Source organism: Poecilia reticulata, chromosome 9 (assembly GCF_904066995.2).
Source record: "Poecilia reticulata chromosome 9, P_reticulata-male-v2, whole genome shotgun sequence".
In the NCBI taxonomy this organism is placed as follows: Eukaryota; Metazoa; Chordata; class Actinopteri; order Cyprinodontiformes; family Poeciliidae; genus Poecilia; species Poecilia reticulata.
Genome location: NC_088838.1, coordinates 27,597,050 through 27,739,390, shown reverse-complemented (window position 1 = coordinate 27,739,390; position 142,341 = coordinate 27,597,050). Strand labels below are relative to the sequence as shown.

At 36.7% G+C, this 142,341-nt stretch overlaps 10 protein-coding genes and 1 long non-coding RNA gene across 24 annotated transcripts in view; 7 read left to right on the top strand and 4 right to left on the bottom strand.

Annotated features, from left to right (window-relative positions):
• LOC103469938 (selenocysteine insertion sequence-binding protein 2) overlaps positions 1 to 625 on the top strand; it is a 12,562-nt gene extending 11,937 nt beyond the window's left edge. For all 3 annotated transcript variants that reach the window (XM_008418021.3, XM_008418020.3, XM_008418019.3), the window contains exon 18: positions 294 to 625. In XM_008418021.3, coding sequence (XP_008416243.2) covers positions 294 to 406 — 113 coding nt within the window. In that variant the 3' untranslated portion in view covers positions 407 to 625. The remainder of the gene's footprint in view (positions 1 to 293) is intronic.
• A 6,090-nt stretch (positions 626 to 6,715) lies between these two features.
• Positions 6,716 to 31,005, bottom strand: prlrb (prolactin receptor b). Its single transcript, XM_008418018.3, has 9 exons — positions 30,733 to 31,005; positions 25,026 to 25,182; positions 20,836 to 20,968; positions 17,269 to 17,438; positions 12,482 to 12,648; positions 11,357 to 11,498; positions 11,161 to 11,257; positions 9,371 to 9,440; positions 6,716 to 9,268 (listed from the first exon to the last, which is right to left on the bottom strand). Exons 2-9 carry the CDS (start codon positions 25,084 to 25,086, stop codon positions 8,546 to 8,548), a joined length of 1,563 nt encoding a protein of 520 aa, XP_008416240.1. The 5' UTR covers positions 25,087 to 25,182; positions 30,733 to 31,005; the 3' UTR covers positions 6,716 to 8,545.
• Positions 31,006 to 37,782: 6,777 nt separating this feature from the next.
• On the top strand, positions 37,783 to 43,687 carry LOC103469936 (uncharacterized). The gene is made up of 2 exons (XR_014088963.1): positions 37,783 to 41,647; positions 42,170 to 43,687. It is a non-coding gene; the product is annotated as an uncharacterized LOC103469936 (long non-coding RNA).
• A 3,165-nt stretch (positions 43,688 to 46,852) lies between these two features.
• Positions 46,853 to 66,173, top strand: malt1 (MALT paracaspase 1). Of its 2 annotated transcripts, XM_008418015.2 has the most exons (19): positions 46,853 to 46,869; positions 48,548 to 48,642; positions 48,766 to 48,957; positions 50,347 to 50,513; positions 50,816 to 50,937; positions 54,991 to 55,138; positions 55,635 to 55,819; positions 56,914 to 57,010; positions 57,100 to 57,147; positions 58,337 to 58,360; positions 58,448 to 58,492; positions 59,497 to 59,700; positions 60,546 to 60,723; positions 61,523 to 61,594; positions 61,687 to 61,814; positions 62,677 to 62,826; positions 63,348 to 63,505; positions 63,599 to 63,724; positions 65,033 to 66,173. In XM_008418015.2, exons 3-19 carry the CDS (start codon positions 48,809 to 48,811, stop codon positions 65,516 to 65,518), a joined length of 2,487 nt encoding a protein of 828 aa, XP_008416237.1. In that variant the 5' UTR covers positions 46,853 to 46,869; positions 48,548 to 48,642; positions 48,766 to 48,808; the 3' UTR covers positions 65,519 to 66,173. The 2 variants fall into 2 exon arrangements, with proteins under 2 accessions (XP_008416237.1, XP_081466956.1); XM_081610830.1 differs by lacking the exon at positions 57,100 to 57,147 and having other exon boundaries at positions 48,548 to 48,957.
• Positions 66,174 to 67,363: 1,190 nt separating this feature from the next.
• On the top strand, positions 67,364 to 74,848 carry emb (embigin). The gene is made up of 9 exons (XM_008418014.3): positions 67,364 to 67,519; positions 69,307 to 69,384; positions 69,475 to 69,658; positions 70,682 to 70,764; positions 70,869 to 71,005; positions 71,575 to 71,727; positions 72,002 to 72,119; positions 72,987 to 73,020; positions 73,103 to 74,848. The coding sequence occupies exons 1-9, from the start codon at positions 67,459 to 67,461 to the stop codon at positions 73,161 to 73,163; spliced, it is 909 nt and encodes a 302-aa protein (XP_008416236.1). The 5' UTR covers positions 67,364 to 67,458; the 3' UTR covers positions 73,164 to 74,848.
• A 306-nt stretch (positions 74,849 to 75,154) lies between these two features.
• On the bottom strand, positions 75,155 to 79,388 carry mrps30 (mitochondrial ribosomal protein S30). The gene is made up of 5 exons (XM_008418013.3): positions 78,761 to 79,388; positions 77,738 to 77,883; positions 77,523 to 77,628; positions 76,847 to 77,023; positions 75,155 to 76,210 (listed from the first exon to the last, which is right to left on the bottom strand). The coding sequence occupies exons 1-5, from the start codon at positions 79,350 to 79,352 to the stop codon at positions 75,945 to 75,947; spliced, it is 1,287 nt and encodes a 428-aa protein (XP_008416235.1). The 5' UTR covers positions 79,353 to 79,388; the 3' UTR covers positions 75,155 to 75,944.
• Positions 79,389 to 80,160: 772 nt separating this feature from the next.
• LOC103469931 (putative HIT-like protein Synpcc7942_1390) lies at positions 80,161 to 83,215 on the top strand. Its single transcript, XM_008418012.3, has 5 exons — positions 80,161 to 80,651; positions 80,882 to 81,019; positions 81,500 to 81,604; positions 82,480 to 82,552; positions 82,631 to 83,215. Exons 1-5 carry the CDS (start codon positions 80,565 to 80,567, stop codon positions 82,720 to 82,722), a joined length of 495 nt encoding a protein of 164 aa, XP_008416234.1. The 5' UTR covers positions 80,161 to 80,564; the 3' UTR covers positions 82,723 to 83,215.
• Positions 83,216 to 85,396: 2,181 nt separating this feature from the next.
• LOC103469930 (long-chain-fatty-acid--CoA ligase ACSBG2-like) lies at positions 85,397 to 104,065 on the top strand. Of its 6 annotated transcripts, none has more exons than XM_008418007.2 (15): positions 87,223 to 87,329; positions 89,867 to 89,970; positions 92,859 to 93,013; positions 94,761 to 95,044; positions 96,947 to 97,035; positions 97,956 to 98,076; positions 98,188 to 98,268; positions 98,466 to 98,615; positions 99,354 to 99,521; positions 99,608 to 99,789; positions 100,844 to 101,074; positions 101,492 to 101,709; positions 102,959 to 103,098; positions 103,181 to 103,424; positions 103,944 to 104,065. In XM_008418007.2, exons 3-15 carry the CDS (start codon positions 92,899 to 92,901, stop codon positions 104,018 to 104,020), a joined length of 2,100 nt encoding a protein of 699 aa, XP_008416229.1. In that variant the 5' UTR covers positions 87,223 to 87,329; positions 89,867 to 89,970; positions 92,859 to 92,898; the 3' UTR covers positions 104,021 to 104,065. The 6 variants fall into 6 exon arrangements, with proteins under 6 accessions (XP_008416231.1, XP_008416232.1, XP_008416227.1 ...); XM_081610827.1 differs by having other exon boundaries at positions 87,250 to 87,352; XM_008418009.2 differs by lacking the exons at positions 87,223 to 87,329; positions 89,867 to 89,970 and adding an exon at positions 85,397 to 85,485.
• Positions 104,066 to 105,199: 1,134 nt separating this feature from the next.
• LOC103469929 (uncharacterized protein YheG-like) lies at positions 105,200 to 111,253 on the bottom strand. Of its 3 annotated transcripts, none has more exons than XM_081610828.1 (5): positions 111,161 to 111,253; positions 108,329 to 108,541; positions 106,810 to 107,011; positions 106,417 to 106,581; positions 105,200 to 106,343 (listed from the first exon to the last, which is right to left on the bottom strand). In XM_081610828.1, exons 2-5 carry the CDS (start codon positions 108,461 to 108,463, stop codon positions 106,309 to 106,311), a joined length of 537 nt encoding a protein of 178 aa, XP_081466954.1. In that variant the 5' UTR covers positions 108,464 to 108,541; positions 111,161 to 111,253; the 3' UTR covers positions 105,200 to 106,308. The 3 variants fall into 3 exon arrangements, with proteins under 3 accessions (XP_081466954.1, XP_008416224.2, XP_008416225.1); XM_008418002.2 differs by having other exon boundaries at positions 105,200 to 106,330; XM_008418003.3 differs by having other exon boundaries at positions 105,200 to 106,325.
• Positions 111,254 to 112,203: 950 nt separating this feature from the next.
• ppef2a (protein phosphatase with EF-hand domain 2a) lies at positions 112,204 to 127,446 on the top strand. Of its 4 annotated transcripts, none has more exons than XM_081610823.1 (18): positions 112,204 to 112,603; positions 114,036 to 114,095; positions 114,224 to 114,232; positions 115,165 to 115,292; positions 115,385 to 115,439; positions 115,522 to 115,697; positions 116,748 to 116,862; positions 116,997 to 117,043; positions 117,656 to 117,822; positions 117,922 to 117,958; positions 118,460 to 118,609; positions 118,689 to 119,027; positions 122,194 to 122,379; positions 122,483 to 122,625; positions 123,323 to 123,429; positions 124,786 to 124,952; positions 125,127 to 125,214; positions 126,768 to 127,446. In XM_081610823.1, exons 2-18 carry the CDS (start codon positions 114,044 to 114,046, stop codon positions 127,019 to 127,021), a joined length of 2,220 nt encoding a protein of 739 aa, XP_081466949.1. In that variant the 5' UTR covers positions 112,204 to 112,603; positions 114,036 to 114,043; the 3' UTR covers positions 127,022 to 127,446. The 4 variants fall into 4 exon arrangements, with proteins under 4 accessions (XP_081466949.1, XP_081466951.1, XP_081466950.1 ...); XM_081610824.1 differs by lacking the exon at positions 112,204 to 112,603 and adding an exon at positions 113,434 to 113,561; XM_081610825.1 differs by lacking the exon at positions 114,224 to 114,232 and having other exon boundaries at positions 112,205 to 112,603.
• Positions 127,447 to 141,676: 14,230 nt separating this feature from the next.
• LOC145552839 (lysosome membrane protein 2-like) overlaps positions 141,677 to 142,341 on the bottom strand; it is a gene marked incomplete at its 5' end in the record, with an annotated part of 8,337 nt that continues 7,672 nt past the window's right edge. The window contains 1 exon segment of the mRNA XM_081610822.1: positions 141,677 to 142,341. This exon segment is cut by the window's right edge and continues 2,669 nt beyond it.

Here is a 142,341-nt window from a genome sequence, read left to right as displayed (position 1 = left end):
GTATTTAATTTAGTCTTTAAAATGCCAGAATTTGCACATATCTTCACATTTTGTCTATTGACATAATTTTAAAATATTAAATTAAATGCTAGTACTTGAGTAGCCTTTTCACCAAATACTTTTTTTACTCGAGTAATTTATTGGAAAGTGACCTTTTACTTGTAGTGCTACTCTTACTCTGGTTTTGTTTTTTTAGTAAATTAACCTGGAAATGATTACTCGATACTGTAATACTATTTAAGACCGATAGAGAAATTCACCTGTGGTGATTGATTTCCTCTCTTCCTTCTCAGTGAAATTCTGGGAGCAGATTCTGGAGGAAGAAAGCAGCCACGCTTTGCTGAGCCACGTGGAGCAGCTTCTGGACAGCGAATGCACAGAAAACGCAGAAGAAGAGGAGAGTTGACTGCAGCAAATCTTTCTCCAGCTACGAAACAAGACAAAAAAATTTATTTGGGTTGCTACACCCACAAAAACACTTTTGGTTTGATTTCTTTTCTTTTAGGTTTCATTTAATTCTATTTCCTGTAAATTACGAATTCCTTGAATTCCTTCAGGAAAAGACCCAGATAAGAAGCCTCAAAATATAAACTCAACCATGTTGACTGTGACCCTTCCTGCTGAATATGTGGGATGTTTCTTTTCTTGTATTGAGCATATAACTCTATATTTTGGAGCCATTGTTTTTGACTTAATAGCTATATTCGATCTTTGGAAATATTTTAAGGATTGAAATGAGTACCACTTAAATCAGAAATGACAAAACATAGTTATTAAACTAGTTATTAATTAAGCAGAAACACTTTATAAAACATTAATAAGCAGTTTTAGGGCATTCTGCAGATTTTTCATTCATGTATGAAATATAAATGTAGCTGCTTTTTAAAGGTCAGTAAAGGGTTAATTAGTAAAAAACATGTTTATTAATTACAAGTGACTAAAACTGTTTTATTGGAAGGAAGGACATAGGATAAAACCAGATGTGATGAAGACCAGCAGATTTAAAAATGTAATAAGAAAAGAAGAATGTAAATATGGCATATTTTCATACTGGAATGAAAGAAGAAACTGATTTTGAGTTTTATTCTCATTTTCCTCATAAAGGTTGTTTTTCTGTGTGCTGATTTGTCACAGCTTTAGACTGTAAACGCTTCACGTTTTGATAGAACTGCTCTGTAACATAAGCACATGTTCTCACACAGTTTTGACATTTAAATCAGAAGTTAGAAGCAGCAGCAAGAAACTTTAGGGTTAAATTCACACACTGGGGAAAAAAGAAAAAAAACGGAGCTCCAACTTAAAAAAAAAAGTTAATTTGTTATACATAATCGAATAAAGTTTGCCAAACTTATTTTATTTCCGTTTAACATAACAACCTAAGATATTTACTTAGATAAATTTACTTGTAACAAATGAATAATTTTTTTTAAGTTGGATCAACAGTTTTTTTCAGTGCAGTTACTTTAAAAACTAGCACTTTCGCTTTGTGACGATCATCTTTTTGCGGTCTAATGTTTGAGGCCGCCTTATTTTTGATTAAAATCCCCTGCTTTGTCAGAGTTGCCAGGGCATTAAGAAGAGAAAGAGGCCCACAGCATCACCATTTCTCTACCGTCCCTAACAATGGGCATGAGTTGCTTTTCCATTTATCGTTCTTTCCAACTGGATTGTTTGTCTCACTTCTTGTTCCAAACAACTCTTTGGCCTAAAGAATAGCTTTGTTGATAGTTGTTTTGATTAGAAAATGGCGTCCATTACTCCAGATGTACCTACATCTTTGAGATGCATTCAGGACTATTGTTCATCACAGTTTCAGTTGTTTTCAAATTGGCTACTGTAGGGCGGGTAGCACATTTCTGGATCACATATGTTCGCTTGTGTTTCCTATTTTGACAGGTTAGTAAAAGATATGTACCTCTGCTTCATGTCATTTGTACCTCAGGTAAACAGGAAGTCTTTGATTATTAAATGAAAGTTACAAAACTCAAATCAATTTAAAATGAGGAAAATGTTTCAGTTGCACTTGTTTTTGTTAAAGTTGTTAAGATGATTTAACTAAAAATTAAAAATTTTTTAATGTTGGATATTTTCCCCAATAACTAAAGTGTAGGTTGGATTTTTAATTATTCTTTTCAGCGAAAGATTATACTACTTAAACTAAAGATATAATTATTTACAAGATGTTTTTTAGGGGTCCCAATAAATTATGATTGTATAATTTTCCAAAATGTTAGATATTTTTTATATGTTCACAAATCTATTTTAAGATTTACTTAGGGTGATGTACCGACTACATTCTGTAAAATTTCATATTTTTGTGTTTTCAAATGAATACAGGTAATTTTTGTTTAAATTAAAGTTTAAATAACATTGCCAGCTGATCGTCGTCTTATGTCGCACATAGAAAGTATTGCAAAGTTGCATTATGCAATATTTTGACAATTATGATACCCTTAAGAGAGACTTGACTCCATAAATTGTCATTTGATTGGTCCTCCTAGTGCCCCCCGCCCCCCCCATGATGATTGACATGTAACAGCACCAAGTTATTCCTGTACATTATTTGGAATCATTCTAAGTCAATCTAATATCTAAAGAAGAAAACCAATAACAAATATATGAAAAGAAAATGTATAAAACTTTATATAAGTCCATGTGATGACATAAATAAATAGATTTAGATCCGGCGCGATACCAGCCTCCTTTATACTCATAAAAACAAGCTGATATTCTTCTCATGGGTGTTTCAGTTGCTGCGCTGTGGTGCAACTCAAAGGCAAAAGCACTTCATACCTGGTGGTTGTAAAACACCAATAAGTTATTTATTGATCCTCCGCAAAAAAGAGAAAAAAACGAAGAGGGGCCGACAATGTTCGTAGTTTTGGAGCAGAGGTTGCGCTAGTTTTTTCGTTGTCCGTCAAAGAAAAAAATAATTTTATTTCCAATTTGTAGTCATCAAACGAAACATTTATTATTTCTCTGCGAGAACGTTTTTGAAATCAGGTAACATTTCACGAAATGACGTGATTAGAAGACGACAGAACGCTGATCGTTTCCTGATCCCGCACTGACTTCCCTCAGCGGGAGAAAAACCCCGCAGAAGCGGATCAGCTGCTGGACGCTCCAAAGCCTCTGGTCTGTTAAAACGACCAGATCAGAGGTGATTCTCTGACAGATATTGTTCTTAGTATGATTAATAATGAGCTCCACGATGTTCTCTGTGCGTAAAGTTGAAACTGTCTGCGCACCAGGCGTCAGCTGCGCTTGATCACAGTCTGGACAGAAACCAGCGGACTGCTCTCTGTTCTTATCAAGACGAGGCTGAGGAGGGAATCTGACATATTAACTAGGTTAAGTTTTTACTGGTTTTGTTTTTAAAACACCATTAACGTAAGCAGTGTAATTATATATTGTATATTTGGCCTTTATCATCTCATGTGTGATTAATTGGAGCGTAACGGTGGAGCATTTATGCGCATTTATTGCCCAGCGCACTGCGCTTGTTTCTGCCTAACGGTTCTGCACTTTAATTTCTTTCCTCTCTCAACAGTCAGCTGTTATTCCTCTACTTAAACTACAATAAGTAGATCACCATTCCGCCACCCAGTGGTCGTTTTTCAGACCGCTTAGTCTCCTGTACCGCTCAAAAATGCACAATATGTCAATAAATAATTTTAGGATATTATAAGCAAGTGCTGGGAGCTACCGTTTTCCACCGAACTAACGTATTTGCCACTTCGGCACAAGCACAGTGAGAAACGTCAGAGGATAAAAACACTAGACTCAGAGCAAAACTCAGATGTCCCAGCTTTTACTAGCATGTAAACGCATCATCTACACACAAATCTGGGAGCTTCCCCGAAGCGTGAAATTAGTCTCAAAAATACTTGTGCACTCGTAACCGGATCTGTGTGTAAATGCAGTTTTGTGTGTGTGTACCAGGTGATTTGTGTGTACTTTTTTAACATGTATAGGCGCCGTAGGAGAAGATTTATTTTATTTTTAAGGTTTACAAATCCAGTATTACACACGCACAGATATTTTTACACAATCACAAATCCTTTTACGCACACACAAATCTTTTTACACACGCACAGATATTTTGAGACTATTTTCACTCCATAGAATAAAGTTGTAATATCAGGGTAATTTTATGGGAACTCGAGAAAACTGGTGGTCTGAACTGGTCATAAAAGCTTCTTTGTCAAAACAAATTTTCTCGTAATTTTATTAAGTTTTCGTAAAATCGCATCTTTATTCTGCTAATAATATGACTATATTCTCGTAATTAGACAAAAATCCTCGTAGACTGGCACTAATACGATTCATACCACACACAGACGGGATTAATAAAATAAAAGCTATTTTTTGAGAATAGTTTGTCATATGTAATTTCCTTTAAATTAAAGAAAGCGGCAAGAGAAATCGGATGTGATATAAAAAAAATATTTTATTAAGCCATGTCTCCCAGCCAGCCCTGTACTTTAATAGAATATGATGGGGAGCATGCGCTACGTAACAGAACACCGGACTGAGACGCCATTTTGTACTGAGAGGGGAAAATAATCGCTTTGTAGATTTTACATAAATGTACCTGTTTATGAGGTTGATAGAAGTTGGCTTTTATCGATTAATTATTTAATTTCTTTAACCAATAAAAAACTGTGTCGATTGATAAAGCATCAGACTTCAGAAAAAGTAAAGCGACAGCTTTTCATTTAGTTAAAATCCGTTTTGGGGATTTACTTTACAAACCCGCGGCTCAGTGATGAGTCAATTCAGGGGGAATTGGGAGACTTGTTTAAAGGGACAGTAACTTTTATTTTTCTGTAGGTCTAAACAAAATACGTTTAACATTACAAAAAGTTGCGATTCATATCTGTTTTGCTTACCGAGTGTCCAGGTTGGACTGTGATGTGACGATCTTTGGCCAGTTTGTAGCTAAAATTTTATTTTTAAATTGAGTTGTGCCCAAATTGCCACCATGATTATTTTTTTTCTCAGTGTTTTATTATTTTTAGTAATTTCACACATTAAAATGTTATTTTAGGTGTGAAACATTCTGCTGGATAAGCTTATTATTATTATTTCTTCCACTGGCAATGAATGTTTTTTTTTTCTTGAGAAGATTGCCTTTTTGCAGTCTAATGGAGCTGAATAAGAAAATGTCTGTGGTACTCAGACTCTTTATATGATTCATGCTGCTAAGATATAATTTTGATGCAAGATTTTCTGACGAGATGAAACTTTTGATTTTTCTTTTTTTCTGAGATTTCATCATTTGAGCTGAAATCATAATTTCAGCTCAAATGATGATTCTTATCATTTGAGCTGACAGCTAAAGTCAGATTAATTTTTTTCTCCACTGAATATACAGCTTAAAATTCTCTAATTATTTGCAGACATATCAGAGTCCTGAATAAAAATGTGTGCATAAAACTATTGTTTAATATTCTTGGTTTGTTTTTTCTGAAGAAGATAATTTTCCAAGAGGAAAGAAAACTGTAGATGTGTGAAATAAGAAAGTAAAACATTGAGAAGTATTTCCAGACTTCATTTTTGATCCAGTTGTCGAAAAGTTGCCATTTACTGTTTTCGGTTTTTGTTCCTGGAATTTCTCATTTCTAGTATTGAATATTACATACAATAAGAACACCAGAAAAAGTATTGAGCAGTACACTCAATACCTGGTCTGAGCTGCTTTTGCATGAATTACTGCATAAATGGAGCACGACATAAAGGCAATCAGTCAAGGTGAAGCTGCCTTAACCCTTTCATGCATGAATTATGATACTTTATGTCAGGATTTTTTTCCAACTTCTTTAAAAAATTTATTTTCTTAAGGCATAAAAAATGGTAGAAAAAAGATTTTGTACATGTTTTTTTTTTATGTGATCAATTGTAATTTTCTCCAAATACAAAGTTGTTATTTGAAAAAGCATCAGTAGCATTGTTCTTTAGGGGTTATCTAACGTCACAATATTTTTTTTACCTGCAAGAGTCGTAGAGGGAGGGACCGGGTCGGTTGGCATGCTTTTTTGTCTGTCGGCCATATTGGATTTAACAAAAATAATTTCTTGCATCAGCACCTGATGGCCAGGAGTTGATAGTGTATTTTATGATGCATTATAAAATACATCATAAAATACATGATGTATTTCATACATCATGTATTAATAACATGCATTTATAACACACAAGTGGTCTGTGTGCATTTATAACATAGAAAATCCACAGGAAGGACAAGAAAAGGACTTTTAGATAGCTGTCCACTGTAGTGACCACTTTGCATGAAAGGGTTAACAGCAGCATTTAGCTCTCCTGCTCTGTGGAGTCTGGTTTTTTCTTGTCAATATTTCACAGAATCTCTACAGACTTTGCTGGTCAGTCGAGATCAAAATCATGGCGTTTGAATCAAGTGAAATGAAGATAAACTTCCACAGAGGGAACTAGGAAAGCAATGACTGAAGCTTGAGTAAGCGTTGTTCCTCTACTTTTACTTTTTTTTACAGTTTTTCCTTCCACTTAACATTCCATCAACATATTTGTACAGCACTCTGACGTCTTCACTTCTCTGTGTTTAAGTCAGGACATAATGAGACCATACCTTAATAATTGTGCATTAAAATAAAGATGTACTGATCAGGTCTTTTTTGCCCAATCGACTCGGGCCGATACCGAGTCCCGATCCATGTAAAAAATCAGAAGAAACAGATTAACAGTGTTCCTCATCTTTTTATTTTCTCCATCTTATGTATAATTTAACAGATCATTAAGGTTGTGTAAATAAAATGCTTTTTATTTTTTTGGTGCAACAGTTTCAGTTAAAACAAAAGTACAAACATTGGGCAACAAGAAAAACTATATTTGCTGTAATCCACAGCGGTTCGCTGGCAGCTTTGCGCATGTGTGATTCCATTTCAATGTGGAAACCGGTCAGTGCCGCCGTATGAGGCTCTCTTAACTTATCGCGAGAACAAACTTATTCAGGCGCGTTTTTAATTGCGCTTGTTATTTAACAGAAACACTGCAATTGAGAATTTTTTATTTTTTACATTAGCAGAATATCGAGAAAGTTTTGTGCACGTTTGTAATGGAATCACAGCTCACAGTCCAAGACCGAGACTCGTTTGATGTTCAGTATCAATCATTATAACTGACCTAAAATAGGAACAATATAGTCTGATCAGAACCAGAACCAGAACCGAACATGGAGAAGCAGCATTCAGCTTCTATCCACCACACATCTGGAATAAAGCTCCAGAAAACTGCAAAACTCCTGAAACACTGAGTTCCTTTAAATCAAAATCCTGATTAGAGCTGCTTTTAGTAATAATAACTGGAACATTGGTCAATATGTTTGATGTATGGTTTTTTGATGACGGTATTTAACAAAATGTAATGTTTATTGCTTGTTTATGGTGTTTTTATGGCACTTTGAAGTGCCTTGTTGCTGAATTGTGCTGTATAAATAAACTTGACTCGGCTCAGGATACGCCTAAGCTGCAGAGTATCGCTGATAAGAATATATCTGCCATTCATGGACTTGATGACCTCCACCCACCTGATCATGGACCAATTGATTCCTATTCATCTTTTTAATCTCAAGTATTTTACAGGAGTCAGACAATAAATGACAAACCAGAACTTAGTTAGGTCAAATTCACTTTAAATTAATAGCAAAAATAAACTCTTTTCTGAATCAGACAGCAGAAGTGTGAGAATAACCTGTTTTATTTAATTAAACTGAAATTAAAGTCTCATCCAGTGGAAAGAAGAAGAGCTGAACGTGTTGGTTTCTCACATTTTGTCACCACAATAAACAAGTTAGTGCTGTTGATACTCTGTTGTAGAGTGTAACGAGTCCAAAAACAAAAACCAGGCTGACAGGTTTATCAGGTGCACACTTCTCAGATAAACCAGACCTGCTCGGACTTACCACACGTAGACTAAAACAATGGACAACATTTAATAAGTTCACCAATTGCAACTCTTTTATGCTGAGGTGCTAAAGATTTGTCGTCTTATTTAAAGCAAATATGAATCAAACTTTTAGATTGACAGAAGTTATTTCAGTCTGACATTTCTGCAAGTGTTTAAAGAGAGGTAAGGAGTCCATTTAAACCTCTTTTTCAACAAATGGTCTTTGAACCTTTTAGTTGCTGCTGTATTAAACATGAAGTTCCAAAAAGCTACTTTCAGGAGCAGCGGAGGGTTTTTAGTTGTCAGGTGGGTCATTCTGACCCAACGCTCCTCTTTTGGTTACTCAGTGATAATATCCCAGTGGTAAATGTCACTCTACCAGATCCACAAAACTTCTCGGTCTTTAAATCCTTTCAACAGCGCTGATCTGCTGAAACTTAAAATGGCGGACGCCGGACGGTGGTCAAAGAAATTATTTTTTCCTCTCAGATTACAATAGATAAATAAATTCCTCTCTGCATAGCAGCCGCTGCATCCCATCCAATTCAATAACGTCTCGTTTGTTGCTGATAGCAGAAATAATCGCATTATCGGTGTCCTGCACCTCATTAACATCAAAAGTTTACTTAACGGAAAAGGCGGTAACAGAATCTACATATCCGCTTCCGATCATTTTCAAGCAAAACCCTTTGCTGATCTCGCTCTCGAGAGGCATCATCGGTTTCTGATTGGTCCAGTCGGTGTAGTGATCTTCTTTTTCCTTACAGCATCCGTCGGCAGAGTCGCCTTTCTCCAGGAAAACCACGTCGCTGTTCACCTCTTTGACCCTGCTGTAATCATCTGGCACGCTCACCTCACTTTTCACCTCTACAGCGTCCGAACCGTGAGGGATTTCTTCTTCGTTGAGGATGGTGTCGCCGTTCACCTCTTTCACCCTGCTGTAGTCAGTCAGTGTCGGACGCTGCTGGATGTCCACATAGCTGGTGTCTGCGAGGGGCTGGATGAACACTTCCTCTCCGTTCAGACATTCCTGTTTCTCAATTGGCAGATTTATTGACTCCGTGTTTAAAAAGTTGCTCTTTGTTTCCTCTTTGCTGACATCGGTTTTTTCCCAGGTGTTCAGATCCACGGTCGAGTCCCTGCGTTGGATTTCTAATCTTAAGTGTAAACCGGGAGGAACGATGAAGATATCTTTCTTTTTTTCGGATGCAAAGGAATCAGTCAGCAGCCATTCGTCACTGTCTGACACCAGCAGGAAGTCCTCCACCTGATCCGTCCAGGCCGCCATGGGAGGAAAGTTCTGGTTCCCCATCAGAGCTTTCACCACGTCTTCTGATTGACCACTCTGGAAAAGTTAAAGTAGGACATTATTAAAAAGGCAGAAGGAGTTTTTAAATTTGTTTATGTTTATGTTTTTTAAGCAAACAACAAAAAAAGCTAGTGTTACCTTGAGAAGCTGAGCATCGACTCCTTTTATCTTCGGACCAGGAACAGGAGGGAGGAGACACTGCTTCACACTGAGTTACAACAAAAACAATATTTAACACAATTGCATTAAAAAGCACAACAAGAGTTTAATACTGTTATTATTTATTTAACAAAGATGAACCCAAATGGAAAAACTGTGTTTTAAAAACAAATGGTCTCAAATTTAGTTACTAACTGTGTTACTAACTAGTTACTAAAAGAAGTAACTGTGATTTCCTCAATAAAGAGAAAGGGAGTAAAAAAAGAGAGGAAAAGAGAGGAGAGTAAGAAATGAAAAAAAGCAAAAAAGAATAGAGAAAGCAACAAAGACTGAGAAAAAAAAGAAAAAGGAGTGAGGAAAGAAGGGTGAAAGAGAAAGAACAGAGAAAGAAAGAAAAGAACAAAGAATAAAAGAACAGAGTAAAGAAAGAAACAAAGGAATGACAGAGAAATAGAGGGAGGGAGGGATGGACAGAAGGGATGTATGGAAAAAAGAGGAAAGAAGAAAGAACAAAAAAGAACTAAAAGAAAAATGAAATTGAGTAAAAAAAAAGACAGAAAAAAGAATGAAAAAGACAAAAAAGAATGAAAAAGACGAAAGAGAAAAAAAGAGTAAAGGAAGAAACAAAGAAACGAATGAATAAAACTAATAAACAAAACTCTGACCTAAAACTACGACTTTGGCATCTTGCAGTCTTTATTTCTTCTGTATATCAAAGCTTTGTCAGATTTAAGGCTCTCATCAACAAGACCAAAAAATGGCTATGTTTTGTAAATGGTCCAGTGAAATCCCAGAACTCAATCTTGATTGATAAACTGTGGGAATATTCAGAAAGCTGAACCAAAACAATGTGAAGAAAACTACATTTTTATTTTATCAGGTTAATAATATTATTGACCCTTTGCACGTGACGTCACGCTCTCCAGAGCTCCTCATGACTGAGGTAAAAACAACTAATATGCTCCTTTAAAGCTAGTCTAAAAACAGACACCTGTAACCTAATATGGCTTCTATTTAGTTGATATCACTTTAAAAATCGGCCGTCAATAGTAATGACTACCAGCCCTCGGATTTGCAGCAACCACTTTTTAAAAGGTAAGACGACTAACGTTCATGTACTTCATAAGTATGATTAGAAAGATATCAAACATTTTATTATGGAAAAGGTACGCGTCTAACCGTTAGTAACCATGGAGACAATGCCTCACCGTCATGTAGCCTAGCATGTATGAAAAAAACTGGCATCTCGTGTTTTGTACGTTTTTAAGGTTTCTTCGGTGTAAAAGGAAACGTCGTTTATGACGGTGATATGAATCGTGTGGTGTGAATTCAGGCAAAGTCCGTAATTTGATCGACACGTCAGAAGGGAGGTGGTACGGTCGGACTCAAAGCTAGCTAGTTCAAACTTCTGTAAATATCGCCATCTTTGAGCCCCAACCAGGTGTGCTGACTAAGCTTGACTCGAACAAGGAGATGCCATGAATAAACTGGCAAAAACGACTTTATAAAACAATTTCAGCTGCTCTGTTCAATATTCCCGTCCCTAACTTCCGGCGTCCATCATGGCGCCTTGATTGATTAAGTGACGTAGTTGCAAAGGGTCAATAAAATCTTTTTATTCGATCCTTTCCTATTCGATCTTCATCTTTGATAAGTAATAATGTTTGTTTTGTTTTATTTTTGCACATGAGGTAGCAAAGATTTTTTAGATAATGCTTTGCTACAGCATGTCCTGATATATAAAATCCAAAATCTTATTTGATACTTACACATTCCTCTTCAGCACTATGATGTATATAGCTGTCAACAAAGGAATCAAGGAGAAAACAAAAACAAAAATCCAAAAGTATTTCTCAAGCTGACGATCTAAATAGAGAAAAGATATGAAAAAAAAGCAATTTTTACTTCCAGTTACCCCAGTGGGTTTACAGTCTGAGAAGGAGGAAATGTGTTTTAAATACTTACTTTTAGGAATTTTAGCAAATATTGCATTGCTCCACTCACTCCATTTTCCGTGGTCTAGCTTGCAGCGAACCTGAGCCATGTAGAGGAGCCCAGGGTCAACGTTGTGAAAGTTGAAAAAGGTTTCTGCACCTATATCTACTGTCTGGACAAAACACAGAAAGAAAAATATACCACAGGTTGTTTAAAGGTCACATATTGAACGCAATGTTAAATGGGAGTAAATTTTGACTGACTTTCTAAGACATTATGAAGGAAATTATTCCTTACTCCCTTTTCTTTTGTTTTCTTTCCTTTATCCCTCACTCTCCTTTAATTTCTTTCATTCTTTACTCTTTCATTCCTTAATGTTCCTTTCATTCCTTTCTCTCTTTTTCTTTCTTTCCTTAGTTTTTCAATCATTTCTTACTTGTCCTTTCTCTTTCTTTCATTCCTTACTCTCTCTGTTTCATTCTTTGCTCTTCCTTTCTTCCATTCCTTACTCTTTCTCACGCTTTTCCAGAGCGCATACAGAGGTAAAACCACCTGACCAAACATGCTGGAGCTCTGCTTGGGTTGCTAGGTAACAGCGGAATGCCAGTCAAATGTGACTTAACAGTCTCAAGGTCTTTAAAGCGGCTCAATTTTCAGACAACATAAAACATTAACTTATTGCCAAAAACAATAAGTTAGTGTTATGGGTGAGAAGCAAATGGAAGCAGAAAAACAAACATTTTACATAATAGGTCCCCTTTAAACATACACACACATAGATAATTTTAAAACCTGACAAATATGGACTAAATCACAGCATACTGATCTATTTCAGAATAAGCCGACTTTAAATGGAATCCAATCAAATATGTGCCTATTTCAGTCAATTTGCAAAATAAAGTAATAATAAAATATAAAGTTCTGAAGCTGAAGGCAACAAGGCTGACATGAGAAAGATAAAAGTTCAACAATATTTGGTTATAACCTGCTGGGGTGATTTTAGTTCAACCCAGAGACCAATTTGTCTGTAAATGATTGTGAGACAAATGGTAAAACCTTCACCTTGAGGGCCAATTCTTTGGGAAACTAAGAAACATACAGAAGCCTCTCAGCTTTAAGCGGCCCGGTTTGCAGTTTCTCATATAAAACACTCACCTTCCACTCCTTGCTGTCGTTTTGTTTAACCCTCAGCTCATATTTTAGGGTGACCCAGCCGGTTCTGACGTCCACGTTTGGAGGACTTTTCCATCTTATTTCAAGAAATGGACTGGGAGCGCTGCTGTTCACCACCACTGTGACATTTACAGGAGGGTCGGGCTTCACTGTCGGGCAAAGAAAAAAAGGAACAAAGTCAATAACTGCATTAAGTTTACTGCCTCTCTGCCCATTAGAAAAGAAAATCTAATATTAAACTTAATGGGATAAGTTTAGTCAGTGTCTTAGATCTGAGTTATGACAAAGACTAACTCGTCAAATATTGACCAAATCTGAGCTTTAATTACTCAGAATCAGAGAAATACAGGAAAGGGGAACTAATAGGAGGAAGGACAAATATTAGCGCAACAATCTCTGCATCAGCATACGCTGCAAAAACACAAAATCCTACCAACTATTTTTGGTTTAGTTTCTTCTGCAAGACAAAAATAGCTGGCAAATAACTTTTCAGCATAATACAAGAGTCAATAAATCCTTAGTAATGATGAAAAAGTACTAGTTCTGCCAGCAGATTATTTCAACAAGACATTTTCCCCATATTATAAGTGAAATAATCTGACAATAATCTGGAACAAATAGTTTTTCATCAATATTAAGAAATTATTGACTTAAAGCTATGTAACTTTCATTAAAAATATATTTGTTTACATATTTGTTGATGTGGTGACAGTTTGGTATGAGACAAAAAAAATAAAATTAAGCTCTCTGTTTTCTTCCAGTGCTAACTAGAAACAACCGATCAGAGCAAAGAGGCGAGTCTTAATGCCGTCAATCACAATCTTGTGTGGCGCTTATCTCCCCCCGTGAGAAAAAAACTCCTTGCTATTTATGCTATGCTGCAGCTAGCATAGCATGAATGCTCAGGCTAGTTAGCATAACCACAGATGATGGCAGATTAAGTATTTTTCTGTAATGGCAAGTTGTTTCTCCACCATTATATTTATCAGTAAGAACATGAGATAGATTGACAGCGCTTAGATCCTCCTCCTGGTTCTGATTGGTTGTTTTTGGTCGGAAGTTGTAGCTCCAGGAGGAAGTGGAGCAGCTTTATCTTTTCACCGATTACCTGTCTCATACCAAACAGTCACAACATGACAGTTTTAACAAATATGTTTTTAATGAAAGATACACACTGCATCTTTGAAACAAGCTCCTATAACTTACTGAAAAATTATTTTGAAGTTAGTTTTGTCTTATTTGTTGTTAGGTATTTGCAGTAAAAACTGGACCAAAACTACTTGGTAAGATTTTTTGTTTTTGCAGTATAAAACTGCAATTAAAGTTATGTAAAACAAATTTGCCCACTTAAGATGTGGACCTCTTGGTCTTCTGGTCTTCATGATGCTTTTATTTGTCTAAAAAATGTCTTCGGCCTTCACAGAACAGCTGGATTTATGCTCACATTAAATTGGTTCTTTTCACTAACTGGGTGATTTCTTTGCACATGGACTCAGTGCAGAAAATAAAAAATAAAATCTACCTAAATAGCATAACTATTAGCTGTATTGGGACAGAATTGACATGAGCCGCCTTTATAACCGAACAACGGCCATGAAATCTGATCTGTGATTGTACACAACATGTAGAGGGCTTGAACCTGTTCTACCTCATTCTGTTCTAGTTTTCTTTGTTGCCATTCGCTCGTCTCTCAGTACTTTTCCATTCCTCCCTGCGCTCAAGACGGCAGGGCAGCCAATAAAACCGAGCCAATCATTAGCTCACTATATAAAGATAATTCTCAACTGTGTTGATTTCTTTCTGCACAAACTCAGAGTGAAGGTCAACTGTGTTTGTATCCTGATCTGACATTTTACTTTTTAGATTCATAATATTCCAGGGATATTCTTAAAAAGGACTCTATGAATTTACCTTTCATAGACGAAGACATCACAACGTGAGAACAATAATAGGGATTTAATGTTACTAGGGTCATAAACTTTCAATAGTAAGCCAAGAAATAATAACAGTTATAGGAATCAAACTTTTACTTCACTGCAGTTCGTCTTGTATTACCATTTTAAACCTTTTTTTTCCAGAAATATATAGATTAGTTTTATATTCTGTCTTAACAACAGAATGCAGATTATTTTTGGTAAGATGTAGGGCTACAACTAACAATTAATTAAGTAATTGATTATCCGAATAATTAATCAGATAATAAAATGTCACATTCTTCAGATTTTCCATTCAACCACTTCAGCCTTTTTAGTACAATATGCACAACACATTAAAATATGCTAATAACTGAGTAGTTCATTTCCTTTTGTAAATGTGAAAATAAACATTTTATTGCCTAAAATTCACAACACAGCATTCCTTGAGTGTACACTTGATCATTTGTAGATTAATTAATGATTGGACAGCAAACTATAATACAGTAAAGGTCACACGACCAGTTTGGCAGTATTTCAGATATTTAAAACAAAAAACTGATCAATAAATAATTATCGACATCCGTCTTTCAGCCATATTGTCCAACCCTAAAGAAAAACTATCAAGGTTATTGAGAACACGGATAAAAAATAACCTTAGTAAGCCATCTGATTTCCATTTTACTCTTAAGTAAATTGGATAGTGTTTAACTTTATACAATCTAATTTTAGATAATGTTGACTTCATTCACAGAACAGCATGAACGTCCTCTCTTTATTGTAACAAATGCTCCAATGAGAACTCCATGTTCCTCCCTTAACTTATTTCACACTTATCACAAAATTAATTTGTTGAAACAAAAATCTCTTTCGTCTTTCACCACTATGTCTGTAAACTGTTGCACAGTTATCTTCCACGTGCAACACTCGCTTTGTGAACTTGATTATCATAATGGTTTCAAAAACTTACTCTGCAATACGTTTGTTTATTGTTTCAGTCTGCTGGACCTGAATAAACAATAAAAGCCCTAAAGCCGGATTTTCTTTACTTCCAAGGTGGAATTTAAAGCACATATGGGAATATTTGTGGATAGACGTTGTTATTCAGACTGGTAGCCCAGTTGACTGTATGTTTATCCAGTCGTGTCTTTGTATTTGTCCTTGGTGATATGACTTAATTAATGGTTTTTTCCGTCTCGTCTGGATTACTGCAATGCACTTCACAAACCAAAACCTCCCTACATCATTTACAGTCTACACTGAAAAAAGTGTTTCCTTGACCCAACTTAAAAGGAGTTACTCCAATCTGTTATAGCTAGTTTTGCTCTGACTTTACAATTATTCAAATTAGAATTTTACCTTGAGCAAAATTAGCTTTAACAAATTAGAGTAATTTTTAACGTTGGTCCAAACAAAACTTTTTTCAATGTATACAAGTTTTTAATTTATAAAATTTTTTTTTCAGTATGCTAATTTCATTTTTTTTTTTTTAAACTGTTAAAATCACACTTTAAGAACTCAAAATCTATATCAAATTCATGCTGGATGAATTTATGTCAATGACAGTCACTGAATATTTACAGTTTTTTGCCTGTTTCCTTTTTTCTGTCTAAGTCAGGGGTCAGGGGTCAGTAGTCTGCCTTTGTATAGCTGAACAAAGTTGTTTAGAGCCCCCAAAACTACACGACCCTTTAAAACAAGATAGCAATTTTTAAAATATCTATTAAAGGATTTTTCATTTTTAAATGAAAGAAAAACTACTTTTATTTTTTTTTAATATCAAACTTTTTTCATGAAAGGAAATGAACACTAACTTTTACGTAATTTGTTTTAAAAACTTGTTTGCATCCTAGAGACAAAAAAATTACTTAAAAAATATTCCTGACTACTATTTTTTTTTTTAAATCTGCAGTAACACTTTATTTGAAGGGGGGTGAATAGACTGTCATGACACTTTCATAAACATGACATAACACCTGAATAAATATGAAGCCTTCATGAATAAATATGACTGTTGTCATAAAGCGTCGTTTGGTGAATCATGACACTTTTAATACAAAGTTTACATTCAAATTGTCTTTGTTATGACAACTTAAGGGGCTGCACAGTGGCGCAGTTGGTAGAGCTGTTGCCTTGCAGCAAGAAGGTTCTGGGTTCGATTCCCGGCCCCAGTCTTTCTGCATGGAGTTTGCATGTTCTCCCTGTGCATGCATGGGTTTTCTCCGGGTACTCCGGCTTCCTCCCACAGTCCAAAAACATGACTGTTAGGTTAATTGGCCTTTCCAAATTGCCCCTAGGGGTGTGTGTGTGCATGGTTGTTTGTCCTGTGTGTCTCTGTGTTGCCCTGCGACAGACTGGCGACCTGTCCAGGGTGTAGCCCGCCTCTCGCCCGGTACGCTAGCTGGAGATGGGCACCAGCAACCCCCCCGACCCCATGAACTGTTTAAACTTTACCTTTAATAACATAAAGTTACCTAATTTTTAAAGTGCAATCAGTAATACTTTTAGAACAAATTTATATAAATTTATATCAGTAATGATTTCTTGGTTAATGTCAAGTTGTCATAACAAAGACATTTTGAATAATGTCAACTTTGTATTAAAAGTGTCATAATTTACCGAATGACGCTTTATGACAACAGTCATAAATATTCATGAAAGCTTATTCATGTTCATGACAGGTGTTATGTTATGTTTATGACTATTATATTCACCCCTCTTCAAATAAAGTGTTACCAAATCTGCTAATCTGCATTTGTTTGTTATTATTGTTAAATTTTTAGAAATTGCTAAATATTTATGTTTTTGCCAAAGTTAATAAGAGCCACAGGTTGCAGCCTTGTGGTCTCGACTTACCATATTCCATCACATCCAATATCTGGAACTGCGCCGAGGCGTTCCCCAGGGCATTTGTAGCCACCACCGTCATGAGGTACTCAGCCCAGATGGAAGTGTGCTTCTTATCAAAGAAACACGAGTTTGCTCCAGCAGAGAGGTAGTCCGGACACTCACGGACTTCTCTCGATCTGTAAAACAGTCAAACCAGACCTTTACTGGGAAGAAAGTGGAAGGAAACGCTGCTGTAAAAACTTAAAGAAGAGAACATCTAATTCAGTGGTTCTTAACGTTTTTTGAGGTACCGAACCCACCAGTTTCAAATGCGCATTCACTGAACCCTTCTGTAGTGATAAATAAATTCCCCCCCCCCCCAAATTCAAGACATAGGGGTGACCCTACTAGGGTCTAGTTGGGTCACCCCAAGATCACGAAGCCTTCTTAAAAGGTAGAGTCTCCAAGAACAGTTCTTCAAAATATAATCAATGTTTTCAGCACAGTTGAGCTGACTGTCCAGGAACGACCAAATTTGCCACAGTTTCAACAGGTTGGCCAACAAGAGAAACTGGAACCACTTTAACCACTTGTTTAGATCATTTAATTAGCTCTACATTCTTAAGAGAATGAAAAATAAATAATTAAGACTTTGCGTTATTTTGATTTAGTAATGTAATTATATTAGTTGTGTTACCACCCCCACGCCACTAGAGGCAGTAGCAACCCCAAAAAGATGCGACTAAGGAGCAGATTTAGAAGCACACTGAAAGCTATAGAATTTGGTAAAAACTGTGAGCTTTGCTGAAGTAATTAAAGACACAAGTTCAAATTCATGCTGAGTGAAACTCCTTCAATCAGTGCTCCTCCGCAGCACTGGTTGGCTAAGCAATGTAACGTGATCCTCTGCAGCAAGTGACGGCAATGCGGGGCGCATCATCACGACTTTACACAAGTGTGTCTTTACCTCCGTGGCAGAGGCTCCGCCAAACCCCTGAGACCGACTCACCGAACCCCTGGGGTTAAGAACCACTGATCTAATCTATAAAAGTTTGGATGCTTCATTTATAAGCATCTAATCAATGAAATCAGTACAGCTAAACACAAATCTTTTACATGCACCATTCTAAAATATTAAATTTTGTCTCTCCAACCAATTAAAAAATATATATTTTCCTTAAAGGATGTTCAGTATTTTGTTATAAGATACCAAGATTATTAATAAAGCATGGTGAAAAAAACAGTGATGTGTATGTGTGACATGTTGGCCACAATTTTTAATAAATGCTTACTAATTTATAATTAAATTATTAATCTGTAAGAGGAGTTACTGTTTTGTTTTTTATATAAATATTAAGGAATTATTTACTTTAAACAACGTCCTACATCATAACTTTGCTGAAAAGTTACTTGTAACTTAGTTTGGTCTTATTTCAAATGTACTAAGATATTTGCACGAGAAACTAGACCAAAAATAAAATGTTGTGTTTTTGCAGTTCAGAAGAAATCAGCAAAGCACGGCAAGGTAAAAATGAAAGAAATATTAAAATTTAACAAAAGAAGAAAAAAACACACACACACACACAAAGGCAGCCAGTGGAGTGAAGCAAGAACAACGGGTGACATATTCAGGTTTATAAGTACCAACTAAAAGTCTGAACCAACCGTGAAAGCAAAGACTGATTCACCGTCACAGTAATCAAAGTGTAACAGGGATTTATTTTAACAATACTATGGGTGAAGTTTGTCAAAACTAATTTCTTAAACTTCAAAGTCATTTGGTTCAGTCAAAAAGTTGATTCCCCTGACATTCATTGGTGTACAATGAATCCTGCTATGCTGCTCTTGACAGTTGGTGGCTACCATAGCAACCAGAGAGCTGTTTGAATGAGAAATGATTACCACTACAAAAAATGAGCTTTCTAACTTTTGTACGCAAAAAAAATTTTTTTAGATAAAACTGAGCATAAAAACAAAACATAAATTGTTTTAAAGGAAAAAGATTCTCTAAATGGGAACTAAGTCATATTAACAGAGACTTCTTGTCTAATAACCAGGATAAAAAAATCTTATTTTAATGTCATAAAGACCTTTGAGCAAATTTAAAGAGATATGTGTCAATAGATTTGAGCTATACTGCAAACAACACAGAAAAGATGCAAAACATATGTAGGCTTTAAGAATATCAAGGACCCAACACAGAAATGAAAACCACATATCAGGAGCAGAAGACAGTCTGGACTGTTAGAAATCTACCTATTATAATCATAAATGAGGGAAATTGTGAAGTCATTGTGTCTACAGTCGATATGCAATTAGACATTTATTATGGACAATTACTCAATAGTTTCAAAGCGGGTTTTGTGTTAAGATCATTTTTGCAGATGATCAAATATCTCAAAATATGGCTAACAAGCTGCAGTACTCTCTATCTAAATAGCATAATCTAACAGACACTTTGCGAAATAAACAGGTGCAATTCAAATCCAGAACTATAAAATCAGAGCAAACCAATAATTTACAGATTTAAAATTCAGCTTTACACTCAGATTTGATCCTGGGTATAATACAGTGCCCTCCACTTCAATCAATACAAAAGGTTAATAAAAGGGTATCTAATTAAGCCCAGTTGACTATATCAAGTCATTGATTTTTGCAGCAATCCGACATTCTGAGCAAAAGCATGTGGCGACAGAAAGAAAAGACTCCTGTTGAAAAGAAAGTGTGGATGCTATAATAAAAACTAATTGTAAACAAAAATATCCAAATAAGCTGCTGCTGGCCTCGCCTTAAATTTATGAATTTACATTTCATAAAAATGGCTGCAAACAGACAGCAGTTTTTGAAAAGAAGAAGTAGGGCCTCCTGCACAACCAACAACAATGTAACAAGTGATTTCTAAACGTTAAATCAACAACAAAACCAGCTGGCCAAACTTGCTATGTGAAGGACTGGGCTTTTCTGGGGTTGCTAGGTAACAGGCTGGGCTCCACTTGGGTTGCTAGATGAGGGGCAGTGCCTGCTGATTTGTGAAGTTACATTCTAGAGATTTTTGAGATAGTCATTTTCCAGACACCAAAAACCATTAATTTATTGCCCAAAACTGGCTGGGTGTTTTTTAAGCACTTGTGCTGCTTTAAGAAGCAGTAGAGACCCAAATGCAAGTACAAACACATGCAAAATGTGAATTTTTCATAATAGTTCCCCTTTAAGCTACAATTACTAATATTAATGTGAGGTCAGAGCAGCTGAAGCTCTCACAGGTGAGTTCAGGGTTTTAAATGAGGATGTGAACTCATTCACCAATGAAATATGTGCTCCCTTTTTACCCACAGAATAACTTTGTCGTTTTCCATCAGCGTATTTATGGAGCAACTAAAAATGTGTCTTACTCCCATCATTGTAGCTGATAAACTTATCGGGAACTCTAAGGGCCATCTGGTGGCCTTGTGGCTAAAACAAACAAAATATACAGAGCGTATTAACCCCAACTGAGCAACTGTGCCACATGCCACTCCCCTTTTTCCCATGTCTGTCTGAACTGTGACCCGCTGATTCAAGACAAAAAGGTCAAAATATGTAGAATAAACTGACTGTTCTTGCTTGTAGAAGAGGCGATATTCAGTCGGCAGCCCTCCGTCAGAGCCTGGCTCCCACCAGCAGGAAAATGTCTCCTTCTCTCGGGACCTGCAGTCAAATTGTCTGGCACTCTCTGGTGCAGATGTACCTGGGCAACAAGAGTGGCAAACAAATTATGAATGCTAATTCCCACTCTGGGCCACTGCATTATGAGTACAGCTGTTTACAAGTTACCTCATGTAATTATGTATGATTTGTAATCTTCAAAGTTAATTTGTATTCAGAGCTTTCAGTACATTTTAATGTACATTAAAGTGTCACCTAGTTCTGAAGACGTAGTTTCTTCAACATATAATAAACAAATTATATGTTTTTTATTATGTAAAATCTAACAGTTCCTTTAAACAGCACACAAATTAAAGGTGGCAGCATGAAGTCATTTTCAGACCAATTTGGCAGAGGTCAAACTCATACAGTATGATGAATGTAATAAAAAGCCAAACAAAAATAATTATAATTATTATATATTTTTTGTTGTTGTTTTGTTTTCCTACCCTGGCCCTGAATTTGAGTTTAATTTTTATTGTTACTATTGTTTTATAATATCAGGGCCGTGGAAAAAAAAATAAAAATACAAATACAAGACATAATAAAATAAAAAATAATTAAAACAATAATAATAATTAAAACAAAAATAGTTAAGATGAGAATACAGTTGTAATATTATCACTTAATTCTCACAATTTAGTTTTTTTATTTTCCAATACTCGATACAAAATAAATAAAAAACTCAAATGTTATAAATATAAAATTAAAATACAAAGATGAAAAGACAAGATAAAACAAAAGTAAACAGAATAAATCAACCTGTTATAAAATAATAATTAAACAAAATTAATTATACGTCAAAACCTAAACTATCTGTATTAAAATTAAATAAAATAGTAGTTTTAGGTGGTAAAAAGGGAAGTTCCGATCTTAACTGAAAAATAGCCAAATATTTTCAACAAAGTAATTCATTTTAAAACGATTTTTTCAAATTAACAAAAAGTAAGAAAAGTAATCCAAAACCAAAACTTTCAGTGGTGATTTTTAACTGCTAACTAGAAAAGGACCTGTCCACTTTACCGCTTAGTGATTTATTTTAATTAGCTGATCTTTTACACTAAGGAGTTGTAACCTTTTCACGTCCTTTTATTCTGGGCTGCTATTGGAGTCTTTGATTTCAAAGTATCTCCATTTTAATGTTTCTCTGACGTTTCTGTCTTCACAGAAGTCCATACATTCTTCAAAATCCAACACAGTTCTTAACACGTAGAAAAATATTTTATGTAAAAGCCATTAAATTCATGCCCTGCATCCAGGATTATAACAAAAACAGCACCTCAGATCAGTGACGGGAGCCACAGAGTGCTAGATTTATAATACTCAGATCGTAGAAACAGATGCTGAAAAAGCTTCAGTTGTTTTGTTTGGCAATCCATGATGTAAGAATATATTATTTGTTGGGCCATATGGTATGGTCAGATACAGAGCTAGGAAGTCTTAGATTGCTTCTCTGTCAGTGGTGACCCTAAAGGGTTGGTTAGCGGGGGCCATGGACCCTCTTGAAAAATGCTGGCCACTCCAGAAGATCATGTTTACGTTATAGAGAAGCATGCAGTCATCTTCTTCAATAAAAATATAAATCCTAATAAATACAAGATAAGTAAATTTGAAAAATTATATATATAATTAAAAAATAAATATATATATATATATATATATATATATATATATATATATATATATATATATATGTAGAGTGACTTCTGTATACAAGTTCAGGGCTGCACTGAAAAACTTATTACGATATAAGTGTACCAGTTTATCAATAGTTATTGATTTGTTTTTAATTGATTTGTTTAATACTGCTAAACTGGTGGTGTGACCTTTCGTGATTTATTCTCAGTTTTCACTACATGTCATCATTTATTTTTAAGCAGCTATGAGGAATGGTGACGAAACCTGACGTGAATTACGTGTCTGTTGTCACCCATCGCCTCCACCTTTACTCGCACGCTGAGCTCCAGACATGCGCAGTGGTTTCCTCTGAGCGGGACAAGATGTCTGTCTAATTGTCAGTAATATAATAGCGCTGCATAAATCATAAGATATGGCGACATGTAAAATCAGCAGTGCTTCGCTTTCACAGAAGGTGGGGACTTCGTCCAACTTTTACCGTCACTTGGAAGGAAAGCTTAAAGAAAGGTAAGCTATGTGGACGTGATGCTAGCAAAGCTACAGAAACATGTTGCATCTGTGATGAAAAAAGTTGTCACTCATACGCTGAATTATTGTGCGGAGGTGTTATATTGGAAAACGCTGTGACCAAAGTCTGCATTAATGTGACATTCAGGAACAATCTAATTCTTCTGGACGGATCTTTACCGATTAAATTTATTCCAGCTCTAAGTATTTAATATCTAGGTGTTTTATGGAAATATGGATCTTTCAGATCAATTTGAGAAGCAATTTTGATAAGTAAAACTTTATTTTTTTGTGTCACGTAGCGCTGGGTGCTGGCCTTGGTCTTGGGTAGATGGTCTTGACTACAACTCTGCTACGTGGCTCCTTAGTTCCATGTCCTCCCCCACCCACCTTCTTTCCATCCCCTTTCTGTTGGATTTCTTTAAAAAATAAATGCCACTAGTGGCAAAAAAAAAGTGAAGTTTATGCTATGTTAGGACAGGAGACAAGATGTTTCCATTCCTGAAATTATGATGCATAGAATCACATATCCAAGTCTAAACTATGTTACAGAGAGTAAACATAATAAAAACATGCTTTATCTGTGGCATTGTTCATTAAAATGGCACATTTCTAATGTATTAAAATTAGATACGATCGGTTCACTTAATGATATTGTATTAGGGATTAGGTATTATTCAGCAAGTACTTTTACTTTTAATATTTAAGTATTTTTAAAAGCCAGTACTTTTTTACTTTTACTTAAGTACAAATGTTAATGTGGTAGTTTTACTTTTACTTGAGTATATTTTTGTCTGTGTATTTGTACTTTTACTTAAGTAAATTTTTTGAGTACTTTCTCCACCACTGCTGAAACCTGAAACTGCTGCTGAACTGCTGCAACACGTTGTTGCTGTGTAACCAAAGAGTGAGTGAGTTGGTTGATTCCACCAACCTCAGCTGGCTGTAGCTCTGGAATAAATGAAGAGACCACTGCACTGAACCCCTTAGAAAACCTGGTTATTCCACCAAATATTGATTTCTGGACTCTTCCTGAATTAAAACATTAATATTGTTGTGTCTAAATGAATATGAACTTGTTTTCTTTGAGAGGTCTGAAAGCGCTGCATATTTTTTGTGATTTTGACCATTTCTCATTTTCTGCAAAAAAAATACTACGTTTTTGCTTGGAATTTCGGAGATATGTTGTCAGTAGTTCATAGAATGAAAAGACAATGTTCATTTTACTCAAACATTTACCTATAAAAAGTAAAATCAGAGAAACTGATAATTTTACAGCAACAAGCAGCTCTGCTAGAGTGTTTGTTTTAAAGTCTAAAGGAGACAAGCTGTAAAGAGGTTTGTGAGCTACAGAAAGATGTAAAGATAAGGGAGAAGAGCCATGATTGGTAAAATATGACACTATGTCACAATACAGCGCCATTGTCCTGAGTGGGAGAGAGGAAGTGCAAAAGTCACACAGAGATAAATGTCAAGGTAGCCCTGAAATAATCTCCATAAAAATGAAAACACCAGCTTCAAGTGGAGGCTATTCAATCCCTCTTTTTCATTTTTCTATTAAGCAGATTTGAAAAAAACTTTGAGCTACAATCATATTCAAAAGTTTCTAGTTCACTCTATCAGAGCACACGTCACACACAACCTTCTTATCTTTCTGCTCTTTTGTGATCTATGGTTTCATGGAAAGAAATTTGAGTGTTTAAGCTTTGAATTGCTAAATTTAAACAGATTAAATATCCTTCAGCTACTTAAAAACTGCAGTGGACTGTGAATACAGAGTAAGACAAACCACTTGCTTTGATGGAAAAACTGAACTTCAGTTCACAGAGAGGACAAATGTAAAACAAGAAGTATAACTACTTGTATTTAGGTTCTGCCTTCATTTTTAAAAAATTAATAAAACAAGCACTTTCAACACAACCTTCTGACAAAATAAATATCAAATGTTAACTTACTGCTGCAAACTCCGGCTGCTGACAGCACACAGAGCATAACCAAACCGAGGTGCGTCCTCATCCTGGCGTTACACACCGACACAGCCAAGAGAAACCAACAGCATGTCCTCAATAAAGTACTGTAAACACGGAGCTCAGCTGCGCGTCTTGTTTACACCTGAAACAGAGAGACATGCAGGGAAAACATCACATTTAACCCACACAATAATAAAACATGATATTCAAACTGAAGAGTTGAGATGTGACGGGAATACAGGAAGCTTTAAAAAAGTGAAGGTAGAGGCACTGACCACTAACTGATGACAAAACTACGAAAATGTTCAGCCATATTTCCTGTTGTACTTTAAATAAGACGTGAGTGAAAGTACCAGAGAGATGAAAGTAGGAAAGTGCTGCTGCACACTGCTCAGTCAGCTGGCTGAAAGAAGGTTATGGTGTATTTTACGATGAAAGGTGTGCAGAATACACAGAAATTGTACTCAAGTAAAAGTAGCACTACTTCAATATATTTTTACTCAAATAAAAGTAAAAAGTAGCCATCCAAGAGATTACTCAAGTAAGAGTAAAAAAGTATTTGGTAAAAAGTTTACTGATCAACTGATTAAGTTATACATAATATTTAAAAAATATATAATGTGAAGTTAAGTGGAAATTTTTGTATTTTAAGAACAAAAATGACAATAATTCATATAAATAACAAATAAAATCAGGTAAAACAAATTTTTTCCAAATGCGTTTCGTTTAATATAAAAATGATACAAGTTTAACAAAAACTGCAGCTGTGTGTCTGTGTCTGGTGAATTTTTGGTTAAAACATGTTTGTTTTTCACTTAGTGGGTAGAAAATTCAGAAATTTTACTCAAGAGTAGCAATGTTTCATAATAACATTTCAGCATACAGCATAGTAAAAAAAACTCCTAAAAGTTACTCAAGTAAATGTAATTGAGTAAATTTAACTATGTTTACGATACTTTCTATGATTTTTCAATCCTTTGGAGTCAATAAACTTTCTAAAATCAGTTTTATAATGTCTTCATTGAAAACATTGTCACTCTTTCATTCATCTGCTGGTTCTGTTGAATTTCCCTTCAAGATCAGACTTTCCTACAGAAAATTATGGCGCCCCCTAAGAAACCTGGTGAAAACAGAGTGTCTTCAGTCAGAGGCTTCTTCAAATTCGCTGTAATACAGACTGCTACTTCCTGCCACCAGTCATCAACATCTACAGCAACTCTGAAGAATTAATGAGTTTCAACAACATTTAGTTTCCCTTTGGGATCAATAAAGTGCTTTTGAAAATTTTCTTTTCTTTTGCATTACATCGCAAATTTTTTGCGTTCTCTCGCAATGTTGTACTAGTCACTTCATGCAACATCTTGAATATTGGAAGTCTTTCTGGTACAATCTAGGGTTTTTCTAAGGTTTTTCCATGTATGTTAATATCTCATTAGTGTAATATTTGAAAATGTATATATTTTACTTTAGGATACAAATGCACCACAAACTTATGTACAAAATGCAAAAGTTAAACAGGTCAATCGTTCTCTTTCCATTCCTTCTAAGCAGAAACTTTCCATGAGAAAGAAAAAATACATCCAGCCTATTTGGACTTTGAGTTATTTTCACAGGGTAATAAAGTCATCTGACAGTTTTGTCTTTTAGTCTGAATGGTTAGTAAAGGAGTGTTTTCATGAGCAGTCCCATCTCCACCTTACACAAACAAACATGAACACGCAAGTAGATCAATTTTCAACCAATTTCTGCACCAAAGAGTGAAGAATGGAGAAACACGTTTTAAAGGTCTACATATACAGATGCATTTTTAAATGGACATTTGTTAAAATTATGAGTGTACACAAAATAAACCAGGACGTATTTGTTAATTTATTGAGGTAATGCAAAAATACATGTGTTTGCCTTTAAGGGCCTCCGTAGAAAATAACTAGATTCTGTTTGAAAATTATTGGCCATCCTGTTAGATCTCAATCTGTCTTTTCTGATCACCAGACAATAAAAAGACAATTAAATTATTTTAGATGCTCTGCTAACCAAGCAATTAATCAATTAATCCATTACAAATTAAAATGAACTTGGTCATTTCTGATGATTCATCATTTTTAAAGTGCAGTTTTATTTACAAAGACTTCATAATCAAATTTATTTAAGGTTTTGATTGTACATAGTTTTTATTTCCTTTTTATTTATTGTTTTTAGCTGTTGGATTATACAATGTTTATTAGGCATTGAAAGGGTGAACTTGCATTATTATGGCAAATTATTTGAAAATGGTCTCAAAACAATAATAATGTTGTTTATGGGAATAATTACTGGGACAATTTATTATCCAGCAAAACTTCTTATTGTGACAAGCCTTCATTCCACTACTAATAACTTTCCAAAGACATTAGCCATGTTTTAAAATGTAAATGTAATTTTTCTATTTTCCCAGACATGCATAGCACTTGTAGTAAGGAATATTATTTTCTATAAAGTGATTTTTTTAAAACTTAATGTCAGGCACGTGCAGAGGGGGGAGATGGGGGTGCTTGAGCACCTGCCCCTTTTGCTCCTTACGCCCTTTTGGTCAAATTAAAAAAAAAAATGTTTTGTGTTTTGGTATTATTATTTTCTAAGCCCTCTTCTGACACATAAAAACATGTACTAAAATTCTTTGTTTTTTTGTTTCCTTTTTGTACAACATAATAAGCCGGTCACCTTGTTACCTTTGACCTTTTGCCCATGACGCATGACGCAATTGCCTCTTCCGCAGTGCAATAAGGTGGCTAACTGCGGAGCTCAACGTAGCGAACATTCCAGATTACAGAACAGTTTTTGGTGAATTATATTAAAAAAAAACGTTTTTGGTGAATAAAGTGGAGTAGACTTGCTAGGAAATTGTTGTAGTATCGTTTCGGCTTCAGCTCGGAGTAGCAGTTTAAGCAGAGAGGTAATGAAATACAACAGACACTGACAGGCCTCTGCATCTGCCTTTCTCTGAAGAACTACTGAGTGGGAGGAGACAGCCAGGTGAGGAAAACTGTTCTTATCTATCGATTCAGTATTTTTATCATACAGACATTAGGCTGTTGTCGTTGTGCCATTAGCTAGCTGCTATCAAAGCTAGATAACTGAAAAGTTTCCTCCCTGTGTACGAGGCACATCGCCCATCCAATCTTCTAATTTCCTTTGTTGCATAATGTACATTGCATTTATTCCAGCGTTAGGTAAATGTATCTTGAAGGAGAATAGCAGTTAAATAAAAGTCCAACAAGGATATTAATTTAGAATTAAAAATAACTCACCCTGAATTACCATGATAGATATAATGTATGTAATAAAAGTGTGTCATTAATGAAGGGCAAAAAACTCAACCCAGACTTTAAGTTTAGGGTCTGGTTCGCAAAGTATGAAGTTAAATTTCTTTCCCAATTATTCAATGGGAAAAAAAAAAACTAACCTCAGTTAAGTAAAATAAAATTGTAATCAAAACTTTTGGAATTGTAATGATTTCTTTAAAAAAGAAGTTTGGTTTAAAAGACTTTTTTAAATTAAATAACTAATTTTTACCAAACATAAACATTTATTTGCACACATCAGAAATCTTTTGTTGTGATTTTAGGTTACTCAGGACGTCTTATGAGAATCACAAACAAAACTTTGAGTCTCAAACAAAAACTTAGAATTACAAGAAAAGATTCATGACAAACGCAAATAAGTTTGTTTTGCAAAAAAGAAAGTTAACTTCATGAGTCAAAAATGTGTGATTTAATTTTTTGAAATGTTTTTTAAGCAAAACTCAGTAGGCTTTTCTCATGGTGACATGCATTAACAATTCAATATTTGCTTTTGTTTGTTTTGTTTTTTTTTTTTTCGTTTTTCTGCAGTTCCACGTTAAAGTTTGATGCAGCTCCTGAATGGACCATCTTCATCTCCACTGCAGCAAACAGGCAGCTCTTTTATACAGATTACAGTCCACTAAAAGGTTGCATTGTGCCCTTGTTTATATTTTTAATAGTGCAATTCTGTAAAGACAAAATATGTCTGGTGGTCTAAATCTTGCTAAATTGCGGGTTTGAATATTGCAATACTTTCCTATAACAAATTAGACCTGCAGAAAGAAATGACAAATAAAATATCTTGCATATGCATAGTGTTATGCTCTATATGGAGATGTTCGATTGTATATGTCACATTTTTGTAATTTATCATTGTTTATTAAACTCTGAAAGCTGAGTGGCTTTGTTAATATTCTGTCCTAGAATGCGGTTAGATGTGCCCTTTTTTTGTTGTTGAGCACCTGCACCTTTAGTCGTCTCTGCACGGGCCTGCTTAATGTATTAAATAATATTTTCTGATGTCTAATTTAAAAAACTAAACATATATATATATATATATATAAAACAAATTATTGTGTTTCAAAGAGCCACTTTGCTTTAGTTGCACTAGGCAAATTTTGTTTGACAGGATTGAATGCAAAAACTGCTGTGTTGCAATTTTAAGTTAAATTGAATCATCACATTGCGCTACAGGGGTAATTGCTACATTGCGTAGTCTCTTGATTAGAATATCTGACAAACACAGATTCACTTGAGATAACATTAGGTACTTCCCTATTCCAAGGAGTTCATGTTTATTTAGATGCTGCAGGTCCAGATAGAGACACACACACAGTCAATGTGGGTTCTGAAATGCCGACATCCAAGCTGTAAATTCATGTCAGAGTGACTGCTCTGCTGCTTGTTCCACAAGTTTCTACACTTACTGGAAATTCACTGACTCAAAGGGAAAACTAAGAACCTCAAAGTGGCTTTTTCACAGGCTGACAACCTTGAAAGGTGTAATTTGTCTTCCTCAGGAGAAATATAAAGTGTATGTATAATGATGTGTGTGTCTGTAGATTTCTGAACATTTGTTTTTTTTGTTGTTGTTTTTTTCCTGTGCCACAAACACAGCGACAGCAAACTCAGTTTTGTGTAACTACACCTGCTCTGGCAAGTTTCAACAGGATCGCTTCCTGGTGCGTTAGGCGGGCCCTGCATGAAGCTTTATTTCCTTATTTCCCTACTCTGGGAGAAGACAAAACAAACTGCATGTAAAAAAAAATAAAACCAACTGTTAAACTGTCACCGCTTGTTAAAGCCTTAAACCTGAAACAATTTAGTCTAATTGGGAAAAAAAAGTATTTAGTGAGGATCTGAACAGCCGGAGTAAATTACAACCATTATATTTGACGTTGAAAAGCACATACTAAAAATATTGTTGGAGAAATGGTCACCAAGGAAACGGTGTTTCCATGCTGCTATATTTATTAACCTCACTAAAAAACAGCAGCCTTTCACATATGGTTATTTTATTCTGCTCCTTGGTTTAAAAATATTACAATATCCATAATAACACATTACTTCCTTTAAATAATCTTTATTAAATATTAATGTGATGGCAGAAGCATTATTTTAAAATCAGAGTTTAATCTAACTAAATTCATGATTACAGGACACTGAGTTATAGTAACCCGTGTGATGCATGTCACTACACGGTGTTGGATTACATAGTGTTGCTAAAGACTGCGCGCGCGTCCACACTCACGCGCACACCTCTTTTACAGAAAAACATCCCAAATTAATGATAAACAGCTGCGCTTCAACATCATAAACAGTTAAAAAGCAGTTTCTCTGTCGTATTTAAACATTTCAGAGGATGGACTCACCGCCTCGCAGGACTGTGGACGATCTTTATCAAGGTCTTCCGCAGATGTTACATCGCAGCGGAGGACCTGCTCTCACCTGGCAACCCCCTCTGCGCCACACGACTCAGGTATGACCACTTATGAGGAGCCGGAGAGGTGAATCACCGGGAAGGGAGGAGCTGCTGGCGCACGACCTACCCACCTGCGAGCCGGCGGAGACGGCAAAGCACGGCGAGATTCGTCACTTCGCCAGGTTTTCCAAAGAGCTCCAGACACACGCTTTCACTTTTGATGCTGTCACTTAATTTATGTTAGATTTTAAATAAATATTGGATATAAAAATAATATAATCTCAAGCAATCGTTCAGATATGATAGTCTACCTGTTTCAGTCCGCCGAGAAAAGGCGGACGGCTTTTGAACGCATCACGACACGCAGCAGAAGGGTGTGTTTTACCTGCGTGACTGTTGCAATGCTACCAGACAGGAAACCTTAAAAAATTTAAATGAGTGCATCAGTTTGACTCTGATGTAACTGACAATTAACACGTTTTTATCCTTCCTTTTAAATCAGCTGAATATTTTTAAATACTACCACCTCCAGACAAAAGCTTTTGACAATAACAATTATTATTATTATTATTATTATTATTATTATTATTATTATTATTATTATTATTATTAAATATATTAAAAGTATTATTATGAAATACAATTATTGAATTTTTGATATTACAAAAATTTCAATTAGTCATTAAAATTAATAAAAACAGCAAAATAGTGTCTCAATGTGCAGCAGAATATTGTTTTTTTATGCAGCATATTTTGAATTTCCCATGATCCATGTGAGCAAGGAGAACACCACCATGCATCTGTGGAAACCCTCATTTCTGCTCCGCTCTGCTGAGTCATATATACACCCATGTCTGCAAACATACAAAAGATGACCTTCAATTCAGAAACATCACTAAAAAGCAATGTCTATGCTTTCAAGTAGAAAAATAGATTTTCTGCTCCTTTTTAATTTGAATTAATTTGAAATTCAAGAATAAAATTTACATGTCTTGATTTCGATTGGTCAAATTTATGAAAGGTCAGGAGGGATTTCATTCGTTTTTTATATTACTACTTTTACTCTGATATTAATGAGAAATTATATTCCAAGTGTTTCCAAGAAGCCAGATTTCTTAAAGCCTTTTAAAAATGGTCTTGAGCAACAGTTTTCGTTTGCCTCTGGAGCCACTGACTAGAGTTAGTGCCCTATTAATCACTGACACAACAAACCCTCCCAAACTTAATGGATATATCAACACATAACACAGCAAAACTTAAATATGAAACTTGTTAATGACACCTTTTTGTTCCTATTTTCTCTGGTCTATTAAAGATGCTCTCTAACAAAGGTAGTTAAAGTACCCAAAAATTATATTCAAATAAGAGTAGTACTATTTCAATATATTATTACTCAAGTAAAAGCAAAATGTAAAGTAAAATCCAAGAAAAAAAAATTATTTCATAACTGATGATTTAAAAGTATGTTATGCAGAAATTCTAGTATTTTAAAGACTAAAACAAAAAAAGAAAAATATTTCCTGTGACAATATGTAGTTTATTTTATTCACTTCATCTCCAAATGGCACAAAAAACTCAGAAAATAAAAATATAACATTAATGCAAAGTTTGTGCAAAAACAAGAAGTCTCACTTCAACATAAACTGTAAGTTTACAATGCAATGCAATTGTATTTATAAAGCATTTATTAAAAAGTTTGTGTTTATATCTATTAAACAGTTTGTGTTTATATGCATTTTTGGTTAAAACACATCTGGAAGGGTAATACTTTATAATATTAGAACTTAAAAATAAAAAGTATGTGTTAAAGCTAGACCTAAAAGTACATTTTTTACAACAACTTACTCAAGTACATGTAATTGAGCATAAGTTAAAGTCAGTGGTGCAAAAAGTGGTTATGCACTGTATGCAACTCATAGGGGCACTGTAGTAGAGGGGGGGCAAAAACGATGTGGGGATTTTTTTTTCTTGTACTTATCAGCTGTTTGTGTATGAAATTATTAATAGAGCCTGAGGAACAGCATTGATTAGGAGCCCCTCCCCTCCTGCCAGCCGCTCTCCCCTCCCATACAGGTAGGGCTCACGTCCCTTCGAGAATGCGCTGAGGCGCGTTTTTTTTTTCTTCTTTTAAATTTGTAAATAAATTTCTTATATATTCTGCAGCGAGGTCCTTCTCAAACAACGAAGTAATGGTGGGTAACTATGGCAACCAGTGACAGTTTAAAAGCCCCCCCACTCTTTCTGCAGTCAGGTTGGCGCGCATCCACCGTGTTCATAAAAAATCTATCAGACAAGCCCACTCTGAATATCAAATGAAACTGTGACATCACAATGTGACATCACAATATAACTCCAAAGGCAGAATTCTGACATCACCAGTGATTATATAAGCTCGTCACATCCATCTACTTTCATCACAACCTGTTAGCAGCCGTTGTTGATAGTTTCTGGAGAATTTACTTAGCAGATCACAGTAGGATTTTCAGCTTTGTTTTTTGCACATTTCTTTTGAAGATTGACATCTTAGAACCTAAATCAAGCAAAGGTTACAATGCAGTCCATCTTTAGAGAAGAGGAGACAGTCGATGTAGCAGAGAAGGAACAGCCCTCTACGTCTGAGGAGCAGCCACCAACAACGACAATCACCAAGAAGAAAAAGATAACAATTCAAATGTGGTTAGGGACACAGGCCCCCACTGATCTAAGGACTCCAGCTGGAAGTACTGGAACGGAGGACATTTTACCGGTTACCAAACAGGAATTGGTCTCCCTACTGCAGAAGACACCAGAGAAAGAACAGCTCTCTAAGTACAGCTATGAAAATGTTAACAAGCAGGACACTTTTCTGCTTGAAGAAGAAGGCTTAAAAAATGAGATTTGCAAAGAGGAACCTGTGATTTTTACAACACAAACAAGTCAACCAAAATGTACATGTGAAGCCAAATTTAAGGAAGCTGAACTGGAATATATCGAAGTACAGAAATGCTTAAAGAAGCAGCTTGATGATATGTTTGATATAAATAATAAACTAAAAGCTAAACTTAAACAGCAGGATGATCTGATGAGGAAAATACTCTCAGAGAGAAGTCAACCCATGAAGTCAATGGTTTCTGTTGAAATACAAGACAGCTCAGAGCAGGAAGCAGTGCATTACCAATCTGCTTTAGTGCAAAAGGAGATGGACGTACAGGAAACCAGTGATCAACTAAAACCAGTTTGTCAAATGATTTTGATGCAAACTGAAAACGTTTCTGGAACAAACAGTGAACAAGACATTTTAGAACCAGAAACAGTTGATAATCAGACCGCCTCCATAGAATATTACATTAATTTGCTTCAAGCAGTGATCTCTGGGGCCCAGCAAATCTCTGCAGAGGAAATGAGACAGGCAGCTATGAATTCTGCCTTTGAATTAGAAAACCTTAAAAGTAAAAAAGTTTCTGTAGTAAATACTGAACAAAAAGAAGTTTCTACACCAGAAAAAGTTGGGAATCAGACCGCCTCCATCGAATATTACATTGATTTGATTGAAGCAATGATCTATCGCAACCAGCAAATCTCTGAAGAGGAAATGAGACAGGCAGCTATGAATGCTGCCTATGAATTGGAATACCTCAATCGTAAAAAATTTTCTGGAGTAAATAATGAACAAGGAGACGTTTCTCTACCATTAATAGTTGAAGATGAGGCAGCCTCCATCATAAATGAAATTCATAGAAATCGGGAATCAGAAACTAAAGCAGTTGAAGAAACAGCTGAGCAGAGCAATATCTCTGCACAAAAAGAGAGACCCAGGGAAAACCCTTCACTGTGGAGCCGAATCAAAAAGGCTTTCACTCCAAAACATCGGCGCAAGTACAAAGACAGACATTAAGTATCTCCAGCGTAGACATCAACTTATGTCTCTGAGTACATTAGATTTGAAAGGGGGGAGGGGCCACCTGTGGGTTGTTTGATTGGGAGGAATTGGAGAAAGATGTTGTTGTTAATTGGGCATTTTAATATTAAAAAGTCAGGACTGCACGGGGGGAAACGTCTCCACGTGTAGGTGTGGGTTCACTCCGGGTGCTCCGGCTTCCCCCACGTTCAACATCATCAGGATTCATGTTCATCCATTGTAAGGCTTTATTTCTAATTCTAAACAGAAAATAAGATAACCACATTTATTAATTAAAGGGAGATTTAGAAAAAGAGCCTTTTAGAAGTCTAAACCTATACAAATTGGGAAAAATGTAATAATCTTTCTGGGCAAGATCTATCTGTCTGTCTGTCAATATAAAGAGAGGTAGATATATAGATTGATATCGATATATAGATGTAGATATGTATATACATATCTATCTATATAGATATAACTTTCTCATATATATGTGTGTCTCTCTATACATATATAATCTATGTATAGATATCTCTATATATCTATATATTGAAATCAATCTCTCTCTCTCCACATATAGAGCGACATTTTCTATATATGTATACATATAAATCTATATATCTTTCTCTATATATATTTCAAACTATCTTTGTGCTATTTTTATTTAGTGATGCACCGTAATTATATTAGTTGTGCTACCACTCCTACGCCACTAGAGGCAGTAGCAGGCTCGAAAAGAAGCAACTAAGGAGCAGATTTAGAAGTACACAAAAGCTACATAATTTGTTTAAAACTGTGAGCTGCGCTGAAATAAACAAAGGGGTGAAGTTCAAATACATGCCGAGAGTGAAACTCCTTCCTAAAGATGAAGCTGTATCACAGATTTTTAAAGAAAATAAAAACGGGAGACCGCGGATAATTATTGCACTCACTTCCGGAGTGCAATAATTCCACTTCCAAATAACATGAGAGTGACAGTGGTCCGTCCCCGCCCCTTTCTGTTTGCTGCAGCGAGGTCCTTCTCAAATATTGTGAAAATAAACCTTTTACTTTTTCAACATTAAACACGTTTGTTAGGATTGTGTAGGAAAATTGTTGATATCTTTTATAAATACAGTGTTTTGTGGTCAATATTATTTCACCACTTTATTAACGTGGGTTGCCAGTTTGGATAAGGCTTCCTATCAAGCTATAAGAATGATAGAAAACATGCTAACAAAATGCCTCAGACCTGCAGCCCTAGGCGGTTCTAGACACAGGCCAACAGAAGTGGCTCTTTGCCTCACTTACATGCTGAATGATTAAATATTGCCCTGTTTTTTGTTTTGTCCTCCTTTAATTGCCCTGTAGGCAGCAATTAATTCACATGTATGTACATTTATTATTATTGATACTTTAATTAAATATAAGTTGTACAAGTTTATGTCATTGGGGCGGGGCGCTGATGACATGTTCGCATACACCCAGTGGCGCAAAAAGTGGGTATGCAGGGTATAGGGGTGCAGCACTAGAGGGGCCGCTAAAACCCCGCCTGGAGGGGGCGGCGCGCCGATGAGGTTTTCCCATACACTTCAGCGCGCCTTACGCTCCTTCATCTCGCGCACATAACCAGTTAAATGTAGCGAGTTTTACCCTTCACGTATCGTCGCCTCGGTGGGGACGGGGGGGGATTTAGCAAGTGAGCGTCGGTCCTTCGGTCCTTCACCCTGACGACCCTTCCCTCGGGAGGGGGATGGGGGGGAATCTATGTTTTCGCATCCACCCGAATAATGTGTAGTTGCGCCACTGCATACACCTCAGAACCACCTGCGCTGCTGGTTAAAGTGTAACTTTCCACTCCAGAACGTCAGAAAACACAAGATATTACAGAAAAGCAATGGAAACTTTGCTTTGTGTGTATTTAGGATGATGACATGACATGAGGTAAAACAGATTTCTACACAGATTACTAAACATTTGAGTTTAGTTACTTTTGCAGCAAGAAGGTTCTGGGTTCGATTCCCGGCCTGGGGTCTTTCTGCATGGAGTTTGCATGTTCTCCCTGTGCATGCATGGGTTTTCCCCGGGTACTCCGGTTTCCTCCCACAGTCCAAAAACATGACTGTCAGGTTAATTGGCCTCTCCAAATTGCCCCTAGGTGTGAGTGTGTGTGTGCATGGTTGTGTGTCCTGTGTGTCTCTGTGTTGCCCTGCGACAGACTGGCGACCTGTCCAGGGTGTACCCCGCCTCTCGCCCGAAACGTTGGCTGGAGATGGGCACCAGCACCCCTCCCGACCCCACTGAGGGAAAAAGGGTGCAAGAAAATGGATGGATGGATGGATACTTTTGCAAAGGATTAAGCCTTACAGGTCGGACTCTGATGACCCCTGATGGATATGGTCGCAAATTGCAAAACTGAAGCAAACGGTGACAGTGATTATCTTCTTAACTTTCATATGACAGGAATCCGGTTATTTTACTCGTTCTGGTTAGTTCCTGTTCATATTTGACTCTGTGGAAATACGTATGGTAAGTTTGCCTGCATTTCCTGAAACTGTGGAGCAACTTCCCAGAAAAGTGGCAGTCTGAATTCGAGCTACTTCACAAACCTGAACAGCTTCTATTTTTTCTCAACTCTTTCCTGTGACGCTGACACGAATGATGGTGATTATTGGAAGAACATGCATGGCGGAAATAATTGCTGAGCTTGAACTCATTGCTCTTGCAATGAGTTTTAGAGAAAATCATGAGTGATGCAGCAGCACAGTGGGAAACATTTCTGAAAATCACTTTAATAACCACTTCAAGCAGGTTTTTATAATAATTAGGCTTCAAATGATTGCTGAAGGTTTTAAATAGTGAACTCTGGTCACAAAAGACTGCCAAGTATTTCCACATTTTATATGAACATACAGATTTTTACAACAGAGTAGATAGAAAAAAGGAATACACTTTTACCAAAAAAACTCACAAATTTAAACAAATAATCTCAGAAATTTTTCTATAAAAAAGAAGAAAATTTCTGGGTTTCAAAAGTAAAAATCTCAGAAATTTTTAGATTCATCTCAGAAACTTTCTAAAAAAATTTCTCAATTTTGACTTTTGAAACTGAGAAATTTGTAATTTTTAGAGTTTAATCTAGAAACTGTCTTGTACATTTTCATCCACCTGTTTAGAATTTCCCTTGATTAGTTGATCAACATATTTGATGAATATTGATCATTTAATGATACCATTTGACAAAATGTCATGTTTGTTGCTTGTTTTCATAACTGGTTACTGTATAAGGTTTTTATTGAACTGACTTTTTGCTGAAATGTTTTCATGTTGAGATATCTGGTTGCACTGGATTGTATTTAGGAGTACCAGACCACAGGGGCTGAAAACAAACCACAATTTCCTTAGTTATGCATAGTTTTTACTTCCTCCTCACATTAATGTGCAATACTATCCCAGTTAAATATTGGCGTGCAGCAACAGCTCTTATTAATGCTTTAACTGTCATAATGGGATGGTTGGTGGTGGTGAGAGATAGGACACAGGCAGACCCAGGATGAAGTGATGATGAATTTAATGATAATGTCGAGGTACAGCACAACGGGGAGCACAAGGAAGCAGACTGGTACACACCACAACTAAGTTAGACGAGGATCCAACGAAGAACAGACAACAGGTGGGACTAAATACACATGGGGTAATCAAGGGAACAGACACACCTGGGAGACAATCAACGAAGAACACAGACAACAGGTGGGACTAAATACACATGGGGTAATCAAGGGAACGAGACACACCTGGGAGACAATCAACGGGGAAGACGCAGAGACAGGACTCAGGGAACAGGATCACACTGAAAAACTCAAAAATAAACACACAGAAACACAGATCACGACATTAATAAGCTTCAGCAGAGGCAGAAATCACAAAGACGAAGATGAAGACAAAGTAATACATCAGTCTACTTTTTCTCAAAAGCAATAAAGCAGGAGAGACAAGTGACACCCTGCTGGTCTTCAAATGGTGGAATCAATATTAAATATGAGCTGACAGATGCTGTCTTTATTGCTGTGTTATCCCTCTAACACTGTTGCTAAGTGTGTCGTTCAGATGGTTTTATTTCATTAACCATAACTGGGATTCCAATCTTGAAATATCACATAGGCTATAAAAGAAACTAACCACGAAGGAGCAGTAAAGTCAACTATTAAAATATTAGAAAATTGTTCTCCTGCTGTAATTGCATGTGGATCATGACCAGGATTATCAGTGTTATAAACACAAACCATGAGCTTCAGGTCATTCGGGTTTCAGGTGAAATTGACAGTAAATATTCAGACTAAATACTTATTTTTTTACATTCTTTGTTGCTCATATTTTTCATCCAGTTAAATAAACAAACACGGCTGTGCATGAACTGATAAAAAAACCCATCTGTGTGATGCATGTGGCCTTCGGTTACACATGTACACAGCTTGTGAATTGTGTCTAGTTTCCACTAAATGCCACTAATATCGTTCTGTTCCTGTAAATGCTCTGCAGAGTCCAACTCCCCATTTATTAGACATAACTAAACAGTATAAGCGTGAGGGATATACTAATAAATACAAGCTGTAACACTTAATAAACGTATTTTAAAGGTGATGTTTTGTGTTTCCTTTCCTTTTTTTTGTTACATGAAACCATTCTTAGATAATGAGATTTTAACCTGTTCTGCCTACTTTTAGCTCATTTTACAATGAGCTGCTTTAGGGCGTCTTGTCTCTTTAAATCTAAATAAGCTGCTGCTGGCCAGGCCCCCAACTCAACATTTACACTATCACATGAAAATGGCTGCAAACAGATGTGCAATTATACAACTGTACATCTTTGAAAAGCAGAAGTGCACAGGCAGCAGAAATTTAGCAAGTGGTTTCTGAATGGTAAGTCAACAGCAAAACACTTGTCTTTTCCAGTAACCATTGTACAGCAGGAAAACCAGCTGACCAAACATGCTGGGTGTCAGTTGGGTTGCTAAGTGACGAGGTGGGCTCAGGTTGCTAGATAATTGCGCAATATGACTCAACATTCAGGAGGTTTTTGAAACTGCTTTTTTTACAGACACCAAAAACATTAACTTACGTTCATTTTAACTTATTGCCCAAAAAGGTTCATTGCTGTTTTTAGAAGGAACTGAGACCCAAATGGACGTATAAAATGTGAAAAAGTGCTTTTTCACAAAAGGTCCCCTTTGGAGAAATAGATTTAAGTAACTTTAGTTTTTGAACTAAAAGAAATATCCACTTTTGCATACGTCCCAATGTCTCCAAACTCACCTGTATATCATTTTTATTAAACGTCCCTTTGGTCACCAACCCCCCTCATTGCATTTGCTAAATTGTGTTTTTTCAACGTTAGCAAAATATCAACGGAGTTTTGCTCACATGTGAAGGAAACTGAGCGTCAGTTTTCTTAGTCCAGGTAAGATGTTTGACTTTCTTTTGTGTTTGTATTTTAATAATTTCTTTGTTGTTTGTTTATATCTTGTTATGCCATATTCTGATTCATTAATGTTCGAAAGGTCTTGCCATACCAGTTCATCGCTTTATGTAAGTTATTCTTGTTTTCTATTTCTTGTATATCCATCCATCCATTTTCTTTACACCCTTGTCCCTCAGTGGGGTCGGGAGGGTTGCTGGTGCCTATCTCCAGCTAACGTTCCGGGCGAGAGGCGGGGTCACCCTGGACAGGTCACCAGTCTGTCACAGGGCTATTTCTTGTATATTCACAGTTTATTTTCTCTGTGATTATTTGTTAGGGTTTTCCTCTCTGGTTCTAGATCATTTGAGTCTCTGCTGATTTGTGTTTATTTTTCATTTTCTCTGAGCCGACTGGCTTTCTCTCACAGCTGCACCCATTTGATAATCAACCACCTGCTTCTTGGTAGCAATCACCCTGCTGGGCATCAAAGCCTTTCTGTTTCTGTAATTATTCAGTTTTCCTGATGATGTTTCCTCCTTTATTATTAATTATTATTATTATTATTATTATTATTATTATTATTATTATTATTATTATTATTATTATTATTATTATTATTATTATTAATATTATTATTAATTAAAATCACTCAGTTTCCCTCCGTTAGTTTCTTGTCAAGTTAAACATGACAGGAAGTACCTAAATACTTATGAGTGTGAAGTCTTTCAAATTGCAATCCAGTCTCCCTCAAACGTTTGATTTTACTTTTCTTCACAATCCTCTCAAGGCTACAGGTATTCCTATTGATTTTGCACCTTCTTTTCATTCTTTCAATTTGCTTTTTATTCATAACCTTCCAGCATTGCACTTGGAGTACACTAGTGGATTTTGCTGTTTGAGAAGGGTATTAATTTCTACTTGTTTAGAAAACCACAACGTCAACTGTCTTGTTAATGTAGGACATTAACAGTCAAAGCATTACATTTCACCAATAATATGTTTTACATTTTGTATTTACAAATACTTTTGGTAAACTCTGAGAGAGATTTGATTACGTTGTGATGACTGAAAATATTTATAACGTAAATAAGGGTAAATTATTCTATTCAATAACAAAAATGTTCCCTTGTACCATGCAGTGCTAGTAATTTCAAAAATTGTAAAAATAAGTACTAATATTTGTGTTTCACCTTTTTAATTGAATTAATAAAATAAAATAATACAGATGTAAATAGTTATGACATGACCCATAATAAAACTTGCACAACTATTCAAAGTCATTAGTGACTTTCACCTGGTCTCTTTTGAAAACTTTCATAAAATGCTCCTGTGGAGAGTGTATTTTTTTATTATTTTTTTGCAGTGAATGCTTATTTCAGCCAGTATAATCCTTTTCTTTCTTTTTCAGAATCCAGCAGGTGCCAATTATCGCTGTCTGGCACCTTTTTGTTCCCATGTTTCGCTTCAGAAAAGCCAAACAGTCGGAGGTGATCTAAAAACTGACCTCAGCGTTCATCAAAGTTAATCTCCATGGAAACAATCAAAGTCCAGGGTAAAACTTTTTATAGAAACTATAAATAATGACACTTTTAAGGCAAAGTTGCACTAAAGGTTCATTAAAAGTGTAAACTTTGCATTATTTGGACAATAATGACCTTTTTAATGCAAAGTTTTATTAAAATGTGCACTAAAGGTCCATTAAAAGTGTCAACTTTGCATTAAAAGTGTCATTATTCACCGAATGACACTTTATGACAACAGTAATAGACATTCATGAAGACTCCTTCGTGTTCATGACAGGTGTTACGTCATGTGTATGTCAGTGTTATGTAAAACCCTTAAAATAAAGTGTTACCATTTGTCTCTGTTCAGTCTGAATACTTCACACGTTTGCAGAGACTCAGATGTTTACCTGCAGTTTTCATGCGAGTCAGACTGTCTGTGCGTGCATCAGCCTGTTTATGACAGCAGCATTCTCTGTTTTGGGTTCTGCAAAGGGCAAAAGCAGAAAAAAGTGGTTTGATGTTACGCATACATATTTGAAGCTATATTTTGCTTTCTTCTCTGTGTGCAGCTTTGTTTTCTTCAGGAGGATTCTGCTGGCAAACGCTCAGACCAAATAAAATCTGTGAGAAGATTCACAGCTGCAGGAGGCGTGTTTTGAAAGCCGATAACAAAAGCTCTTTATCTTTAGTTTATATAGAAAGAATTCATTTTCAGATTTGTTCCTTCTAAAGTTTAGATCAGTGGAGCAAAGCATAAATTTGTCTCATGCATGGGCATTGAATGTGAATGTGGTGGTAAAGGTAAGAAATTTGATCCATGCATGGCTGCACATGGGTTTTTACAGCAGTCAGACATACCAGTTGCTCCTCAGTCTCCTTATGTTTGAACCCTAATCATTTCTGTACTTTTCCATCCTGCTGTCTTCACAGGATAATAAAACTTTGTTCATCTTAACTCAGATTTTCTGCTCTCTTAAATCTAAATAAATCACACATCCAGCTGAGGTCAAAAGTGTTTAATGCTAGGTGTGACTTGGTTAGAGTCGCAATTAATCATTACCACACTTTCCTATTTATAGCCTCTATAGTTCAAAGCTGTAAAGTAAAAAAGGTCATCATAACCTGTATTATAAAAGAGTAAAACTTTAGCAGGCTTTCAAAGTATTGTCGTTTTTGTTATGTAAGTTACCATTCAGTGGATGTTTCAGTTTTTCTTTTTTCTTGGTTTAAATGGAAACTTTTGACTGTTTAAACAAATTTGTTGTTGCATCTATAAAAATAAGCAAGCATTTCTTTGTCATGATCTTGTTTCTTAAAGAAAACCGTTTATGGTTGACTCCTAGTTGCATCTGTACTAAAAAGTGTTACTTTACTCATCAACAAAAAGTTATTTTCTTGAAGACAGACTTTCTTGAAATTTTTCCCAGTGCTCTATCTGGAAAAATTTGACACGTTTTGCCTTGAGTCAAATGTGTGATTTCCACACAGTTATCTCCACAGGAAGCAACATCAATGAACTTCAGATAACAATGAGCTCCTTCAGTTAAAGAAACCTCGTTGCAAGTCCAATAAGATAGTTGAGGACATAGTTTCTTAACTTTTTTTAATGGAAAAACAGATTTCAGATTTCTTCTTGAAAAAGTATTGTGTTTTTCTCAATTTATTTAACTTAGATTTCTTTAACCTGGTAAAGTCTGAATTATTTGTATTCTAAGAGAGTGTTCATGATTTTTACCATCACTGTGAATTGATTTTAGTTTCAGTGGAAAAAATGTTTTGAGATTTTTGTGTGTTTTTGTCAGAGAAGCATCCGGCTAGTCAAGAGGTCATCTGGGCATCGGTGTGTTTCCTCGAATCTCCAAGCAGCCAAAACACAACCTTTACTGACAAGGTTGTGAGTGAAAACTGATCTGTGCTTTTTGGATACACACACAAGATGTAAGTCAACATATAGAAGTGCAGCCGTTGTGTTTGTAAACTAAATAAACTTTCCAGCAATAAACAAGAAGAAAATGCGTCATCAACACAAAGGTCTTACATGCAGCGCAGCATGAATCCAAATCCCACTGAATAAAAAAATAAATGGACACAGTGACATTTTTTAAGTGTTTGAATATTAAATGTTTCGTCATCTTAAGTTAAATTGTTGTTTGAAATGCTCAACTGCACTGCAAAAACATAAAACCTCCCCTGATTTTTTTGATCTTCGGTAGTGTATGGTGCAAATATCTGAGAACTCTGAAAATAAGTAAGATATAGAAGCTTGTTTTAAGTCTATAAATCCTTAATATTGATGAAAAAGTTTTTGTTTCACGGGCTGATTTCATTTACAACATGGGAATAGCGTCTTATTTAAAATAATCTGCCAGTGGAAGCAGTACTTTTTCATCAACATTAAGGAATTATCTACTTAACACAAGCTGCTGTCTTGTTGAAAAGCTATTTATTTTAATTCAATTCAATTCTAAAATGCTTGCACTAGAAACTAGATCAAAAATACTTGGTAGGATTTTGTGTTTTTGCAGTGTATAGTGGAAATTCTTATTTTTGTAGATTTAAACTTTTATTAAAAAATACAGGAAAATGATTTCTGTAACTTTAAAATGACTGATGTTGTTTGTTCAAACTCATCACTTTACCAGGCATTTTGCAGATGCAACTCAGTATTTTAGTTATACTTCCTCTTTATTGAAATGACAAATTTCAATACATGAACGCAAAATCACAATGACTCTGCATTATGTTCTCCAATTATTGTTACGGTTGGAAATAGCCTACAGTCGTTTGTGCAAACATAAAGTATTGTCCTTTTAATGTGTGTTTTTATGAAATGTGATCTTGCTGATTTCGCCACAAGTCTTCTTAGTGAAAGACAAAGCAGCTAAGAGATTGTCAGTCAGCAGGAGAGCATGTAAAGCAATCAAAATTTAACCCGAGGCCAACTAACCCAGCCGACTCTGTAGTTTTCCACTCACATGCATGTTGGGGCACAATTATGGCCAGCGGGGGTTCAAAGACAACTGTGAGCAGCACGTACACACGCACGCATACACACATACGCACGCACGCACGCACACACAGAGATACAGTAAGTAATGAGTAATGAGTGTTTTACTGTTTGCAACTTAACACAAACATCCTTCTTTAAGTGAAACCCTATCTGTGTATATTGCAATGTGCATTTAGTGTGTGTTATTTGAATGCAGCCATAATATGTTTGGACAAAACCTGTCTACACACATTACTTAGATAAATAAGAGAAGGAATGCTGTAGATAAGAAAGGAGGCATCTGGTGGATTTCAACATATTAATTTTGCTATATTTTGTAAATTACTTTACGCACTTCATTCTTTTTTGACATAAACACATTTCAGAAACAATAGACTCAACACAGCCTCAATTATTACAGCTAGAAACTAATGATCAGGCCTGAAATCTGGGCAGTGATGGGCTCATCTGAACCTTCAGAGCCACATAAAGACAGTTACAGAGTCAGGCTTTTGTCATCTGAAGAACATTGCAGGATTAAAAGACTAATGTCCCAGCAAAATCTGGAGAAACTCATCCATTTGCATGTCAAAATGATCCAGAACGCTGCTGCTTGTGTTCTCACTAAAACCAGGAAGATAGGCCTCATCACCCCAGTTCTAAATTCCTTTCACTGCCAAAAAGCTCAGAGTATAGACTTTAAAATACTATTGTTACTCAACGGCTTAGCACCAAAATCCATTAAAGATCTGCTGCTTTCATATCAGCCTTGACAGACCACTCAGGTCCTCTGGTTCTGGTCTGCTCTGCATCCCCAAAACCAACAAGCAACAACTTCCAGAAACCTGCAAAACACTGAATTCCTTTAAATCAAGACAGAAATCCCATTTGTTTAGAGCAGTATCTGATTATTAACTGTAACATCATAAAGTGTACTCTATTGTTAGCCTGTAATTGTTTCCCCTTGTTATTGCAATGCAAAGTGTTTTGCTTGTTTTTTTTAGATTCCTTCAAATTGTATAAAAACTTTTTATTTTTGCTGAAAATGTGCTATGCAAATAAAAATGCCTGCAAGAACTAAGTAGTTGTTTCAGAACCAAATTATTTCATTGATCAAATATTATTGAAAAGTTAATTCATTTTAGTGATTCGATTTAAATAGTACAGACTCACACAGAGAAATATCAAGTACTCTTCAAGTGTTTATATTTGGTAAGTTTTGTTAATTTCAGTTTAGAGGAAATAAAACCCATCCATCCATTTTCTTGCACCCTTGTCTCTTAGTGGGGTCGGGAGGGGTGCTGGTGCCCATCTCCAGCTAACGTTTCGGGCGAGAGGCGGGGTACACCCTGGACAGGTCGCCAGTCTGTCGCAGGGCAACAGAGACACACAGGACACACAACCAATTTGGAGAGGCCAATTAACCTGACAGTCATGTTTTTGGACTGTGGGAGGAAACCGGAGTACCCGGAGAAAGCCCACGCATGCCCAGGGAGAACATGCAAACTCCATGCAGAAAGACCCCCGGCCGGGAATTGAACCCAGAACCTTCTTGCTGCAAGGCAACAGCTCTACCAGCTGCGCCACTATGCAGCCCAGGAAATAAAACCAAAAATTTTAAATGTTACATTAGACCAACAACAAAAAAATATTTTAACAAAGAAATATCAGCTGACTGAAAACTATTTCCATGTAATATACACTGTGTATTCACTCAATGCTTGTTCTGGGCTCCATTTTGTGCAAAATACTGAACTTGTGGCTTGGAGAGTAAACTGTGGCTTATCACCTCTGCAGAAGTAGGTTGTGTTAACAGCAACCTTCGGCTCATATAGCTGGTTCTTGCATCTCTCAGCTTCCTCTTGAAGACACCCCACTGATTTTATGGGCTTTAAGTGAGCTAACTTTAGGCGCAATAGTGGATTAACACCAGAAGACAACATGACTCCCTAAGTCCACAGTGACTAAGCAAACTTCACACTCAGCCACAATCATCTCAGACCATCCAGAGGATCAGATATATTTCTAAATAAAAGATCAAATGTGCTTTAATTAAGAATTTTTGTAAGATGCTTCAGCTATTAGCTGCGTTTCGTCTTCTTCGTCTTTTCCGCCAGTAGTATGATAACATCCGGTTGTTGATCACATGACTTGTGTGATGAGAAGAAGGGTTTCCGTTGCAGTTTTGCGAGATACGGCTGAAAAACCACATCATTTTATGGTTTTTCATAAAATGAAAAACCATAAGTTTATTTCGAGAAATAAACTTTCTCGAAAAACGTGAGTCTTTCTCTTTTTTGAAACCGGCATATTTCCATAAATCAAGTTTATTTTCATAATTTCAATTTGCACAATTAATGGAAAGGCAGCCAATGTCTGTGGTTCAAACAGTGCTATAGCTTTAGCAGTGTAGCCGTTGAAGTCCAGTTAGATAGTTAGCAACAATAGCTAATGAACATCTAATATCAGTTCCAGCAGGGAAATACATTCCCAACTCTTTTCAACCCATTCTATGAAACTATGCAGAAAATTAAGGCTGTATAATCAAAGCTAGAAAGAAAGATATTAAATATATTATAGCCCCTATTACATTATATATTAAAAGTATCATTTGAAAATAAACACCAGTAAGTAGATATTAAACATAGGTTTCATTAAGATCACCTTTTTGTAGGAAGTATGTTTTTTAATCGTTTATTCTTGTAGAATAATTGCATTGGATTTCCAAAGAATGGCACTAAAAGCACCAGTGATATTTTTTAGATCTGTTTTCCTGTCTTTAGGCTTAAAATTATGTTTATTTACATAATTTTGCACAAATATCAGAATCCTACAGAATACTTCTTTGCAGAGGGATAGAAATCTAATAATAGAGCTAAAATAGATAAAGGCAAGATAAAAATCGTCCTTTTTCAAATGGTCATTTTACATTAAGGTTCAAGCGAGTTTAATTGTGCTTGACTGAAGTAAAAAAAAAAAAACATCAACAAAAAAAACAAAAAAACTCCTCTTTGGTTGCAAAGGTTGCAGATAGCCGATCTCACTGGCCAGAGGCAAAACGGATGCTTTGGGCCCCCTGCTGGACTTAACTTTCTGAGCACTTTACATAATAAAATAAAATAAAAAATAAATAAATGTACTAGTTGTAGAAAGAATATCTTAATAGATCCATACTCATGTCATTAAACTCAGTTTAATGGTACAGTTAATATTTTTTAAAAACATTTTCAAATGCTGAAGTAAGATTTGATATAGATAAACTGTTAAATATCATTTGTATGCATAATAATTGAAATACCACTGGAAATCTATACATTTATTAATGATTTACACAGGTCAATGGTTTATTTAGTTAAAAATAAATTATATATTATATAAAGAACATATTTGAAATCTGTGTGCATACAATTTTAACTAAATATCGACACAATTCAATAATTCCTATCTTTATCTTAATTGTGGTCTTTTGGACCTCCATACATTCTTCTTGGTGCCTCTGTTCTGTAAAATGTGTTCCGTTGTTTAGAGAGAATTATGAAGTAGTAGAAGAAGAAAAAGGCTGCATTCACCTCCTACTTAAAGCTCACAGCCAAAGAGCGCACCGACAGCCAGATGACTCACCACCTTCTGTTTTTAAAGAAAATAATCCTGAAGCGTTTTTGGCAGTCTAGAGTTTGCTCTGTGTGTGATTTACAGCGCATCATCTGAGCATTTTTAGATTAATTAATCTATGAATGCACACAAGTGTCGGTGCTGAGTTTTGGCCAGTGTCCGTTGGCCAGCTAATGTTCATAGTTAGCAAAAGCTTAACAAAGCTATGTTTTCAAATTCTTTTGACCAACAGAGTTAGCGTAAATTACATTAATGAGTTTTCTTTTGCGATTTACAAAAATATATCTATATGTGACGTGTGTTCACAACAAACAGCTAACAATTATACTTGTTAATATTGTGACAGTTTTTCCCGCACACTGCTCCATCTCAATAAAGAAACGATCTTTGGCAGTAACAACAAGCCTCAGCCTCTGAAACGGGGAAACCCAACATGGTGCGGTAGGTGTGCCTGTATCACTTACGCTGTGTCTTCCAGGAAGGAAGTTAAATCTATTTGTGCGAAAGTGTGTGTGTGTTTTTCTTTTCTTCAACCTTTCTGCCTCGATGTGACTTCTTGTGAAGTTTAAAACTAGCGTGGAGAAGCCGGTAGATAGCCGGAGCCAACATGTCGGACTCTCTGGAGAGATCTACGAAAATCAACTTGTTAAAGGAGTCGATTGTGAAGAAACTTTGTGAGGTGTTGGATAAATCAAGCAGTAAAGGATGGCGAAAACTTGGAGAGATCGTGAGCAGTGACAGGCGGTTTAAAGTCAGGTATGCTGAAAATTACTTTTAACTGCTTGTGCTTGTATGCATGTGCGGTTAAAAACAGTAAAGTTACAGTTTGTGTATAGCTATACTTCATTTTTATTGTAAAAACTGAATATGCATTAAAAGCTTGAAATGTGTTTTGCCATTAACATACCATGATCAGACATACATACTTGCACTAAACATGCCTACAGTAAAGCCTGGTGGCGGCAGCATCATCCGTGGTGTTACTTAAGATGTAACTTAGGATGAGATTATGAAAAGCTCAAAATAAAAGTCAGTTTTGCTTGAAGATAAAGAGGGATGTCACAGCGAGTCCAAGCATACATTAAAATCAGCTAAATGTAGTTTTACAAAATCAAAGTTTGAAATTCAGCACCTTCAAATCTAAGCTGGAAAAGGTTAGAGTGTCTTCTGGTCTGGGACGAGGTCCTACACCAGGTTCATGTATCTCGGGGTCACGGGCGGTCATAGCTTGATTGGTGCCCTGGGCGGACTGCATTCAAAGTGCCCCCAACATCCCGCTTTGCAATTTCCCCAATCAAACCAAGTCTATCGGACTAAGGTTCTCTAACAATGCGTGAAAACATCATTAGAGAACTTTTGTAAATCTTCTCAAATCAAGATGAGGGATTGCTGAAGTCTGTCATGGTTTAATTTTTTGGATCACAAAAATCTGACATTTTATCAGGGGCATCTACAGTTTTGTGAGCCACTGTAAAATAATGTTTGTAATAAGTTATCAAATACTGAGTTGTATTTTTTTTGTATTTTAGTTGATTAATCTAATGATTATTCTGATGATTAATCAGATAAAAAATTGTCACGACCTGCAGTTTTCATTTAACCACTTAAGCTTATTTGACACATTAGAAATGTATTAACAGCATTCTTTTGAAGTACGCTTAATCATTTGAAGCAATTCAAATGATTAAGTATTTTTAGATGCATCTGCAGCTAAAAATACATCAACATGTGAAAAGCTCAGCGCTTTCTGCTTGACTTGATAGCAGTACAGTGTAAGGCTGATCTGTTGAATATGATTAGCTGATTAATAATTAGATAGCAAAAGGTGCTTAATAGTAGTTGTTTTTTTGTTGGTTTTTTTTGACGAATTTGAACAAAGTGAAGCTAAAACTGGGCCACTTAATGGAGTTCTGTGTAGAAGATATTTACAGACAAGTTTTTTTATCTTAAATGCAAAATGTATATATGTTTTGTACAGTTTTGCTGAATTACTGCTCTGAATACTGTTTTTTCAGTCTTTATCCTCCAGTTGATGATTAATCGATTACTAAAATATGTTATTATTTTAATAATAAAGATTAATCATTTCAGACCCAGTTGCTCTGCATTATTAATCAGAGTTTGACCTTTTCTTTCGTCCTTCAGCTCAGATGACATGGAGATGTGTTCCCTCAGGGTGCTGGAGGTGGAAGGCAGCCCCAGCCTGATGCTGCTGAGGCTCATGGGAGAGCGAGGCTGCACTATGGGTCACCTCACCGACTACCTACAAACTCTGGGCAACTCGGACGCCCTGCAGTGCCTGAAACCACCAGGTGCTGGGAAACGCACGCTAACCTTTTATTACTGTTTGTCGTAAAGTATTTCAGAGCTCTTTGTTGTCCTTATTTAGCTTAAAGAGGAATTTATGACTCATGTGGCAACACGCAGGCTGTGGAGAGTACTACTCTGCACACACGTGATTAGAAGAAGAGCTCAGTCAGTTTGGGTTTTTTAAAGAGGAAACGAGATGTTTTCTTTAAGAGATATATAGCACTGAACACAATCCATGTAGTGTTGACTAAACGTAATTTCCAATTAACTCTTTGTTTTTTTTTTTGTTTGTTTTGTTCCATAGCATTACAGATCCTCATTCAGCCACAGTCCGCAGCTCTAATTTGTGGCCACAATCTGCGCCTCAGCTGCCATGCAGTGGGAAAATCTCCTGTCCAGTATCAGTGGTTCAAATCCAGAGAAGAGGTGAGTTGAAACAAACATGGAGGGAAACAACCACTCCAATAACTGTCAGGTAACAGATAGAGGTTAAAGACTCTTTATTTCATTGTATCTGTGTGAAAATTAATGTTGGGACACATTTAAAATAACTGCAGGGTCTGGTTAATCAAAAACCAACAAAATAAACAATTTCAATTAAAAAACTAAATTACTGAATGATGAGGTCTGTTATTTAGGTTATTCAGCCATTTAGGTCTGCAATTAACAATTATTTTACTCATTGATTATTCTGTTGATTAATCTGAGAATTGGATAAAAAGAGTTTTCATTTAACTTATACAATTTTACACAATATTCGAAATCCATTAAAACATGCAATTAAGCAAATAATTTAATTACTTTTTAAGAACATAAACTGTAATTGCCTGAAATTTTATATATGTATTTATATTAGCACTGTTGCTGAAATATCTTATAACTGTTGGCATCCGTCACTGCCATGAATTTTAATCACTTTTTAATTGCATTTATTATTTAATGAAAACACCACATTTGTGAAATTGTGTGTGTGTTATATATTTTTTTTACATTAGCAAGATATCAAAAAAGTTTTGCGCACATTGTAAAGGAAAAGCTACTTTGGGGGAAAAAGGCAGATGAAGAAGCTTTTCTAAAAGAGACGCATCATCAAAATGTCAACAGTTTTATGCAAATCAGGCCTCTTACATGCTGGTGACGTCATTGCGGTTGTAAATAAATATGTAAACAATGCTCCAGGTGGACTGGCCGATACAGACCCTGTTTTTGCATAACTGTGTAACGGTGGGAATGATCTTTTCAAAGTCTCTGTTTCCTGATGAAATCAGCTGTTAGAGGAACTGAAAGACCTTTCTGCATCACATGGATGCCACTGTTTGCTAACGTTCTCTGTACTTTAGCTAAGCAAATATGCTTATTTCATACATGCAGAAATTAAATATTGCTGTCAGTTTTATTTGTCTTAGGCATCAATCACTACTATAAATCTGGTCTGAGTTAGAGCTGCACAATATGTAAAATCACTGTAGTTTGGCGGGATTCCTTAGTTTGCAACTAACAATTATTTTAGTAGCTGATTTATTCTATCGGGTATCTTGATGATTAGTTGATTAATTGGTCAAAAACATTGTCACATTCTGTAGATTTTTCATTTAACCTCTTTGGCTTTTTGTGCAGTGTTAGAAATACATAAAAAGAGGCAAATAAATAATTAAATTAATTTTTAAATAATAAAGTAAAATTTTATTGTCTAAAATGCATTAATATAGGTTTGCTTAGTGTATTAGACCCTGGTGAAACTAAAACGGCCATTTGAGAAGCTTTGGGTAAAACATATTTAAAGGTGTTCCATCTTAAATGTATGTATATTCTGTACAGTTTTGGCTTAATCACTGCTCTGATTATGCTGGGTTTTTTTTTTAAGCAAATGTCTTTTTTTAGAGTCTGTATATTCCAGTCAATGATTAATCAGTCACTAAATTAGTTGAAGATTATTTCAGTAATTGATTAATCACAATTATTTGTTTCAGCCTTACAGCTGATATTTATTTTTAGTGGCTAAGATACCAAACCTTATGCTGTGTGGTGGAGACATTCTGAAATTATAAACAAATAGAGTCACAAATATGTAGGTTAATCATAAATTATATCAAATATTGTAATCTTCAGCATTGGCATCTCAATTACTTATTGTCCTGAAATAATGTATTCCTAATCTAAGTATAGTTGTTTGTCGCTTTTAATGATGTTTATTGAACTTTATTTAGAGAATGAAAACACATTGTTTCTGTCCCACGTTGTGCTGCTTTTTAAGAATTTCTAATCAAGATTTCCACTTAAATTCAAATGTAAATCCTTACACTTCTTTGGGCTTACCTATTTTTATCATAACTTTGCATTATCTTTTTCTAAATCAAACTGTTTTACTATTTTGGCAAGAAGAGCCATATCTGTGCACCAGAAGTACATATCTACAAAAACATTGTGAAAGGAAAATCACAGTGAGTTTAAACTCTGAAGTGAAATAACAAACGGGCTTGGGCTTGATCTCTCCATCAATGGCTCTTGTTTAAAGCAGCAAACAAAACCCTTTTGCAATCTTTCTGAAACTTTATGAACTTGTTTCAGGTTAATCTCCTGCTTGCGCTAAAATGCTAACTAAAAATAGCTCAGATAGAAGTTAAAACAAAGGATTCACTACAAGACAAACTTTCTGGATGATCTCTTTTTGTTTACATTTACTTTATGAAACAGATTTTTCATAAAATTAAAAGCTTTCCCAGTAAATATAAAAAATCAGGAATCAATTATCTGGCAGATGATAGAAATGAATTTGATTTTGATTAAACTTATTGCAATAAGGCTTTCTATTTATCATTACGTCTAATTACAAATAAATCCAAAGCTTAGTGTAAAAACAAAACTCAAACAAAAAAGAAACGCAGAACAAACACTTTCACATCCTTGTGAAGGAACATTGGCCCACTCGTCTTTACCTCTTTGCAGCATCGCTTCAGTTAATTAACGTTTCTGCATACTGTATCTCACTCAAAGTCTTACCAAACCTTTAAATCAGATTGAGGTCTGGACTTATTGGTCCATTGCAGCATTCTGATTATTATCTTTCCAGCCATTATGCTTTATATTTGTTGTGTTCAGCAATCATTTTCATCACTGATGACCAAATTTGGGCTGTTTTTTTTTTTGTTTGTTTTTTTGCTGAAATGGTGATTTGAAAAGACTTTTTTATGCAGATAATGTTGTGGTTGATTAATGACTGCAAGAGACCCACATCTTGTGGCTCCAAATTATCACTTTTCTTCCACCATGCTTAACAACTTGAATTAGATGTTTGCAGTGATGTGTTTGCATTTAAGAAAAACATTTTCACCTGAAATAAACATTATTCCAGAAGACATATGGTCCATTCAGATGCAACTTGGCAAACTTTAATCTTGCTGCCAAGATGTTTTTTTTGTAGTTGTTGTTGTTGTTGTTTTTCTGACAAGCTTCCCAAACAAGACATCCTACTTCAGTCTATTCCTAATTGTCCTGTTATGAACTTTAGCATTTGCCATGCTAAGTGCAACCCGGAAAGTCCAGGATGGAAGCTCTTATTTTTATTTTTGTCCATTATTTTAAGCATTGCACATTCTGACCTAAGGGTAAATTTGTTGGAACTTCCATTACTGGTAATATTAGCAACTAAATGGTTCCCTAACCGTTATGATCAGCAACAGTCAGGTTGCATTCACACCAACCCTGTTTGGTCTGCTGTAAGTTCTATTTCGTTTGTCTAAAAAGTCCATTTCGTTGGGGAGGTGTGAATGCTCAGCCGAACTCTGATGCGGACCAAAAAAGCAATCTCTGGTTTGCCTAAAAGCCTTGGTCTCAGTTTGGTTGAAGTGAACTCTGGTGCGATTTGAATGCATATGTAAATGCAGACACTGCTCCAAAAGCAGGAAGTGGATGACAGTGCAGGGCATTCTGGGTAAATACAACTTAAACAAACGTGTGAGTCTAATGCTAGAGAAAAAAATGGCATGTGATCTTTCAGAGACGTCAAAACAGAAATCCTACATCTACTAAAATCTGACTCAACTCCATGTTGTTTGCATTTTGTGAAGAAGGAATCTGCGCTCATGTCTTCTTCAGAGGTTTTCATGTCGTTTCCTTCAGTGCAGCGCCACCACAGGCGAGGAGGGGAACAGCTTTTTCAAAGTGTGAAAGCGAACTGCACCAGCTGAAAATAAAACAAATGTTGCAACTTTGGTCAGTCGAACCAGCAAACTGCCAAAACTGCTGCATTTATTAGAGGTGGTCAACCAATTATGGTGATTACCAATTATAAGAGTTCATTAGCGACTGTGATGTTCACTGTTACAGTAAATTCTGTGGAAACATCAGAGCTGGACTTGACCTTTTGAGTCACAGCTTTTCCATTCTGCTTTCATCATTGACTTATTTATAGAGAGAAAAAAATGAAGTAAAGAGTGGAACATGGCTGCACCAGCATGATTTTCATTTTCATTACCTCAGGTTCCAAACAGCTTCTCTCCAGAGCTTCTGATAAGTCCTGTCCAGCTGAAGGACGCCGGCTTTTACATCTGCAGGGTCAACTGTGGCGATGCTTGTGAATTCAGCCAGTGGGCTCAGGTGGACGTCCTAAATGTCACCATGTCTTATGGTGAGACTTACACTGCAAAAACACAAAATTTTACCAAGTATTTTAATCTAGTTTCTAGTGCAAATAACTTAGTTCACTTCAAATAAGACAAAACTAAATTGCAACTAACTTTTCAGCAAGATATATAAGCTTGTTTTAGGTCAATAAAAAATTACTTGTTCCATTGGCAGATTATTTCAGTTATAGCAAGACATTTTCCGCACATTATAAGGGAAATAACCTCCCAGTGAAACTGGTGATTTTTCTTCAATATTAAGGAATTATAGACTTATAACAATATCATATTTCTTGCTGAGAAGTTACTTGTAAGTTGGTTTTGTTTTATATCAAGTGTATTAAGATATTTGGACTCAAAGCTAGAACAAAAGTACTTGGTTTGGGAAAGTTTTCACCAGTTCCTGCTGTTTTTCTTTCCATATAATAACAGCTGAACCATGTAGTGTTTAAATCAGTTGTTGTATTTACATGCAGGAAATGTTGTGTTTTCCTCCAACAGCCCCAGGACAGAGTTATCAGTCCATAGACGGACGGCTGAAGTTGGCAATCCATCCTCAGTCCCAGCGGCTGCATGTTGGGGAAACCCTGCAGCTGGAGTGTGGTGCTGTGGGCCGCCCGATCCCTCGATACCAGTGGCACAGGAACGGAGTGCCGATCCCAAACGCCACAAAGAGAAAACTTATGGTGATGTTTCATTTTTAATTTAAGGGGCAACGTTATGTCAAATCAATCTTTTTGAGCTTTACATTGGGTTACAATGTTATTCTCTCATCAAAAACATACCTGGAGTTGCTTTGATTCTTGCATTCATGTTTGAGAAATCCTTTAATCTCCATGGCAACCATTCGGTTGTGCAAAACGCCTGGTTGGACCCAGCACTGCCTTTGAGGGGCAGCTCCTCCTTGGAGCTGCAGTTTCCAAGCTTCTGAGCTTCCTCCCTCTCAACTCCCCCATTCAGCTCCTTCAGACTAACCAGCAGCAATTAGCAAACACCTGGTGGAACTGTTCATCTGCTAAACTCATTACCTGAGCTATTTCTCAGTACAAAGCTGGTAAAAACAGTTGAAGGGTTAATAGAAGAACGCTGTGGTGATGACTTCTTGAAGGCAAAGCTTCAGAAAGAGCAGCAATTTTTAAAGAGATGTCCATTTACTGAAGCCAAAGTTCTCTTAATTCATATATATGCACAGAGAGAATTTAAAACAATTGAAGGTAGGGATGGTCATTTATCGTACCGTTTATCATTTATCTTGATAAATTTCTTACCATGAGGAGAAGTTTTATTTATCATTGTCACAATCAATTTCAATTAACAATGTTTAAAAACCCCCAAAATTGTTGGGATTATTAATTTTACAATTTTTTCACAGTTTTTTCATTTAGAGCATCAATAAATATCAATAAATTTTACAATATGATTAAACACAGATACTCTGAGCAGTTTAATGATGCACTTCTTTATGTGACTGGACTGGACAAGCCGCTTATTTCACATTTTTTGGAGATCAGTTTTTGTGTTTTGGGGCTATGATTGCTGTGCAGTCCAGTTACCTGAAAGTCGTACTAAATAGTCACTTTCATCATTATCACTATAGTACTATAAAATATCATGATAAAACTTTAAGTCGATGTCGTCCACCCCTAACTGAATGTAACATAGTTACTTGATTGTGTAATAAAATGACATTATGTGAATGGAAAGCACATAATGCCCCAGTTTAACTCCTTTCCTGCTTTTTCACAACTGCTCTCTCAAATGAAAGTTTCCTGCGTTTCAGATTCTCCAGGTAATGCAGGACCATCAAGGCAGGTATCGCTGCGAGATCAGCAGCAGCACGGAAAGAATGTGGACCAATGAAGTTGATGTTGTGATAGGTACGTTACGCTTTGTTGGTGCTTCTAGCAGCAACAGCTCTTAACTCACGATGCCTGAGCGTCTGTTTGCTTCTGTTCTTGACTGAAAGCACCGAGGATATCTGTCCAGATTTCAGGGGCAATGGAGTGCTCTGAAGGTAGAGTCGAAAGCGGTGCATGGTGTATAAAAACAGACACACTAACTGCAGTCTTGTTCAAAACACTAATGTTCCTCTGGCCTGCATCTGGGTCGTAATCTGCACGGCGATCTGGTGGATGCTAACCGTTCTTACAAGGTTTCATTTTAAGATGTGATTTGCATGCATTGTGATTTAAGTATAGGCCGCGGTTTTCATTTAACACAGTAAGGTGGTGGTCAACAAATCCCATGAAAAGACTACAACAACGATGGAACATATTGAACTGAACTAAGATTGCCTTTTATAAAGTAATAAAATACCTCAGCACAGTGTTACTTTTTATTGTTTGTGGAACATGCAGGTGATAAAACCCAAAAAGGTTCATGTTTTCTACTGAAATTATTTAAAATCTACTTGAAACACTGAAAAACACTGGCTATTTTTTATAAGGATTGTTTACAACTGAAGTAAATTTTTATTGCCGCCTTAAAAAGATTAGTTTTCAAGGTTTATATTTAAAGCTGAATAAAGAGAGACTTGATCTATTTTACAACTCAACAATGGATCACAATTTGTCATTTTTATTTCCTAAACATCTCTGCATGACAAGAAATTCATCCAAACCCTGAAATATACCACAAAGTTTATGTATATTAATATTTTTATGTTTTAGGTTACTTATTTCAACGCTGAGTGCACAAAAACTGATGTTAAATAAAACAAAACAAAACAAAAAAACATATTTGGTATTTGGAAGTTGCTTTTAGTGCAATATAGTTTTAAGAACTCAAAATTTCAAATTAATGTTTTACTTTTTGTGGAGTTAAAAAAAGAAAATGTGCTAATTGGGAAAACAAGAATTGTGGTGCAGCTAAAAATGCTTTTTTTTTCTTTGTTTTTCCCCCCCCAGAAATCAGTTCACATAATGACAACAGAAGTATTTATCCATGAATAATTATTGAAATCAGAAATAAAAATAGCTTATTGAAATGCTTTCATGGAATTTGTTGAAAGTTGTAATCAAATATTACTAATTGTCTTTTTAAAAGTAATTCTGCTAACTTAACTCTATTGCATGAAAGTTTCTAAGATCATTCCTAACTTTTCATGTATTTCCTTGTTTATAATTTTCAGCCTGATCCTGTGTGTAAAAACAAAAAGATATAATTTATATGATTATAATGCATTTGTTTGTTTTTTTCTTTAGATGATATTTACGCCATTGGAGGAGGTAGGATGATTAAAACTCTGCCCAGATTTTTTTCCATTATATTGCAGCTGTTTTAATTTTCTTTTCTCTGCTTTGCTGAAAATGTAGATTCCTGTGAACTTCTCCTAAATAGTTTGCCTGAGCAGCTTTACGGTGAGTGTCTGGGGTTCATCAAAGTCTCAGAAAATGTAAGCAAATGTTTGTTTTTCTGCTTGTTTGACGTACAGTTTTACCGATAAAAAATAAATTTCATGGTGAATTCTGAAGGAATGGGAGTCGTTGTGATTATCAGTTTATTTTTATCGGCAGCCACATTATATCAGACACCCAGATTTATCCTGCTAATTTAAAAAGAATGAAATACAATCTAAATGGACATTTAACAAGACAATTATCAGCAGGAAAGAAAATGTTCATGTTTCAGAAGTGACTGATGTGCAGATTAACATCAAACAGCTACAAATGTCACTGGTGTTCATCACAGGATGATCTACTTCCTTCCTCTCTATGTGGTTTTTTTTGTATTTTTGATTCTTATCACTTTTTCTTCAGAATTCATGGCGGACCCCTCAACGTGTCGCATATGAGACAGTTTCAGTTGTGTAACAGCTGCATTTATTTGACCTGTTCTGATAAAAAAAAAGGGATAAATCCAAATGGAAAATTATTTTCTTCATTCTTCAAATTTTCACATATTTAAATTATTTATGTTGTTTTAAAATGACTGTAATATCAGTAACAAGCACACGGGGTCTCATTCAAACAACTAAATTTAAGGCTGGTTATTCTGTTTCATTTTTAAATAAATCTCATGATTTTCCTTCCAAAAACAAATCCAGCTAATCAAGAATCGGGGTGAATGTTTATGATGTTTATGCATTATAAACATCATAAATGATATTTATGATCATTTATCGACAAAACTCCTAGTAAACATGGCTGTTATATTCACAAAACATTCTGTGCTGAGCTGGATACCATGTAACGCACAGAGAAATTCAAGCAATGTTTTAATATGCAAACATATGTGCTGAAAAAAAGGAAAACAGGGAAAAACCACTTCCTGTTGTCTGGGCTGGTTGCTGAGTTCAATATGAACGCCTTATGTAACAGATTAAGTCTATATTGTTTTTATCTCCTTCCATGTTTCATGTCAGCGACTGACAAAGTGGCCCTGCTGATCGGTAACCTGTCATACCAGAACCACCCACAGCTCAAGGCCCCCATGGTGGACGTGTACGACCTCACAAACCTCCTGCGGCAATTGAACTTCAAAGTGGTTTCACTTCTGGACCTCACCGAGTCGGAGATGAGGAACGCCGTGGACGAGTTCCTGCTGCTGCTGCATAAGGGGGTTTACGGTGCGTTCAAGTCAAGTCGAGTTTGTTTCTATAACACATTTCAACAACAAGGCAAGTCAAAGCACTCTACACCATAACACAGTAATCAGTACTGTGTTATGTACTGTGTTTTGAGTGTTCTCAAAAGTCAGAACCAGAAGTGATCCATGCCATTTAACCGCCATCTTGGTAGGCAAGCACATAGACGAACCATGGCTTCAACAAAAAGAAAGTCAAGTACTCAAACATTGTAATAGAGTACTAGTTTTATTGTCCTTATATTATTTATAAATTAGATAGGAAAGAGGTGAGAGCTGGTTCTAGGCTCGCAGCTTGTTAATTGTTGTCATAGCAATTCCATAGCAACTGTCAGAAACTGAATTTTGCTTCTCCATGCAGCAGCATTTTGGATCAGTTGCAGCAGATCTGTGAAGACCCTGTGGCAGTAATTGGTGCCATTAAAGATAAAGGCATTGATGAGTTTCTCTATATCTTGCTGAGACATTATGTCTTGAAGCCTGGAATGTTCTTCAGGTGATAGAAGGCCGACTTTGTAACTGACTTCATGTTGCTTTGAAGGTTCAGACCTGAGTCGATGTCTCTACCCAGGTTTACGATGTTTTGGATTTGATTCACGCTGCTGTTCTGGACATTGGGGCAGGATTTTCTCACATGCACATCAAATTTAAACACTAAATGTAATTCTTCTTTGATAAGAATCAAATAAATAACTGATACAGAGGTGTTTGAAATTACTACTTAATGTAGATGAGGAACCTGCATGTCACCATTGACATTATTTCTTGGCTGCACTGAGAGATTCTCTTCTTGGGAGAGCTGACTTAAACACACTGCTCCATCCTCAGGTCTGCTGTACTACGCTGGACACGGATATGAGAACTACGGGAACAGCTTCATGGTGCCGGTGGACGCACCGAACCCGTACCACTCCGCTAACTGCCTGTGTGTGCAGAGCATCCTGAAGCTGATGCAGGAGAAGGAAACAGGCCTCAATGTTTTTCTGCTGGACATGTGCAGAAAAAGGTGAGGCTACCACCTCTACTTCTACTAAGCTTCCTTGAGCAGGTTAGGATAGATTACACATTTTCCTCAAAATCATTCTGAGATTATGTCAGCTCTTCCTATTTTGAGCTCCTTTCAGAATGAGTTGTTTTAGGGCCTCTTGTCACTTTAAATACAAATAAGCTGCTGCTGACCACGCCCCCAAGCGCAACATTTACACTCCCCCAAGAAAATGGCTGCAAACAAATGCACAATTATACAACCGTACATATTTGAAAAGCATCAGTAGAGCCTACTGCACAACCAACAAAAATCCAGCAAAAGGTTTCTGGGTGGTAGGTCAACAACAAAACACTTGTCTTTTCCAGTGGCCATTGTTCAGCGCGTACAGCGGTAAAACCAGCTGACCAAATGAGCTGGAGCTCCGCTTCGGTTTCTAGGTAACGAGCTGAGATTGGCTGTGGTTGCTAAGCAACAGTGCAATGCCCCTGTAAAGTAAATTTACATACTGAAGGTTTTTGAAACAGCTTACCAAAAACATGTACTTATTGCCAGAAAACGGATGGGTGTTTTTTTTTTGTTGTTTTTAAGTGCTTAGCTTGTTTTTAGAAGCAGTAGAAACCCAAATGGAAGTACAAAACATATAAAATTTGATTTATTTTTTTAAAAAATGTCCCTTTTAGATAAACCAGGTTCAGCTTTATGTACAGTTGCTGTTTTAAAAAGCTATTATATTTTCACTCTACACATCTGATAATGTTTAATTTGTTCCATACAATTTATATTTTTATTATCTTTATAAATTACATTTTTTTTTTAGGAATATTCATGATGAAAGCACTCCGAACATCGTCCTGAGAGTCACGGCCAACATTGTCTTTGGATATGCAACGTGAGTCTGCAGCAGATGTTGTGATTTGAGTTAATTTAGTTGTTTTGGTTTTCTCAGATATTAAATAATTTGTTCTTTGCGTGGCGATGCAGGTGCCAGGACGCTGAGGCCTTTGAGCTGAGCTCCACGGGTTTCACCAACGGCGTGTTTGTTAAGTTTTTAAAGAAGCGGCTGCTGGATGACGAGAAGATCACGGTGGTGCTTGACAGAGTAGCAGAAGGTGAGAAAAGGAAAAGAAGCTGTGTAAAACACAAAAGTGTTGGGGAGTGAATTACTAAATGAGGTTTTTATAACATAATAGATACAAGAGCAGGATTTGATGGCTTGGGTCGTTGGCTTTAAAGTGACATGAGGGTACTGTTGGTGAACATGTTATGAAGCATTATCATGGCGTCATTTAAGCTTTAAATGTGACGTATTAAGCTACTTGAACAGGTTAGGATAAGTCTGTGGGCTATACAAAAAGTGTTCATGTTTTTTTTACAAAATTATTCTTAGAATGAGCTGTTTTAGGGCGTCTTGTCATTATAAATACTAAGAAGCTGCTGCTGGCCACGCCCCCAACGCAACATTTACACTCACACAAGAAAAAAGCTGCAAACAGATGCACTATACAAAGGTGTACAGTTATATAACTGTACATCTTTGACAAGCATTAGTAGAGCCTCCTGCACAGCCAACAAGACAAAACACCTGTCTTTAAAAACAGCTCATGTACAGAGCATATTGCAGTAAAACTAGCTGACCAAACATGGTGGAGCTCCGCTTGGGTTGCTAGGTAACGGGCTGGGCTTTGCTGGGGCTTCTAGGTAACAGCACAGTGCCAAATGTGACTTGAAAATCAGGAGATTTTTTAAATAGCTCATTTTCCGAACACTAAAAAATATTAACTTATTGCTAGAAAACAGCTGGGTGATTTCTTTAAAACACTTTGGCTGCTTTTAGAAGCAGTTGAGACCCAAACGGAGATATAGAAATGTGCAAAATATGAAGTTTGCTTATTGGGTCCCCTTAAATGCTCACGAAAACTTTACTATTCTCCTTTGAGTCACTTTTTGTTCCTGGGATGTTTTTCTGGCCAGACATGGGTCAGTTTGACGCCACTAAGGGAAAGCAGGCTCTGGAAATCCGTAGCAGCCTATCAGAGAGGAGGGCGCTGACCGACCCTATTCTGCCCAGCGACAGTGCAGACCTCGTTCACGCTCACAGCCGACAGTGGGCAAAAGCTCACGGTAAGTGTTTTAAAAGTGTCTAATAATTTCTTATCTGTCGTCAGGGAACCCTTAAGGTAAACATTGTGGCTCTAAATTATGCATTGGCATATTAAGTCTTGTTAAGAAATAAATTAATGTAAATATACTGGAATTCCTCTGGTTTATTCAGTCTCTGCTGATCGGTGAATAAAGGTTGGTGAGGCTGGTTTGTTGATTAGTTTTGGATTAACTAATTGATAATTGGATGGTAATAGGTGCTTAATCCGAGATTTTTTAAAACAGAATTTGAACCAGGTGAAACTAAAAGTTTTTTAGCTTAAATGCAAAATAGAAGTATTTTTTGTACATTTTAGCTTAACAAATTCAGCAAATGACCTTATTTTTTTGAGTCTGTATACTTCAGTTAACGATTAAACGATTACTAAATTAGTTGACGATTATTTTATTAATTTATTAATTGATTAATTGCGATTAATCACTTCAGCCCTAAATAATAACGGTACACAAAACAAACTTGAAACGTTTGTTTGTTGTTTCAGAGCTTCCTGAAAGCATGAGCCTGAACTTTGACTGCGGCGCTCAGATCAAGCTGGGCTTTGCCGCAGAGTTTTCCAACGTTCTCGTCATTTACACCCACATCGTAAAGAAGCCCGAGGACATGTCCTTCTGCCAGGCTCACGTCACCGACTTCTCTCTGGTCTGCACGCTGCAATGTGCTCCTTTTGATAACTTTACAGATGTTTTGTAATATTTTGAGTTGGAAGGTGAAATCCTGCTGTTTTTACTGCAGGACCTTGATGTTGATCCAAAGGAAATGAACAGAGAGACTCCAGAGGAGACGGGGATCTACCTGCTGTCCAGCAGCCTGCCGCAGCACTGCCTCTACACCAGACTCAGCTCTCTGCAGAAACTCAGGGTAAAAACACAACGAGCACCTTAAATGTCCCCCAAAATAACCCTCAGGCTGGTTTAGCAACATCACTGATTAGCAACATCTCCTTGAGAATAAAAATTAGAAAATATCTGCAGCCACTTTAATTGCAACTAAAAGAAGATAGCAGGTTTATTTTTACAATAAATGGCATCCATGAAGGAGATTCAAGGTGCTGACCAAAATAAACACAAATGACCTTCGAATATTTTCCAAAAACATTCTGCTGATCCCTCATGCCTTTAGGAAAATCTTCTGTGAACCAGATAAAAGTCAGCTTTGTTTAGAAGGTGTGTGACCCGTTAAATCTGCTGCAGATGTAAACATCATGCCTGCTGTTAAACACGGTAGTGATGGTGTGATGATCCAGGGCTTCAGGCTTCCTGTGATTAATGGAAACAAGGAATGCTGGTAATCTATTTGTGGCTTTTTAGCTCAAACTTATTTAGTTTATTCAGAAGATGAAGCACTCCATGAAATCTACTTATGAAAGTAACAGTTTTGGAGTGAGCGGCCTAGTCAAAGGTGGACTGGCTGTTCACTTTCAAAAACCCTCCAATGTCACTGACTAATTACACATTTGATGAAGAGGAGTGTATAAAAAAATATCTCCATAGCTATTTAAAATGCTTATCAGAAAAGACATGATGGGTTTTATTTGGCACAACAACTTTTTGGGTTAATGAGAAGTTGGTGCAAATAACTTTTTTATCTTGATTATTTTATCTGAAAACACAAAAGAAATGTTTAAGGGGGCAAATACTTTTTCTAATCACAAGCGACAATTTTAGCAAAATTCAGCATTTTCAGTTGTAGAAATTCCTTAAACGCTCTAAATATGAAGTTTTCTGTGACAGCAGCTGCCCAAACAAAAACTAAACACTGCAAAAACACACAATCTTACCAAAGTATTAGTTCTATTGGTAGATTGTTTTACTTTTAACATGGAAAGCTTGTCTTGTTACAGATGGAATGATCTGTCAATGGAACAAGTACTTTTTCATCAATATCAAGGAATAATACTTAAAATAAGCTCAGATATCTTTCTGGAAAGTTACTTCTAAGTTAGTTTTGTCTTATTTCAAACTAGATAACAATAATTTTGTATGTTTTGTGTTTTTGCAGTGTGTATAACTACATATAAACAGCTAAAAACACAACAGTTTTAAAGCAACAACAGAACACCAAAGTTATCGCACTCCTTCCAGTCCTGAACGTTATTTAAGCTTTTTATTCAAACTTTTGATTTTGTTTTTTAGACATTTTTCTCTCTGCTAATCCTTCCCTCAACAGGAGGAGCTGGTTTTCACCGTTTGCCTCCAGGGAACGTTTGCAGCCATGGACGATGACCATCCCATATTCTGGACCAAAAGCGTGAACATCGGGAAGCCGCTGATCGCCCGGCTGGACCTGCACCGCGCCGTGCGGCGGAACAGCTGCCTGCAGACCTGCATGATGCCCCACAGCCCGTCCCAGAGCCCCTGCCACAGTCCGGGCCCGGAGCACCAGCACCAACTGCACCACGGGTCGCACCAGGACTACAACCGCCTGTCCCCGCAGCACCGCTACCTGCACATCAGCGAGCACGCTCAGGGCGCAGCGGGCGGCTGCGGCTTCTCCTGCTACGACCAGCTCAGCCAGTGCGACTTTGACCGGACCTACGAGTCCGACGGACTCCTGAGCTCCCCGGGGAAGCTGAGCATCCCCATCGAGGCGACGGAGGACCTCAACGAGCTGCAGGCCGTGTTCATCAGCAGCCTGCACCTTCAGCCGCAGTGACACGGAGCCTCCAGCTCGTCAAAGGATGGATTTCTGTTCTGCTGCTGTTAAATTACCTTCTGTACCCTTGAATTTCTGAGCATTAGTAGGGTGTGTTTAGGCTTTACAGAGCCCCCTACAGGGGACACAGGGGACTTTTCTTTGTTACCTCACAAAAGTATTGTGTTCCCTCGCGATAAATTATATTGCAGGGCCGTTGTACAAAGAATAAAAAGTACATTTTTGCCAAAAATATTTTGAGATTAATCTGAGAAATTTTCTTGAAATTTTTTTTTTTAATTTTTGAGTTTCAAAAGTTGAAAATTTGCTAGAAAAAAATCTGAAATTTTTACATTAATCTGATAAATTTTCTTGAAAAAAACTTGCAAATTTCTGTTTCATAATTTTTTATTTGGTAGAAAAAAATTGCGTAAAGGTTATATTTTAAAATATATTTTTAGATAAATGTATTTTTGTAAATTGACATTGTTGAATGTAATTTGTGTTTTCTGTGGATTTGATCGTCACGCTGTATAGGAAGAACAAAATATATTCTAGTTTTTCTCAATTAATTACCCCAAAATAATGCAGTAAGTTTTTAATTCAGAAAATGAAACAACATTTATTTCTCTGAAACTTAATAATTACATAAGACCAATAAAAAAATGTAAATTAAGATTATTTTTTTCTTTATTGCATACTTTAGCTTACAGGACCAAATCATTTTCACAGTTATCCTGCAGACTCTCCGCCTCCACATGGATGATAAACCCGAAATGATCACTGGAAAATAAACTGGCTGTAGTAGTAATGGAAAGTTTAGTGGAAGGAAACTGCACCTTTGAGAAGATTGTTGAGCAAAACCAATCCAGGAGTTTGACAGATCCACAAGGTGTGGATTGCAGCCGGAGTCAGAACAAATCCTGCACTCATTTTTTATTTAAATCCATAAAGATCTGGATTTTAAAAAGTTTTAACCTTGGAGTAAAAAATACTGCCTGCCAAGTTTTCAGCTGTGTTACAGACCAGAGAAACAAAATCATTTCCATAAAGTAACACAAAATGTTACCAAGTATCTTTGGTTTAGTTTCTAGTTCAAATATCTTTGTAAACTTGAAATAAGATAAAACTAACTTACAAGTAACTTTTTGGCAAGAACTATGAGCTTGATTTAAATGAATAATTCCTGAATATTTATGAAAAATTACTGCCTCCTTTGGCCAATTATTTCACTTATAGCAAGACATTATTTCCATGTCATAAGTGAAATAATCAGCCAGTGTAACCATTATTAAATCATCAATATTAAGGAATTATTTACTTAAAACAAGCTTTAATGAAAAGTTAGTTTTCTTATGTTCAGTGTACTAAGATATTTGCACTAGAAACTAAACCAAAAATACTTATAAGATTTTGTGTTTAGTTTCCAAAGACAAGTGAAGGTTTTTTTTGTTGAGAAACAATAAAAAAAACATCGAGTATTACTCAGTATTTGTTTTTTGCAGACTTTAAAACTGTTTTTTACTGTTTAAAATGCTCATTTCCTGTATAAAGCCACAGTGCATCATTTATTTAGTTGGCTTTCATAACAGAACAGTTCCCTGTCCTTGTGCTGCTCACAAAGGGAGGCCGCCTGCTCATGTTACTCGTTCCTGCCAGATCCTCTCAGATAACAGAAAGAAACTCTCCAGCAGAATGTAGCGGCTTTATCGACTTTTCTAATGATGCATTTGAGACAGAATTGCCTTTCCACGAGTTTCCCTGCAGGACAAAAACACCCTGCAGTGCAGCATGAGGACCTGAAGGCTGTCTGACTCAGAAACGGATGGAGTCGTCTTCTTCTGCCACACACAGGATGCAGAGTGATCTCACTGCTGCGTCACTGTGGAGCTGGTGGAGGAGGGGCGTTGCAGCGGCGGGGACACAGACCTTCTCCCACAGAGGACAGAAGAACATCAGCCATGGAGCTGCTTCCCATCAACATCCTGCTGATGCTGGCCACCTGCCGACTCACCAGCTCAGGTAAATCACCTTCTGGTTTGATTTCTGATCAAACTCTGATGTTCTTCCCTCAGGTTGGCGCTGAAGGTTTCTGTAACCTTGACAGGAAACTGTGGCAAGATTGTCGTATGATTGCACCACATGTTAAGTTCGAAGTATTTGGATTAATGTGATTTTTTTAAATGTCCAGAGAAAATGTTCTTGTCTTCTAAGAGTGGAAAAATACTTCAATTGGACGCTAAAATTATTAATTTAACAAAAATCAAATGTTTCTCTTTATTTAAAGATAGACAGCGTCACTTTAAGACACTAAGAAGAAACTAAAAATAAAATCATGTAAAACTGACTAAGGAAGAGGATTAGGTCCACTGGAAAGAAAGAAAGAATTCTGATTTTAAATTCACAAATTTGACTTTAATCCTTTAATTAAAAAAATTAAAGGATTAGATTCTTACTTTAATCTCAGAAATTAAATTGAGTTTAATCCTTTAATTAGAGAGGATTAAATTCTAATGTTTTTTGTAGGTTTAATCTCAGAATTCTGACTTTAGTTTTCTGAAATTATCTGTGATATTTTGTGTAAACTTGTTTAATTCTACAATGTTCAGCCTAAAAATGAACATTTTTAGGCTGAAAAGCATACTAGCCATGCTTTTCCCTCTCCAGTCAGCTTTAGATTTGGCCACGCCCCTCAGTGTCTTTTGGCTGCGCCCACTTTAGTGAAAATTGGGGCGGAGCTAAGATTTCACTTTAAACTTTATTTGAGGATCTGAAACACTTAAATTAGACAAACCTGCAGAAACAGAATAAATCTGTTATAAGCTCACATCAACAATTTCCAAGCTAACAAATGGTTTGTCAAAATGAACCATTTTTAATTTTCTAATATTTCCAGTGAAAAGTAATAAGTACGCCACAGGTGCCTCAGGAAAACCAAACAATTTATACTCTCTTTTTAGTAAACCAAGCAGTTAGAGAGTTGTAATTTTTAATTTAATTTTCTTACCATAAAGTAAAGCTTCCAGCTGAGTTTTGCTAATAATCAGTGAAAATCTGTATCCGTGTCCCTCTAATCTGAGGCCTCACTCTGAGTTTTGCTCAATCTGTTGGTCTACTGGGAAGAGATCCGATAACCAAAATGGTACACCCACCTGAAGCTCTCTGCAGTGGTGCTGAAAACTGTGTTTTACTTGTAATCTGAACCTCTGCTTCCAGCAGCACCATGTTTGGATCTTTAGGGTGGCATTCCCAACACTGGATCTACAGTCATGGGAAAATTAAAGGAAAGGCTTTTTCAGTTCTATCAGAAAATAATAAACACAACCTGGCTGTTACCAAATGTTTATGTAGTAAACAAAAATTAAGTCAGAATTGAAAACCCATGTATAAAAAGACACGGATGGAGTTTTCTAGTGGAAAACATTTACAGCCCCGCATATTCACTCCAAGGTCAGACGACAGACAGACAGACGCTCTGAAAAACAGAACAAAAAAAACAACTCAGCAGATCTCAGTCAAGCTGTTAAATACTGAAGTTGATGAGATAATGGTAAAAAAATAATACAGAGTAAAGCGCTGTGGCCTTTTAAAAAGGCTACCGAGAAAAATACTGTGGTAGCACAACTTCATCTGAATGCAAAGTTGCATCTTTGTAACTTTGCTAGTTACAAAGTTACATTCAAAATTACAAAAATACAGTAAATGGTAATATAGGCTTTTAAATCTAGCAATACTACCGTGGATTATTCACAGTTAAAATAATCCAAAGGGTAGATTAACTAGCAAATAATGATATATTCTGCTGACAGAAACTGTTGGTCCAACACTGACGCCATTGACTTTAGCCAGCGCTCTTCCAACGAACTCCACGAGGGTCCACCTCACAGGTCAAAATATTTACATTTATCTAAATGTTTAATGAGGAAATTCTTATATTCCATTCAGAAAATAACAATGTCATGTTTGCTTTTACTCAGGCGAGAATAAAGTTGAGAATGTTGAGCTGCTGAATCCTGTCAATCTGTCGCTGGAGTGCATCTGGACTGGTAACCAGGACAAGCAGCCCAGCATCACTGGTTACTGGAGAAAAGGCGGAGAGGAAATTCAGGACAGCCGAGTCCCAGTGGCCCCAGAGAACCAGCAGTACAGACTCCAACGAGTGTAAGTGATTTACATGTGCTCAAAATTAACCCAAACTGGAATAAAAAAACATATTTATGGGTTTTAGGAAAATGGATCTTTGCAAAACATGTTAATTTTTTTATTTTTATTTTATATATTATTGAATACAATAACAACTAAAATTTACCAGATATAAAAACTGACCCCCTGTCTGTTTAGATCTACAAAAGCAACAGTGTCTACATTGTTTTTATTTTAAACCTAAAATAATAATAATAATAATAATAATAATAATAATAATAATAATAATAATAATAATAATAATAATAATAATAATAATAATAATAATCAATTTTAAATTACACCCATCAATTTTTCCCTACAAAATGCTTCATGTATTTAATTTGCAATGCTCTGTATTTTTAAAGAAATAATCCGCTAACTGCTGGGGTTTTTTTTGTCTGTCATTACTAGTTTATATGAACTCTTAGAGCTGCAACACAGGCAAAAAAAAATAAAAAATAGAGCTATATCAAGTTAAAATGTGAGACCTTAAATCTTCTAACAATATATCTTTCATGTTTGAACAAAATAAGTTGACACTTACCATGTTATAATGAAACCTTTTCAAATTCTTACTTATAAATATTATATTACAGTAACATGACAATATATTATTTAAACAACCTTTTGTTGTCAGGACATAATAAATGTTTTTAGAGATTTAATGTGACACAGCAAAAGCAGATGAGGTGGATTAGCAAGGTGGCATTTTCACTTTTATAAAAATGTTATAAAAATTATCAGACCTGAATAATTAAACGCCGTCTGAATATTTTTAATCTATTTTTTTTTCAGTGTTGTAATTTTAACCTTTTTGTATGGAATCCAATGTAGCTTTCTGTTGTTTCTGTGCTGTTGTCTCACCTTTAAGGTTTAGAAAGAACGTCTTTGAATCCAAAACCTGCCTCTGGGTTAGCAAAGCTGCAGACAGGTCACATTTTAGAAGAAAAAACTGTGATGAAAAACAAAATGTTAACACTTGTTCTCTCTGTTCTTCAGGTTCAACATTGTGAGTGAGGAACACCTTGGAAATTACACCTGTGTGTTTGAAAATGAAGCAGAACTAGATTTTATCTTGGCAGGTACAGATCACACTCTGCACCACCTTTACCGTCTTGTTTTGTAATTTTTATTTATTCAGAAACCTGCTGCAGATTGACACCAACGTGTCGGCTCTGTCTTTCAGTGCCGCAGATCGGCGAGAAAAGAGAGAAGCCCATCATCTCCTATGTGGGCGACTTTGTGGTTCTGACATGCAAGATGGAGGAAAAAAAACCAGTGCCAAGGACCTGGAACTGGTTTAAGACCAATGGCACCGATAAGGTGAGCGAGGATCTTTGACTTTACACGATTTCCTTTACAGTCGAGTTTTATCTGCAGTTGGATAAAGTTAAACATATAACAGCTAGACTGTAAAAGTCACCTTTAATGGCTCAATTAAATGGTAGCCTTGCTTTTCCCATTAAAACTAGGTATTCAGATAATTCTTGTTAAAGTATTTATAGAGAAAAAATACTGTTTTTTTTTTTTATTCAGATTTTTAAACATGTAATATACAGTATATACCAGCATCATGACTTTTTCCTCAAAGGGCCGATTATGGCAGAATTTATTAATACAATTAATATTAACAAACTGCTAAAACTTTATTCACCAGATTTGGGGGATTCGTAATCAATAAATAATATTTAACATCTTTTCACATTAATGTCATTTGGAACCATACAATTAAAAACTAATTTGATTTGTTTTGGCCCGCAAGCCTTACGTTTATGCATTGCATAGGCATTAAGCATACAACAAACATGAAATCATCTCGTTTAATATTTCTGATGTTTTGAGGTTTTTTTTGCTAGTTAGTGTAATAATTGTAGGATTCTGTCGTCCTGCAGGAGCAGATATTCGAAGCTCAACGCTACAACATCATCGTCAACGGGCACAAAACGAAGCTCAAGGTGAAGGACGTGAGCGAAGCCGACTCCGGCGTGTATCACTGCGCCGCCGTGTACAACATCAGCACCAGCACCAGCAAAATGCACCTGAAGGTCAGAATCAGAGGAGCCAAACAAACACTGAGCTCACTTGTTGAAAACCTAGGTTTTAAACTTTAAAGGGGAATTATTCATATTTTGCATATTCTAGATATTGCTAAAAAAGAATTTATTTGATATTCAATGTTAGTAAATGATGGAAATTATCTCCTTATTTAATCAGTCGAAACCAAGCTTTGGGTTTCACATTTTGTTCTCCAGTTCAGTTTTACGATGCCGTCTTATCTAAAACATATTTTAAATACTATTAAAGTATTTTCTCCTGAAGGTGATTACCATCTGGGAGCCATTGAAGCCTTTCTTAGGCATCCTGGTGGAAGTTGTCATCTTGGTTACTGCGATTCTCATCTATGAGAGGAGTCATTCCAAGAAAAAGGAAGCAGAAGGTACCAATACATGCTTTTTTTTTCTCTGTTTTGACTTTAGCTATGAAACTGTGTGCGTAGGTTAGTTTGGAAGAGCAACTCATGTTTACTGGTATGGAGGAGGATCTATGATGCTGTGGGAATGATTTTATTTCAAAATGCCCTTAGATTATTGTTAGCATACATTGCAATATGGACTCATTTATTACACCAGGAGATTTTAGATAAATCTTCAATTGGTTCTTTAAAAAGAATAAAATTCCAGATATTGTGGCCAAATTAACACAGAAATGGTTTGCAAAAATTATGATTTTTCTGCACTGTACTGACTGCAAAAACAAAATTTTACTGAGTATTTTGGTCCAGTTTCTAGTTCAAATATCTTGCTACACTTGAAATAAGACAAAACTAACCTAGAATTAATTTTTCAGCAAGAAATAGGAGCTAGTTTTACGTTAATAGTTCCTTATTATTCAAGAGGAATTACTAGTTTCACTGACAGATTATTTCACTTATAACATGGGAAAAAGTCTTGTCATAAGTGAAATAATCTGCCAATAAAACTAGTAATTGCGCATCCATATTAAGGAATAACCAACTTAAAAGAAACGGCTACATCTTGCTGAGAAGTTGTTTTTAAGTTAATTTTGTCTTATTTCAAGTACTAAGGTTGTTGCAATAGCAACTGAACTTAAAATACTTTGGAACAGTTTGTGTTTTTGCAGTGCTCAGATTAAAGACTGGATGTTCATGCCTTTACTCTTTTATGCAAATGTAATTTTTCAAGAAATGTGCCCTTTTATTAAAATATTTATTTATTTTATGGATATATTTAACTACCAATAAAGAGAATCTACTATTGTGAATAATTTCCTGCCCTTTTCACAGCTAATGGTCGGAATGCAGACCCAAAGAACACACAGTGAGTACTTTAATAGTCATCACATATTTATTTTTATGTTTTGTGTATTATGCTTTTTTTTAAAAAATGATTTTTGCCTCAGGCCACAGGTTGAAGATGACGAAGCTGAGGAAAATACCTCAGTAAGACAGCGCAAAACCTAAAGGACGTCTGCAGCAGCAAATTCAAGCATCTATTAAATTATTTTATTTTTGAATGTGAAGAGCTTCTATAGCAATATATAAACACCTATTTTTTGTAAATGTTTTAGTCCTTAACACCAGCTAAGTGCAATACACACGAAAGCTTTCTGTTTTGACGTTCACTGACCAACATGTTTCCTGTTGTCACCAACGGCTGAAGGAGTAAAGCATTTCGCATTTCTTTCCCTCCGGCCGGCTTGTGTTGCCTTCACACGTTTCCGGTGTAGCGTCTGTCACAAACGGAAGCCGGTGGGGTTTTTTTTTTAGCTTGAAAGCCCCCGCCCTACATTTGCAGCTGTGATGTAATGAGTTGTGGTTTGTGAGCAGTGCCTTAACTCTCTCAAAAAGCAGCTGACTAGCTGCGTTTCAATGGAAAATGTACGCTAAAATTTGTCGATATTCTGCTAATCTCGAAGAACATTTTGAAATTTAAATTAAAATCACGTAAATATTCTTGTTCACGCGATAAGTCATTCGAAAATAATGTCAGCGACGGATGTAAAAAGGTACGAGATTATATTCATAATTTAGCTATGGCGCTAGCTAGCGCCTATCATTATCAGAGGAAACCTTCAGGCGTTGGAGTGATGTGGTGTTTTGGGGAAATTGTAGATTTTGATTTTCCATAAGAGCTGTGGCTTCAATAATTTCAAATGACACACCACTTTTTATGAACTGTACGATTCTGTGAGAGCCCAGGTGGAGTCAACTGCACATTGTCCGGAAAAACAAAAAAACAACCATCCTAATACTACTTCCTGCCGTTTTCTTCGAGGTTTTCGCGGCTGTTGATCACGTGCCTGGTGTGACGCGAAGTGTTTCAGTTTAGCGCTATCAATTTCAATATGGCGGAAAATCTACCTCATCCTAACTAAAAAAGGTTTTCATGTTTCATTAACCGAATTTATTATTGTAATTTTAGTTTGCGCAAAGCTTTGATTTATGGAACCCACTCTCAAAAAGCAAAGAACAAGCTGCCATTCCATGACTATTGTGCGCAAAACATTGTCAATATTTTGCTAATGCCGAAAAAACAATTTTGTAATTGCGGTGTTTCCATTAAATAAGAACGCAATTAAAATGACAGGTGAATAAATTTGTTCCCGCAATATACCATTAAAAAAAAACATGCTGCGCCATCATCTGTCTTCCACTTCGTCTTCTTCTTCCTCTTTTCCGCCAGTGACAGCATCCGGTTGTTGTTGATCGCGATTCAAGCGATGCAAAAACCTTTAATGGAATTTTTTTAATTTTTTCCCGAATTGGTATGTTTCCATTTAGTAATTCCAATTCTCTCAATGGAAACGCAGCTAGTGTTCTCTTTGCCAGCAATGATTTTATTTCTGCCACCTTGAATGTGTGTTTACATCAACGTGAGCTTTGGAAGTTACCATCCATCCATCCATCCATCCATCCATCTATCCATTTTCTTTACACCCTTGGCCCAAGTGGGGTCGGCAGGATTGCTGATGCCTCTCCGGCGAAAGTTCCGGGCAGGAGGCGGGTCACCCTGGACCAGGTCGCCAGTCTGTCGCATTTTAAAGTAACGTCCAAATCAAAATACTTGTGCATCATTGTCACGTTAACATATTCAGCCTTCACTGTAATGCAAGAAATAATATTAAAGCTTAACAAATGAAAGTTTATCTGAGTCATTTTCCTTTGAATGAATGCTTTGCTTGTTTAATTCAATTAAAAAATATTTTTGGAAAGGGAAATTAAATGTTGTAATTCCTTAATTCAAATATGATTGAATTAATACTAGCAGCTCATTAAAGCTGCAGTATGCAACTTTTATTTATTTATTTTTTAACATTTGTTTAAATTGCCACTATGTTGTAACAGTTTAATATGAGACAAATAATTTGTGAAAAGATTTAGCTCCTCCCGGTGCTATTCTTTCTGAAAAATTGCACCGCTCCCAGTCAAAAACAAACAAAAACGTGCTGCAATCAAAGGGTAGCAGATGCTTTATTGACTGTTTTGCAGTAACTTGCATTTTCTCTACATGCTGAAATGGGAAAATTTGGTGGCCCCTCCTTAAAGCGGCTTTGCACAATGGCATATTAGGGCAGTTTAGATTTTAAAAATTACTTACATTTCTGACAAAAAAAAAACTGAAATTCTGAGACTAATCTCAAATTTTCAAGAAAAAAAACTTGGACATTTTTGAGCTCCAAAAGTCTAAAATTTGTGAAAAAATCTAAAATCTTGAGATTCATTTTGTGCATTTTTTTATAGGAAAAATGGAAAGTTTTGAAGCCCATAAAGTTGAAGATTTTTCAGAGTTTCAAAAGTCAACATTTCAAGCTCAGGAATGATCAAGTTTTTTTTTTTTTTGTAAAAATAATCTCAATATTTCTGAGGGGGTTTTTTTCTTTTAACTGTTGGAGCTCAAATTATGTTTTTCCTGCAAATTTTTGAAGCTCAGAAATCTTGTATTTTCCAGAAAATTTGTCAGATTAGTATTGGAAGTTCTGAGTTTTTTGGTGGAAATCTTTAGTAGCCATGATACGCAGTCGTTGTTATGAGCTTCACTTGCCAAAGTAACAGGAATAAAGGAAACAACTGTATTACTGAGAGAAGAGTGAAAAAAAACCTGTTTCTGATTGTTCAGAATCTCCATCTTAAGCCTGAATCTGCATTCAATCTGTTTATAGTTTGGTTGATTAAACAACCGTAAACCAAATTTTTTCAGCTTTAGTGACAAAAAAAGCAGCTTTCTGCATGTTTGTGTCCCGTTCAGCTGTGAGGCCGGTTCATGAGGAACTGAACCAGAAGCCTGAGGACGCCGTCGTCCAGCCCCACCACCGCGCCGTCCTGCACGCCCTCGTAGAGACGGAGGCTCTCTGTGCCCCACAGCAGGTTCTTCCTGGGGTTGTTGGCGTCCGTCTCCACGGACAGAGCCAGAGTGTTGAGCTGGTAGCAGAAGAAGGAGAAGAAGTGTCCGTCTGTGATGACGGCCTGCGACACGAAGGGTCTGGAGACGTCCTGGTAGTCCCAGAAACCTGCAGAGGTTTGGCGGAAAGAGGGAACAGCCCATCACTCTTTTCTCCTATAACTCCAGGATTCCAGATCCGACTATCCAGATTTCTCAGTTTTATATGTTCATTTTAAAATATGAAAACACTAAAAATCACTGTGAACTTAAGAGAAGGCATAATAAGTTTGGGAAGATATGGAAAAAAGAAGGGTAAAAATGATGAGAAGAAAGAAGGGAGGAAAAACAGAAAATGAAAAGGAAGGAAGGGACAAAATAAAAGGAATACAATAGTAGCTGATACAAGAAAGTGCAAAAGGAAGGAAGAAAGAAAAGATCCAAAGAGGAAAAAACGCAACATTTTGTTAGAATAGTAAATAAAATGTGGAATTATAAATACTCTTCTATCCTCATATTTTCCTTTTCCAAATTTATCCGACCTGGAAAATACTGGAATCAGATTCCAGACTGGAGGAAGCTGCAACTCCAACGGAGTCACATATTTCCAACCAATTTAAAAAGTTTAATAAGTGACTTTTGCTCAATCTAAAGTATTTTGTTTTCAAAACATATTTTGTGATAAAATGCAGTTTCTCAATACTTTTTCTTCAGTGTTAGAAAAAAAACAGCAGCACAGAATGAAAAGCAGTAAAATTTTTCCGACCTTGGTACATGGCCTGAGCTCCAGTCCAGGCAAACAGGCTGGCGGCGGCGTTGGCTCGGAGGAAGGGCTCCACCTGGTCCGAATGCTGCTGTCGAGCTAGCCGGTCTCTGTGGTACCGGTCCGGTACCAGATGGAACTGAGTGTGACCGTAGCAGGCTGGGTCTGGCAGCTTCGCTCCTGGAAAAACGGAGGAAAGCAGTTATAAAAAAAAAAAAAAAAACTCACGTTAACTAAGTTCATAACACAAAAAGCAAAAAATTGTTTATTGCGGTTTAATGCGGATATATTTATTTTATACTTACAACAGACGGTGTCCTTGAAGTTTACTTTTTATAAACTTGATTTATTTAAGAACACTCTAGTGCAGTAAGCACTAATACTAAGATCTGAACTTAAACTTTCATACTAAAGCTTAAACTTTGGCTACTTTTTACTTACTTCTTCCACAAAGTACTGATAACTGGAATATTTTAATATTTGATTCGACCTTGTGTGAACGTTACATTGTAGCAGGCATTAACTTTAAAAAGTTTAATTCCTCTGGCTCTTGGATAGAAACTGTTTTTTATTTTGTTCTTGATTTTATTCCCCTTTATTGCACCTCTGTAGATTGTAGCCAGACTACCTTTGAGATATGATGTTTGATGTTTTCTTTTATTAGTTTTAGGAGTTTCACCTGTGAAGATGTTGTTGTCATACTGCCTTCTGAACAGAGGCATCACGTTGGGGGCAAGGTGGATTTCTGGGACCTCAGCTGTATAAGACGCCTCCAGTGGAGCAAACTGATGAAAAACATGACAGGAAAATAAGGTAAAGTTAACGGAATAGATTAAATTATGTCTGTATTTTTCTATTCCTACTGTAAAGAAATGTTTTTTGTTTTCTTTTTACCTGCGGTAGCTGCTGAGGTATCCTGATCTGGCTGTGGGGCTGGTCATCGATCTGGAACCTGATTGGCTCCTGTCGGCCTCTGCGGTGGCCCTTCGGGATTATTCTCTTTCCCCTCCTCCAATAAAAGTTCACCTGTGGGCTGAGATCTGAAGAAGAAGAAAACAAACATCAGAAACTAAAACCAGCACTGAAAGGGGAACACTGGTTTATGTGGTCTGCTGTGTAGGAACAGAGAGGTGTAGGTATTAAACTGGCTTTAGAGACTTAAGTTTTGAGATTCACGATTCATTTTACAGGACAAAACTGTGATGAAAAAGACTTTTTAACGACAACTCATGACAAATGCAATCTCAAGGAAACATCCAATTTGGCCCTAAATCAATTCAAATCAATCCAGTTAGAAAAGTGCTAAACCTTTATTTTTAATTTTCAATTATTTTTTATTTCAATTATTTTTGTTATTGTAATCCAGGAGCAGTAAGGTGAGAAAACGTATTAGAAAACGTATTAAAGTGAGAAATGTTATTTTAATGAGACAAAACGCAACCAAAATATGCTCTTATTTAAACAAGAAAGGTCATTAAATTGGAAACAACTGGAGATATGTTTATGTGTCATCTAGAAGAAAGGTGGAAGGTCAGAGAAAGCCTCTTTGTGCCTTTTTTAAGAAGTCATAATCTCTCACATGAACCAGTTTTTATTAGAATATTAAGACAAGAAAGTTTATCATTTTAAACTGTTAGAATAAGAAAGTTTCTTATTATAACTGTAGTATAAAAACTAAAAAATGCAATTTTATGAAACACCAAGTCAGTCAGAGCAGTAATTAAGCCCAAGATGTACAACAATCCGGGCCCTGTGTTTACATGGTTCCGGATTGATACCAAAATATGCAGTACACCTTTCCTCACTACTCTAATACTTCACAAATGACCATTCAGTAAAAATACAACCTAAACAGTGATGAGATTATCCATAAATAAACCTCTGTTAGTGATTTATTGTGAACTTCATTATCCATACCCAGGCTGGAGAGCCGCAGTAGCGGGTTGTATTTGGCCAGATTGTAGGTGAGTTCAGAAACCAGGGTCTTCAGGAAGGGACCGACCACCTGCTCCTGGTGTTTGTACAGAAAAGGTTGGCGCTTTCTCGTCTTGTGCCAGTGCTCGTATAAAATCACACGGGTGACCAGATCTCGGATTTCATTGAACGCAGCATCGTCGATCTCAGGGACAGCCGGTTGATCCGTGGCCGACTGGGAGCCCTCCGGAGCCGGGTTGAACTTCTCTGGAAGGCCCGGGATGTACGCGCTTTTGGTGAAATGCTGGTACCACCTGTCCGGGTTTCGTGAGAATGTCTGAGGGTAGACGACAAATTTCATCCGCTGGATGCGAGTGATGAGGGACAGCTTCTCCTCCACGGGAGAGGAGGAGATTATTTTAATGCGCTCCTCGTTCTGCCGCACCCGGGCTGATTTGCTTTTAGCCGTCAGAGAAGCGACTATGGGCGGATACTGAGGCTCCTTCACGGCTGCTTCGGTGTGGACATGTTTCAGGGATCTAAGAGGAGGAAAGCTTCTAGGGAGCAGCAAGGGCAGCCTTATGCGGGCCGCCATGTTTCTTCTTTGAGCTCTTCCTCCTGGATTTGATTCAGGGTTGAATAACAACAAACCGGTGCAATAGCGCCACCTGCTGTTACGGAGAGGTGGTGGTAACAACTTCAACTTAATTTAAAATGATAAAAATGTATGCAACTAGTGACTTTCTGAGACACAGGTTTCAAATGGATGTGGATAAATAATGTGTATTCTGTGAGAAAGTAACTGAGGATCTGGATAATTTGTAATTTGGCCGGATCTTCACCAGTTTATCTGGGTTTATGGGGTATTTCTAACAGATATAACCATCCAAGAGGTTAAATTCGATGTTCTTTTTTTTTATTAATGGTCATAATATTGACTACGGTGTAAATAATGTTCTGATATTGTCCAAACATTTACTACAGACATTTTTTTTCTTTAAAACAATAAATTACTTTATAAAGTGCAAGAATGAGTTACAATTTTAATGTAATTTTTTAAGTAAAAATGCTTTAAGTTTACCTCTGCTTTGAAACTGTTTGTACTTCAATTTTTTGTTTTATAATTTTTATGTTGTATATACAATACGCTCCACTAAGTTTTTGATTCATTTTGGGGATTTGTTTGCTTTTTGTTTTTGTTTTGTTCTGCTTGTAACTTTGTAAGTATGTGGTGTGAACACATAATTAAAGGATTTTTTTTTTTTTTACATTTTATTTATTCATTTTATCAAAAAACATGATTTTATTTTATCATGATTGATTTGCAAAAGTTCTGGAAAGGGTAAAACATCTAAGAGGTGAATACATTTTATGAGCAAAGTATGTTAATCAGCGCTTTAAACACTGCTGCTCTTGAAGCGACCCCTTAAATACGTCATTGATGTCGCCTTTAAAACCACTCACAAACTGTCGGATATTTTTGTTGCAAACAACAACAACAGGCTAGAGAAGGTTCATGTCATATACATTTTACTATTACTGTCGTGAATAATAATTTGAAAAACGGGGACAGAATTTATGAAAAAAAGTTTTTTAAAAAGTTGACTTGTGAAGTGCATGTGAAAATATACGTTTTAAATTAAACTTGGGTCCTAACACTCAGATTAGCTTGATGTTTACGAGATGTACATGAAGGCAGCATTAGCTTGGCGTGTTTGGTTTGGAGTTTTTGAGTTTATGAAGGTTCTTGGTGTCAAACGTAGACAAAAACTGATGCATTATCAACAGTAAACTATAATAGTTAGACATGTATTTTCGTAATATTTTTCGGGCGCAGTTGGTCGGGACCAGGGCGTGTCTGTTCAACCCTCTCCAGCGTGTTTATCGAGCTGAGGTAGCTGCTATAAATCCAACCCTTTTGCTTATTATCATAAACATTTTCATTTCGTCTACTGTTGCTGAGCATTTTCACAACACACACTCTGGTAGCAATGTTGGTGGCTGTGGGGAAGCTTCAGTGTCCCACCACCAAGAGGTTTGCTTTATCCACACATTTACCCCGCCTGAATGATTGCTTTATTTTCTTTTATAAATATAATGTTTTTATTTGTCTGGGCATTTCAGAGATCACTCCGCACAAAAAGTGATGAGGTGAAGCTGGCAGAGGAGGCCAGCAAAAGATACGGTTCTCCAGGTCCGACCATCTTCTCCAAAGTGATTGATAAAAGCATCCCTGCAGATATTATCTATGAAGATGACAAGGTAAACAACCAGGAACATGTTAAGTTTTACTAACTCACATGACCTACCAGTTAAATGTTTCCAAATCCTCCTATTAGGGCCATTGTAGATACAAAAAAATGAGTATATTACCAACAAAACAAAAAATTAGATTAAGCTCAGGAGTTTTCTGGAATAAAACAGGGACATTTCTGAGTTCCAAAAGTAAAAAAAAAATGGCATTAAAAAATTTGAAATTTTTAGATTGATATCAAAAAAATGTCAAAAGTTTCAAGAATTTCAAATGTCTATATTTTTTTTTACTTAGAAACTCACAAATGTATAAGATTTTTCTAGAAAATTCCTGAGTTGCTTGTTGCACATTTTTTGACTTTTGGAGCTCAGAAATTTTGTTTTTTTTCTTGAAAATATTTTTGATTAATCTCAAAACTTTAGAATTTTTTTGTGGAAATTGACTCCTTTTGGGCTCTAAAACATTTTTAATTTTTTGTCTTTTTTCAGTGTTTGGCATTCAGGGATATCAGTCCACAGGCTCCCGTTCACTTCCTGGTTATTCCACGGGTCCCCATTCCTCGAATAAGCACAGCTAAAGATGATGATGCTGAGGTATGAGGCTCTTCACAGAGTCCCAGAACAACAAGAAATTGAGTTAGCAAATGCATGTTTTTTGTACGATATTATCTTTAAATTAGTCAGTTGTTGCCTTTTTCAGTAGCACAACCAGTTATTTCTTTTTTGAATAGTTTTTTCCTACATTATAAATGAAAAATTTTAAAGTATTAAAAAAGCAAACAGAAAAATCTTTAAGAAAAAGGAGAAAAGTTAGGAAATAACTAGAGAATATCAGTGAGAGTCAGTCAGAACAAAACAGTCAGAAAATGTAAACTAAAATTAAAAAAGGCAAAAGAAACGTGAACAAGCTAATGGAAGAAACCAAAAAATTACAGATATATACTCTACTAATTTATGAAACGTAAAGAGTGAGACCTTGTGTATCTATAAACAGAGGTGGAGGAGGGTAGAGTAGAAAAAAATGTTCAAGTAAAAGTAGTGTTGCTCCAACATTTTTACTCAAGTAAAAGTGAAAAGTAACTACTCACTCAAGAGTAAAAAAGTATTTAATAAAAAGGAACTCAAGTACTGAGTAGCTGAAATTTACTCATTACAAAAATGATATCAGTCAGACAAAAACGTTTTCTGTAAATTTTGGTACTTCAAGTATCGTTTCAATATAAACCTGATGAAACGTAAACTCAACAGATAATGAAGTTTGAGTTTGTGTAAAAATAATTTTAACCAGTAGGTGTCAACATTTCAGTGTTGACAAATTTGTATTTAGGTAGGAACTTTAAATTGGTTCAGGCTGCAGTTTTTAAATTAAATTGTAGACGTTGAACCTAAACCTAAGCAGATGGAGTTAATTATTTATTTTTTTCTTGTCTAAAAATATTAAGTCTTGCTTATTTTCTCCCAACATTCAGCTCTTGGGGCATTTGTTGGTTGTTGCTAAAAATGTGGCGAAGCAGGAATCTCTTAGTGAAGGCTACAGAGTGGGTACGTACATTCATCGAGCTGATAAAAACTCTTCTTAAAAATAAAATTAATTAGTAATTGCTGTTTAACTACCTGCAGTGATCAATGATGGAAAGCATGGATCTCAGTCGGTGTACCACCTTCACATCCACGTCCTTGGAGGAAGACAGATGAAATGGCCGCCGGGATAAAAGACTCACACTGAACGGTCGAAACATCTGGAGTCATCCTTTCAAGAAACTAGAATTTTCTCTAACTGATTAATTAAACCAGCGGCTTGTCAGGTTTTTTTAGTTCTTTAATGTTGTGCTTTGACTGCACAACATGCTGAATTATCGATGCGTTTAGCTAATGGCTCCTTGAAAATCAGGTTGTTGGAGAAAAAACATTTTAATGAACGTCAGAACTGTTGTCATTTATACTGTTTGTCTTACAACAGTGTAATTAAGCAATGAGCGTATTGAAAAGGAAAGCCATCAGTTTGATAAATCCAGCTCTATTTTATTTAACTGTGTTCAGCTTGATTGAAAAACGTAAGTAAACATGAGATAACATCTGTCTGTACAGAAGTTATTTTGTCTTCTGAAAATTTATGCACAATAAAATGAACATTTGAAATGTAAATATGTTGATCTACCAGCAAGTTGTTTAACGTGGCTTTAAATAAAGACTAACTGTATTTTATTTTGACTAAGTTCTTTATCTCCAACAGACAATATTACTATTGCATGTCAGTGACGTTACTGTTTTAACTAAAAACAATAATTCAGTGAAAGAGGTCGGACAACCTCAGTGAATCGCCAAATCAGTGAGAATTTGTGCAGATTGACAGTCTGTAACTGAGACGAGTTTATACATATATAATATATATATATATATATATATATATATATATATATATATATATATATATATATATATATTTTACACAAGTGCGAGTAAAAAGTAATTATCAAAAAATTATTCAAGAGTATATATAGGTAAAAAAAAAAATATATATATATATATATATATATATATATAACAATTTAATTCAAGTACAGAGTATGAATACAGACAAAAAGTACAAACTGTGTAAATTCTGGTATTTTAAAGAATGTAAAAAGTAAAAAAAAAAAAAAAAATTTGAAAACATCATTATTCGCGTCTAAGCTGCGCCGTATTTCTATCCAGCATGCGCCTCACGCGGGAGGGTTGCCAGATTTGACATTTTCCCATCCATCCATCCATCCATCCATCCATCCATCCATCCATCCATCCATCCATCCATCCATCCATCCATCCATCCATCCATCCATCCATCCATCCATCCATCCATCCATCCATCCATTTTCTTTACACCCCTGTCCCTTAGTGGGGTTGGGAGGGGTGCTGGTGCCTATCTCCAGCTAACGTTGACATTTTCCCATAAAATGATATTTGAACGGCAAAAAACCAGTCCAAATCTCAACGAATAATGCCAATGTTAACACCACTATACGTATTATTCCTAGTTTATCCCTAATATAGTTCTAAAATAACTTAAAGAAGTTATGTTTTATATTTATATTTTGTAATATAAATGTTATTATTTTGAAAATGTCTGGCTTGTTTTTCTAAGAACAAGCCAGTTTATCTCTAATACAGTTTTGGAATAATTTAGAGAAACAGTGGATATTTGTATAAAACTACATCCCAAATATAGTTTTTTTTAATCCCTTAAACTAAACTACGCGTCAGAGTTTGGTAGTAACTAAATACATTTACTCAAAGAATGATTAGTGTTGAATGTACTGTGTATTGTGCAATCTTATCCCGATTGAGATTTAGTTTGAAGAAAATCTAGATTGTATCAGTATTTCTTTTTTAATTTCTATACCAACATGTCAGCAAAAGAAAAAAAAGCATTTTATATGACCGGACCTTTTTAAGTAGACCTATTTTAGATTTATCAAAAGTAATTTTGCATTATTGATAGACAAAATTACTTTTTCTTTTTGAACTTTTTAAAACTTGTAATTTTTTTAAAAACTTTTACTTGAGTGAAACAGCTGAAACTGTACATTTACTTTTCTTCCATCCATCCATTAATTTTCTGCCGCTTATCCGGGGTCGGGTCGCGGGGGCTGCAGCTTCAGAAGGGAGGTCCAGATTTCCCTCTCCCCAGCCACTTCTTCCAGCTCCTCTGGAGGAACCCCAAGGCGTTCCCAGGCCAGCCGAGAGACATAGTCCCTCCAGTGTGTCCTGGGTCTTCCCCGAGGCCTCCTCCCGGTGGGACGTGCCTGGAACACCTCACCAGGGAGGCGTCCAGGAGGCATCCTGACCAGATGCCCGAGCCACCTCAACTGGCTCCTCTCGACGTGGAGGAGCAGCGGCTCTACTCTGAGGGGTGGGTAACCTGAACTGCTGTTCGGCCCCTAAGCACATACAACAGTCAGAACCCATCCCCCCACCCGTAGGCGGAGGGAGGCTACCCTCTCGTTCACCGGGGTAAACTCCAACGTACAGGCGCCAAGATGGGGGGCAACAAGTATGCCCACTCCTGCCCGGCGCCTCTCACCGTGGGCAACTCCAGAATGGAAGTACGTACAGCCCCTCTCAAGTAGACTGGTGACCTCGTCCGGGCGAGGGAAGACCAAGTCCAAAGTTCGTCTCCATCATAAGGGGTCTACTTTTACTTTTATTAGAATATATTTTCATACAAGTATCTGTATTTCTACTTAAGTAGAGAATGTGAGTACTTTTGACACATCTAATTTTATGACTACATTCGTGCTAAGAATTGTTAAACATCGCTGGGGTTTGACATTTTATCAGTGTATTACAAAGGATCTTTGTCATATTGTATTTGTAGAAATACGATCGAGTGAGCGCTCTTAAGAGCAAACTGTCTTTGACGCATTTCTCCGTGGTTACTTTGTCAACAAGGATTTAGGTAGTTAGGAGAAAGTAAACGGCTCTTGATCACTCTGAAGGTAATTTATATACGGCTTGTGCCTTGGAAAACTTTCGTCTTTGTAAGTATTTGTGTGTTTGGAAGACAGACGTGTCACAAAATATGGAGAGTGGTGTACATGATGTTTGAGTGTTGCATTAAAATGAGAGTATTTGCTTTTCCCGCCGAAAAATAACCCGAAATGATGAAACAGAAAGCTGAAATTGATGTTCATCTACATGTCCTCCAGTGCCAAAAAGCAGCAGCTCCAGCTGCAGCAGAGGCAGAGATCCAAAGCGGAGAACATATATTTATCTTACATATTCAACAACATTCAGTTTCTCTTCCCAAACTCTCAACACAATGCAGGGCACCTCCCTGGGGAAAAAACCCGACAGTGAACAAGATAGAACACAAATGTTTGAGTACAAATAACCAGCACTCAACAGACCCACCACCAGTAAACAGAAGTGAAACGGGAACAAAGAGTGAACACATCCACCCAGTAAGCCTGGGGTGTCCAAAGTGCGGCCCGGGGGCCATTTGTAGCCATTGGACTGATTTTTTGTGGCCCCCAACTGCAATTCAAAAATGACGCAAATTTGTCCCAGAGATTCTGATAGATTCTTTTAATTTGTAATCAGGATAAAAATTGTTACCAACATAATTTTCTTACACAGGAAAGTGTAAACTACAACACAAAGTATTCGTGTTTTTATAACAAAAGGTAAAACAACGTTTATTCAGAGACTTTTATTGAAAAGTCTACATTTCTGCACCCAAATCAGTTTTTATTCTTTCTTAAACATGACTAAATATAGCAAACATTTTATAAACTAAGTGACTCTATTTTTATTACTAAACATTTATTTATTCAATAAAGCCCAAAACAAACTGAAAACCAGATGTCTTTCTTTTTATACATCAAGCATGCAAAATCTACTACAGCAGTGGTTCCCAAACTTTTTCTCCTGGGTCTCCCCCCAAACATTTTCTGGGCCCCCCTATGGATTACAAATAGCTGTCTAGCAAGGGGGGGAGGAATCGACTTTTTTGGGGGGCAAAATGAATGTATGTAGCTGAACATAGACAACAACATTGGTAGCCTCCAGGCTACTTGTTAAGCTTAAGGTGATGTATTGATATTAGCTAGTCATCTTTTAGCTAACTTTACCTGCATCCAACAGCTTTACTCAACAATCTGTTAGTTTGGGGGAAAAACTGTGTAAAGTTCTTTGCATTTTGCTGGTTTGCTGCCATGATTCTAACACACACCTGTGCAGCTCTGCGCAGCAGCAGCAGGTCTCCTTCACGGCGCACAGGTGTAAACCCAGCGCGAGCGTCGTAGCGCTCATGTTGCGTGTAAAGGCGGCTCTGAAAAACAGGTTACCACATGTTAACGGATTAAACAGTTTTAACTGCTGATAAAAGTGACAGAGGAGACAGATATGGGAAGTATGGAAGCCCCTACTGTATCAAATTGACATAGGAATAACAGAGTTGGCCATTCTAAGGTAAAAACCCAGCGCATACAGCGTTCAGGTTTTTTTTTTCTCAAGCGAGAATTGTGTTGCCATTTGGTCAAATAATATTTGACTGAATAGTGGAAATAAGTTATTTTAAAAGTCGAAAAATAAGTTCAAAGTTTGCGAATTTAATAACTATTAATTCACGCTAAGAATGACTAAAAACATGGTTTGAAATTTACGACCTTGTATTCGAGGAAACATGACAGAGTGAGCGCTTTTGGAAGCAAACCATCTTTACTGTACTTTTCTCCGGTAACCTTGACAACAAGAATTTGGGCAGTTAGGAGAAAGTAAACGGCTCTTACCACTCTGAACGTAATTTATAATCATTGTACCCTGGAAAACCTTCATATTTGTAAGTGCGTTTGGAAGACTCAGGCAGGTGTTGTTGTTTTTCTGGTAGATAAAATGTAGAGCTGTTTATTTGAGGGTAGCATTAAAATGAACCTGTTAGCTTATTTCTGTTATACTTCAGTTAGAGAAACGTTGTCAATATGGCATTAGATGAGCGTGTTAGCTAGAAATATATTTTTCCTTCTGTTGTATTTCCGTTACAAAAACGTTTTGAGTTTAGCATTAAGGGCTGGGTAAATATAACGATTCATCAACGCATTATAATTATTGTTTTTCCCCCGATCCAATAGCTATTTGGGACACCATGCTAATCGATTAGATCCCCTGCGAGAGTTAGCAAAACGTTGGAGAGATGTGCGCACCGTGTAAAGTTTTATAATCGAGTGTTCCTACACTGGATAATAGAAAGTTTGATCAGGTTATTGAGCTTTTTCGTGAATACTTTGTTGTTGAGGATCTTGCGCCATTTTTCTTCTTCTTGAGTCTATTAGCGGTTGGCCAAAAGCTATTTGGTGTGCATTACTACTTTATTTCAATGTTAAAACAGTATTTTCATGTTTAATCTTTATAGAGCTCAAGGGTTTTGTTTTATTTTCTGAAACTTTATTGCTAAAAATGCTGAAGTATACACGTTTAATGTAACGTTCATATGGGCAGAAATAATAATAAATTAGACAAAATTATTATTAGGTACTACAATTAATTATTTTTATGCTGCTTATTAGTAATTCTATTACTAATATAAGTCTATAATGATCCCTGGAGGATTGTTTTTAAAGGAAAATGGCATAAATAGGGCTAGGTCGACCTCCAGGTTGAACTGTGAGATTCAGTTTAGAAAATTTTTGTTTTTGCAGATTATTTTATCAATTAAACGATTTAGGTGCTGGAATACATTGCCTGTTACCATTAGAGAGAGCGCACCATTATGTGGCAGCTTAAAGCATGGTTGGTTTGTGTACCTTTTTAGCAACTTCCTGGTTTAATGACTGTTTTTATGAGTGATATAGTTTTCTAAATATTTTAAGACACTAGCATGTTGATATAGGCATCTTAGAATAGGGTTTCCTGCCCTATTTACTTTTTATTTATTTTTAGTGTCATTTGATTTGGAGTTGAAGAAAGGTGAGGAAAGGCAAAACTGCAGGTTATCAGGATAATCTGTAGATACCTTGGGATTACACAGATAATCAACAACCATAAAGAGGCCTCAAAGAAGTCAATCACAACAAAGTGAGCAGTCGGCTGAATGGCAATGTGCCAAGCTACAAATACTCAAAGGAGATTAAAAATAGAAATATCAAGACCAGAACAAATTGCACAATAGAACTTTGACAGCAGGAACCTGGGTGTTAGAGCCAACATTGGAAGCCATTTTCCAGAATGGTAACTTCTCAAAATAAGCATGCTCTTTCTTCAGTATAGCAAGCAGACTTCTTTTTTTAAATAGTTATTCATAAACCACAGCATTGTCAGCGCAGTAATAAATCCACGGATATCTTCTGGAATGGCTGGAATTTTCCCTTATCATACTTGATTGTAAACAATAATATAACATCCATGAGCTGAAGCACACTTCAAATGTTTTTCTTTAGTTTCAGACTTCCTGTTTGGGTTTTTGCCACAGATCAAGCCCCTAACTAATCATTCACCAGTTACAAGCAGAAGGGACTCTGGGTCAGGATGGCTGTGGTGTGACTGGGTGGTGTGATCTCAGTGTGGGGAGTAACTATGTGTCACAGCAGAAAGACTGTTAAACTTTCCCCAATACTTACCGATAAAACAGTGCTCAGCACCTGCAGCATGGCCAAAAAATACGCAGGACTGAGGAAAAGGAGGAAGTATGGGCAGTATTTTTATGCAAATTTTAAGTGCTTCTAGTTAAAAAAAAAAATCACTGCTAGCTGTTTTTGAAAAATCCGGCTTTTTTTTCTTGCTTTTATAACATTTCAGACATTTGCCTCTTAAATATGTTCATCTAGTAAACAAAGGCATTATTGCGCGTTTCAACTTTTGAATAGCACTTATGAGTCAAAGTCTTATCTTTTCTCCTATTGTGACAGAACTTGTATAACGTTATCTTTTGCTCTCTTGTATAATGTTAACTTTTGCTCTCTAACATGCTTCATTGTGCATTTCTGATGAAAACTGTCTTCATAAACCAATTTCAGCTGATAAGTATCTTAACAACACCCCACACCTACTTCGTTTTTGGCTTATGGTTTTCATAAATGTCCCTCCTGCTGAATGTTTGTCCCTGCCAAGCAGAGCCAGCAGTCGTCAGCCTCTGTAATTAATGCAAACACAACAGGTTTCTGTAGCTGCAGGCTGCTGCGTGTTGCAGGTATTAGGTTGTCTTCACCTTGTCGAGACCACAACCTTTGATCCACTTTTGTCTGTGGATCTTTAACTGATTATTCTGGCCTTGGCGAGCAGTTTCTAGTCGGATTATGCGAGTTTCTTCAGCTCTTGGATGAGGCAGGAGAATCTACTTTGATCGTCTTGTTGAAGTTGCCCAAACTGTGCTTTCTTGCCCAGTGAGGAACAGTAGACTACCTGTGTAGGGAAAAGTTTGATGAGGTCGGTCCTACACTTGAGTGCCTCTGAGAGATTGATGCCACTCAGCTGTGAGAGCATTGAAGGTAAGACGTCACCTGCAAAGCTATTCGGTCAATTTAATGCTTTCTTGTGCAGTTATAAGGGAAAAAATACCAGCTTTTACTTTAGTTAGTTTATCCATAATATGTACACCTGTGAATTGTCGTGTTTTCTTTGTGTTTCTTGGGTGTAATGTTTATAGCGCACTCCTTTAAAAGACTTCTTTTCCACTTGACAGGACAACTACAATGCGTAGCAAAAATATTTATACTTTTGGAACATTTGCACCATTCCACTAACATTTAATGCGTTTATTAGAAATGTATGTATCACAACACACATAAAGTAGAGTATATCTGTGAGGTGGTTAGAAGATTATATAGTTTGCTTTAGGTTTCAGTTGAGTTTTGGTTTATTTATGTAGATTTACAACAATGGGCATCTCAATTAGGGCTGTAGTGATACAATAATCTCACGATATGATACATGATAATCTGCTCACGATGCAATATATAGCGATATTCGGCAAACGATACAATTCAATACACTTTCGCGATTTTCTGAAAGATTTTAGATGGACAGAGTGATTTTGATGACATTTTGTGACTGTTATAGAGTTGGATTGAATTAATTTAACTGAAAACTTATGAAAAGCACCAACTACACAATACCTGGCTCTTGTTGGACATTGACACAGACTTAAAGTCGACAGCTGGACAAAATGAATCAAAGAAGTGGTGAGAAAACATGTTTTTTTAAAAATTGAAACAGTACAAACTGTAGCTTACATGCATTTGTAAAGTAAATAAAGTGCACCAAGTACCCTGCTCTGAATAGTTTGATACCTTTTTAACCATGACACTTAACATCTGAAGGAATCACTCTAAGCCTGATGACCTAATTAATCACTCTTCCGGCGAAGCAAGCAGTGAGTGAGCAAAGTGACAGTTGGATGTTACAATACTTGCGGATGAATATCGATTTTTTTTCTAGGAAAGAAAATATCAATATATATCGCAAAATCGATATTATTACACAGCCCTAATCTCAATGCACTCTTACAAGACAAACATCCAGTTTTCTCAATCTAATAATGTTAATATTACATGCTTTCCAATTTGATCCTAGATATAAAACAATGCAGGTGATTTTACTTTATTGACAGTTGGTAAAATGTTTTCTGGCTAATGAAATGCAGCTGATTGTTTTGTTGAGTGACTGGACTTGCAGCAATCACTCCTGAATCAGCAGGTGGTGGCAGCAGATTTATAGCATCGAGCTAACTTTGCAGCAATCTCTCATGTTGAACTTGCATTTGGTGAGGAAATCTACTTGTTAAGTTTCTGTACATGACTGGTTGTGAACTGGACTTTAATTGGACCGTTGTAACCCATGCCACTCCGTTGTAGTTCTGGTTGTATGTTTTGGGTCGTTGCTGTGTTGGTAGGCGAACCACCGCTCCAATCTCAACTCTGCTGCAGCTTCTACCACGTTTTCATCTATGATTGCTCGTTCTTTAGCGTCAGCTTTCATTTTCCTGTTGAAGAAAGGGACCCCCAGCACCACACGCCGTGACGATGCTGACGGTTTATTCAGGCTGGTCTGCTGTCATTTTTCCTCCTCACATGATGGTTTGAATGTATGCCAAAAAGATTTATTTTAATCTCACCTGGATATCCTGATTTATAGTTTCCCTGTCTTAATGTTCTTTCATGTGAGTTTCTTCTACACAAAATTATGCCATCACTCCCTTGTTTTATAAATGTATATTAATGACAATATGCAGGGTCTCTCAATTTTCCACGTTTGCTAAGTCCTCTAGCTTGTGGCAAACTGCAAACTGATCTTTTTCCATAACAAAAACAATCCATAAAGCCCTTTCCTTCCACTTCACACTTTGACTACTTTGTGTTGGTCTGTCACATCAAATTAAAACAAAATATACTAAACTTTGTGGTTGTGATGTGACAAAGTCTGAAAACCCCTGGGGGCATGAATACTAAAGGCACTAAAAAATAAATTTGCACAATTTGGAGCAAAGATGTTGTTGCAAAACTTCACTTTAGTCATTCGTATGACCTTTGACTCCAAAAAGAAATCCTTGACATGGGCAATCTTAAAACCAGAGTCTGGGTGAGGGTTTGCTGAGTGGACAGATCTTAATCTGGTTCTATTACAATATTGAGGAAACATATCTGTTACTTTGACACTAACTTTGTCAAGTTTTGCTTGCAAAATAAGTTTCTGTTACTTGTTGGGATTGATTGTACTGTTAAGCAGAGGGATTTAGTTTCTTTACTTTTAAATCTACAGTTTAGTTTCTTTTATTTTAAGTTATGCTCTGAAATATGGTGGCAATTAGGGCCTTTAGAGACAAAAATGGAGGAGTAAATTCCTGTAAAAAAAAACTCAGAAATTTTAAGATCAATCTCAGAAATGATCTAGAAAAAACAAGGACATTTCTGAGATCCAAAGTTAAAAATTTTCAAACTCAGAAATTTCTAAGTTTTTTTCTAGAAGATTTCTGAGATCAGTTTTTTGGCGGAAATTTAATTTACTCCTCTTTTTTCCTGTCTCTAATGACCCCAATACGCCGGTGTACTGAAATCGTTTAGTTTGTGAAATTCACTTTCTTTAAATTTGGGTCAAAGTTGCTCACAGTCGCAGACTGACAATGTGATTAGTGCAAGAAGATGAAGCAACCCATCCTGGCACGTTATTCAGAGTTACAACACGTGTGTTTCTGCTACGTTTGCTTTCCAGCAACTACGGGCGCTGACCTGTTGCAATGACTTCAGTGGATGTCAGAGTGTTATAAATGAGCGTAGCGGTTCTGTTTCATAATCAATCTCCTTATCTGGCTGGAGAGTCCTCGATGAAAAGCATCTGAAGGGTTTTAATGCTGATTTTATTTTACACTTTGTCTTTTTAGCAACTAGAAGAGTGTCAAGGAGAGTCTTGCAGCAGCTGTCATGCTAAAGGGAAAAACTGATGTTTCACCTGCAGCATCAAAGACGAGCACCGATCCTCCTGCCAAACTTCCAAGAACCTTCGATCAGGACAACAATCCAACAAAATCTCCTAAAGGTACCGATCGAACTCTGAATGACACGTTTAGACTGAGCCCAGGTCCAGTCAGGCGTTCACATGCACTCATCATGGTAACAAATGTCAGTTTTATTTTGGTCTGCTAGTGACGCATTTGACTTGTTCTTCTTTTAAAGGTGGGAAGGATTATACAACAAACAACTTCAAGTAGTTCAAGAAAATTAGGAAGTGGGCAGACATCAGCTTTTCTCTAATCCACCCATAGTCAGAAGCTGCTGACATTATTGGTAGAGCTCGGCTACACTGGAGGCTTTTTTGCTGGGATTTTAAGGACAGATTATAGATGTATTTTGGTATTTTAAAAACCACGGCTCATATTAAGCCAAAATAATTCATGTTGTGTGTTTGGGATATCTGGAATGTCCATCTGTTAACTTGAGGTGAAGCCACAAAACTCTAAACTTATCCATCACATTCACTATCCCATTCACCAGGCCCATCAGCATGATGCTGCCACAACCATGCATGACAGTTACTTCATATGCTGAAACTTAGCTGATTATGCTGAAGGATTGGGTCTGTACCAGGAAACCAAACAGTTAAATGATCTGAGAAAAGTGGTCAAATATTCTACAAGCATCATGGCAGAAACCCGTTGATGTGACTTCACATGTGACTTCACATGATTCACATGTATGTTCTGAATAGCATTGCATTCATGGCTATTGCAGCTTCTGAAATACACTGTGTATCTCCCAAAAGGTAAATAAACACCTAAAAAAAAACCTGAAAGAATCTTAGGTAAAAATCATTTTCTTAAATTATTAATACAAACATTGTGATGGGATTGAAATCATGAATACGTTACTTTTAAAGAGTTTATTTTTATTTTCAAGGATGTTGCTTTTTATTGCTTTATTTGTCAAATAAAAATATCAAAAAGGTTAAGCAGTCTTAAAAATCATATAAAGTTACAGACACATTTGAAAATGAGTTCTGGTTCAATTAAAGTGATAAACAGATAATCACTCTGTCAGTGATTTTCCACAGCATTTTGTCTTCTTTAAATATCTCATTTTATTACAAAGCAGAGAGGAATGTCTTAAAGATCTTCCTGTTTGATACGTTCAAAGGTTGTGACAATTTCGATCACTTGGAATCAACATAGACACAGTTTCAAGAAAAGCAATTAAGGTCAGTTTCCCTTAGATTGGATAGATTTCAGTCATTTTATGGAGCTGTATAATATAAGTTTTAGTTTCATTACAGACATGAATTTCCAGTTAAAACAGTAAAAATAACACACTGTATATAAAAATATACAAGAACTGAAGTATAAAAATGCTGTGAGCCAAAGTATCATTTTTAAACACATCTAGGATTATCCTGAGTGGTATCATGCTCAGGAGTCAAACTTGTCAAACCCAAAACTGTGATTCTATTTAAAAACTGCAGGTAGTGAAACCAAATCCAATGAGAAATAACAGATTGAGTCTCAATCTTCATCAGAAGAAGCTGCAGCAGATTGATGTTGCGTCCTCAAACCAAACCTGGTGGGTGGGTGGGTGTGTCAGTACATTCCTCAGCCGCCTGTTCAGGATCAGATAACAACCTGCGTCCTCTCTTACGCCGGCTAACGCGACGCTGGCACAGCAGGCGTGACTCAACTACTGAGATGTTTCCTCTCCTCTCACTCACCTTAGTCTTCTCCTGAACCTCGAGCTCGCCTCCTCGTCTTGTTTTCAAATGGCGGGTAAAAGCATCTGCGTCTGTTGTCCCAATGCAGAGCGGAAAAAGTCGGTTACCTTGATGTCGGCGGAATTGGCGACCATGTTGACCCCCTCTGAGAGGCTGTTTACCTCCGAGAGAAACCAGGCGGTCAGGCTGAGGATGGAGAGCACGGGTCCGGGCTCGGAGACTCCCATCACCATTCATCAGATGTTCCTGGAGGCGGTGGAGAGCTACGGTGATCACCCGGCTTTGGTTTTCAGGAAAGGTAGCCGGATGATGACTCTGACCTGGAGGCAGTACTACGAACAATGTCGTGCAGCGGCCAAGAGCTTCCTCAAGGTTGGTGCGTTCTCAGAGTCTGTGCTTCGGAAAATGTTTTCCGATTTAACGCTAAATTAATAACAGTTTAATGTGTTTTCAGATCACAATACACAGCATAGCCATTTATTCCTCCACACATGCACAGCTATGGAGTTCCAATTGTGCCAAAAGTATTTACTCCTACTCATAAAATCTGACATTGCCACGTTGCAAACAGACTTTTATGCATTTAGTTGGGATTTTATGTGAGTAACAACAAGTAGATAATAACTGGATGTCAGTAATTAAAATTTGTGTGGTATACTTTGTAACCAGTCCCTTGTAACAATAGTCAAGATGACGTGACATGGAATTATGTCATACTTATAAATATGTCTCAGCTGAAAAATATAAATTCTGATTAATCCAGAAGAACAACCCTTCAATGAGACAGCAGGATCAAAATAAACAGAGGTTTCTGAGGTTCGGTTTGACCAATAAACCAAGATATCGCCTGATGAGTCAGCCTCAATCAGATTGGATGGAGAATGTGAACATCAGATACCATATCTTAAAACAGACCTTCAGATTAGATCTAAATCTGGACTTTGACTGAGCCATTCTACTGCTGTGTTCTAAACCATTCCATTGTGTCACTGGATGTTTATCAGCGGCTATTGTCTCAACTATGTTTTAGCCTCTAATATTTACTTTTCTGGGATAGGCCTGCATTTATTTTCATAATTCCAACTAATACAAGTCGCCACCTTTCTCTAGAATGAAGCATCTCCACAATATGATACTCCCACCATCATGTTTGACCATGGGAATGGGAAAAGGGAAACTTTTTTATGACTTTCTTTCAGCAATAGATTCCTCTATAGAGACAAAATCTGTGGAGTCCATGACTAACAGCAGCTGTGAATTTCTGCATCTCCTTAAATTCCTAACAGATGAGCTCCGTCTACAAATAGATAGATTTGAGGAGAGTTGGTTGCACTGGATTTTATTTATGGTATCAGAGTAAGGAAGGTGATAAAAAATATAAAATACACACCCCGTTTTTTCAGAATGTCATTTGTAAAAAAACGAAAAAAGAAAACCTTGCACAAGGCTTAATTACTTTTCCAGGGCACTGTATGTACACTTGACTACAATGTTGTCTTTTAAAAATACTGTTACACCTTCTGTAATTTTATGTTTTCCCGATGAGCTGTTAAACCATAGTGTTGGACTGTTTCCTCATGTGATGTCTGTTTCTGTCTTGTAGAACTCAGGATATTAATTGTTTTGTCCATTTATGTGGAAACTTAGCAACCAAATTAGTTTTCTTCACTGCAGGACTGTTGGCAGCCACAGAGATTTACCCAAATGACCATTTACATGTTGCCTGCACATATGAACACAATATTTTTGGCACATTTGGAACCCCATAGGCACAGACTTAGCTTATATTATGCTAAGTTTAAGGTAAAAAAAATCAACATGTCTTTTCCAAATATGAATCCCAATTAAGAGACTTAATCAATGTCTAAAAACTATTTGAGAATTACGTCTCTCTTCATCAGTAATAAGTAAACATTATTACTTCAAAGTGAATATTCACAGTTTAAATTATGCAAAATATGAAGAAGTCACATCAAGATGATCTCAAGATGATTCTTTATTTCTGCCTTTGTATTATGTATTATATCCATTATAAAAACAATTTTTTTAATTTTCATGAGAATTTGAGCAAGTTGAAGGGTAATCTAGAAATTAGTGTCTGATCTGTGGTGTGACAATGTCCCACTGAAAACCAAAACTTGGGCGTGTGAAATCGGCGGCTTCGGTTACGTCTCGTGTTTCACAGCCCTGAAAACCCGATGTGGGCCAAAGGTAGCGGAGGCACGGCGTCGCCGCGGCGGCGCTATTACGATACATTGTTCTTTGCCTTTGCAGCTCGGGTTGGAGCGTTACCACGGAGTCGGCATTCTGGGATTCAACTCTCCCGAGTGGTTCATCTCGGACGTCGCCGGCATCTTAGCAGGGTGAGATCACACATCACCGCCTCGACAACCGTCCATACAAAATCTTAACGTCCAGGTTTTTAAGGCTTTCTCAGGTCACACCGTCTGTTTCTGTCTTTCCTCGAACTGGTTTGACCTGTTTGTCAAGAATCTGAAATATGAGTTCATAGGAACTTTGGTTCTGTCCTCTAGAAAATGTAAAATAGCTCACAAAAAACTGGAAGTTAAGTAAACAGTAAAATGTGTGGATGTTGCAGCCATAAAAGTCAGTTTACCTCTGTTTATAAATTAACACTTTGGTTAGTTTCTTATTACTTTAGGGATTAATGTTTCTTGAAAAATACACAATCCTTTGTGATTTGGTGTCGTGTTTTACAACTCAAGTACTTTAACATTATATTGTGAAATGAAGTGACATCAGACTTAATTTGTGCTTTATTAGGACACTGAAATACTCCTTACATGAAATCATGTGATTTCATGTGAATGCACACGTTAACATGCTAATGACGGAAAGCCGCTGCCTATAGCCAACTTCAAACGTCAGCAAATAGCTTCTTGCTAAAAGTTTGATTCTCTGAATGCTTCTTGTTTCTAAAATTAGTTTCTGTCTGGAGTAGAAAGAGCTGCACGTTTCCCCCCTTTGTTACCTGACAGGTACTCAGACAACTCGCATGTCTGCAGGTTTACCTTTTATTCCACTGACATACTTTTGATCTCCAAGTTTGTTTATTTATTTGTCAAAAATAAACAAATACATTTATTTGTTTATAAATTTATCTATAAATTAATCCTCTTAATTTTCACGAAGAGGAACATTTATTTTACACACATAAATAAGCTTTTAAGGAAGATAATTAGCCATCAACAGAAGATTATTTACAAGCAGGAAATGATTAACAGTGGTTACCGTTTAGTTTCATTGAGTTTTTATGCCACAGGGGTCTGGCTGTTGGTATTTACACGACCAACTCTGCGGAGGCCTGTCATTACGTAGCCTCTAACTGTGAGGCAAACATTCTGGTAGTGGAGAACCAGCAGCAGCTGGAAAAGATCCTGAAGGTCAGATGGCTCAGCTCAGCATCTAAACCCTTTGTGTGCTATTTTCAGAGCTCTGGCAGATTTATGAGTAACTACTAAACCTCTCGTGCCTCTGTTTGTCTCTTCCTGCAGATTAAAAGTCAGTTGCCTCATCTGAAAGCTATCGTCCAGTATGAAGGCGAACTGGAGCAGAAAGCAGAGTTCCTCTACACAGTATGTTGACCAATCAAACTCAGTGATCAATTAGAAACATCACATGGACTTTAGGACGTCTGGTAACATTTTCTATGACAACATCGGCTTTTTATTGGAGAATGAATTGCCTTTCAGGGTGACTGATCATAATAAACAACAACACAGCTGTAGCCTTTGTTTGTCCCAGTTTTATTTAAACCCTTTCATTTCTGCAGTGGGACCAGTTTATGAAACTTGGAGAGAACATTCCCAACAAGCAGCTGAACGCTGTGATCGACAGTCTGCGGGCCAACGAGTGCTGCACGCTCATCTACACCTCCGGCACCACCGGAAATCCCAAAGGCGTCATGCTGAGCCACGACAATGTGAGTCTGCTCTTCAACGGCACCGCAAAGGACAAAAAAGTTCGGTTCAGGTCTGATTTATTCTCATTCGATCAGTTTAGTGAAGAAAGAAAATTTGTTTTATTTGACGATAATCGCAAAGACACTGGTGGGTTAGTAGTTTTATTAGCAACTACCAGCTTCATGGGATCAGTCAGCAGTTACATGTGTCGCAGAGCCCAGGGGCCATGTGTTGTGTTGTCAGAACAAGCCCTCATCATCACTCCCACATTGCCGTGCTTGACAGCAAACACACCAATTGGTTTACAGGAAACTGGAATCAGTTGGTTAGTTGGCTGGACTCTGATTCACTTTTTTACTTTTTTCTTCTATATGTGTTGATCAAACCTGAAATCAGCAGGACGGACATTTTTAAATAGTGTTTTTTTTTTTTCAGCCCCTGAGCTGAACCAAAAACAAGTTAAGCTCAACCTAAAGTTTGAGTGTTCAGGTTTACACTGCAATGGATGAAGGAAGAAGAGCGAAATATTCAACTCTAGATTATTTCAGAATCAAGCAGGAAAATACCAAAGGTTCTCTGATCAAACATATTTGATATTTATAACTTCTGTACAGGACATAAGGGGTAGATGTGATGAATCTAAAGATTGCATCAGTTGAACGCCACCAAAAAGACAGACTGTAGTTTCCTTTTCCTGCTCAGTTTTCTCCTGTTTTTCTGATCAAACTTCACGGCTGCCTTGTCTTTTCCGCGGTCAGATCACATGGACGGCCCACGCCGTGTCCAAGATGATTAACCTACACTCCTGCGAGGAAGTGCTGGTCAGTTACCTGCCGCTCAGCCACATTGCAGCACAGATGATGGACATTTGGTGCTCCATGAGTCTCATAGCCACCGCCCATTTTGCAGAGCCGGACGCCCTGAAGGTATCGTTTGAGCTAGCATCGGTTTGTTAGCACCAACGCTGGTTCTGAATGTTAATATTGTCAACCGTTGTTGTTCCTGTTTTCAGGGATCTTTGGTGAACACGCTGAAAGAGGCTCGTCCGACCGGCTTCTTGGGCGTTCCTCGGGTTTGGGAGAAGATCCAGGAGAGCATGAAAGCTGTGGGCGCCAAGAGCTCTGCCCTGAGGAAGAGGGTGGCGGACTGGGCCAAGGCCATCGGCCTGCAGTACAGCTACAGCGTCATGAACGGGTGAGTCGGCTTCAAGCACAGTTTGAAGAGAAACACAGTTTTTATGTAAAGGTAGTATCGTAGGCTGTGTTTGTCTCTGAACCAACAGTCACAGAGTCCTGGGAAAAACTATCTACCCTTCACAGATTTCTTCTGGTTTTGATTTTTAAACATTTAATGTTTCAGATCATCAAACTAATTTCACTATCAGGCCTGTGCAGTTTTCAGATTGAGCTTTAATTTCTTATTATATGGAGAGAAAAAAAACAGTGAAAGTTTAAAACAGGCTGATTGTCGCTACGTAGAACAGAAGGGAGGAAATACTTGTTCACATTGGGCCGGTCGTTTAGATCACTTATTTCCTTTAATAAATCAGATGAACGTTTGAAACCTGCAGTTTATATTTACTCAGGGTATCTTGTTGTTTTTCTTTTCAATCCTTTCCAAAGAAAACAAAAAGGTGATTCTGTACTGTGTATTTTCATTAATGACTTCACCAGAGATCCAACACTGGAGCTAACCACCAGCCTTAAGGAAACATGTGGCAGATGGGGAACTTTTGACAGATTTCAAAACATTTGAGTTCAATTTAAAGTATTGTGATCTTCTTCTAAACAACCTTCGAGTGTCTTTTTGTCGCCAAGATTTTCCTGCTGTGTTTGAAAAAACAGATCCAGGTGTTGCTACAGCCGACCAGAAATAAACTAAACAACTTTTAGAGCAGAAATCTGATTAAAAACGCAAATAAAGAGGTAAAAACATATTTATACATTGAAAATCACTCATATCTGTTGCTTTGTTCCTTTTGTGAGGTCATCAGACAGATATGTGCAAGGATTGTTATGATGTGTTTTATCTTGAGTTTGTAACCATTTAAAATAAAATAACACAATAAAAACACCAACCATGAGATGCTCTACATGAGGCAGGAGGTTTGAGCTTAAATTGATTTAGTTCATAGAAAAGTCACATATTTATAAAGTTACCCAGGTTCATTCCTTAATCTAAAGTTTCAAACATGAGTAGATCTGAGCACGGCGGCTCATTGGAGCGCTCTGCGTCTGCTTGGCTGCAGGGAGAACGAGGTGCCGTGGGGCTTCATGCTGGCCAACAATCTGGTGTTTAAGAGGGTCCGGTACGAGCTGGGTTTGGACCGCTGCAGGCTGTGCTGCAGTGGAGCCGCTCCCATGACCAAAGAAACTCTGGACTACTTCATGAGCCTGAGCATCCCGGTGAAGGAGCTGTACGGCATGAGTGAGAGCTCCGGCCCACACGCCGTCTCCATCCACGAGTATCGCATTGGAAGGTCAGCAGCAATGCATTATGGGACTTATTGCTTTGAGTGAAACATTTAGTGTTTGCATACATTTGCAAAGTTAAAGCGTGTTATGTCTGTTTGGCTTCTCTAAAGATGCATTTGATCAGGTTCTTTAAAAAATAAAAACAAGAATTGGAGCCACACACATATGATTATCCTGTTCCTTATTGCAACAACCCAAATTCTTCCTGTAAGTGAAAAAGAATAAATAAAATGTAAATAAGATTATGTTTGGTTTAAGAAAGTAGAATAAAGGCCAGTCAGATTAATTTCTGGATTTTCTTGTCCAAGTCCTAGTCTCTGTTTCTGCTGAAGAGAAGTTAAAGAAAACCAAACCATCACCATAACGACTCACAAACCAGGACATGAACGCACTGAGCTCATCTCTGTGGTTTGCCTCTGCAGCGTTGGGAAGGTGATGGCGGGCTGCAAAACGAAGCTGGATAAGCCGGACGCGGACGGGAACGGAGAAATCTGCTACTGGGGCCGGCACGTCTTCATGGGCTACCTGAACATGCCGGACAAAACGGCCGAGGCGCTGGACGAGCAGGGCTGGCTGCACTCTGGAGACTTGGGCAAACACGACGAGGACAACTTCCTGTACATCACAGGCAGAATAAAAGGTAACGTTGTTCTCAACCTGGAAACAAAACCGAAAACCTTAAGACAGTTTTGGCCTAAAGCAGTGATGTGTAAAAGTTTATTTTATTCTGTTTATTATATGAAACCCTTCCAAAGATCTACTAGAAGGTTTTACATCAGTAAAGTTTGTTGTTGTGCGTTTACAATAATAAACTCACAAACTGAATTTACTGGGGTCTATAAATCTGTAGATCCATTGAATCTGTTTAATCTATTTAAGGGACCAGACAACACAAGCCTTTATTTAAAAAGTACTTTCGGTACAGAAAGGTAATTTTACACATCAAACTTAAAAAGCTGCTGTTATCTGATACGATCTTTCATTCACATTTAGATCTTAATCCGGTTCAGCCTCTCAGCACAAACAGATCAGGACTGTTGAATGAATGAGACGCAAAATCACAAACAATAGGAAACATTTATTACCTCTTAGGTTAAAGTTACATCCATTTAATATGTGAATAACCTAAATTGTTACCTGAGAACTCAGCAGAGATCTTTTCTGTTCTTTGGTTTCAGCTCGCAGTAAATAAGACTTTACTTTTATCCTACACTATTTTGAGCATTCCACTTTATGTTTGGTCTTTATTTTTATATAACTGTATTCACTATTTTTATATATTTTGTAAATGTTATTTTTCATATTTATCTCTTTGAATGAAATTTTAGTTTCCATGTATTTATTTTTCTTTCATTTTGATGTTATTTCCATAACATTAGATGCAGCATTATATTGATACCTTTGTTTTCCTCTTTTAACTCAATATTTAGTTAATCTTTTTTGTCTCCGTTAATATTTTGTTGTTTTATGTTTTTAATGAAAAATCTGCATCTTTAACTGAATCCAGAGCTCTAGTAATAAAAATCTGGGTTAATGTTAATTACCGGTATTTGCATTTAATTATTTGGATTTGAAGAACAAAAGAAAACATAACTGCTGAAACCATGATTTAGCATTTCTGATACTTTCTGTGTTTCTCTTGCTAAACCAGAATAATTAATTCAGTTTTTTTTCTCAGAATTTTTTATTCTCTAAAAGTAAAATCTTGGTTGCCACAACATTTTGGGAAATATTTCTTCAAACATTTGGACATTTCTTCCATCATTATCTGTTTAAGGATAATTTGCTGAAAAGAGTTTATACAGAAAGTTTAATGTTTTGTCAGAAACTTGAAGTATGACTAGAAATCAGTAAGTCATAAAGCAGAACGTCTTTTTTTCTTTCTGCAGAGATCATCATCACCGCCGGTGGCGAGAACATCCCCCCCGTGCCCATCGAGGACGCCGTGAAGTACGAGCTTCCCATCATCAGCAACGCCATGGTGATCGGAGACAAGCAGAAGTTCCTCTCCATGCTGCTCACGCTCAAAGTAACAAACTGGTCGCCTCTGCTAACCTCCACAAAGCCACCGCATCAGTGAACAGGTGTGACCGATGTTGTTGCGTCCGCAGTGCGTAATGGACGACGAGGGCAACCCCACCGACATGCTGAGCCCCGTGGCGGTGGACATCTGTCAGCAGCTCAACGTCAGGGCCACCAAGGTGTCAGAGATCATAGAGAGTAAGGAGCCGGCGCTGTACAAAGCCATTCAGGACGGCATCAACCGATTCAACAAAACATCCACGTCCAACGCTCAGAAGATCCAGAAGTGGATCTTACTGGAGAAAGATTTCTCCGTCAACGGAGGAGAATTGGGTCAGAAAATACTTTTGGTTTTTTATTTTCTTTTGTTTTTGAGAAAATATAAAATGTTTAACTTTTATCGCAGTTAAAATCATTAACAAATTTTACTGGACGACAAATTGTTTCAGAAACTACTGATATAAACGATAATATCCTCGTTTTGAGACAATTTTCTTGTAATATATTGATAATGTTAGAATAATGCAAGTTTGCTTCTTCAAGTTCCAGTTCCAGCTTAAACTGGAAGACATTTTAGATATTCAGGAATCGATAAATAAAACTGAAATAAAAAAAACAAACACACCCAAATCCATAAGTTCTGTGTAAATAAAACAATATTAATCATCAGAATGGAAATGATGGAGCTCATTTTAATTTATCATTAATGGATTAACTGCAGGTCAGATTTCATCTCTGAGGATTTTATGGTTTGCTTCTCGAAGTTACTCCCCAAACCGAAACTGAGTTGCTGTTGTTCAATCAACCATTCTTTTCTTTTCTTTTCTCTTCTCTTCTCTTGTTTGTGTGCAGGACCCACCCTGAAACTGAGACGGCCCGTTGTGGCAAAAATGTACCAGAGCCAAATTAACAAATTGTACTCTCGCTGAACTGTCCAGCTGTGGTTCCTGGAGAAGTAAAAGACTGAGAGCAGACCTCTGTTGCCTACGCCTCTGTGAATCTCTGTCTGTTGTATCATATTTATGCTGTTCGAGGTTCTCTGCCTCAAAGCGGAGCCGGGCCTTGCCGCACCTTAACACATGCAACTGAGGCTGCCGTCACCTAGCTTCTAGGAATGTAAGCTTTTTACATTTTTATCGTGTTTAATGAATGTTATCTAAGGACTGATCCACTTTGACTTTTTAAGGTTTTTACTCTCGTCTTACAGCAGCTGTTTAAAATCTGACCTCCTGTTTCAGCATCGTGTAAAATTCTCCATCTGGGCAAACAGAAGGTCAACATGTTTTATAATGTGAATATATTGTTTAAAAAATGAACCTAACGGTTTGTGTTCATCCAATAACCCCAACTGCTAATTGTAAATCGAACATGAGTGTGTACAGTTTCACTCTACTGAAAATATATATTTATTCTGTGATATATTTTCTGTAAATTGTCAATAAAAGAGAGTGATTTGGAGCAAATCAAACAGACCTAGCAACAACACGTTTTTTTTTTTTGTTATATATTTTATTTCAGTTTGCACCTTGGTGCAAGAATATGAAGAGCCAATCATATCACAATGTAATATTGCATTTAAATAGATAAATACATTGAAATGATTTAAAATTGACATTTAGTAAAATCATATATAATTTCAGCATTTTATTATTTCACATTTTTTCTGCGTTGTTACTGCAGCTCATCATGCAACTTTTATCTTCTGACTAATTCATAAGGACGAAAAATAATGTTGCGGCAACTAAACAAAATAATTCTTTGTGACATTTACCTTTTTTTTCTAATTATACATATTTATCTTGGCAACCTAAAATACATTTAAAAATTATACACGGAAAATCAAATGTTTTCCTAATTAAATTAAGGATGCTCTTTAGTCGTTTTTTGTTTCGTGGATTGTGGCACTTCTGGTTTCCCATATGTCTGGACTTTCATGCCAAAACTTATCCAGGAACTTTTTGTTTTATTTTGCTGTGTTTTTTTTTTTTTTTTACATAAACTAAATATCACTGATTAGCATGCAAATAATTCACAGTTCTCTGATTGTGTTATAAAACTAGGCTTATATTTTTAATGTAGTGGTAATAGAAAGGAACAGAAACATTGAATAAAGTTAACTTTTAATAATTAGTTATGGTACAATACCACAGTCATATGGGTGAATGTATGAACTACACCCCAGTAATGGAGCTGCTTCATGTTCTCATAACAGAAATGGTAATTTCACAAAATATATGTACAGAAAAGATTTTAAGAGTGCAAAAACATGTTAGAGTAAATTAAGGCAATTATATCAAGAAAATAATTGTAATGTTTTATCCACTGTAAGAATATTTTTGCACATAGTTCATCCAAAAAGTCTGCAGATTTTCTAAACTTTTCCAAACACAACTTTAACTCAAACTTCACAGTAAAGCTGTTTTATTAGGGAAACATCTTTACAGTCTTATTAAATATTCAGGTGTCTGGAAAACGTATCCACACTTATTCAACATTCAATCATTTTTGCCCTTTAATACCGTATCCTTATCAGAAATATTTTAAATCCCAGTGAGTTCAAATTCAGCCGGTAATTCTGCTGTTGGCCATTTAGACGGATAAATTTAACCTGGACCTTTATGACGCATTTTAACTGGACCACTTACAATATACAATGTTTATTTTTAGTAATAAGAGCAGGCACAGTGAGGACGCCTCTATCTGGCATGCTGCTACTCCCATTTAAGCTTTGGTTAATGTAAAGTATCTTAGACACACTGCAAAACACAACATTTCACCAAGTAATTTTATCTTAGTTTCTAGTGAAAATATCTTAGTACACTTGAAATAAATTACAAGTAACTTCTCAGCAAGCTACATGAACTTGTTTCGTCAATAACTCCTTAACTTATGACAAAAACTAGAACTTTTTCATCAATATTAAGGAGTTATTGACTCTAAACAACCTAAATTATGAGTTAGTTTTTATTTCAAGTGAGCTAATATATTTGCACTAGAAACTAGACCAAAATACTTGGGAAGGTTTTGTTTTTGCAGTGCAGCATGGACACCAAAGTAATCAGAAAACGTCTGCGTGGTTAGAAGTGGCCGGTGGTTTCATTTGGTGGTGAAGGCGACGCCCTTCTTGACCCAGGCGTTGCTGTTCAGCAGGGACAGCATGAAGCGAGCCACGTCTCCTCTTCCCACCTGACTGCTGCTGTCAGGCACAAAGTATCCCTCATGCGTCAGAAACTCCTGAGCTGCAACAACAACCTTCATTTTACCCGTTTATTTTATTTTGTGTTTTTTTTTCTACTTGTGGGTACAGCATCAGGCTTTCTCTCACCTGAGGCTGCCAGGTTCTTGAGGCCGGGCGGCCGAACTACGGTCCAGTTGATGTCCTCGTTTTTCTGCAGGAAGCGCTCCATCTCGTACATGTTGCTGAGGACGGTGCGGATCATCGGCAGGAGAAGGAACCGGATCAGGAACGGAGACTGGGTTGCAGAGTCAGCTAAACATGAAAATATGACACAATCTCACACAAAGCAGATATACAAGGAGACAATCATACCAACAGTAATTATAGGGGTGATAAGTCTGTCTTTGAAGGTTTCCATGGCAACTGCTTTATAGACTTTGGATAAGCAGGTTATCAGTTCAGGTATTCCAATATTTGTTAATATCAACACGTTCTGCCACATCAATGAGTTTGACACGCTGACCTGTGCAGTCCACTTACGGTCTGTGTACCAAGAGGTCATGGTGATGACCCTGTTGACCCGGGCTTCTCTCATGGCGCCGATCACGGCTGCCATCGACGTGGTGTAGCCCGTCACGCCGGAGAAGAAGGAAGCCGGAAAGCCGAGGCAGGACATGACGACGTCCTGGTCTTTGAAATGAGGCTTCAGGCTGTCTGCTGAGAAAATATCAGCCGACACAACCTAGAGACAGAGAAGAGGTCGACATGAAGCCATTCTGATCGACATGAAGCCATTCTGATCCAGGGAAACACGTGGTTCACAAATATAAACCAGAGAAAGCATAAAGAGTCAACAGTACTTTGTTTTTATCCTCAGGTTTGTATCTAATGTGGAAACTAAAGTTCACTAAGCTTAACGATTAATTGATAAGCAGCCATTTTCTTAAAAACCTCAGTGTTCTCTTGGATCAATTGGGCCGACCGGATAAATTTTTCATAATGTGAAGCCAAAATAGTTACTGACATCTTTCATGATTCCTGCTCTGACCTCGTTTCTCACAAGGAGTGAAATAAAACCTGTCCTGATCTGGGAACAGAAAACCTCACCGCCAATTTACAGTTCGCAAAATATTGTAAAATATTTCATATATAATTTATAATGATAAAACATCCACGAAACCGGACTGGACTACAAACCTACACAAACTGGCAGGACTCCAGTTAGATGTGACCTACATTTAACCTCCATTGATCTCTAGCTGATACAAAACATATTAGATTTTGCACTAAATTATTTTTAGATAATGACATTGTAATCTCTTTTTTCTTTTAGCTACTTTCAGAATAAGCCGATTTAGAATCTTGTGTCACATTAAATTCAAACAAGCTGCTGCTGGCCACGCCCACCAACTCAATGTTCACTCTCACACGTGAAAATGGCTGCAAACAGACGCGCAATTATACAGCCATTTCTTTGAAAAGCAGAAATAGAACCTACTGCACAACCAACAAGAATGCAGCAACTGGTTTCTGGATGGTAAGTTAACAACAAAACACTTGCTTTTTTCCAGCAGCCATTGTACGAGGCATTCAGCAGTAAAATCAGGCAACAGGCTGGGCTCCATTGGGGTTGCTAGGTAAAATGGGCAGTCCCTGCTGATTTGTCAAGGTACATTCTGGAGGTTTTTGAAACGACTCATTTTCCAGACACCAAAAAACTTTAAATTACTGCCAAAAAAACAGCTGGGTATTTTTTTAAGAGCCTGGGTTGTTTTTCGAAGCTGTTGATACCCATATGGAAGTATAAGAATATAAAAAATGTAAATTTGGTACAACAGGTCCCCTTTAAAGTTACACCAGACAAAACAGGATCTTTAGTAAAACAAGGATTATCTTTGGCCTTTCAGTTAAATTAAAATTAAAAGCTTCCATCCATCACAAAACAATATATTGTGTTTCAGTTTACTATTATTGTTTGGCTTGGATTCTGAAAGAAACAGCATGCTGAAGATGTGGCTCCATAAAAGCACCTGAACTTTGAACCTGGGTTGAGTTTTACCTTGAGGTTGTCGTGGTGCACTGTGAGCTTCGCCGGGTTCCTGACGACGGCGGTGACCGTGTGGCCTTGCTCCAGCGCCTGTTTGACCAGAAACTGTCCGGTTTGCCCAGTGGCTCCCAGCAAAGCGATCTTCATCTTCCAACCCAGTCAGGAGTTAAAACCGACCCTATGAATCACTTCGATGGCTCCAAGCCGCTGAGCTGAGGTTTCCTCCTTGTTGCACAAGCAAAAGTGTAAAAAAAGGATTACTGCATAGAGATTAAGACATCCTCTCCCACATAAAACATGGTTTCATCATGTGACAGAGTTCACAGTCTGCTCTGAACAGCACAATATAAAAAATAGAATTAAGATGGCAACTTAAGCATTTTACTATACAATCTATATTAACAATTTGCTCATTTTTGATTAATAAAATCACTTAGAAAAATGTTTCTCAGAAGAAAAAAATTGTTTTGATGTTTCAAAAACATTTAGCAAATAAGTTTAAGTATGAAATAAAATAAATCCCCAACATTTGACATGAATAACTAAATTAAACAAATTAAAACTCTACAATCTGTAGTTATAAATATTTAAAATGTGGAAATAACTAGTAGAAACCAAGATGTGTCTCATGAAATTCAGCCAAAAATATTATTTTACCTCATTTTTGTCTGTAATTGGAAGTAGAATAAATTCTATATCTAATTATTGTTTTATAATTCTCTTTATAACTAGTGCATAGATTTGAGAAACTTTAAAAAGTAATTATTTGGAAAGAAAATGGCAATTTGTATGATAAAAAGAAATAAAAATCACTACGATTCAAGGAAATGTGGCTCAATTTTACTTAGAAATATACATGATTAGCAGGAATTATCGAAAGCAACACATTGTTGATTATTTTAACTCACAGCGTAAATAAAAATTACTTTCAATGTTCATAAGTCAGAACAGAACACCCGTCGTAGATTGGATGGCCTCATTTTCAAGGATCACTCTGAAGCTTTAAGTTCCACAGAATAAAACTTGAATAACGTTGTTTTCGACTCGATGAACAATCACTGCTTATTATTCAGCATGTGACCAGCATCTTCTGATACCACAAAGATAATTCATTGGACCCGGATCGGTTCAAACAGAGACGCACTGTGCAGCTTTCCTCGCCTCGCCCAATTAAACATTTTGGTTTCCCCTTGAAATCTCCAAAAACAGAAATGTCTCTGCAGCTAAAACAGAAGAGATGAAACATTATGATGTTTAGTTTACCAAAGAGTAAGAGACCAATATTTCTTTCTACACAGTGCATGTTCAAATAAAAATACAGAAGCACCAAAGCTATGGGAAATTTATATAAATATGATCCATGTTTTATTTTTGTTATTTTACTTAATAGGTATGTTTGAGTGTAGATGGAAAATGAATGACAAACTTTGGACAAATGGCCACAGGTTGGACTTGAGCCTCATTACAGGAGGTTAAAGTTCATCCAGAAGCAACCTGTTGATTTAAGTCTTTAAAGCCACAGATCACCAAAATAAAATCCTATTTTTAACCCTTTGAGATGAAGATAAATTAATTTAATTTTCTTAAAAGCTTTGATTTTGGTGCAGAATGCAAACAGAGCCCGTACCTCCACACCTGGAAAGTAATTTATCTTTGGGTGTTGACTAAGATCAATATAGATTGGATTTGATCAGATGCGACTGAAATACCAGAAGTCCATTTATCCTACTTAAAATCCTAACATGACTTAAGGTTTAAATGCTGAAAAGCTTATAAGTTTTTCAGTTTCTATTGGTTTCAAACCTATTACCTCAACTAAAGATCCTATAGCACATTTTTACTTTTGTTTTAAAAAAGAAAAACAAACCCAAAACTGTAATGTCAATCAAAAATGTCTGGAGGTCAGACCTCAAAAATTTGATTCGATATTTGCCAGGAGAAACCTGATAAGTTGCAATTAATCAATAAATTATAATGTGCTTGATTATTTCCATACTTATGATTAATATTTTTTGGAAGTAAATTTTGTCTACAGATATAACATGACCCATTTAACTAATGGTTTCAGATGTAAGTGGTTTTTATTTCTGTTTTATTTATTGTTTTTTCCTGTGTTTAGTATTCTTTGCAAAATTAAAGTTTATTTGTGATTGACAGTGCAAACTTCAATTATTATGCTATGAAAATGGTTTCAAAACAACAATATTGTCATTTATCGCTATAATTGCAAGGACAATTTCTTGTCCAGCAAAATTGATCATGAAGGCCTACTAATCACTTTGATTACTAATAACCACTCTAATTACTTCATTTCTCAATACAATTTGTCAAATATGAATGGCAAAATTTTAAATAGACCTTGTTTTCTGTGTGTCTAGAGATGCTTTGTATTTTAATAATTACACTATTAAGTAAAAAAAAAAAAAAGCTCTTTCAAAAGAGTGAAGTAATCCCACAACATTTTAAGTTTATGAGGATTCGCGATTACAAAAACTTTAAACTATGGGGAACCCCATGTTAAAAAACAGCTGTCATTTCATACTAGATCATACTTCAGGTGATGTTTTACTGCATATGCTGTCAAAAGGAGGACGAGTATTAGTTTGTGACAACTGAACCTTAAATGACCTTTGTGGGGCTAACATTATCTAACCAAAGTGAATCTTCGACACAGTCGAAGATTGTGTCGAAGATTCACTTCTTTATCAGAAGTATTTTTGTTACTAAATAACTTTAGCGACTCAGTTTCAGATACGTATACAAACATCTGCACAACTGAAGTAAAGCGAATGACAACTAGCTAGCTGCAGCCGTAAAAAGCAGAGTGGACGTTAGCCAAGTTACCTATGCCCAATGCTACGTCCGTCCGCCTGCGCCGTCTTTGTTTACAACGTATAGAGAGGTGTTCAAGAGCACCAACGTTCGCGTGTGTTTATAAAACAAGATTTCGGAGGTTGATTTTGGTTTAACACAGAGAAGTAGATGAAAACTAGTAATTACCGAGAAGGTAAAAAAAAACATGTCCATATTTAAAAAAATAATTATTTAAAAGAATTTAAAATATTAAAAACTGGAAAGGAACAGGGAGAACGGTACGCTAATTGTTGACTTTGTGATTGATTTAACTGTTTTGGAAAATTGGCACGTGCTTGTTTTTACAACATTTATCTAATCTTTTAGGCTGAAACCAATCATCCTATTAAAGAAGCTAATTTCTAAAATACCCAAAGACAAAAAAGCTCTTGTGCGAAGTTAGAATATGGGCAGATGTGGGTAGTGTACCCAAAACTTAGTAAAAATACTTCAACATATTTTTACTCAAGTAAAAGTGAAAAGTAGCCACCTCCCCAAAAAATTACTCTAGTAAAGAAGCATTTTGTAAAAAGGCTACTCAAGTACTAAGTAACTGATCAAAACATCAGTCGTTTAATATTTAAAAAGTACATCATGAGATGGACCAAAATATGAAGTTATGTGGAAATCTTGGATATTTTATGGACCAAAATGTAAATAATTCAAATAAATAATATAATTACAAAATAACAAGAGCAGGCAAAAGTTTAAAAAAAATATCAATAACAATTTCTTTCAATATAAAGTTTATTAGACATTAATAAAAACTACAGGCCTGTGTCTTTTTCTGGTGAATTTACTCCAAAATATTCCAAAAAGTATTTTTTCCCACCCCAAAAAAGTTACAATTCACAATGGTTGGACACCTTGAAAATCATACATTTGCCCTTTATTTTTCAGACAGCACTCAGACTGAACTGTAGTGAAAAATGTACTTGCTTTCTTCATAAGTTTATCAAGATCTCATCAGGACAATGTCAAAAATCCTTTTAGTGAGACTTCATAGTGTGGGCTTAGTTAAATTTTCCTGAGATTACATGTAAACACCCAGTTAGCCTCCTGCTGTCAAAAATCCTCTCAAAACCAGTGGCTGCCTTCCTTCTTGCCACCATGAAGATTCCTCTAGTCGCATCAAGTCATTAGCTCAGGTAATCCACTTGTGGCCTGGTGCTTTGATTATGAGATCTTGGTCAGGGAGTCAGGACTAAATGAGCTTCAGCCGCACAGAGGAAGAGCTGGACAGTCAGGGTTCCATCCTTCATGAGGTCTCGGTGTTGATGTTCTAATCGGACTCGCTCACAGCGGTACCTGACCTGATCCAGACAGACCTGTGGAGAATGCAACTGAGCAAATGGCTGCTTAAATTCACACTGAAACAGCAGGCAGACAGCCAAACACCCAGGCCAGCTGCTACCGGATAAGCAAGGGTGTCACGTAAGTAAAAATCAGATTTTATTCAGTCAAATTGGTTGGTCAGAAAAACAAAACGTAAACTAACTCACTCTTTGGTTACTTAGCAACAACTTTCTGAGTAACTTGTGGTTACCTAGCAACAACCCGCTGAGTAACTGGCACAGCAACAGTTTAAAGTTTCACTACTGTGCCTCATAACTTACTTAAACTTTACTTAAAAACAAAAAACAGAGTGGATTGGAAACTGGATAAAACAGGAATGGTCACACCACTTATTCGGAAATATTTCAGATATTTAAAACAAAAAATTAATCAATAATTATCAATATCAACAGATTTGAAAAAAGACCGTCTTACTCTACGTTTTGATATTTGTGTCATCTTTAAGGCTTTTTAATACTGTTTAAAATTCATTTTGTTTTTGTTCACAAAGGATAAACATTTTTACAAAATTCAGCTTTAGATTTTAGTAGATTTAACCAAATCATTCCAATGTAAACATAAAACACTGCTTGTTGTCATCAGGCTCCCGGCAGGACAAAGGGAAGCTAGTTGCTTATGCCTCCTTTTAGTGATGTCTTATTTGTTTATCTTTTTAATAAGTGGGTCAATAAAGTATCTAGCAAAAATCATTTATTATTTCATTCATTGAACTCAAATAAAAGTCGGACATTTTAAAATACCCCATCTTTTTTTGTTTGTTTGTTTTATGTAAGGCTTCGTAGAATTGAGACAAAAACAGACCTGTGAGGCAGGATTGAGGCTAATCACAGTGGGAAGGAGCAAACCAGCAGTTAACAGGATTAAAGCATGAATGGCTTCCAGATTTAGCTCCTCTGCTGCTGAAATACTCAGCTATTATCTGAGACTTGGACAGAGGCAGAACTGTTTTAAAATAATGGAAAGAGGCTGTAATCTCTCTTGTAAATTATTCTGAAATGAATCAGCAGCTACATATTCATATGTTGGCAAGGAATTGGTAATTATTCTGATGCTGTATGTCCGTTTGTTATTGACAATTGTCATTGCTATTATGGGTCAGTACATTTTCTTGTCTTGTTATCAGAGTTAGTTTGCAATAATTATGTTTTTATGTAATATAACTTATTTGTTGGTTCTCTGGTGCAGTGAACAAGCAACATGTTTTTAATTACAAATTCCTGATAATTACTGAGTCTGTAAGTGATATATTTCATTAGACTGAGAGAAGTGATAGAATTAAATAAGCATTAACATCTTCCAAACAGGAAAGTAGTGGTAAGCTAATTATTTTGTTACTGTTTAAGTACGCACATGTTTTCTCTTGTCCTACTGGTTACTGTTTTCTTTGTTTTCAACATCCTGTTTGAAATAAATAAGTAAATAAATACAAGCTAAAAGCGTTTATTCTTATAGATTAATATGTGTGATGCATTTTTTACTAACTATCATGGTTTCTCTGGGGTTTGAACAGGAACAGTCATGGGATGTGGCGTCTCAAAGTCCAACCAGTTCCACAAACACTCCAGGAAAGGTACAACCATCAACATCAGTCCCCGGTTATTTAATTTAACAGAGGAAGATCCATGTTTTCTTCCATGTATCTAAACTGTATTTGTATCCATGGATTGTGCGTCTCTGTTTCTACTCTGCTGCCTCCAGCCGTCACCAGTAAGTCACTTCTGTTCTGCTTTTCGGGATAAACTTCTGATATTTGTAGAAAACTAACAAAACAGCTGTGTGTGGAAAAACTAACTACAGCCCTGTTGCTGTAGTTAGTTTGGGACGACAGGCAACTCCACCTGCTCAGCTACCTTACATAGAGTACTGGCATGCCTCAGGGCTGTGTGCTTAGTCCCCTGTTTCTGTTCCCTCTTCATCCTTGTCTACAAACCTGTTCATGGCTCCAGCTCCATAAATAAGTTTGAGGACCAGATGACGGTGATTGTTGATGAGGTAGTTGAGTAATGGGCTCAACTAGGTGTGGTCACTCCCCTTTGCATTAAATGGGTTAGAATTTTGTTGTACATTCAAGTAACTATGTTATCCTCTGTTTAAAAATATGATGGAGTATTAGGGTCATACTAAGAAAAAATAAAATAAATAAAATAACGAGAATAAAGTCATAATGCTATGAGAATAAAGTTGTAATAGTTTGACTGGATTCTTGTATTATTTCGACTTTAGTCTCATATATTTTTATTATTGTAATATTATGACTTTATTCTTGTAATTTATTATTTTATTCTCATATTTTTTTATTTTCTTAAGAGTGTCCCTAATAGTCTGTTGTAAATGCTATATATACCAAACATAGTTTAAAAAATTTTTGACTTTGCAATTTGACAGCTTGAAATTGGACCTCTGTCTCTTTAAGAAGCTTCTGCTCTTTCCAACACTTCATAACATCATCACAACAATGCTTCTTCATTATGCTGTTTATGACTGTTCTGTGTTGAACTGAGAAGTAATTTGTATGATAAGCTCAGCAGACGCACACAATCTGCAGATTTTTAGTATGGATAAATAAAGATTTGCTGCTCTAATAGTTTTTTTTTAAGTAAATATGTCTCATAGTGGATCAGCTGCTCCCTATATTTCAGCCATAAAAGCTGCTGTCCTGATTCAGCGATGGTACCGGCAATATGTTGCTCGGACAGAGATGAGACGGCGATACACCTGGCACATCTTCCAGTCCATCGAATACTCCGGAGAACAAGCCCAGATCAAGGTGAAAACCGCTGGAAATGTTCAAATTACTGAAAAACAAAGAAAAAGACGCAACACCTCATTCTTCACTTTACTTTCTCCTTTATTTCACAGCTTTATAACTTCCTCGGCTACCTCATGGACAATTTCACACCATCCAGCACAGAACGTAAGCTTTGTGTAAATCAAAAATATTTTTAAAATTCTTGTTTCTTCAACCAAAGTGAGCTTGAACTTTGTTGTCCTTCCAGGAAATTTGATCTCGCACATCTTCAGAGAGAATGACGTCTGTTGGGACTCGGAGTGGGAGCGGTACTTCTGCTACAAGAACATCGAGGTGCCGGAGGTTTACTCCGGGCCGCACCTCACCTTCCCGCTGACGGTGGAGCAGGCAGTCGGCCTGCTGGAGGCCTTCAGGAACAAAAAAGTAGGAACACAAACAGTGTTTTTATCTGCAAAATTATGGGGAACAGGTTTATGTCCTTTTTCTAAAGTTTTAATCTATTACTATATATACATCTCAAAAAATCTGATAAAATATTCCGGGTGATGCAGGAAAGGTTTAGCCACTCAACCTCTCACAGATAGCTGAGCAAAGTTGGTGGAATCAACTAACTCACTCACTCTTGGTTACCTAGCAACACCTTGCTCAGTCACTTGTGGTTACCTAGCAACACCCTGTTGAGTAACTGCCGCAGATGCAGTTTATGATTTCACCATCGTGCCTCATAACTGAGTGAAAACTACAGATAAAACAGGAACGGTCATGCCAGCAGTTTGGAAATATTTCAGATATATTGTTAAAATATTTAATCCAGTGTCTGGATTTAATAAGTTATTTGTAAAATTAAATGATATTTAACATCTTCTCACAGGATTTCTTGATAGTTTTTGTGAATTTCTTTGCAGTAAAAATTACTGATTTTGTGCTATTCCCACTTGTGTGTGACGGTAAATATGATTTTTTATTACTCGCCGCATTTATCACGGACATCAAGTAAAGCTGAGGCAGCAGTAGAGTAAAAGTAAGAAATACTTCCTCCTGCAGGTGGGAATTAATATCAGTTTTTGATCATTTTTGAGGAAAATTTGCAATAAACTCATGCATTAGTATGAAAAAGTACAGGGATTTGTCGGTTTAGAGTGAATTTCCATGAACAAATTAGAGGGACTGATTAGTATAATCTGGCTGTATAAAAATAAAAACTACTTAAAGTTTTACGGCTGTGGCAGGCCGGATCTGGCCCCTGGGCCTTCAATTTGAACACATACGCTGTAAATTATTTATACAACACACTGTCACATGTTTGTTGTCAGTTTTCCTGTAAAATTCCACATAAATTGCATTAAATAAATACATTTATTGAACGAATGAATTGAATATTTGGAACAAATATTCATGGTGGCGTTATTTTGCTGGTGTGTTTATGCATCTGTGTCTGCGGCCATGTTTTCTCACTCCTCTCTCTCCCAGCAGCAGCTGCACTCTCGCTACGTGCTGCAGCTGCTGCTGGAGACGTGGAAGCTGCTCCGCATGCTGCCAAACATCAACCGCATCTCCACCTGCCACAGCAAGGAAGTCACTATCTGCGGTAAGATTTAACAAATCTCTGATGTTTGGTAAATCAGACTCATGTTTTGGCCCTTTAAGCATGAGAATACTGTTCAATAAATGTGCATAAGAATAGTTCTTTTTGTATGAACAGATTCATTTTTGTCTGTCCAGGTGATTTGCATGGACAGCTGGAGGATCTGCTGCTGATTTTTTACAAGGTTAGATATTATAAATGTTTTGTCTGCTGATAATTCATACATTTATATTTAAGTTGGTGCACTCTGATCTTCTTACAAACTAATACAAATTTTTGGTTTAGTTTCTTGTGCAAATATCTTAGTACTCTATAAGTAAGACAAAACAGACTTCAGCAAAATATAGAAGCTTTTTTTAAGTAAATAATTATTTGATTAAAAAGTTCTAGTTCCACAGGCAGATTGTTTGACATATAACAAGACACTTTTCCCATGTTAAAAATGAAACTGTTAAAAATAATTTTAAAATAACTTTTGACCTTTTAAGACCAGTTTAAGTTAACTATTGCTTGCATCTAAGTTATAAGAAATATTTAGCTATTACATCGTCTATGTTTTTGCTAGAAAAAAAACAAACAAATTTTTCAAACATTCAAGTGGAAAATACGTTCAAGAAACAAACCACTTGTTGCTACCCGCAGCCTCTTTTGAATAATTCGTATCCTGACAACACGAGACAAATTATTAGACTTTATTTTTTTAATCCCATGTTCTTCTCTCTGCCAGTTTCACAGTTTGCATGCATGCTGCAGATTATCCATGTAATCCTACTTTATTTGCCTGTTTACATCCCAGAATGGCACGCCGTCCTTAGAGAAGCCCTACGTGTTTAACGGAGACTTCGTCGACCGAGGAAAAGACTCCATTGAGATTCTCCTCATCCTGTTTTCGTTCATGCTTGTTTATCCGCGTGACGTCTACTTAAACAGAGGCAACCATGAGGACCACATCATCAACCTCAGGTGGAAAAATATACACGCAAATGTTGGGGACTAATGGTATCAATCCGAGTGAATGAAGCCTCCTGTTTGTGTCTCTGACTTCCTTTGTTGTGTTTCCAGGTATGGATTCACCAAGGAGGTGCTGACTAAATACAAGGTACATTTTTATAGATTTTTCATTCAATCACTTAAACCTTTTTATGCAATATTATAAATACATTAAAAATGCAATCAAACAAATGATTCAGTTCCTATTTTAATTAAGAAACTAAGCATTTTATTGCCTAAAAATACAATACCACAGCTTTCTTTCAATTAGTAGCTCTGAACCAGGCGAAGCTAAATTGGCCATTTGAGGATTTTTAGCTAAAACATGTTTACAGACAAACGTATTTTGATCTTAAAAGCAAAATGTTTATATTTTTGTACCATTTTGGCTTAATTAATACTCTGAGGGTTTTTTTCAGTAAATGTCTTATTTCTTTAGTGTGAATACTGGAGTTAACGATTAATCGATTACTAAATTACTTGACAATTATTTCAATAATTAATCGTAATTAATCACAGTTAATTAATTGTTTCAGCCCTGATCTAAATTTAGTCTGAACCGAACTACGTGACATTCTGACAGCTGCTTCCTGTTCATGTTTCACCTCAGATTCACGGAAAGCGGATCTTGAAGCTGCTGCAGAAGATTTTCAGCTGGTTGCCGTTAGCAACCATCATCGATCAGAAGGTGCTTGTCCTCCACGGCGGTATCTCCGACACTACGGATCTCAGCATTCTGACCAAAGTGAACAGACACAATGTGAGAAACATTCACTTTTCGCTCAACTTAGATTTATCCACAGCCTTTACATTCACTCTCTGCTCTGTTGCTGACCCAGTATGTTTCAGCGCTGCGGCCTCCGAAGAGGAGGAACCACAGCTCAGCGGGCATGTCCATCGACATCGAGATAGACGACGACCTCTGGAGCACCAGTAAGATCTACCAGCGCCGGGCCTCCCTCACGTATCCCAAGCCGCTCGGACCGCGGGAGTGCTTCCACAACCGCTCGCTGCAGGACTTCTCGACCCGGATCAAGGCAAACATGGAGAACGAGCTGGAGAACAGCAAGAGGAGGGAAGTCATCCTGGCAGCGACGCTCCACAGGTCACAGCAGGACATTCTGTCTGTGTCCACCGACTCTGTGAGCAGCGACAACGCCAAGGACGAGTGGAGGCAGGTAAGAGAGCTGAGAATCTTCTTAGAAACTAAAAACATCTAATAATAATAATAATAATAATAATAATAATAATAATAATAATAATAATAATAATAATAATAATAATAATAATAATAATAATAATAATAATTTATTCGGTTTAAGCACAGACAGCACATCAATACCTCCAAAATGTCACCTGGCTTCTTACTATCCTCATGTTTTCTCAAAACTCTTGGCAGGATAAATGACCAATAAATAAGTTGACCAAAGACTTCTAAATACATAAACACAGATACAGCTGCAGGGCTAAAATGATTAATCACGATTAAGCGTTGTTAACTGATTATTGAAATAAACATCAACTAATTCAGTAATCAATTAATTGAAATAATTGTGATTAATAGTGATGCTTCCTCAGTCTGCATAAGCAGGTGACATTGAGATCACATGAAGCAGGGAGGACAACCGAAGGAATGTTAGGATTATATATTGCCCTTACAGCAAATTCAGAAATGTCTCCCCATTTTGTCACTTTACAGCCACAAACTTCAGTGTATTTTACTGACTCTGTGATTCTGACCCATAAATATACTTCAAACTAAACTGCACCAATTAATTGTTTTACCAGGGCTGAAACGATTAATCGTGATTTATCGTGAATAATCGTGATAAATCAATTTTGAAATAATCATCAACTAATTTAGTAATCAGTTAATCGTTACCTGGAAAATACCGACTCAAAAAAGACCAATTTCTGGAAGAACAGCACACTCAGAGCAGTAATTAGGCCCAAACTATGCAAAAAATATATCCACTCTGTAATTAAATAAAAACAAACTTCATTTTCTATATTTTACCTTCACCTGGTTCAAATTAGGTAAAAAAAAAAAACACTTATTTTTAGAATAAGTGACTCTGAAACATAATATCAGATCAGCCCAACTCTGTGTCGATGCTAAGTAAAGCAGAAAGGGTGGAGCTTTTCACATGTTGATGTTATAGTTATTTGTTTTTAGCAGCAAATGCATTCTTTGCTACAAATGATCAGGCTATGATGTTTCATATCGAAAATGTTTCTTTTCTTATTTAAAAAAAAAAAACTGGATTATTTAGTTGTATCTTTTGATGCATTTCCAATCTCTAGAATGTTCAATTTTTGTTATTTGATTAGTCGATTAATCATCTGAATAATTGATAAATTAAGTGATAACTTATATCATTGTAAGTTACAAACTGAAGAATGCTCCATGTGAGGCAAATTTTGACCCCCAACCAAGAGGGAACAGTTCACCTTTCAACCTTAAAGAACCACAAGGAGCGTTTCTTCAGGTTGATGTTTATGCATTACAACGCATCAGTTTCCAAAATGTCGCACTTGCATCTAAATTTTAAAAATCTCTGGAGATTCACAGACAAAAAAAGTGAAAGAATGGAGTTGGTCATTTTCCAGACGCAGATTTGTTTATTCGTCACATTATTCCACCTGAGATGTTTACATCGAAATTGTGTCAAGCTTACAAAGTCATGGTGGTCAGGGGTCATGACCTTTGTGCTCCAGTCTTCTTCCGATCACAACCAGACAAGCCGAGGCTTCAACTGCTGTAATCCTCGATAATCTTCATGCCGTGACTTCAATCTGCTTTTCAGGCTGACTGTCAGGATAGAAAGCTCAGCTCGATGAACAGCTGCTGCACCGTAATGTAAACGATAGACTGTAAAAATATGGAGAGAAACTTCTACATTTATTTTACTTGGTTTAGTTAATGACTGTCTCCTTTTAATCTCACAATACTTGTGAATGAATAATGCAGTAAACCTTTAAAATGAAGGTTCACCATGTTTCTGCACCTAGAAAGTGTCTGGAAATTAAATGTGACCTATTATGCTTCCTTGAACCGGTTAGGATATGTTTATGGGCTATCCAAAACATTTTTTGGACAAAATCATTTTAAATAATGAGATTTTAGTTCTGCCTATTTTTCGCTTCTTTTATAATGAGCTGTTTTAGAGTCTCTTGTCACTTTAAGTCCAAATAAGCTGCTGCTGGCCATACTGATGCGTAGTTATACAATAATACATCTTTGAAAAGCATTAGTAGAGCCTCTTGCACAACCAACAAGAATGCAACAAGCTGTTTCTGAATGGTAAGTCAACAACAAAGCACTCGTCTTTTCCAGCAGCCATTGTACATACAGCTATAAAACCAGCTGATCAAAGGTATTGCAGGTCTGCTTGAGTTGCTACGTTACGGGCTGGGCTGGGGATGCTAGGTAGCTGCTCAGTGCCTTTGATTATGACTGAACAATTTGGAGGGTTTTGGACCCAAACTGTGGGCCGTAAGACACTAATTTAATCAAATTATATCACAAAATGATTTCCAGCATTTTGTTCAACAGCTAAAAACAGCGATCAAAGACTTAAAATACGAGAGGTTTTTTGATTTCCTTATTATCAGCAAAACTGAGAGACATGTGTCTCTTTTGCTTTTAATTTGTGGATCACACATTCAAAATACTGTAAATTTTAAGGATGAAATTTATTTTTTATTATAAGAAAAGGAAAAACTCAACCTGCAAGGTTTGTCTCTTCTGGGTTACACTAATGGCCACAATGTCAAACCCAGTCCTGCCAGTGGTAGTTAACTGGTGCTTGATGGGATGTGTAGAAGAACAAGTAGAGAAATCTTTTGGATTATAAATACTATAAATACTCAGTCCTGCACAAACAGTTTTTCAATTTCATCTGATAAATTTTAGCTTTATAAACTTGAAAATATATCCAATAATTATTTTATTCATTATATTTCTCTTTATATTTAACAGTATATGAAATAATTAGCAATTAAATAGTGGCCCGTTTTTTTTTTGTATTTTGTTTAGCTTCTGCAGTGCGTGTCCAAAGTGTGGCTCGGGGGCCATTTGTGGCCCTTGAAAGGATATTGTTCGGTCCCTGACCACAAGTCAAGAGTGGTAAAAAATTTGGCCAACAAAACAGAAAACAATTGATGACCCCCAAAAAATGGAAATGAATGTTTTCCTTTTAATAAAGTCACCACTGGTGTAAACCATAGCAAATACAAATTATTATTTTTGAATCAAAAACCGTTAAACGTTGAATAGCTGAGTAATTCACCTCTTGTGAAAGTTTGTTTTTCGTTATAAAATTTCTTTTTGTGTGTTTGCAGATTCTGGACCTGCTGTGGAGCGACCCGATGAACCAGGACGGCTGCGTACCCAACGAGGTGAGGGGTGGAGGCTGCTACTGGGGTCCGGACGTCACCGAGGACTTCCTGAACAGACACAACATGCAGCTCATCATCCGCTCACACGAGTGTAAACAGGAGGGCTACGAGTTCTGCCACAACCGGAAGGTGAGATCAGGTCGACAGTTAGTTCATCAGCGCCCCACGAATCCTTCCTTTAAACACCAGCAGTGTCGCCTACTGAGCGCCTTCCCTTAACGTCTTCACCCAGGTCCTCACTCTGTTCTCTGCCTCAAACTATTACGATGTGGGAAGCAACCGGGGGGCCTACGTGAAGTTGGGTCCGGACCTCGTGCCTTATGTGGTTCAGTACCAGGCCAGTAGCATGACCAGAGAACTCACCGCCAGGCAAAGGTAGGAAAAATACCTGGAGTCAGACATGTCCAGAACAAATTACATGTGGAAGACGAAATGTAGAGATTTGATTTTCCTAATTTCAGAAAAAAAAAACCCATGTTAATCTACATCCAAACGCTGCAAAAACAAACTCTGAAAACGTAGTTTTTATCCAGATTTGTGTGCCCTTGGAATAAGGCACAACTGTAACTTTTTAGCAAGATATAGAAGCTTGTTTGGAGTCAATAATATTCCTTAGTATTGATGAAAAAGTTCTGATTCTTTTGACAGATTATTTCACTTTTGGCAGAAACATCGTGTTAACAGTGAAATAATCTCCTAGTGGAAAAATAACTTTTTCATCAATATTATTGACTCTAAAAAAGCTTCCATATCTTGCTGAAAAGTTACTTAGAAGTAAATTTTCTCTTATTTCAAGTGTACTAAGATATTTTATACTAGAAACTAGACAAAAAGATTTCATGTTTTTGCACTGAAGAAATAGGCTGGTAGACACAAAGTCGATGAAAATGCCACTGAAAAACATGACACTAGTGTTTCATAGTTGATATCGTTCTTTGCTTTAAGTATCTGAAATGCAACAAAACATGTGGAGTGAACTGGTGGCTAAGAAACACATTGTAAAGCATCTGAAATAGTTGCCAGAAAAGTGTTTCAATCTGATTTAATCTGTTTCCCTCTGTGTCGTTTGCAGCGTCGGGCGAACCGAACGCTCGGCCCTGAAAGTCCTGCGGGAGCAGTTGTTTGCGCACAAGTCAGACCTCCTCTGTGCCTTCAAAAAGTTTGACACAAAGAACACAGGTGTGTGGTGTTGGTTTTCACACATTTAGCCTCCGTCAGATCAGGTGATAATCTCAAAGTTCAGTGCTTTGTTTGAGGAAAATGTGAGCGCAAATCTTTTGTATCCATTGTCTAGCACTACAATACTTATTCAGGATAAACGCCTGTTTTTAATCTTTTCCATCAGTTTCATAGAAACTTTAGATGGAAAATAAGTGATTCCTTTCTGCCGAAGGAACAGTCCTGAATATGAGGAGGAGTAAATATGACGCACTGCAAGAACACAAAGTCTTACCAAGTATTTAGAGTTTCTAGTGCAAATATCTTAGTACATTAAAAATGAGACAAAACTAATTTACAAGTAACTTTTCAGTCTGTGGGATACAAACAATATGTTCACTACATGTTTTTAACAAAGTCATTTGTAGGTAATGAGATTTTAATCTGGTAAGTTTATTAGTCTATATAGTTTATGGTGCATTTTGAGCTCCTTTCAGAATGAGGTGATTTAGAACCTCTTGTCTCTTTAAATCCAAATAATCTGCTGCTGGCCACGCTCCCCAACTCAAAGTTTACACTCATATGTGAAAATGGCTGCAAGCAGATTCAATTATACAACCATAGACCTTTGAAAAACATTAGTAGAGCCTTCTGCACAATCAACAAGAATGCAGTAAGTGGATTCTGCATAGTAAGTCAACAGCAGAATACTTGTCTTTTCCAGCAGCCATTGCCAGCAGTTAAACCAGATGACCAAACAAACTAGAACTCAGTTTGGATTGCTAGGTAACGGCCATTGCCTGCTGATTGGTTACATTACATTTGGAAGGTTTTTGGAACCTATCCAGATACTCCAGACAATAAGAAATATTAACTTATTGCTAAAAACCCCCCAAAACAACTGGGTTTTTTTTTAAGCTCTTGTGTTGTTTTTTGACACCAAATCGGAAATACAAAAACATGCAAAATGTGAATTTTGCATAATAGGTCCCCTTCAATATTGATTAAAAAAAGTACTAGTTCCATTGGCAGAAAATCTGCTTATAACAATTGAAATATATATTGATATAAGTGAAATAATCTGCCAGCGGAACTAGAACATTTTCATCAAGTTACCTGTAAGTTAGTTGCATCCTATTTCAGTTGTTTTAAGATATTTCCACTATAAACTAGACCAAAATACTTGGTAATATTTTGTGTTTTTGTGGTGCAGCACATTCGATTCTAGTTTCTTCACTTAATTTCAGTCCCTTTCCTCAGATTCCTTGAAGCTTCATCATCATGCACGCAGAAACATTAAACAAGACGCAGATGCTGCAATGCTGCTTTAGTGAGGAGCTGAAGTATTCCTTTGACGTGAACTTTGACCTCCACCAGGTTTGGTGTGCCTGATTGACTGGGCCTCAGCGGTGGAGAGCGTTATGCACCTGAATCTGCCGTGGCGGATGCTGCGCTGTCAGCTGGTCACCTGCAAGACGAGCGACGGCATGATTAACTACTACGACTGGTTCAACGAACTCGCCATCAAAGGGCCCAACACAGACGTAAGGACACAGAAACGCAACTGGGACCAGCCAGTCATAGATCAACGAAGATATTTAAGATAAATTTTATAAAAAAGTTTTAGTAACATCATTAAGAGGAAAATCTGGAAGAAATAAGAGGCTGTAAATATAGAACGACCAGAAATGGTTCTGTTTTCTGTTTTTCTCTACCAGCATATCGACCAGAGCCTGCTGGAAACTTTGTACCGCCATCGCTCCACTTTGGAGACCATCTTCAGGATCGTAGACACAGACAACTCAGGTACAAGAACTGCACAGTTTAAATATGTATTCAGCATATCGAGACAAAATAATACTGTTTTTTTAATGCACTTTTGGTTTATTGGATGGTTAGTTTCAGGACTCTCTGTGTGTTTAAATCAGGTGTTAAAAGAATGGTAAAAATGTGGGCACATAATTAAATTTAAATTTATTTGGTAGATTTGACTTTTAAGACTAGATTTACATAAACAATTTGAACAATTCTGATTCTGAGATAAAATTCAAAATTCTTTTTTATATTCCTTTTAACCTCCCTAATTCTCCCCCGTCTAAATATACACCATATTAAGGCCATTGTATATAAAAAATAAAAAATTAGTAAATTTCTTAATCTCAGAAATTTTCTAGTAAAAACAAGGAAATGTCAAACTCAAACTTTTCAAACTCAGGCATTTCCAACTATTTAAAACTACAACGACCTTCATGCACTGTCGCAGAACTGTCAAAAATAATGCTCATTTAATTAAAATATTACTTGCTAAATTAATTAAAATATTACTTGCTAAATTTGTTGTTGTGCAGGTAAAGGAGAAATAATTCACAATAGTATTTTTTACTTGTTTAATTGGAGAGAAAAAGCAAAGTTGGGGACTTTAAACTTGGGAATTTGGTGTAAAAAGTTTGTTCACAGCTGGTTTAAATAGATTCTCCTGAGCCTCTGTTAATCCACAAGGAGCGTGTCAAAGAGGTTATGGCTTCCTGAGTCCTGACAGGGATTAACCCACTGACCTACTGCTCCCCTTCCCACTTCTGAACCGTCACAGTTTCACACCACCTCTCCAGCATCCTCTTCCTCCCACGGCAAATAAGGGCTACAATAGACAGAAAAAAATAAATGCATTCTGCCAAAAAAACTCAAAAATTTTGAAAATCTGCGCCTCATGCACACTGTACAATGTTTTTTACTTTTCAAACTCAGAAATTTTAATTTTCAAATTTCTGAAATGAATCTAAAAAAATTCAGTTTTTTTCTTGAAAATTAAAAAAAAAGTAGAAGAAAATTCTGAGTTCCTACAGTCGAAAATATGTGAGAAAACATTAGCAATTTTGGGATTAATTTCAAAAAGTTTTCAGACTTTTTGACTTTTCAAACATCCAAGTTTTTTTCTAGAAAATACCTGAGATAAATCTCAAAATTTCTGAGTTGTTTTTCCTATCAAATGTTTTACTTTTGGAGTCCAGAAATGTCTTTGTTTTTCCTGAGGTCAATCTAAAAATTTATTTTTTTATTGTAAATTCTGAGCTCCAACAGTTAAACATTTACAAGAAAAAACTTTTTGACTTTTCAAATTTCCAAGTTTTTTCTAGGAAATTTCAGAGAAGTCTCAAAATTTCTGTGATTTTTTTTCTTGCAAATTTTCAGGAAAAAAAGAAATATGTGAGCTCCTAAAGTTGTAAGTTTAAATTTTTCAAGTAAATTTCTACGATTATTCTAAGCATTTCTGTCTTTTTTGGTGGAAATTTACTTGTTTTTTCTTCAGTTTTTCTATCTGTAATGAGTATAATTTGACATCATGTTTTTGTCTTCCTCAGGCTTCATCAGCATGGAGGACTTCCGGCAGACGTGGAAGCTGCTCAGCGTCTACCTGAAGATGGAGATCACAGACGAAGACATCTCCAACCTGGCCGAGACCATCGACAGCAACCACGACGGCAGCATCGACATCGACGAGTTCATGGAGGCTTTCCGGCTCACGGACAAGAAGAGCCGCCTGGAGCGGGGACGCAGCATGTTCATGCACACGACGTCCGACCTCACCAAGCTGGAGAGCGACCCCAACGTATGACCCGCAGACTCAAAGCAGATGTGCAGCCGCTCGCAACCCAAGCTGCTTTGATGACGCACGCGTCGATGCAGGATGGCGCAGAGCGGCAGCTGCGTCAGGGATCACGGGGGATTAGGTGGAGCTCAGAGATCACCGTGTTTGACGGTGAAGGTTCATCTCAGCATGAGGAGCAAGAGAGACAAAAACAACACAGGAGACATGGATCATTTTTTAATAGCTACAAAACTGGAATAATGTGACAACTGCACTGTAATTAAAAAAACAAGTGTTAGACAATGAGTATGTGGAATCTTGCATTTCTTACAAGGAGAAAACATGTTTTTTTAAACAAATAGAAAATGCAAATGTACCCTTTACTGGCAACTCTTGTACATATTTTTGTAAATAGCTTTGAAATAAATGTATGTCTTATTGCACAACTATAATCCTACACTGAAAAATCAAACGTTAATTTGAGTACATTTAGATTTTTTTTAAATTATGGTTCCTTGAATAGATTAGGAAAGGTCTATGGCCCATACAAAACATGCTCATTACATTTTTACACAAAATCATTCTTAGATAATTAGATTTTAGACTCATCAGCTCTGCCTATTTTGAGCTCCTTTCAGTTATTTTAGAGCATCTTTGTCACTTTAAATCCAAATAATCTGCTGTTGGCTACACCCTTCGACTCAATGTTTACACTCACACTTTAAAATGGCTGGAAACAGATGTAGAGCTAGACAACTGTATGTCTTTGAAAAGCAGAAGTAGAGCCTCCTGCACAACCAACAAGAATGCAACAAGTGTTTTCTGGATGGTCAATCAATATCAAAATCAAACCATGATGGAGCTCCACTTGGGTTGCTAGGTAACGGGGTTTGGCTTGGCTGCGGTTGCTAGTTAATTGTGGAATGTGACTTAACAATCGGGAAGTTTTTGAAATGGCTCATTTTCCAGACCCAGAAAGCATTAACTTATTGCCATAAAATACCTGGGTGTTTTTTTTAAGTGCTGCTTTTAGAAGCAGGTGAGACCCGAAATGGAAGTATAAAAAAAGATCAGAGGTGGTGAACTTTTAATCAGTAGTCAAGTGCCTTCAATACTGCGTCTTTTCACATTTACATGTGACATGATGTAGCCTCTAAATTTAGTAAAATTCCCTGAGTAGTTTCACATTTATATGTGACAAGACGCTGTGATTTTGATTCAAAATGGGAAAGACAAGAGTTCATGTCATATGTCAGATGTTTGTTCATAAGTCAGCAAATGTCACAAGAAAATAGAAACTTGACAAAACTTGTCCATCCATGATCGAATGTTTGAAACTGTTACTGTTTAATTTCCTGTCTGAAAATATCAAAAATATCACTTAATAGTATTTCTCATTGTTCACAAAGTAATATTGAAATCAAAATATATCAAAATTGACAATGGTAAAATAAAGATACACAATAAAGATCGTAGCTATTCAATTACATTCTGTAGATTTTTATTATTAAATTTTAAAAACATTACATACTAACCAGGATGAATAAATATCATAAAGTTAGCCATTATTGCCAAACCAGCCAGTAAATATGAAGTTATTTTAATGTTAGTTATTTTATTAAAAACATTTTTTAACCTATAAATGTTTGTTTACATAAATAAATATGTCTGCTGGTATTTAAAATATTTTACTTTGTTTCAAATTAAAGGTTTAGTTTGTTTCATTTGTTACGAGCAAACAGTGAAGCATTATTTCAGGGTCACCAGTAGAGGGCGCAATACGTTCACTTCTCAATCTTCGCGGTGCTGAAATTTGGAAAATCTCATTGTGGTCAAAAGAAAACAGACATTAAAAAAAATAAAATATTTGAAGTTTTTAATAATAAAAAATTATCACAATTGTTTTTAGGCTTTTAAGTTTTTCAACTCTGATGAAATCAAATGTTTTTGTGGCAATGACAGGTTAGTTCAGTCGTACATTTAAAACCTCCCCGTTTTTATTGTGAGATTTTTGTTCTTAATTTTTGAGGCTGACAGCAGAATAAAATGTTGAAATTTCACCTCTGAAATGCGTAACCATGGAGACCTGGCATCAAATCCAGCAGACCTCCAGAACAAACCGGAAGGTTGTTACACCATGAAGAACAGCAGAGTTCGTTCTGTCACTGAACAAACACTCGTCAGATTAATACTTTGACATTTGGGGACTTTACGTGAACGCCTGAGTGACACCGTCATGCTTACATCTCTGGTTATCTAACATGGGCAGGATGAGAGAGGAGCAGGTCATCGGGCTCATGACATAAAAACCCAAATAAGAGGGAATCAGCACTTTTCACGTTTCGTCACTCAAATGTAGGTCATCCACTGACAGTTGTGACAGTCGGGCAAATATCAGGCTGGTCTTCACCCGTTCAAACAGCATCAATCCGATACGATCTTCTTTGAGTAAATCAAAGTTTATGACCTAAGTTGAAGAAATCTTTGTATAGTCATTAATATTAAAGTATAAAGTTCGGCTTAGTTAATAAAAATGGACACTAAAAACGTCGTACTCACTTATTTTCGTAACAATAACAAAGAAAACATTTTTCTTTTTAAAGGTTTTCATTCATTGTCATGAAGGCTCTGGGACTTTACTGCTGCCACACAAATAAAAGCGTGATTGTTATTTATTTAATTATGTACTTTTTTCTAATCTTTTATTTCATTATTGACAAAGGGTTGCACACTTTTTGCACTTGTAAGTGTATTATGTAGTTTTATTGTAATTAAAAAAAAAAAAAGGGAATAAAAGCCAGTAACTGTGCCATTCGTGTAAAACAATCCTATAAGTAAATGTTAAAGTTATTTAATAGAAAATTGATAAAAATCTGTCAAATTTCTATGGTATATTCCAAGCAGCCACACAACTAATTATTATTTTAGTGGTAGATTATGACGATTAATCTATTAATCAGCACATAGTTTCCATGTAACCACTTAAACTTTTTTTAATATAAAATATTAGACATACATAAAGATGCTAACAGACACATAATTCAATTTCTTTTTTACAAAATTACTGAAAAACAAACATTTGTCACTTTAGGCAAACAAATGTTTGCCTAAAGTGCAATAACACAGCCAGGCGCGGAGCTATAGGGGGAGGTTTGGGGGGCGGCTGCCCCCGGGCCCGGGCTGGAAGGGGGCCCGGGTCTGGAGGTGCCACGGAGGTAGGAATAGTTTCAAGACACTCTAATGCAGTGTTTCTCAACCTTTTTCGGGCCAGCGCCCCCCTAGCCTTTATCCAGGTCCCTCACCGCCCCCCACCACAGAATTTACTTGCACTGACAATAATTTTATTATTAATGTTACTATCATTATTGTAGATGTTTTGAATCGGCGCACCAATTATGTTTTCCTGTACACTTCAGCGCGCCTTACGCTCCTTCACCTCGCACACATAACGAGGTAAATGTAGCGAGTTTTGCCCTAAACGTATCGGCGTCTGGAGGAGAGGGGTTGGGGGGGGAGGCGAGCGTATGTTTCTATGCTTTTTCGTGAGGGGGGTGCCGATTTATGTTTTTGAAACCACCTGAATAATGTGTAGTTGCGCCACTGCCCATCATGACACTTCAACAATATTGTGTTACCTTTTATCTGGAAATAGTGTCTGTTTATTCTTGCCATACAGTGTCTGTATTAATTATTGCCAGAAAGGTCTTGCCATACCAGTTTATTCCTCTGTATTTACTTTAGTTTCTTAGTTTATTATTGCATTTTGTTCTTCATTCATTTCCATTTAGTTTCATTTGATTAGTATTATCCTCTCTTGATTTATTGCCAAGTCCACTTTAGTTTCTGTCCTGTTGCTAGATTTAATTTATCGTTTATTGACCACCAGTAATCTTCACTCAGTCTGCTGCGCCGCCTAATCGTCATGTGTTTCGTGTTTCACATGATAATTTTTGAAAGTGTTGATGATTTTTCACTGTTCAGCGTCGGATTCTCTGTTTTTATGCCATAATTCAGATCTAGTTCTTCGCTCCGTTTTGCCCGCTTCTCATGTTTCAGAGTTTTGCGCAATGTGCGCGGCGTTTTTTTGTTTGTTTGTTTGTTTGTTTTTTAACTCCCTAAGGTGCAGGGCGGTCGGGAAACATCGATGCGGGAAAGGCAGATTGACATAAACCTTTTAAAACAATGGAAACAATTTCTGCATTCTGATTATTGAGATTTAAAAGTGCTGTGTTGTTCTATCACCTCCGTTTCATACCGGACCACTTACAGTTCCGGTGTTAACGCTATAAAATGAACGCTCTCTGTCGTGGTATCACCCATGGAGGGATTTCTTTATTTAAATAGGTTCATTTTTCAGAGGGATACAAAGTCGTGATTTTAGTAATTACATGTTTATAAGAGCGATTTTATGTTGTCATTTTATGGTAGCGGGCAGCTTTCAAACTGAAATAAAAAAAAACTTTTTAATATAAATTGCAGCTTTGACATGATCACAGAACTGCCAAAACGTAGCCTACATAAAAACCAGACAAAGTGAATCACAGCAGCGTCATCAGCCGGTGTAACGCTGAACTGATGCGGAGCGAGCTGCGCCATGAAGCTACAAACACTGAATAGAAGAAGAGCTGCCATCGATACAGTTGAAGCCAAGCATGATTTAATGTTACACAGTACAGTTTTACCAAGTTGCTCAAAATCTAAACTGGTATTGTTGTGGATTTAAGGTGTAAAGTTTACCTTCGACCCAACGCCCCCCAAAGGCATCCCAGCGCCCCCCTTTTGTAAAAGTGTCCGCCAGCGCCCCCTGCCGTCCTCTGAACGCCCCCTGGGGGGCGGTACCGCCCACGTTGAGAACCGCTACTCTAATGTCTGATTTTAGACGGAGAAAGTGCGCCCTCGCCTGTTCAGAAAGGTATATGTAAGTTACCGCCACAACCTGCACCCCCCCCTCAACAGTTTTCGCAGGTGATACACGTGAGGGGCCCGGTCATAGGCCCCGCCCCCCGGCCCGACGCCGACTTGTTCCGCTAGTGAACACAGCATTCTTTTATCGTTGATCATTTGTAGCAAAGGATGAATCTGCAGCTAAAAAAATACTTCTAACATCAACATGTGAAAAGCTCAGGCCTTTCCACTCGATGTTCCATCAATACAGGCTGATCTGTTGATTATATTATGGATTAACCATTCAATAATTGGATTGCCACATGAGGAGTTCTGGGTTGAACATTTTTACAAAGTTTTGTTTTATCTTAAATGCAAAAGGTTGATATATTTTCACAGTTTTTTCTTAATTACCTCTCTGAATATGTTGTTCTTTCAGCAAAATCTCACTTTTATGAGTCTGTATGATCCCTTATTGTGGATTTTTTAACTGTCTCCTCCTCAAGTCTACTGTTAAATTAGAAGAGATCAGGAAAGAACTTAGCAGAAACCTGTTGGAACTGAAAAAAAAAAGACTTATAATTTAAATTTAGTAAAATTCCCTGAGTAGTTTCTGGAAATCCTGTAATTCAGCCTCTAATGTGAACCTTTTACCAGGTAATTGATGGCTGTTGTGTCACTTTTAGCTCACCCTGTCATCACATCTCTGTTTTAGTGTTTTTCTGTATATGTTCACTGCATTTAAAATCTTCATTATTATTGCATTAAATCTCATTTTATTGCATTTTAGAGCTGTTTTGCAAACAATCTAAAGGGCATTTTGCTGGTTTGCCATTTCTTTAGGTGTGTCTTCTTGTCACTGTTAATCACCTTACTTTGTGATTTGATTGATTGTCTAGCAAAAAATTATAACTTCTGCTTAATTAAAAGAGGTTTTAGTCATGCTCAACTCAGCTTGAACACAAGGTCTTTAAAAATCAAACATGAAAGCATCTAGAATTAGACTGACCCACATGTCCCTATAGGACTGTGATGAATCGATATTTGTCAGATTTAGTAATCAATTAATCACTAACAAGTATACATCCTAAAAAAAGACATTTCCTGAGAGAATAATGTATTCGGAGTAGTAATTAAACCAAAACTGTATAAAAAATATACACATTTTGCATTTAAGATGAAAACATAATTTTTTCTGGTAATATGTTTTACCCAGAACATTTCAAGTGGCAAAGTTTTAGCTTGGCTAACTTTTGGACTTATTTTGAGTCCAAAAACGATGAATCATTAACTCCGCTAAATTGGATGCTTATTATTTCAATAATCGTTTAATTGTTTCAGCTGTACACTGGAGCGGTTCAGATTGAAGTATATTTACGGGTCAGAATCACATGAAGTCTCAGTAAAACACTCTGAAGTTCGTGGTCATGACAAAATGAGGAAGTGGTGTGAATTTGCACTAAGCTGAGGCTGGAGTAAGTATAATCCTTAAATATAAATAACATTCCTTCAGTTGTCCTCCATGGTTCAAGTGACCTCATTGTCATTTGTTTATACACTCAGGAAGCAGCAGTCACTGAAAAGTGGCCACTTAAAGCACTCATGTTGTGTATTTCTTGTTTAGCTTTAAATAGTCATAAGCTGGACTGCTTGGATTTTTTCAAAAGCAATTTGTTGTGTTGTCCCGATGACAGAGCTGATAAGACCCAGTACATGTCCAATGAGCCAGTCAGGACGCCGTGTCTTCAATGCAGAGTGAGCCGTGTTCAGTTAAAGGAAAATAAAGACGAATCTCAGAGGTATGCAGTGAATGTTTTGTCACACACAGTGAGAATGGATCAGACTGTACAACTGGATAGACGACAACAATGTTTGGTTTTGGTGTTAGTACTGACTCACTGTCAACACTTTTTGGAGCATTTTCATTTTAATTTACCTGACAAATTCAACCATTCGAACTATATTTTAAAAGATTGTGCCAAACTCCTGTGTTCAAAAATACAATTTTTTTTTTTCATAATGTTTTTAGCTGAAAACATTTTTTTCTGTCTAATAATTTTGGTTATTCTGAATGACATTGTCCATTTAGAAGACCAATTTACACCAAACGTTTCTTTCACAGCTGGTATTTTTAGATTTGCTTCAATATTTCCATATAATGTTTTTGTTTTGTTTTTCCCCCATAGGCATCTATTTTATTAAGTGCACCAGTTTCCCGTGCAGCAAATCAGCGCCACAACATGATGCTTTCACCCCATACTTCATAGTTGGGATGGTGTTCCCAGGCTTTGGCAGCATTCAAACTGAAGAGACCGAAATCCGCTTTTTTTTTTTCTAATGCGACCCAACCCACTTGGAAATGTGGTTCTAAATACAATACCTATCCAATGTGACCTGAGTCTGAACGACCAGGCCGCATTCATTTGACCTGAACGTCACTATTCTGCGCTCTGATACGCGCAAGCGGGAAGAAAAACAACAACCATGGCGGGCAGTAATGAGGATTGAGTTGTTGGCTTCGATCGGATAACAACTTTAAAATCGTAAAATATGCTCCATCCTTACCATCCGTCTCTACTTCCGCAAACACGGAGCACACTCGATACGTGTGACGTAATTACGTCCACTATTGTGTATGCGGGACGGCTTTAGGTCGTTTGCTGTTCTCATCCGGAGATCACATACAAGTTGCACATGTGAACAACCAGACAAAGAAATCTGATTTAACAACAACAACAAAATAAATAAATAAATAAATAAATAAATAAATAAATAAATAATTGAGCATTTAGCCCTGCAGTGTGAATGTAGCTTTACAAGCGTTCCCGTTTTTCCTCCAAATGATCATTATGGTCAAACAGTTCCATTTTAGTTTTGGACATGTCTCCAAAAATGAAGGTCTTGGTCACTCTGTACATTTTCAAACCGCATAATGGCTTTTTATGTTTCTTTTCTTCCACAATAAGTGGCCTTTCAGTCATATTGGACACGTTTCACTGTGGATAATGACAGTCTCATCAGCTTCATGAAGCTTCATGAGACTGTCAGCTCATGAAGCTGACAGTCTCATGTCAGCTTCATGAGCTGACATGAGACTGTCATGTCAGCTTCATGACAGTCTCATGTCTGTCATGAGACTGACATGAGACTGTCATGTCAATCTCATGTCAGTCTTAATTCCATGTCCTGGAATTAATTTCCACATTTTGGACAAGAAGTTCCTGAGCCGTATGATGGTTGGACATTCCCATCATGTCTACACTTGCATATAATTGTTTGAACAGATGAATGCAGCACCTTCAATTACTTGAAATCTTGGCAGTTTATTTAAACTTTCCCATCATGTTAAACACAGAAGCAGAGTCTTCTTCTGTAGTTAACAGCAGCTTGCATCCATCAATGTTGCACTACTGTCATCTCTTTGACTTTATTACTAATTACGTGTTCTTTTGTTTCTGTAGTATTACACCAGTTACATAAACCAGTAAGATGCCCATCTGAAAATGAGTGCTATTCAATAAACTATAACCAGTTCTTATTCTATTTATAACAATCTCCTCCCTCCAATGTATTCATCTAATTCAGGGGTCCCCAAACTTTTTCCTGTGAGGGCCACATAACGTTTCCCTTCTCTGGTGGGGGGCCGGAGTCAGTTTGTAACAGAAAAAGTGTGACGATTGCAGGAGTGCCTAAATGTAAAAATGCATTGTCTTCCAGAAAGCACAATCAAATAACCCTCTCTGGGTTCTTCACAGAACAAACAAAAGTCAGAAAATAACGCTATTTATAAAATAAATACCGTCTTTTCCAGACTATAAGCCGCAGATATCTCTGCTGCTCCAGGTTTTCCACAACAATGCAGCAGAGGGGGGCGGACACCCAATATTTGAGTCATAACAGGTCAATTGAATATCACATTTATTAGGGTTGAAAAAGAAAAAGTTGCTATGTTTAGATTTAACTGAACTGATTACGGTAGTTTCCGAACGGTAACTGTAAAAGTGCTGATCCTTCGTGTCTGCTACTAGCATGTGCTAAATGAAAATAGGCAATCTCTTCTTCTTCTTCTTCTTCTTCTTCTTCTTCTTCTTCTTCTTCTTCTTTAGATGTCAAAGGCAGCTTGCATCCATTATTGTTGCACTACTGCCATCTACTGGATCCTAATATCTATACGTTTAAAAAAACAAAAAATCTTCTTTTTCCCCTCAATGCTATTTAACTGATCAACAACATTCTCAAATTTCAATTCCCTATTAAAACCTAATTCCATTTTAATGGGCGCTTTCTTCTTTTATTTCCAATTTTCACTTCCAATGATTCACTTCCTGCTAAAGAGCCCCCTGGTGGTTGAAGAAAAATACACATATAAGCCGCAAGGTTAAAAGCTTAGGAAAAAAGAAACGGCTTATAGTCCGGAAAATACGGTATATGAAAAAAAATCTAAATGCTCTCTGGTATTGTTCAGGGGGCCGGACCAAATGTGGAGGCAGGCCGGATCCGGCCCGCGGGCCGTAGTTTGGGAACCATTGATCTAATTCTTGTTTTTGGATTCCTATACAAATGTCTCCCTTTGATCTCATTATTTCACCTCATTTTCTATAAGCTATTACGTTCTTTCCAAACTATATTTTTGCTTCATCAAAATATCTACTTTTTGAACAGCTTTTTGAGTCAACTTATCTGCTCTTTTGGAAAACAAAAAACCTACAAAAGAAAGCAGTTTGTTTCAGATGTGACTAAAACTAACACAAATGTGTCAGTTAACCTATCAGAAGTCTCGAAAGTCATGACATCTTCTGGGTTTTACCTCATTGTTTAAAGAGACAGTAATCATTCTGTATGTAAACTTAGATAGACAGTAACAAATATATCTGAAATATTCTTTTTCTCAATACTGTGATATTTAGCAAATAGAAATAATTTAAGTAATTCTAACTGACCAAAAACAAGAGAAATTTGGCCTGATTTGATTTCAGACAGTGAAGAAAAAACATGTTTATTTCCCCCTCGATAGTAAATATATGGTTTTAATTTTAAAAAATTAAAAAAACAACTCATGTTTTCCAAAATGAAAGCTCAAACAAGTCTTGAATGACTGAAGGACAAGCTGAGGTTTACAGACCCTGGGCTGATCACCTTGAAGCTCAGAGCAAAACACGCGAGTCCTCATGAGAGATGGTACTGAGAGAACATCCTGGAGGCTAACAGGAAGAAAAATAAAGACAAGGCTGCTCCTGTGTACTCATCACGCCCTCGTGGATCATTTATCTCTGGAATAGTTTTTACGTCAACCACAGCAACATGTGATCTGATCTGTTCCCCAAAAGTCCAAAACCTTTCAGCTGTGGGTTTTACAGTCAAAACAGTGACGCAAAACAAAGAGTCACGCTTTGAATTATTTCCCAACGTCTTATTTCTGAAGGGAGTATCCCTGAATTCACAGAGCAGTTGTGCAAAGGTCTTTCTCTATCATTTGTTGTGAAATGGAGATAAACAACTCCACACAAGGTTTTTAAACCAGTGTGCAGTCATGCTAAGTCAAGGCATTTCTTTAACCTGATTTAGTCATCACCGCCCCTTGAAAATGTTCATAGCTGTGACCAAACCAGGCCAGCAAACATTATAGGTGGGCAGAGATAAAAAAAAAAAAAATTGTATGTATGTAACAGGGTTTTGTTAATATTATAGATGTGAAGTTTGTCGAAATTGGTTTTTTTATTCTCCAAATTAATTTTGTTTAGCCAAAAAGTTATTTTTTCCTGACATTTGTTTAACTTTTACATTATGCTGCTCTTGGCAGTTGGTGGGAAAGCAACCATTAACTAACAGCACTTCACCTTTTTCTGTTGTCCTATTTATATTTAAAATCTGTGGAGACCAATAATGGTTGCCATCCAGCCTAAATGAGTTTGAGAGGATTTACGGAAAACATTTATGGTAGTACATACCGCAAAAAACTTGAGGCTACAAACCTTGTCTAAAGGTGCTTCAACTCAATATTAAAACCATGAAACTGAGTACCTACACGTATTTATATATACAAATATACAAAAATGTCAGAAAAGTGAGCTTTTTGCCCTTTTACCTCACAGGCTATTTTATGTTAGCCAATTTTAAATTTGACCCAATCGCTAACGTTTGTCCGTGACATATGTAATGCGCCAGTTCAACGGCATGATTACTGGAAATTGCCTGCACTATTAATAACGGTCCTGAACTGCGAACAGAAAAGTGCCGAGCAGAACATAGTCGGCTGTTAATGTTAATTCAATATTTGGAAGCACGGCCAACACGGTCTGAACCATAGACATCATATACGTAGACGCCTCATGGAGCGCTGAGTCGTACGTAACAGCGTCCGCCATCTTCTATGTGGCAGCAGGGCGATCGGAGCTCCTTAAGTCCTGTGCTCACTCACATTACTCACATTACTAAGTCCTTGTTTCAAGCGTTTTACAAAACAAACTGGATTCATTGGCATTACCTTTCACGGGTAAAGATGAAAGATCAGAATTACCGTATTTTCCGCACTATAAGGCGCACCGGGGTATAAGGCGCACCTTCAATGAATGGCCTATTTTAAAACTTTTATCATATATAAGGCGCACCGCATTATAAGATGCATAGAATAGACGCTACAGTAGAGGCTGGATTACATTATGCATCCACTAGATGGAGCTGCACTAAAGTGACTATCAACAAAACAGTCCGACTCCAGTCGGCGAGGAGAGCCTTCCACGACTGGGTGGGGGCGTGGCCGGACGATGGTCACCCTTCTCAGTTCGCGCACAGCATGTTCGTGGGTGGTGCTAAATGACCTGCACATAGACATAATATAAGGATAGACGCCTCATGGACCGCTCTCACCTATTGTCGCTGACAAGATTTAGGGCGGCCATCTTGCAGCGGTACACCACTCCACTCAGCTTATGTGTTTAGCAGGCACAATGACGTATCAGCGCATTTAATCGATCATAACACGCTTTTTTGTTACTGGAAACCATATTCAAACATCTATCAAAGCTACATTTATAAACAATTGTATTATTTAAGTATGTTTTTAATACATAGTTCAGCATATTTAAATATGCTTAGTGGCTATAACAGAAATGGAATATTCTGATATTGATGTATGATGAGCATATTAAAAAGCACACAGCCGTTCATAATTTATTTAATAAATTATTTAGTAATATCAATACATATTTATATAACTATACAACCACAAATAAATAATGATTAATAATGGCACCAATAAATAATGATTAATACTGAATAATATATATTGGATACATGTTTATAGGTATGTATGTATATATATATACATATATTTTAAATTCCCTTCTCATCCTCCGTGGGTGGTCTGTTTCATCTTCTGAGGACTCGAGCTGTGTGTGTGTGTGTGTGTGTGTGTGTGTGTGTGTGTGTGTGTGTGTGTGTGTGTGTGTGTGTGTGTGTGTGTGTGTGTGCGTGTGTTTCAGCCGACGAGTTCTAGCTTTGGAGAGATTCAACAGCTGAGATTGAGTCCAAAATCCGATGTGAGATTCATCCGTGCTGCAGTGAATCTGTCTCTCTTTATAGATATCTCCCTCTTCTTCCTCACATCGTGTCTTTAGGAAACTTTCAAAACAAAAATGGAAGATTTGGGATGTATCTTACTAGTGAAAGAATTACATATAAATAATAGTCTTTACCACCTGTGTAAACTTTGCTGGTGAATGTTATTACACATACGTTTTATAACACGTGTTATATTGTTTCATTTCTAATATAGGCTCTTGTGTCAGATAATCTAAGTCAATGTTGAGAATAATAATTTTTTTTAGATTTATGGAATCTCAGTTAGCCTTCATAGCGGGGCTGAACCCATATTACACCAAGCACTGTAGCTAATATTAGCTGGTATCTCGCCGGTGGACATAAATACAGTAAAGTAATATTCTAATCACAATATATACACAATAATATATCCATCTTACTTGTGAAATGTTGTTTGTGGAGCGTTCACCTCAATATCCATCGATCAGAACAACAATATTCCTCAGTGCTGAAGCATCTTCTGCTGTTTTGATTGAGCAAAGTAGGAGGGTATACCGCTCCAAGATGGCCGCCGTATTTCCTGCGCCGGAGCAGCCAATGCGGGGTCTACTCTTATATTATGTCTATGGACCTGCAGACGACTTGATTCTAAACCTTCGGTAGGTAAATACATAGATGGGTCATTCAAACTTTATTAACAAACTAGCGTTCTGACAACTATCCCACCATGCACCGCACGCTTCTTCTACAGGCAAAAATGAAGTCGGTGACTGCTTACCGTAGTTGCTAAACATGTTGTGGCTCAATATTGGTCCATATATAAGGCGCACCGGATTATAAGGCGCACTGTCTGCTTTTGAGGAAATTGAAGGTTTTTAGGTGCGCCTTATAGTGCGGAACATACGGTACTTGACCTAACAATCAGCGGTTGTTTCGAGCTAATGTAGCTACTTAGAAAATATTTCTCGGTTGTTTAGAAGCAAATTTCTGACTGCAAGCGTAGCAGCTAACGGTTTCACACTGTTTTCTAATGAGAGAGCGCTGGTGAAAAACCGCTGTTAGAGGAGAAGTTAATTAAAAAAACAGAGGATTTTGTGAGGAAAGATCAGTCAGGATCAGAGCTGGAGCTGCTGTTCTTCAGTCTGTTGCTCAGCTTCACCATGTCGGTATTTAGCTATAAAGATGCTACGAGTCAGAGCCCAACATACTGAAAATGTATTTTTCTGGATGTGAAGGAAACATGTATGTATTTTCTATTTCACTTTTGAATAATTTCTCTTTTATTCTCGTCCTGGTTCACAGGCTAAAACCTGGCTTTAGCCTGTGAACCAGGACGTCTGAGAAGTCATTGGAGTTCTCCCAGTGTGACCAGCAGACTGAAGCCCTGCCTGTGGCCAGTGTTCCCAGTATAATAAACGTTTTATTCTCACTTTTTGTGTATTTTAAAATATCGCAATCTGAAGTATTAGTGTATTAATACAGCTTATGTAATGAAATAAAAATTATTTACTGTTAGAATTATTTTCACCCATTGCTGTCAATAGAGTTGATGTATAGTGGAATATTTTTTCTCTGGAAAAAAAGTAAGAATATGTATTTAATGTTTGACAATGACTGATTTATAAATCAAAAGTAATTTCTCAATGTATAAAAAATAAATACAAGAAAATTATGTCTTGAAACATTAAATGTACATTAAATTGTGGAATTATGTAAATATTTTCTTTAAACACTGTAAAAGTGTGTCTGTTCATCAATGTCGATATAAAAATGATCAGAATCATTTCTATCAAATAAATACATTGTGCTCTTTATTCAGAAATGCCCCAAAACAATTAAATAATCACATCAAAAGTTAGAAACTCTGTCTTTAGTCATTTCTTTGATTACCAAATATATTAGTGTGTGAGAAAATGTGTCAGTGACAGGAAATAATTTAAAATACTTTGTAGAACGGCAATTTCTGAAGTTCGGTCCTTTTACTTGTATTAGCTTACTGGCACATATTCCACATTCATTATGGCGGACCCTGTTACGTATCGCAGCAACGGGCAGACCCGCTCCATGAGGCGTCTACATATTCATGTCCGCCCTTCAGACGAACGGCTTCTTTCACTTCCTCCGCCGCTATTGCTAAAACTACAAGCAGACTACAAATTCTAAAACAGCGCAGAAAATCGACGTCATCATTCAGAGCTTCTTCTGATTGGCCAAGTTGAAATTGTACCTTAGGAATTCCAAAGGAGACAACAGAAACCATTAAACTTTGCACTTACTTGCAACTTTTATTTTTTTGCAAATACACTAGAAATGTTTACAAAAGCACTGTATAAACATTTGTGCAGTGTAAATTATCAAAACTAAAAATGAATATTACTTTGAAATCATTTTGCACCTAAAATGACAAAAAGGTGGGGGATTGTCATCATCAGCAGCAAAACAAGTTAGTATAAGTCAAAGGAAATGTCTGTTAGAATATCAAAACTGGAAGAGGTGGTCGTTACAAATCAAAAGGTAAATCAGAGTAACAGAAGAATGGCACTAAATCAGCAAAGGAGGCATCATTCATCTAAATGTTACACTTGGTCAAGATAATCAGCCTTCCAGTGGACCACTCCAGTTTGACGGAAATGTTAACCACTCAAACACAGCACTGCATCACTAACTGGTCCATCTTTTACACTTTTGTCTTTTACATTTTCAGTACAAATAAAGAATTGAAATGATCTACAGTGAAATAGGTGGACAAAAGAAAGGGCTAAATAATGCTACAGACAGAAGGAAAGTAATACTACAACTAACAAACTCAAAAACTTAAATATTACTTGGCCCCTTTAAAGAAACAAACAAAAAAAAAACATTCACAATTTGTTTTATTTTTTCCTCACAACTCTGTATTGCTTTGTCTTACATAACACTGAGAT

Excerpts from the sequence above, each read along its gene's own strand:
- LOC103469930 (XM_008418009.2), top strand. The coding sequence starts at position 92,899 with ATGCTAAAGGGAAAAACTGATGTTTCACCTGCAGCATCAAAGACGAGC. Across the intron at positions 95,045-96,946 it reads CGGCCAAGAGCTTCCTCAAG|CTCGGGTTGGAGCGTTACCA; the intron begins GTTGGTGCGTTC and ends TTGCCTTTGCAG. Across the intron at positions 101,710-102,958 it reads CATCACAGGCAGAATAAAAG|AGATCATCATCACCGCCGGT; the intron begins GTAACGTTGTTC and ends TTCTTTCTGCAG.
- prlrb (XM_008418018.3), bottom strand. The coding sequence starts at position 25,086 with ATGAGGACGCACCTCGGTTTGGTTATGCTCTGTGTGCTGTCAGCAGCC. Across the intron at positions 11,258-11,356 it reads ATTTGCTAAAATTCCTAAAA|ATCGTCAGCTTGAGAAATAC; the intron begins GTAAGTATTTAA and ends TTCTCTATTTAG. Across the intron at positions 9,269-9,370 it reads TCGATGCTCAGCTTCTCAAG|AGTGGTCAATCAGAAGACGT; the intron begins GTAACACTAGCT and ends TAACTTTTCCAG.
- emb (XM_008418014.3), top strand. The coding sequence starts at position 67,459 with ATGGAGCTGCTTCCCATCAACATCCTGCTGATGCTGGCCACCTGCCGA. Across the intron at positions 67,520-69,306 it reads CTGCCGACTCACCAGCTCAG|AAACTGTTGGTCCAACACTG; the intron begins GTAAATCACCTT and ends TTCTGCTGACAG. Across the intron at positions 72,120-72,986 it reads CAAGAAAAAGGAAGCAGAAG|CTAATGGTCGGAATGCAGAC; the intron begins GTACCAATACAT and ends CCCTTTTCACAG.
- ppef2a (XM_081610823.1), top strand. The coding sequence starts at position 114,044 with ATGGGATGTGGCGTCTCAAAGTCCAACCAGTTCCACAAACACTCCAGG. Across the intron at positions 116,863-116,996 it reads CAAGGAAGTCACTATCTGCG|GTGATTTGCATGGACAGCTG; the intron begins GTAAGATTTAAC and ends TTGTCTGTCCAG. Across the intron at positions 122,380-122,482 it reads AGTTCTGCCACAACCGGAAG|GTCCTCACTCTGTTCTCTGC; the intron begins GTGAGATCAGGT and ends GTCTTCACCCAG.
- mrps30 (XM_008418013.3), bottom strand. The coding sequence starts at position 79,352 with ATGGCGGCCCGCATAAGGCTGCCCTTGCTGCTCCCTAGAAGCTTTCCT. Across the intron at positions 77,884-78,760 it reads ACTGCGGCTCTCCAGCCTGG|ATCTCAGCCCACAGGTGAAC; the intron begins GTATGGATAATG and ends CTTCTTCTTCAG. Across the intron at positions 76,211-76,846 it reads AGCTCAGGCCATGTACCAAG|GTTTCTGGGACTACCAGGAC; the intron begins GTCGGAAAAATT and ends AAACCTCTGCAG.
- LOC103469931 (XM_008418012.3), top strand. The coding sequence starts at position 80,565 with ATGTATTTTCGTAATATTTTTCGGGCGCAGTTGGTCGGGACCAGGGCG. Across the intron at positions 81,605-82,479 it reads CTAAAGATGATGATGCTGAG|CTCTTGGGGCATTTGTTGGT; the intron begins GTATGAGGCTCT and ends CCCAACATTCAG. Across the intron at positions 82,553-82,630 it reads TAGTGAAGGCTACAGAGTGG|TGATCAATGATGGAAAGCAT; the intron begins GTACGTACATTC and ends AACTACCTGCAG.
- malt1 (XM_008418015.2), top strand. The coding sequence starts at position 48,809 with ATGTCGGACTCTCTGGAGAGATCTACGAAAATCAACTTGTTAAAGGAG. Across the intron at positions 58,493-59,496 it reads TTTGCCTGAGCAGCTTTACG|CGACTGACAAAGTGGCCCTG; the intron begins GTGAGTGTCTGG and ends GTTTCATGTCAG. Across the intron at positions 63,506-63,598 it reads ACGTCACCGACTTCTCTCTG|GACCTTGATGTTGATCCAAA; the intron begins GTCTGCACGCTG and ends TTTTTACTGCAG.
- LOC103469929 (XM_008418002.2), bottom strand. The coding sequence starts at position 108,463 with ATGAAGATCGCTTTGCTGGGAGCCACTGGGCAAACCGGACAGTTTCTG. Across the intron at positions 107,012-108,328 it reads TGCACCACGACAACCTCAAG|GTTGTGTCGGCTGATATTTT; the intron begins GTAAAACTCAAC and ends CTCTGTCTCTAG. Across the intron at positions 106,331-106,416 it reads CAAGAACCTGGCAGCCTCAG|CTCAGGAGTTTCTGACGCAT; the intron begins GTGAGAGAAAGC and ends TTGTTGTTGCAG.